The following is a 131,689-nucleotide window of genomic DNA, read 5'->3' on the forward strand; positions in this document are numbered from 1 at the left end:
CTGGCTTTTTCACGGGGGTACTTGGGATGAAACTCAGTCCTCATGTGTGGACAGCAAACACTTTACCAACTGAGCCCTCTCCCCGGCCCCAAAATTATTAAATTTTTCAAGAAGATGAAAGCGGAGCGTGGACCCAAACACCTGACTCCTTCTGAAAGACGAGCCCTGTGTGCCGTGCTCTCTCATCTCCACAGGTCCAGCCCGGCCTGGGGCGTCACCCTGAACAGAGTCCTCTGCCATCCTGCAGCCTTCCATTCGGTGGATCTACTATGTCGGCCCACCCGGCAGAGCTGCACGGCGGCACCGAGCTTCCCCTCCCTGGCCAATATCAAACGGGTTCCCCTGCTGATTTCTTCAGGGCAGAGCCTCAGCCCATCCTCCGACTTCTAATGCGTGCCTTGCCCGAAAGAGTTGCTGCCATACTTTCAAACCCCTTCTCTGATGGGCCGGTCCTTGCATCTCCCACAAGCTCTGCTTGCCTGGCTTTGTTGGGTTCCAACTTGATGTTTCCCAGTGGCAGGAGGTTTGGGTTTAAAAATAAAGGGACTCATAACGGTGATAAGAATTAGCCAGCAGCACTGACTAACGGAGGTGACTGTGGATTGAGTGACTAAGCAGTGAGTGGGCCAAGTCGCTATTATAAGATAAAGTTCACTGAGATAGCAAGAAAAGCACCCTGCTTCTCTGGCCCTGTTCCTGCTCCTGCTCCAGCTCTCACTGCTCTCTGCTTTCCTGGAAATGTCAACTTATAAATCAGAACTTTGATATGCCCCTTTAAAACAAATGAGAAGATGGCAGCTACCCTCTCCAGCACCCATTCTATGTCAAGCCCAGTGCCGTCCCCCAAAAAAATATTTACTCCCATGATAATCCTGTGAGCCATCAGATCCCCCGCTCCAAAAAGGTATAGGCTAGAACATTCAGAAAGCCTGGGTCACAATGACCCAAGATGACTCGGGGCCTGCTGATAAGATAGCTTAGGATGTGTGGTCACAACCAAAGTGTCAGGTTATGTGAGGTCATCAAGTCCCACCAGAACAACCTAGAAGAACAAGCTGTCCAGCCAACAGGAGACCTTCCAGATGAGAGAATGGATAAACATCAGCAAACAGCTGAGGGCCCCTGAGCTGGAGGGTTATGTATGGTTCACATGGTAGCCATAGCAGCTAACGTGGGCAGGCTGCCACCAGCTGAGGGAACCAGGGTAGGAGTTCGCTTGAGAGTAGCTTCACGACTGAGGAAGCCAGGACTCATAAAGGTTAATTGGGTTCCTCAAGGTAATAAATACAGTGGAGCTACATCCCAACCTGAGCCACGTGCAGTGGGGGGTCCCACCTTTAGCTGGTTATGAGCCTGGAGCAAAGGTTTTGCTGATTTTTTTCCCTATCACATGGTAACCATGAGAACATAACTTTAAAGTGATCCATTCAACTAAGCTGAGATGTCTACTTGAGAATCTCTGATACTCTTTGAGTTTTTTTAAGAGAAAGAGAGAGAGAGAAAGAGAGAGAGAGAGAGAGAGAGAGAGAGAGAGAGAGAGAGAGAGAAAGAAAGAAAGAAAGAAAGAAAGAAAGAAAGAAAGAAAGAAAGAAAGAAAGAAAGAAAGAAAGAAAGGGAAGGAAGGAGGAAGGGGGAGGGAGGGAGGGAAGGAGGGAGGGAGGGAAGGAGGAAAGGGAGAAAGAAAGAAAATATCTTTGAATTCAAGTTACCTATCTTATAAATATGTAAGAACAGGCCAGCTTTTTGCTTGAGTTCCAACAACTAGTCAGTCTTTTTCTTGCACATCAGTTTCCAGATTATTGTCTCTTCTGTGGCCCCTTTTTCTAGCCCGGAACTTCTTAAACTCTTTCTATCACAGCCATTTTAATCCAATAATTTTTTATGACCCCAGACATGTTGGTATGTAAAAGAGGAACACAAATAAAATGCTTATGGATAAAAAAAAAATCATAAACTAATTTATTTCAAAACAATTCTTTGGTACATGTATGTGTTGTCATATATTAACAATGAAAGTAGAGTTTCATAGGAATAAGATGGAGGTGCCTGTTTATTTTTACATCAAGAATTTCGTCTTGGGCCGAGAGATGGTTCAGCGTTTAACAGCACATGCTGCTCTTCCAGGGAAACCTGAGTTTCAGTTCCCAGCACCTAGGTTGGGCCATGCACAGCCATTTGGAGCTCACCCTCTCCCAGCTTCCACCGGCACCCGCGCGTACACTGTACGCACACAGGTTAAAAAGGAAATCTTAAAAAAAGAAAAGGTTAAATCTTGACTGTTGATACTGTTCACATACTCCAGTGGGCAGCCGCATGCCCATGCAATAGGGGCAGCATTAACTGGATTCAGTAGGTGTTTTTTAAGACATTAAATTGGGAGGGGAAAATGCTAAGGGGGATAAGTAGAGAGTTGGAGGGGGAGATAAAAGATAGATCATATTTCATTGTATGCATGGATGAAATTGTAAGAATAAAGAAAATATTAATAAAATAATAAATAATAATAATAAAAATATTAAGTAAAATGAACATTTTACTAAATGAATAATGAAAGAAGCAAAACCTAAATGAAATCCTGGCTGGATATTTGATACTATAGAGACAGAACATTAACTTGTAATGATTTTCTATGACACTCAAATCACAACAACTCAAACGATTTTTAAAATCACTCTAAACAAAATACGAAGCAATGCAAAGATAAAATAGTTTAACACTCGCTGAGGAAAGAGAGTAGGAAAACATTGAGAGTCTTTGTTTTCCATAGTTAAACCACCGTGTTTCTATGAGAGCAGAGAACTTTGTAGAGACAGTAAAAAGCACTGCAGTTCTTGGCATGAACAGCCTGGAATCTGAGCCAAGGCATTTCAGGGCACACTCACTGGTGTCGTTCGGCCTGACGGCAAGAGCTGTGCAAAGTGCATGTGCTGCGTGTTCGGAGCTCAGGCTGCAGCGACGTCACAATGAGACATGGACAAGTGCTGCCGAAACCCCTCAGTTTCTTCACACATTTGGTTTTGATATTTTAACTCAAAAGAAGCCATTGTGTCTTCAGAAATCTTTTACTGGTCCCCGTTTCTCACAAGCCCCACATGGGTTTAGGAAGCTGGGTTCTAGCCTATGTGTGTCTTATTCCAGAAGTAATGGATTCCATTGATTGTGTGGGTGAGGACCTTGAGCAATTAGGAGCAACCAGGCCTTGCCAAGGATGAAAAATAAATGAGTTCGCCAAAATACCAGCATCATTCCTCACAGAGCTAGAGAAAGCCATCCTTAAGTTCATATGGAGGTTCCGAGGGCCTAAAACAGCCAAAGCAAGCCCAAGGAAAACACGGTGTAGGAGGCATCACAACATCAGACTTAGAACTATGTAATAACGTCAGGCACAGTGGTGCACGCTTTTGATCCCAGCATGCGGGAGGAAGAGGCAGGTGGATCTCTATGAGTTCGAGGCCAGCCTGGTCTACAGAGCAAGTTCCTACAGCCAAGGCAACATAGAGAAACTCTGTCTCAAAACACAAACAAACAAAAAAAGAATAGCCGGGCAGTAGTGGCTCATGCCTTTAATCCCAGCACTTGGGAGGCAAAGGCAGGTGGATCTCTGTGAGTTTGAGGCCAGCCTGGGTTACAGAGTGAGTTCCAGGACAGGATCCAAAGCTATACAAAGAAACCCTGTCTCAAAAAACAAAAAAACAAACAAAAAAAAGAATAATAATCCAATCAATGCATAAACAAATCTCAGCAGGCACTTCTCAAGAGAAATACAAGTGATCAATAAATACATGAAAAAAATGTTCAACATCTTTAGCTAATGGAGAAATGCAAATCAAAACTATGTGGAGAGTCCACTTACCTAAATGAAATTAGCTGCTATAAAGAACTGTTAGCAAGGATTACGCAAGAGCTGCAGAAACATTTGCACACCTGTGCTTACCGCAGCCACACTGTGGAATCAGTCTAAGTGCCCGTTAATAGATGAGTGGCTAAGAAAATATATTATTTTTTTTAATAGTATATCATTCGACTCTTAAAAACAGAGGCAGGAGAATCTGAAGTTCAAGTCATAGTCATAATGCATTGGGAGCCATCCCAGGTCTCCAATGGGAATCCTCTTAAAAAAATCATGTTACCTTGCCCTGCCTTATTGTTAATGAGCTGGTCCGTTGTAACAGCTGCAGAGAGGATGCTAAGCCTCATTCTAATAACATGGTCTGGAATTCTGTCAATCATCATTGTCAAAACTTCAAACCTGACTTCTTTTTTTTTTTAGGGGTCACACATCACTGTGGCCCCTTCATTCTCTGTGATCCTTTCGAGTCTACAGTAGCCTTTCGGTGACCACATCCACAGTTTCTCCCAGCACCCTTGGCCGTAATCCACCCGGGTTGGAACTCATCTAGCGCCTCTCTGCCCTGCTGCCTCCCGTCCCTCAGATTTCAATTCCCTCTTAATCACGGTTGTTGTACCCTTTCGATTTTAAGGTTGTTCTGTTTGATAGAGAACACAGAGACAAAACAGGACTGTCCTCGCTGTTGCTATTAACCGCTGTCCCATCTGCCCCAAGCACGGTGCCTGTCATCAAATCCTTGAAGCAGCTTCCCCCCTCAAAAATAACCTCGACCCAAATTTCTTTCTTCCTGTTTTGGTTCAAAACAATTTTTACAAGCTGCAGCTCATCCGGGGTTTATCCATTCCCATAGTATTTTGTGCATCTATCTACATCCACTAGAATCCCTCTGTATGGTTAGTTAGCACCCATGAGCATCTCCTGCCTCCACCCCACACAGGCTTCCTGGGCCAGGTTCTTCCTGTTCAGTCTTTCTCGGAGGCCGTATTGCTTTGTGTTAAAATGCTAATGTTTCCTTATTTCTTCTCCACACTGCTGGATGTACATAGACAACCATGTGTCTTTTTGTCATATTTCACTGTTTTTCCTTTGTTGAATAACTGGACCCCTCCACTAAATGTCTTGTTTGCTTTGGTTTCTAATGCCAGACTCTTTGTCCATAGTTAATCTGATAGACTGTTTTTTTTCTTTTTGTCCTTGAATTCCTGTTTAAAGGCACCTCAATCAAGTAGACATTCTCTTGCAAAGCACACCCCTCCCGACCTCCAGTGCATTCCTAATTGCTGCCGAGTCACCTTGGATAAACATGGAGTTTCATGCCCATGTGAGCATCCCTTGCAAACTCCCTTTGTGTAACTCAGAAAACATCAGTTTCCTGTCTTTAACATGTATAACCACCTCGTTCCTACCTCTTGTCATTTTTGACAACTCAATCAGGAGGAATCTACAGCAGCCATACAAATGCCCCATCGAAACCATCTGGCTTTCCCTGAGCAGCCTGATTGGTGCTCATTTCTGTCTAGTATGTGTGGTCCAAAACCACACTCTACTCTCTGCCACTGTCCACACAGCCAGAACCCCATGCAGATCGAACCCAGGCCTCCTCCATTCTTATTCTACTGGCGATAAAGGAGCAAGTTAGGGATGCAAGGCTACCTCAAAGCCTAGATCCAAGCTCTAATGTCAACTGCGAGATGACTCAGTGGCCTTCCCCATGAAAACCTATTTTCTCATAATTCAAGACACTAGAAGTCCAAGGCCAAAGTTCTGGTGATCTTAATCCCCGATATTTATTATTTATTATTATAGGGCTCAAGTTCTATACTGCCTCTCCCTGTTTAAATGCTCCCAATTTCACATTTAAAAACCTCTGAGCTTCACTTTCTTTATGAGTAAATTGGACACAACAATTAGTATTCTGAAGATTTGGTGTGAAGATTAAACAAGAATAAACAAAGCCAGATGTGGTGGTGCACACCTGCCATTTCACACCTGTCACTTGGGAGGTGGGAGAGGGAGGATCAGGAGTTCAATGTCACCCTTGGCTACAGAGAGAATTCAAGGTCTGCCCAGACCAAAGAAGACTGTAACCAAAAACCAAAAACATAAAAATACACACACACACACACACACACACACACACACACACACACACACAGTACTTAGACCCTGGCATGTGTGCATGCACATACATACACGTGCACATATACACATTTACATACATGCAGAGTCAGTAAGTTGGTGGCTTCTATGATTCTTCAAACTGCCTAACTGTGAACACAGCACAGAGTAGGTGTTCAATACACATTATCATTCTTTGGTGATTTGTTTACGTCAACACATCTATGTTGTCTATCCTGCCCCCAAAGACCCAGCAGAGGAGCAAATATGGGGGAACGCCCCTCACTAGCTTTGGGTCGCTGGTGAGGCTGAGCAGCATTGACAGTTATAAAACACAGAACTGGGGATGATGAGGAGATAGCAAAGTTCCCGCTAGTCACTGGTACTTGCTAGGGACAAAGAAGTCCCCAAATGGTCATCTTGTCACCCTTCCCAAACAAAAGAATTGTTCAGTTGAGAAACTTGGCTAACAGATGCCCAAAAGAGGGATCATTCGAGAAGGCAAATGGCTGAGTATCCTCAGCACGTTTCAGTATTTTCCATCACTGAGAGCCTTGGAGTCTCAACTGAACCATCATTTCTCCAGCTCAAGGGCATTGCATCTAACTTAGGGACAGAAAGGACCATTAGCTCACAGGCTGAAAGGAAAGCTTGGCGGGCGCACCCCATGCATTGTTTTCTTCCGACACCGGGGCCACACTGGGAGCCCATATTTCATTGTTTCCTCCAATTTATGAGACAAGCCTTGGCCCTAAAATCAGTGAGGGTGAGAAATGACTCCGCAGAGAAATATGGGGTTTGAATCCAGCTGTTGAAATGTGAAGATTTGTGGGTAATTAGTTCATTTGCTCCCGGGGTTGGACTGGAAATGCCCAGGATTAAAGCCCAGCTTTCTCTCTTTGTCCTGGAGCTCCAACTCCCTCTCTCAAGTCCTAGCTAATTTAATGTCTATATTTTACTAAATCACAACCTGGTCCTCAGAGCTCTCTCTCCCATGTTATTTGACACCTATGAATATTTTAAAGGAAAAACAGTAACAAAAAGTTATACCTACATTCTCCAGTCATACCTAGTCTTTTTTTTTTTAACTCCCAAATATTTGGTCAAATGATGACCTGTAGTTACTGAGAATTTATCAACTGCCAGTCATTGTTTTAAGTAATTTTCGAGCATAATCATTAACATCCTATTCTCATAATCCTATCAGATGTATATTGTCACTCACCTTGTTCAACGGATGAGGAAACCAAGGGACAGGAAGCTAAGTAACTTGCCTAAGCTCGTAGAATGGAGAGACCCAGAATTTGAGGACAAACTAACTAGTCCACATTCCTACCACCATACCACGTACCCCAGGCACAGTCTATGCTACTGTACCTCTGTGACTCTGTTTATACTGTTCCCTCCCCCTAAATTCTCTTCTCGGTTCTGATTTATCATTTGAATTATCAAGGTGGCTCACCAGGTAAAGGTGCTTGCTTAAAAGCCTGGCAGCCTGAGTTCAGTTCCTGGGCTCTGCGTGGTAGCAGAAGGCTGGCCCCCACAAGTTGTCCTCTGACCCCCATATGTGCACCCACACACACACATAAACACAAATAAATACAGTGATAAATAATTTTAAAATTTTTTAATAAAAAGGTTACTATTCAACCTTCACAATCAGGATATTTTTCTGAGATAATAATACAATTAAAACATTACTTCTCTATATATACCACCCTACCCCTATACTTTCACATACAAAGATGGTGAATTCTTTCTCTGACTCACCTAGAAAATTAGGTCTGGCCTCTCCATTTGCTCCCAGAGCATATTACTTAACACAACCATGTTTCTTCTGCATGAGATTATGGTTCACATATCTATCTGTCTCCACAACATCATATGAGGCCAAAGACCCTCAGAGGTAACTCCCAAACCAAGCATACATGCATGCATGCATTCATTTACACATACATACATACATGCATGCATACATACATACATACATACATCAAGTTACTGCCATTCAAAAACAATTCCTATTGAAGGTAAAGAGCAAGATTTGGGGGTTGGGGAGATATCTCATCTTGGTGGGTAAAATGATTGCTCCACAAGCATCAGACCTGAAGTTTAATCTCTGATAGCACATCTGTAATCTCAGTGCTCCTGCGGTGAGCTGAGAGGTGGAGACTGGAGAATACCAGAAACTATTCCAGCTCACCTGGCATATACAGCGGTGAACAAAGAAACCCATCTCATCTAAGGTAGAAGGTGAGAAGCAGTACTCCAGGTTGTCTTCTGGCATCCAAGTGCTCACAGTGAGACTCGTGCATGCCCATACTCACCTACAAAAATGCACTTGGACACATAGACACACGCATAGACATACACACATATCATACACTCCCAAAGATAAATAATAAATAAATAAACTTAGTGGGGAGAAGCAGATATAGGTAGCAGACTGATTGGATTTGCTGAACAAAGTAAACTATGTCAAAGATTTGAACCGTATTGCAGGACAGAGGTCTGGGGTCAGTTCAGAGTTTATTGATAGACAAAATTAGTACACTGCACTCCTCTTGTTCCAAGTGGATGATGGGAAAGGTCTGAGGAAGATCACCAAGCTGTGGCTTCAGAAAGTCCATAGACCAAGAGAGAGCATGTGTCTGCCTGCCTTGGCTTTTTATCAGGTCACATCTCTCCAGAGAAGACCATGACCATTGTGCCAAGCCGCCCTTTATAATTGGCTAGCAGGCCGGCATCAATAATTCCAACAACATTTCCCTCTTCTTGTCTAATTAGGAAGGAAGGTTCTAAACCTAGCATTAAAAAAAAAACTATATACAAATAAAACTATTATCAAGTATTGTCCAGAAGAAAGGAAAGGTAACAACCTTAACAAAATGAAACTATATATATAACTATATAACAAGAACAATTAAAAGTAAGAAACACATCCTAGATATCCAGACCACAGGTAATTGCCCATTTTATAGAGATTGTTCCAATAGTTTTTCTTTCTTGAAGAATATAAATTTTGTACCTAATATGTCCTTGGCTAAGATTCGGGAGGACTATAACTGTAACTATCTAGTCTATTTGTATTTGACAAAAATCAGAGTATAAGCCAGGTGTGGTGGTACACACCTTCAGTTCCACCACTCAAGAGGCCAAGGCAGGTGGATCTCTGTGAGTTCAAGGCCAGCCTGTTCTATGTAGCAAGTTCTAAGACAGTCAGGGCTACACAGAGAGATGTTGTCTCAAAATAACAACAATTAAAAAAAAAACCTTGAACCTTATATGAAAAAGTTGGATTTAACTTCCAAAATACAGATTTTCCAAAATTAAATAAAATCCTCCACCCTAGAGACATTTGCCCCTCACCTCTCTCTTTATTACCTGAGCAGCTTCAAAGTACCCTTGCTATGCTCCTGGCCTCTTGTTTCATACCATCTAATTTATCTACCACAGCATGACCAAGATGGAATGAACTATCTCAAGAGATCCTCCCAACCCCAGACCATGATTTCACATTAGCCTTCAAATGTCCCTATACCCACCTCTACTTCCCACAGCCAAATGTGACCATCCCATTCTTTTGGTGCATCAGCCCCATTTCCCTAGCTGAAGTGATGCAGTTGAAGTGTTTAAATAATATTGTGTTTCACCACCAGAATGCACCGTTGAGGAAAGATGCTGAAGTCATCTTACAGGCTGGAAGCCGAGAAATGTTAAACTCATTGGTTTTTCCATGCTGACCAAGTTCTATTTGGCTGGAAGCAAATAAATCAATCGCATCATTTTTCACTTAATTAGCCTTGAAGCTGCTGGCTTGGGCATTCTCGCTGCCAAGCCAGCACAAGGCACGCCTTTGTCCCCTTCCCCCAGGCTCTGTTCATTAATTAGTCAGCAGAGGGTGCCACTCACAGTTAAGTCTGAGACCTCCAGGTCCTTCCTCTGGGCTCCCTGTGCCCTCTGCTCACATTGGAACCAGAATTTCTCTTCTTTTTCTTCATAGAGCATATCTGCATCCTCACTGGTCACTGAGTTCTGAAAAGGCACAGGGAATGCTCACTCTTCATTTAGCCTCATGTTTTCGCATAGAGCTGGCACTTGATTTTCAATCAGTGATGTCACCTCACGGAGGGGAAGTCATAAAAACACTTAGAAACTAAGTCTAAACTTTTTGTTCTCCTAAATAACTGGACAGAGGTCCTGCTGGCCAGCAGTACAGTACAGCCCCTCCAACTTCTTCCTCTTTAGCTATATATTCGAAAATCTGTAGTTATCCAGTTGCTAAAAGTTAAAGGCAGTCCCTGGCAACTGACTGATATCCCCTCCCTGGTCCATGTGGATCAGTTTAATATTGGGTTTTCAGGAATGAATGGACCAGCCTAATGTCTTGTTAATCTTATAGGCATTCTGAAAATCAGAAGCAAGTGATAACACAGTGGGAAATATGATTTTTCTTTTTGAGTCAGGAGTCTTTGGGTGATCCTAAACAGAATACAACCTGCTGCCCCTCTGTGATTCCCTTTGCTCAGGAATCAGTAGTTGACAACAATAAACCCAATTGTGCTTCTTCTCTGAAGAGGACCCCTCCAGTTACACACTGGATCCCATCCACTCTGTGGTGCTTAATACTGACTGACAGGCTCTAGAATCAACTAGGAGATGGGGAGCATGCCTTCCAGGGATTATCGAGGTGAGACTAGCCTCTGGGAATCCCTGTGGGGAATTATCTAGATTCTAGGTTAATTGAGGTCAGACGACCCACTCCAAATATGGGTGGCACAACCCCATAGGCTGTGGTCCCAGACTTCAAAATCAGAAGAAAATGAGCTGTGCATAGCATCTATCACTCTCTTCTTCCTGATTGTGAATATGAGGTGAACAGCTGCCCTCTGCTCCTGCTGCCATGTTTTTCCAGCCACGATGGACTGTGCCCTTGAGCTATGAACCAAAATAAACCCTCCTCCCTTGAGTCATTTCTGTCACATCTCCCCGGCAGCTCAGTAAGTGATTCCATGTGTTCCTATGGTTTTTAAACACACGTAGCACTAATGACTCCCAAGTTAATATATTTCTTTCTCTATTACCTCCTTTAAACTCTAGATTCACCTAATAACTAGCATCTCAAACTATGTGACCGTTGGTAACTGACCTAAGCCAATCAGATCATACACAGTAGTTTGTTTCTTTTGATACATCATAGTAACCACTATTACAGTAAATGAAGATAAGATATCCTCCCATATCTCTCTCTCCATAAGCTATTGTTCACCATTACTGTGGTTGATCATCAGGTTGTTCATCAAATCACTGGTGACACATGCCTGTGTTTAATTTAATAATATCACTCATGCAACAACTGCCAGCTCCCTCAGTCTACATTCAATAGAAAGTACAGATACTGAGTACTAGGGGAGGGGGAAATCTGTGTTGTAGACTCATTCATCCGCAAAAGCTTACATAGTTCCTAGTTCCTTGAACAAAACCTCAGGACAGAAGTCCCAAGGTTGAGGCTCTTAGAAAACGAAAATGATGAGAACATCTTGCAACAAGGGAGAGCCTGGACTAGTTTGGCCCTCTCTGTCTTCCCTACAGAGGAATGCCAGATGAGATAGAACTGAAGAAAGCATGAATACACATAGCCAAGCTGGGGGAAGAGTAGAATCCTTGAGTGCTAAAAGCAAAAAGGAAACACAGAACCCAAGTAGAACATCCACGGGAAGGACCACAGGTCCCGCCCCTAAGTGGGGTCAAGAATGGAGACACGGAAACTTGAAGCTACCACAGGGACAGGAGATGTGACTTTACATTCAGTCAAGACAGGAAAACGCAATGAGATCTGCAAAATCTGGGATCCTGGGAGGCTTGTGAGCAGAGGATAAGAAAGTTCCCACATTGTCTCCATATCCTTGGTCTAGAGAAATCGTCAGAAAGACTGTGTCACTTACTACGCATGGCAAAGGAAAAGCCACTTAAACATTAAAATCTGAAGTAATTAGGATGTAAAACCCATCTAAAAAGGCACGGGTTAGGACAGTTGACTATAAATGTCAAAGGTTTCTGGGTAAATGAACCTTAAAATTTAGGAAATGTGGGGCTGGAGAAATGGCCCAGTAATTTAGAACACTCTCTGGTCTTCTAGAGGACCCAAGTTTGGTTCCCAGCACCCAAGCCAGGCAACTCACAACTGCCTGTAACTCCATTTCCGGCATGGAAGCCAGCCCCCTTCTGGCTGGCTTATAGCCACTTAAATAAAAGTAAGTACACTAAAATGAAACTATCAAATAAAAATAAACCATTTTTTAATTAGGAAATGCATTATCTCTAACAACCAAAGACCTAGACAAAAAAGTAGGTTTCAAGTGATATGGTCAGCAGCTGGGTCGTGTCATACTGTTTTGTTTATTCAAATCGGTTGCAACCTTAATGTTTTTGTGTGACTTAATTACCTACTTCTTTCTGTAATTATGTCAAAGTTTTCTTTCTCTATCAAAAAGGTTCAGAATTATTGTATTTTCCCATAAATTGTTCCTTTTATTACTCAATAATGATGCTTAGAGCTCCGAGGGGGGCTTTTTTGTTCTGACATCTATTTTATCTCATTGTGATATTGCTAAGACAGCTTAATATCAGTAACTGCTTTCCTAGTAGAGCTTTTTCAATCCAATTGCTTTGGAATTTTTGTCATCATTAGACTTAGGTATTTTGTAAACACGTCCTCTCTCCATAGTTAACAGGTGAGGTGTGGGTGGGACTTTGGGGTTTGGGGCTCTGTTTTCTTTTGTTTCTTTTTGAGATAGGATCTTGCTGCATTGCTTAGGCTCACTTCAAACTTGAGAGTCTCCCCAGACCCCATTTTCACCCTCCAAGTAGCTAGGACTGTGTATGTGTGTGTGTGCGCGCAAAGATGCCCTACTGAAATGTAAGCATGACAAGCAGCAGGAGCCAGGATGCCTTGTTCACAATCAAGCCCAGTGCATACCAGAGAGAACACTAGTGAGGGGATGGATGAATAAAATTGTCCTCAAAGCTCAGTCATTATAGAAGAATAAAAGAGTCACAACAGTGGAGGTCACCACTGTTGAGTCATCTGGCAGAGATGCCCTTCCCAGACCACTCTATTCAAGCCTCCAGGATATATGGTCAAGACCCTTTTGACACTCAGCACCTTGTACAGATGTGCACACATGCACGCGTGTGCGCTCGATCACACACACACACACACACACACACACACACACACACACACACACACACACCTGACACATGACTGAGCCACCTCTGCCCCTTGGGCAGACTGGCATAAATATTTATGGTTCTTAAGTCATTTAAACTAGCAGCAGAGCCCATTTCCCTGAAGAAACACTTCTTAAAAGAGCAAAAAGCAGCCACGACTGAACCTCTCCTTGGCACCTTGATTTAGAAATTGGGCTGGCTTGATCTATGCTGCTACAGACACTTCCAAATGAAGTAAGAGTTATGATTTGATGACGTGACAGAACTCTAGGTTTTGCACCAGGGCAGGTAATAAGAAGGGTCCCAGTACCCCTTCACACCCACACCATCGTCATCACCAACACCATCGTCTTCACCAACACTACCGATGCCAATGTGCTTGGTTGCAACTGTGAGCAAACCTGTCTGGATCTGCCCTCAGCGATCCCATACTGTCCACACAGTTGAGAAAGCACCACCTCGGACAGAAGCCTGGACAAGTGCAGGCAAGATCTGACTGTTGCTTAGCACTGGATCGGGGAAGAAATGAAAGGGCAGTGAGACACCTCCAACAACTCCCTGGCCTCCTCCAATGTATGTCTTATTGAATCAAATAAATTACCTAAGTAGTCTTCTTCAGTTTCAACAAGTTCTAAAATATCCATCTGTAGGAAGAGACGTATGCACACACACACACACACACACACACACACACACACACACACCCTCCAGCTCTAGCAAGGCTAGGAGTGAGCCTGTGCCCAACCTTGCAAGGTTAACTCTAGCAAGTTAGTGGGCTTGACTGGTCCATTCTTCCCATCGCCAGAACTATCAAGAAAAAAAATTTTCACCTACAGGGTTCAAAGCATTGTTTCTTGTGCCAGATGAGTTCATTCAATTCACTCTATTCCCCTCACCTGAAACAGGCTCTCCATATTCTGTCCCTCAGGTCTCACTCCTTCCTTGAGACCCTCTCCAAATCACCAGCCCAACAAGTACTCAACTACTATGCCACATCCCAGCCCGCTCCTCTGAATTCTACAGGGCTACTTATTGAGTGATGCTACATCTTCATGCTGAACACACTTAGATATTCAGCAATGAATCAGTGCGACTCTGCCTCCTGACTGCTGAAGACATGAGACCAGCTGCCTCACCCTTACCACCATGATGGTCTATAGCCTTTCCTACAATGTAAACCCAAAACACCTTCTCCCTTAAAATGAAAAAGTAATGCTTCAACTCATGCTTTCCTACTAGTCATATGACCAAATGGGTATGTGTAAATCACATAACAACAGCAACAACAATGATAGCTAACGTGCCTGAGCATTCACTGCTGAACAGGTACTGTGTTACGCACTTTGTATGCAATAGCCAATTTATCTCAGCAACTCTGTGAACTAGGTGTTACTGTAATCATTGAGGATGAGGAAATTGAACTTTAACCCAAATTTGTGCTTTTAACCCATAAATTAATTCCGTATTTACTTATTTATTTATACAATTAAATTTGTGTATACACACAATTATATATACACACTCTATTTATGCATACATACACATACATATGTATGTGTAGTATTTTGAGACAGGGTCTCACTCTGCTCCCCTCTTTGGTCTGAAATTCTTAGACTCGAGTGATCCTCCCTACTCAGCATTCCACATGGTGGTACCACCCCGAGCATGTGCACCACCATGCCCAGCTTATAAAAATTCTAAGTAAGTCATTAGAAATCTTACTAATAATTTCCAAACAGATTCGTAGAATTCTAATCCTCAAAGGATTTTAGCACTCAGCTAATCCAACCATCCTACTGAAAAATACCAATGATGTGACATGACTCCCCAAGACCAGACGGTTGGTAAGAAACAAAGGTAAGACTACGGATCTGAGGCTCTTCTTCCTGAGGTATCTATATGGTTCCCATCCCTCTCAGTACCCCATTCTCAACCTTCTCCCTCCTCCATACAAGGTGGACATCTCCGGATTTCTTCTCTAGTAGACTTGGTTCAAGGCTCTCATGTCTGAGGCTCTTAACTTGTCCCACTTGGTTGAGCTAGGCTCTTACCAGCCTCAGTTTCCTTCCCTTTTGTCCCTTCCCTGCCCTCTACTCTTTCGTACAGTCCCACTACTGCATCAAGGCTCCTGACACCAGGTTGCACTGTCCCCTGCCAAGCAAAAAAAAAAAAAAAAAATTCAAATGCTTCTTGTGCTGTGGTGAATCGGACAGTTACCCAGACTGCAACACAGAGGGCCCAAGCAGGGCTGAAGCCAAATTATCCTCCATGTGTAACAAAGGAGACCTTCCCTCGCTTCCCTCTGACCCTGCACTCTGCCTCTACCTGTGCCGGGTAGGGAAGTGAGAGAGCTAACTAATTACATTGAAGACTCTAATCCAGTCACAGTCCAGTCAAGCTCTCAGCTGTCGATAGCAAGCAGTTTTCAAGACACTTTGATCTCCTTAGTTGTCACTGCCAATGCTGTCCATGTCTGTCTTCCTGGAAGGAAGGCAACCAGACCTGTGTACTCATCAAACCAGGAGCGAGCAGAAAGACCTGCATTCTAAACAGAATCAAAAGGACCGGACCAGCCCCGGGATGTCTCGCTTGATGGGGAAACTGAATGGAGGTTCTTTAGAGAAGAGTATGTTGGGCTAGAGAGATGGCCTCATAAATAAAGTCAGGCAAGCCCAGAGCCAGAGCCCACCTAAAGTCAGATTCAGTAGCAGGCATCTGTAATCCCAGAACTCTGATGAGGATTTAGGAGGCAAAGACTCCCAGGAAGTTTAAGGATCGACTAACCGGGCATATGCACCATCAAACAACTAGAAGGTGGAAGATTGAGGACAGGCACTCCTGATTGTCCTCTGATCATCACACATGATCTGTGGCACATGTGTGCCCACACTTATACACACAAACATACACAGGCACACATATGTACACAAAGGTTTTTTTTTTAAAGAGTTAGACAGACAGTTGTCTTCTGTCCAGTGAATAAGTATTTTTGCTTTATTTCTAATCACTAACACTAAGGATCATGCATACCACCAGGGACAAAATGCTCATCCACAAAAAGCCCCAAAACTCAAAAGTCAGTATCCTTCTTCAAAGTTAACCGGGATACATCTAATAATTGATGTCTCAGGCTCCAATCTATCCTCTCTCCAATCCATCCTTCAAAAGATAAACATGTTCATCTACCAAACAAATCCAGCTTAAACACTCAATGTGTGCACCACTGAAAAGCAAAGATGAACAAAGAGCCAGTCCCTGCAAGTCCAACACAGAATGGACCATTTCAGGCTAATATGAGAAATAGTGGGTATATGAAGTAAGAGTCTCGGAGGGGCATGCTACTGTCCCACACAAAAGCGCCTGAGCACACCTATGTCTCCCTACGGTAGCAATCCACAGTCCTCACCAGTATTCCAGTTGTTTCCCTCTAGGCCTGCAATGGGAATTATCTTCCCTTCTCCTCCCTGTGTCCAAATAACCAACCTTAACTATAAGATGAATGGAAACCTGTAAGCACTGATGCCTCCCTCTGGGGAACATAATATGGTGTGTTACAGGTCTAGGTTTTGAGGGCTCCTTTAGTGTGAGCACAGAGGGAGGAGACTGAGGAAGGCTGCTGCCCTGGGATGGACAATCCACCTGTGCTGTTTTCATCCCCCATGACTTAGACTTTTGGGTTTACAGCATGCTGTACCCATCCATATCCCTTAGGCTGGCACTCACGGCCTTCCCATAAACCAGAGCACCTAGTCTTCTCCACTTTTCTTTTATAATATTTACATAAAAAATATTCTCTAGCTGAACTACAGCCAGCATCACCTGGCAGGCCAACCTTCCTTCGAGCTGATGCCTTTGCCCACAGTGCCTTCCTCCAAACCAAATCTGCTAGCCTTACGAAGTTCAGCCCAGAAATGAATCCTATGCGTGAGTGTAACAGCCTTATGTGTATCTATCATCGATCTTCTTCCTAAAGAATGACATGGATATCTGGCCATTTATTTGTCCCTGTCCTTACCAAGGCTATAGCTGGGTTTGGGGGCTCACTGGCCTTTGGGCCCCACATTCAATATAACAGTTGAGGAATATCACTCTCACTGGCTGGGATACTCCTAAAGCACTTTCCATGAATCATTTGTCTTCTTTCTCTACAAAAAAATATGGCGAGTTCTTTCTCTCTAACATTATGAATCCGAACCACTGCTAAATTCAGCCTCCAGTTTTTATCTCGGCTTTCTATTTCTGGCTCACTCTCTGAGCCCTCTTCATTTCTTTTCACCCACATCCTCAGTGCTAGTTGTTGGCATTCTTTCAGAAGCCACTTGTCACCAAGACACTAAACTGTGAACACTGCATGAGACATGCTTCTCAAGGGTGGGGGTACAGGCATGGGGCAGTCAGCAAGCCTCCTTCCCCACCCCAGAAGCTCCCTTCTGAACAGCTCCCCGCCCATGACAAAAGTCAGCCTCTACCACCCCGCATATTACTGCACACCTCCAAATTGCTTAAGAACAGCTGAAGTTATAAGTGATGAATCCTGTAGCTCCCATCTTAAAGAGTTCTGTGAGGCTTAGAGACTGGCCCAAGTAATCCCTGGTACATATACAGCAGGCACTCAATAAATAGCCACTACTGTTGCTGCTATGCAACCAATCAGGTTACATAGAGTCACGCATGTTCCCTAACATAGTACCCATAAGGATGAATGGCCTTAGGGACCTAACAGCTCTGTTTCCAAGCCTTGCATTTTGCTAAGCCTGCCCTGCAGCATCCTTCCTATCACCTGTTTCCCCTGACCTGGGTATCCTCACTCAACACACACCCACACAACAATCCCTTTCCTGTATCACCTACACTAATGAGAAATACCAGCAAGGTCTTTTGTAAGTTGGTAGGGGAAAGAGGAAGAATCAGAAGGTTCTCCCCGCATGTACAAAACCCTGGCAGGCCCTGAGGATGCATGCAGTAGTCTAGGTTTCTGATTCCGGATGCTGGCGGGGATGCCAGAAATTCAGCTGCTAACAGCAGCAACGGATGTCTTGCCTGCTCAGCCTCCCACATCTGCTCTTGTGCTCCAGAAGGGGGAAGGGAGACCCTGCACAGGAGGTCTCAGAGCAGATGGCAGCTCCACTCCCTGTGGATGGCTTCACTTGGGTAATTACGCCAGATGAGGAGGTAGGGAGGCCCCCTTGCCCGATGGTAATTATCCAGGATAAATAAACTGAACCCTGCTTGGAGAGCTGGGAGAAGATGAAAGATTAATACTAGTGGCTGCTGGTCACAGGACACCTACTAATGAAGCCCTTTTATCAGTCATTTTTGTTAGCACTCCCCCACAAATCTATGAGGTGTGTGTTTTTATGATCTCTATTTTACGTTTAAAAAAACAAAAAAAGAAAAAACTAACATTCAGAAAACATGAAAGCCATATACCAAAATTATACAGGCAACAGGGAACAGTTTTGAATCGCAAAACTTAGTTTGATGAAGGAGCCCTGGTCTTTACTGGGGAGCCACACACCCAGGATACCACTACCGATTGAACAATAAAGATCCCTTTAACGATACAAGTCCTGTCCTTAATCTACGACACATACTAAAATGACTCTCACTCCTAGCCACAGGGACTCGCAAAGTCTAGGGGAAAAATAAAAATATACATCAATACCATTACATAGCTATTGTGTGATATTTTGTGTTCTGACAAATAAAGCTTGCCTGGAGATCAGAGGGTGGAACTAGCCACTAATTAACCATAGAGGCCAGGCAGTGGTAGCTCACACCTTTAATCCCAGTGCTTGGGAGGAGGAAGCAGGAAGATCAGGAGTTCCAGACCACCCTGGGCTACATGAGATTGAACCAGTCTAAAAGAGAAACAGTCTAAAAGAGGCAGGCAGTGGTGGTACACACCTTTAATCTCAGCACTTGGGAGAAGGAAGCAGGAAGCTCAGGAGTTCCAGGCCAGCCTGGGCTACATGAGATTGAACCAGTCTAAAAAGAGAAACAGAGGCATACGGTGGTGGCGCACACCTTTGATCCCAGCACTTGAGAGGCTCACACCTTTGATCCCAGCACTAGGGAGGTGAAGAGAAGAATATAAGGCAGGTGGAGACAGGATTTTAGGGCCCATTCAGTCTGAAGATTCATAGAGACAAGAGCCCGCCCATTCAGTCTGAGAATTTCTAGATACAGGATTTCCCTCATTCAGTCTGAGCTTTCATAGAGGTGAGAAGTCTCTAGTGGCTAGATGCCCTGCTCCTCTGATCTTTCAGCTTTCACCCTGACACCTGACTTATTAAGACTACTTAGGATCATGCTTCACATAGCAACCCTCTCCAGGGAGGTGGTCACCTGGATGGCTTCTGCTGCTGTTGCTCATTCCTTCATTTCCATTGTTCCTGGGCCCCTAAAGGGCCACAGAGAGTGAAACAGTTTTGACAGAGTTGGGGGTGGGGAGAGGAGGGAGAGAGGGAGAGAACATTATAAATATATTATAAATACTGCATGATAATTAGTCTCAATTGTCAATTTGATGAGATCCACCTGGGAAATGGGACTGTGGCATCCCTGTCGGGGGCTGTCTTGATTAGGGTAGCACTATTCCCCGGGCTGGGATCCTGACCTGTATGAAAAGGAGAACGTGGGCTGAGCATAGGTGTGGTGTTCTGAAAGCAAATGGCTCCCATAGGATTATATGTTTGCATATTCAGTCCCCAGTTGGAAAGTATTAGTAGACATGGCCTTGTTGGAGGAAGCGTGTCACTGGGGGCAGGCTTTGAGATTTCAAAAGATTTATACCATGGTGCTTTGTCACAGCCATAGAAAAGTAACTAAGACAAGAGGCATTCATCTCTCTCAGCTTCCTGATTGTGTGTATGATGTGACATCTTCTTCAGGCTCATGCTGCCTTGACTTCCCTGCCATGATGGACTGTACTTTGAACTGTGAGCTAAAATAAATACTTCCTTATTTCACAAGCAACAGGAAAAGAAACTAAGACACACAGGAAAGACAAGGAAAGGTCAACTATCCACACACCCAGGTTTTGTGTCTCTGAATTCAGCCGCCCACTGATAGAAATTAGGGTGAGGGAACCATTTATCCACCCAGTATGTATGGACTTTTCACCACCAATGTTACCTAAGCAATACAGTGTGATAACTGTTACATCATGGGTATCCTAAGTAATCCAGAGATGCTTGAGGTATACAAAAGGATTTGCATAAGTTCTATGTAAATACTATGCCATTTTATGTGAGAGACTTAAGTGTCTATGGACTTGGGTGTTTGTCGAGAATCCTGGAAGAATTCCCTTGCAGATGGATGACAAGGCATGACTGTAACCACATGTCAGAACAGGGATCTTTCCTCTGAGCTAAGAGCATACAATATGGAGCTTGTCACTCTGGGGAGTTTGGTTTCCAATGACCTGAGCTTCCATCCACAGCTCAGAGACAGAGTCAGACATCTACCCCTCTTACTTGACAGGAGACCCTGTGGCTTACCAAATGTCTTCCCACTCGTGGTCTCAAATGTCTTCGGACCTCTCATTGCCATTATCATCCTCCCTGGACAGTAAAGAGGTCACAGGGGTAAGACTAGAGGGAGCAACTCCACAGTCACACCCGCTCCCAGAAGGCTCTGCAGTTGCTCAATGTAACTTCCAGGTCAGGACAGAAGGCTTCCTGCCGCTCTCTAAGGTCACCTTTCACTGTGAGAGGCCTGCACTATGTGAGCTGGTCTCAGAGACCAAAAACAAAAATGTGAGAAGATAACCAAATATTGATTTGAAATTGAACTGGACAAATGATGGGAAACAAAAAGAGTAAAGAATATAATAAGCCAGTCTAACTGGTGGATATATTTAGTAAGTTCCCATAATCATTAGACAATGGTTCTTAGGAGCAGTGAGTAAAAAAGACCAGGAGTCCACGCACTAGGGCACCTACATTCTAAGAAGAGGAAATAATCAGCACATAAAGCAATGTAATAAGGTGGACGAGGGAGATGCCCCAGTGGTAAAGTGTGTGTGTCAGGAAAAGCTAAGTTGGGTCCTCAACACCCACATTACTGCCATGTGGCCATGATGGTCCACCTGTGATCCCAGCACTCGGGATGTGGAAACAGAGGCTCGCTAGAACAAGCTGGCAAGCTCTAGGCTCAAGTGAGACCCTGTCTCAATATATAAGGTGGAGCATAATCAAGAAAAGCATGTTACATCTGCCTATGGCCTCTACACACACATATACATGTGAACAAACGCATACATGCACAACACACACACACACACACACACACACACACACATACACGGGCAAAAAACAAAAAGATGCATTAAGTTAACTTTAGGTATTGGTAAGTTCTTTTGAGTGTGTGTGTGGAGGAAGGTATACATGTGGAAGACAGAGGACACCACCAATCATCTTCCTTGGTCTCTCTATCTTATTTTTTAGACAGGGTCTCTCACTAAACCTGAAGGTCATTGCTTCAGCACATTGGGCTGGCCAGGGAGCCTCTGGGATCTGTCCATCTCTGCTCCCCACAGCACTGGACATAAATTAAACAGAGGAGTGACATAACATGATTTATGCTTAAGAAAGACAATCATGGCTGCTATGTAGAGTTCAAATTAGAAGAGTGAATTATTACAATTATGAGTGAGACTCAGTACATTAAAAGTAATCTTCGATGATAAAGCAAGGTTTACCCCATAAATAGACTAAGACAACACTAAGAAATGCATAGATATATTTTGTCACAATTTTTAAATGACAAAAACACATGGTTATCTCAATAGAGGTAATATAGGCATTGAATTTCAAATGCATTTCAAATAAACAACATTTTAAAAGTGAAAATCGACAGGTTACTTCTCAACATGATAAAGAGGTCATGTTTCCCACTGATATTATTTTTGGCTGTCAAGGGTTAGAAGCCCATAACAAAGATGTCTGTCATTTCCATTATGCTTTATTGCTTTGTTTACGACATTGTAGACAATCCAATAAGACAAGAAACATAAATAAGGAGCAGCAATTTGGAGAGAAGATTGTCTTTTCTGATAAAGAGCTGGATTACTTTTTCCTGAGACTCTAATCTTAGGTGTGAGCCTCCATTGTGTTGAATGTCTCCTATTTGCCACTGTACAGGTCCTGAAGCTCATTAGGGGAGGCATCTTTCCCGTGGACAGAGACAGCAACTTTCCTGGCTAGTGAGTTGGGAAGCTGAGTTTTGGAGGTGAGTTTGTACTTACAAAGCCTATGTTCTTATGTAGTGCTACCAAAATACAAAAAAAGATGAAGCCAAGAAGCTACTGCCAGCTTGCTTTCTTATGTCTCAGAGCTGTGGAAATTCTAGACCACATCAGGATGTAGGCAGAACCTAGAGCTCATTAGCATTTAGCACTAATAGTCTTGGTGCTAGGGGGAGGTGATGCTGTGGGCAGCTTCTGTTGGAAGCTGTGCCGGCCCCTCCACCCCCAACCTGAAGAAGAGACCTCAGAGCCTCAGAGGCTCTCCTGAAAACATACTAAGAACTCTGTATTCTAGTGTGAGCCTCTAAGCCGTTCCAGGAAATGTTTATATTTCAAAGTAAGAAAATGTTTTACCCAGTTGAACCTACAATGATTTGAGTCACGTGAAGAATATCTCAACAGTGAAAGGAGTGGTTCCTTCTATATTCCCCTTGCCCTCTGACCCTCTGCCACATGTCCCACACATTCCTCCTATGCTAGAAGAAAACCAGGATACTGTTACATGCCCCTGGAACTGTGCTGACCCTGACCAGAAGTTATAGCTGCTTCACTAAGGTGAGAAGAAGAAAAAAATATGGACCCTTGGGGCATGACTTCCCAGTCTGACTGACGCTCGGGAATGCTGCATTATCTTGAACCAAAATCATGCTGATGCTTAAAGCATCGGGTTGCCTGGTGAGACCATGAACTTGCTCTTCCTTTGGGTAGCAACATCAGAATAAATAGATCTCTTTCCTCTTTCAGATGAAACCCTTAATTCAAGGACCTGAGCAGACTGACATCTCTCTCTATTTTCCTCATTACTCTTGAAATACCAGCAAAGGCAACTCATCAGCTGTCTCATGTCTAGTAAACCCAAAGCTAGCAAGCCCAAACTGCTCTCCCCAGTTGCTGGTCACTTTGAAATTTTTCACTTTCCTGCAGAAGTTTTCTGTCATCCCACCCTAAAAGCATACTGTCCTTCTTGCAGGCATCCTGTGTACCCTGACTTTGCTCCCATCTCGGTCCTCCACTGCGGAGTAGCTGTGAATGTTGGGTATGGGACAGGAGAAGAGGGAAGCACGGGGGAGCTCAAGGACGGAAGACAGGAAAGGAGGAACACTTGAAGAGGGACCAAGAGGATGTCGCAAGAGACTGTGCCTCACTGAGTGGGTACTCAGGGCAGTTCTTCTCCTGGTGCCCAAAGCACCTTTGTGCCACCATGAGGGTCCAGCTGCCCCCGTTTGTCCCAACTTATATTCCAGGCACACATCTAACCATTGTGGAACATGGCATCCCATTGTCTGTCACCTTAGGAAGTCTGCCCTTCCAGAGGCCCGTTTCCCACTTGCTAAGTTTGCCAAGCATGGCCAGGACAGCACCCCCTCTTGCAGCCCAAATCTCTCTGAGACTTCCCACAATCCTTCAACTTGCCTCTTCTGGATTTCAGCCATACCAACAATAAACACTGGTTTTCTCAAAACGAAATGTAGGACTGACTGATGCACAGGCAGGAGAGGATGTTCTACAACACAGCAAAGCTTTTTAAACATGGCTCCCGCATCCCCCACAAGTCGCCCCGTTTATCATTTATGACAAGGTGTTTATTAGCAGTAGAGCAGTAAACAGTGAGTGAACATCTGAACACAGAGCTATAAAATCCCGTAAATCACCACTCAGCGCAGGCAGCTACAGGCACTGGGACCACCCCTTGAGTCACTTACCACTCTGGAAACATGGCTGGCCTCCATCTGCATGGAATTGCTTGCCTTGGAAGCTAGAAAGGGCTTTTCCCTAGGAGACTCACTCTTTCCTGCGCACTTTGTTTAGAGTGCCTACTATGTGCCAGATGCCGAATTTAGGGTCAAGCCTGAAATGACTCCAGTCATCACAGAGCTCACAATCCATAAGCTAACATCAGGGAGCTGACCCCCACAGGCTTTGTTTTCTCAGGGTCCTGGTCTTGCCATACCATGGGCCTAAGCTCATATTTTGGCATGTGACCTGATTGGTAGTGTGCTCACCTAGCATGTGTGAGATCCTAGGCTCAGTACTCAGCACGAATAAGCCCAGCCCAGTGGCAGAAGCCTCTAATCCTAGCACTTGAGAGGAAAAGTCTGAAGGATTAGAAGTTTAAGGTCAGCCTCAGCTGTAAAGGGAGTTTGAGGCAGCCTGGGATGCATAAGACTCTGTCTCCAAGACAAGAAGGAAAAAACTTTTAAAGCTCATATCATAGTTTGAGGGGGGGGGGCATGCATGCATTTTGCAGTACTAGGAATTGAGCTAGACAAACAAGTGCTCTACCACAGATCTACACACACACATACACACACACACACACACACACACACACACACACACACACGCACGCACGCACGCACGCACGCACGCACATGCACACGCCCAGTTCTGGGAGTTCATAGTTCATGTATAGGACTTATCAGGTCCAAAGGAAACTCCATTTCCCCAAATTCTGGCCATTAGACAAAATCCAGCATTCCTCAGGAAATTGTGAAGCTGGTTCCCCTCTACCCAAAGGAGCCATTTCCCTTATCACTAGCAGACAAGACAAATAGCTGTCTGTGGTGCCTACTAGCATACCAAAGGGCATGCTGGCCTCCAGGCTTCCTCCATATCACAAGTACCTGTTACACATTTCAGGGTCCACGGTAGCACCCTAGCCCTTGTCACCTCTTCCCCCTACCAGAAACTTGCTAGTTCACAGGCTTCTTCCCCCAAGCTGCTCTTTCTCCTCATAATTCTGCTACTTCAGCTATACTCTCTCTTTTGCCAGCCTCCTTGTCTTTGTCTCTCTCACTTCCCATCCATTTTCAGTTTACTATTTTCTCCTTCTGATCTGAACTCTTTTCAGACGCCTCTGGCTGTTCTCTCTGTCATATATACAATAAAAACCTTCCTCTTAACCATACCATGGAGCAGTCATGTGGTCAGTTTATACAAGACCCAGTTTGCATGCATTCCAAAATGAGTTTGGTCATGGGGTGCTGTTTGGTGTTATTCCTGGTACTTCTGAATTCTTGGGGATCATAAGGAACAAGGCCTGGTACTGCGGGGGGGGGGGGGGGGCGCGGAGAATCATTGGGTTTTAGAATTGGTGTGCCAGAGACCATATCATCATAGCACATGAATTCCATAGCTAGCTGGATCTGCTGCTACAGCTGCTTCCAGTCTCCCCTGTGTTCCAAGTCCCAGGGTGGCAGAGGACCTCACATGTCACTGGTGAGACATCCTGCCTCACACTTCCCTTTATGCTGGGCCCATTGTACCCTTCAAACTCATGTGCACACACACACACACACACACACACACACACACACACACACACACACACACACTAGTCCACCAAGCCTCTCTTGCAGGCTGCCAAAGAAGTCCACTCCACCACCTAAGACACAGGATCTGCCTTCACCAGCAGCTGCCCAGCATAACCAGGTAACATAAGCTGGAAGCACAAAGGAGTTAAGCCCCATGGATGAGAACTCTCGCTGATCAACACAGAAAGATAAGGGGACAGTGATCCATCCTCCTCCCTCTTCTGAGCACCAGATAGCGTTTCTGTAAAACCTCTCGGAGATTCCCCACATTTTGGGGAAATGGCTCTTCTTTTTCATTATACCACAGTGCTTAGCGACACATATCTTTAGTTTGTTGTTGTCGTCATTGAAGGAGAAAGGATTTTGCTTGATGGAAGGTTTTCGAGTACAGTCCACTGCGGTGGGAGAGGCGTGGGGGCAGGAGCATGAGGCAGCTGCTCACGTGTCATCTGCAGTCAGAAAGGTGGGTGCAGGGCTCCCCCATACTTGTTCTCTCACTCCTGCCCCAGTTCTCTTTCTCCAGACACTCACAAGCCTGGGGTCCGTTCCCGCATTCCAAGAGAGCAGAAACTCGCTCATTTTGCCTCAGACTCCATGCCTGAGGGAATTCAGACCACAGCATTTCAACTATACTCAATCTCCTCACAGCCTTCTCTTCACCCAGCCCCACTGCTTCCACAGGCCTGCTTCAGGCTTCGCCTCAGAAACAGCTTCCGGTCACAGGGAAGAGGAAAAAAATCCGAGATGGAACTTTTCAAAGGCAGCACAATGGCTGCCAATACTCCATCAGCGTCTACGTTTCCAGTGTCTACGTTTCCAGTCTCTTTCACTACCAGTGTTGGCCAGCTCTGGACATCATACCCAGTCCCTGGGGAACCCAGAAAGGATGAAGCATTACCCAGAGATCCTTGGGACCTAACAGGTGATGGGTGTCGATTTTCCTCCTTCCGAGTTCAGAGCATCACCACCACCACCACCCATTCCTTCTCAGTCTTCTCGGTCTTTGCATCATCTCTCTCTCTCATGACAAGCAGCACACAGAGAAGAAAATACCAATACAAGCACACTTACAATATCTGTGTGTGTGTGTGTGTGTGTGTGTGTGTGTGTGTGTGTGTGTGTGTGTCCATCTCTGCCTCTGTGCATGTATGTTGCCCCCGCTTCCTCTCCCTCTCAATATTTCTGGCTACCTAGAGGGCATTCTGAGTAACAAACATCTCCATGTGGTTCTTTTTCTAAACCAGACTCACGTAGCACCTGGCAGCTGAGTGACTTGGTGAACACAGCTTCTTGTCACACATCTCTGCACTCCACCAGCCAGAGGAATCACTGGTGATTGGGAAACAGAGGTATGGAGGTTGGCATCGGGGCGTCCTCCTTTATAACGAAGTGGGGGAGGGGTGAGATTAAGCATCCCTTCCTTTCCTGTGATATACCCTCTAGGATTCATCTCAGCTCAAGGTGGCACTCCACTCCTTCTCATCTGTTAATATTTTGTTATTTACATATAGATACAGTGTGCCACTCCCATGGCAAAAAAAAACCACAGCTGTCTCTTTCTGGCAGCTAAGTGAGTTCAGCGCCTCTTCAAGTGTCAGACAAGCTCACCTGAGTCCTTCCCAAGTTCGATTACATACTGTACAGGGTGTTATCATCTAGGCAAAATCAAGCATAGTCTACTTTCAAACCAGCCTCTGATCGTCCCTCTTTTGCAATGTTAATGGCGCCATCCTTTCTTCTGCGTCTCCCACCTGCACTTTTAGGGTGCCTCACCAAGTTCCACATTTTCCTTCATATTCCAGTTACTGATTGTTTTCTCTTCTTGGCCGTGTTAAAAGTTTCTTGAGGGTAGAGAGGCGGAATAAACCACTTTGTCACTGGCAGTACCTTGTATGTCTTAGACACTCATAAATGTTCCCCTGAATGAATGTTGCCTCAAAAAAGAGAACAAAAAGAGACAGTGAAACCCCATCTAAAAATTTTTTTAAAAAAAGAGCAAAATAGCATGCCTTTCATTTCTCTTGGGTATCAGACAGCACCTGAGGGAGGAAACCTGAATCTACTATCTTTTGTGAGTTTCCCATGAAGCCCCGAGCTTACCTCTCAGTCTAAGTCTCAACCAGTCAGTATCATGATGCTCTTGGAACGGACTGATCAATACCCAAGGGATTAGACAAACTCCATTCCAGAGCCACTGCTTCTCCCGCTAATTATCTTCAATGCCTCCTGAGCAAATGGCTCTGTAGTCAGTACCTCCGTCCTCGGCAGAGATCCCATGTCTGACATAAGAGGACTAAAATTCTGCAGTAATCAGGGTAGTCCACTGGCCTGAGAATTGAGGCCCAGACACTAGTGAGTTAGCACAGGGATAAGAAGGCTACAACAGGTCAGAGGAACCCCTGTGGCTACCCAGCCCTCTCATTGTATGATCAATAACATGGGAAAATAAAGAGCAAAGAGTTGAGGTACTTTCTCAAGGTCATGGGCTCCTTGAAGATAGAAATGGGGTTAGGACCTTATAATCCTGATGCCCCTAACTCAACACATGCTCAAATTACTTTTTATAAGTCTAACACAAAGCACCAAAACTGTGTTACAGATGGATTACAGCAGATACAAAACAAAGGTTAAAAGTTGACTATTGCTGGGCAGTGGTGGCACACGCCTTTAATCCCGGCACTCGGGAGGCAGAGCCAGGAGAATCTCTGTGAGTTTGAGGCCAGCCTGGGCTACCAAGTGAGTTCCAGGAAAGGTGCAAAGCTACACAGAGAAACCCTGTCTGGAGAAAAAAAAAAGTTGACTATGCATTAGGGATGAGAAAAAGAAATCTTAAGGTGAGGCTGCAATTGATTACAGACTTAAGCAGAGGGGAGCCCCCTATAGAAACAGCCCTACAGGTTACAGAACAGCAACAAGCAGGACAGGGCCGTCACTCAACAGTAGAGCGCTTGCCCAACTTGACCAAGGCTTGGGTTCATCCTTAGCCCTGAAAAATATGATAGAAGTCTAAGCATTTCACACATGGAGAACTAGACTGTAGACCAGGGTGTCCTGCACCATCATGAATGGTAGAGAAGGCCGGGGTGTGCTGCCCCAGTGGCTCACACACTTCAGAGCTGCCTGCATAGGGAGCAGAGGAAATGTCAGGGATTACGAAATGATTGGTTAAGTCTCCCTGGAGGAAGCAGCTGAGGAGCTGCACCTTGAAGGAACAGCGATGGGTGTGAGAAGCAAAGGCTGTTGAGAGAAACGAAATCTGTGGAGGCGGCTGAGACAAGCCATCGCTGTGTGTAGGATCAAGACTAGGGAAGCTTTAGAGGAAATGTCCAGAGTCCAGCGTTAAATAAACGATGCTCTTTGTGGTCACCTCTCCCACTTCCTTCCTCTTGGTGCCCTCTGCACACTTACTCTCTCTGCTGATGTCACCCTAAACCCAGTGGCTGAACATCACTGCATCTATCTGGTCCAGCTCCCGTATTCTCAACCATCCCAGTCTCTCACCCCCAAAGCCAGTGTAAACCATGGCTATTTCTGATCTCTTACCATCTAAAATGGCTGGCTAAGGAAACTAACAGGGCAATGATACAGAATAACTGGACCTATCAGTTGCAACAAGGTATGGAGGGCTAGTACCTAACAAGAGATGGACAGCATCTAATTTAGTACTCACAGTTACTTATTTAAATTAGGTATTGCTATTATTTGTATTTAGCCAAAGAATAAATTGAATGTGGTAAGCCAAACAATGATCCTCCCTCCAAAAATGCCCACATTCTAATGCTTGGAACATATGGATATATTAGCTTTCATATGTTAAACTATGCTAAGAAGGGGCTTTGCCAATGTGATTAAAGATCCTGATATGGGAGACTATTCTCGACTGTTTATATGGGACATGATCACAAGGGTGTATAAAAAAAGGGGGGGCAGAAACACCAAAGTCAAAGAGGGGTATGAACTGGTGTGATAGTGCTGCTTGTAACCCCAATACTCAAAAAGTTAAGGCAGGAGGATCACTGAGGTGTGAGTCAGCCTGGTCTACATAGTGAGTTCTAGCCCAGTCTGAGATACACAACAAGACTCTGTCTCAAAACAGGAAGTGGGGTGGGGGTAGGGGACAAGAAAAGGAGGCAGAAGGAGAGGAGGAGGAGGAGGAGGAGATGATGGAGAGAGAAGGCAAAGAGAAAAGGAAGAGAGATGTATGATGGAAGAAGAAGTTAGAACCATGCACCTTGAAGATGGAGAGAGGAGCCAGGAGCCAAGGAATGCTAGCAGCCTCTGAAAGCTAGAAAGGGTGGGAAATAAATTCTTCCTAGAACCTTCAGAAGAAATGCAGCCCTACTGCCTTAGAGTTTCTACTGCCGTGACGAAGCACCATGACCAAAAAGCAAGTTGGGGAGGAAAGGGTTTATTTGGCTTACACTTCCACATTGCTGTTCATCTCTAAAGGAAGTTAGGACAGGAACTCAAACAGGGCAGGAACCTGGATGCAGGAGCTGATGCAGAGGCTATGGAGAGGTGCTGCTTACTGGCTTGCTCATGATGGCATGCTCAGCCTGCTCTCTTATAGAACCCAGGACCACCAGCCCAGGGATGGCACCACCCACAGTGATCACTAATTGAGAAAAATGCCTTACAACTGGATCTCATGGAGACATTTCCTCAGCTGAGGCTCCTTCCTCTCTGATGACTTTAATTTGTGTCAAGTTGACACACACCACCAGCCAATACACCTTGGTTTTATCAATACCTTGGTTTAATCCCATACGCCCTGTGATTGTTGATACTGTCAACTCGACATGACCTAAAATGACCTAGGAAACAAACCTCTAGACATGCCTATGAGGGACCATTTAGATTAGGTTCACTGAGGTGGGATGACCACCGGCCACAGCATCCCATGGGCTGGGGTCCAGAACTGAATGAAGAGGAGAAAGGGAGCTGAGCGCCAGCATTCATCTCTCTCTGCTTCCTGACTGTGGATGCAAAGGGACCAGTTGTCCCCGACTCCTGCCACCATCGTGAGCTCTATCCTCTCATCTGCGACCTGAAATAAGCCCTTTCTCCTTTAAGTTACTTCTTGTCGGGTATTGTTATCACAGCAGTGAGAAAAGTAACTAACATAAGCCCTATTTCAGACTTGTAACCTCCAAGACAGTGAGGTAATCAATCCCCATGGTGGTGAGCTACTAAGTAGCAGTAGAGAACAAAGAGGTCTATACACAACATTCACACTTCACCCTCATCACCTAACAGTGGCATTTATTCAAACAAAAGAACTGGTGGAAACTGGCAGACAGACAGGAGAACTGTGTTTGTTTGTCCTGGGGTGGGGGGTTGTTTGTTTTTTGTGTTTGTTTTTGTTTTAGCTGCAGAATATTATACGAGGTAACTTGTTACAGAGTGCTTAGAAGTCTGTTGTAATAGCAGAATGCCTCAGGCAGTTAACATCCTCCCAGGTTGAGATTCTGACCAGGTGTTTAAAGAGTCCTGGGTCAGGATGGACCAAGCTGAGCCTGCCTCCCTCCTTCCAGGTTCCACATCCTTCTCCAGGCCTTTATCCTGGCTCCGATGGCTGCAGTCTTTGCTCTACAGGAGGCTGCTGTCAAGCTGACTAATTAGGGTGGTGTAATGATCAGAAATGGGAACCATAAAAGGAAAATTGCTGAGCGGTCAGCTGCCCATTAGAGAACTATACCTGCCATATCCATTACTGAAGGAAAGGCAGGGCTTTGCATAAATCTCCGCTCTACCATTGCCTGGTTGGTGTGTCTCGGCCATGGGAGACCGAGCAGGGCGTCCTGAAACAGTTCAAACCACTTTACAGGACAAGAGCTACTTTGTATTCCATGAAGCAAAGCAGATTTGCTCAGCTGTCTGTCCACCAGCGGTGGGGTAGCTGAGGGTTTTGTTTTCAAGAACATGTAATCAGTTACTGGGAGGCAAACACTGAGATCAGTCTCTGCTGTGAAGAGAAAGACATTAGCTCTTCATAGGCTTCTTCTCAAGAGCCCAAATCCCACTTTAATCAAAAGAAAAACAGTTGGGAGAAAGGAAGATGGCTTAGCGGGTAAAGGTGCCTGCTGCCAAGCCTGAGGACGTGAGTTCAATCCCCAGGACTCCCATAGTGGAAGGGAAGGAATGAACTGACTCCTGGGAGCTGTTCTCAGATCTCTGTAGATCACACACACACACACACACACACACACACACACACACACACACACGGGGAATGAATGATGAATGGATGGATGAATGGATGGATGGATGGATGGATGGATGGATGGATGAATGAATGAATGAATGAATGAATGTAGTTGGGTGGGGAGAGAAAAACTTCAGACAAATGAGGGAGCATCTATAAAGTAACTGACCAGCTCTCCTCCAAATACCACATATACTGGCAACTGCCATAGTTTCCATTTCCTTACATAGTGTGAGAACTCTGGCTTCTACACTGTCTCCCTGATCCCTTGCCATAAAGGGACCCCAAAATTCCCTGCCCTGGGATCTATGCAGGCAATCTTTGAGTCTCAGGAAGAAAAAAAAAACAGAAAAAAAAATAAACATCAAGATTTGCACCTGCGTGGCTCAAGAACCAGGAGCCAGGGGCCTGGGCAAGTGTCCCCTCCTTCCTGGGCAGAACCTGGTTACGTCCCAGCCTTTTGAATCTATTTTTGTAATCACCAAAGGACCTTGCTAAAGGTGCAGTTTCCGATTCAATAGATTTGGGACAGGGCCCAAGAGTCATCCAAAAAACTTCCTGCCCCGACTAGACCACGGTGGACTGTTTTAGAAGGAAATGTCTAGACTCATAGTTCTGAAACAGACAGCTTTTGTTTTACTGGGGACGTTTGGCAACGATTGGATGGCAGTCTCCGCTAGAAGGCAGACACTGCGGAGAGCTGTTAGGGGGAAGCCTGGGGCGCTGTTAAACCCTCAGTGATGCAAGGGATGACTGCTCGCAATAAAGACTCATCCAAATCCAAAGTATCAGCACCAAAGGTGGGAAACCTGGGGCCAGGGGGTCCCACACCTCAGTAGAAGGGGGTGGCACTAGAAGACACCCCAGTCCAGATGACCTGAGGATGAGATTGTCCCCTTCACCTTCCTGTGACCTTGCACACATCACTAGCATTTCCGAACCTTGATCAACAGTCTGTAGGTTAAAGCGATACCCACGGGTCCATATGGAGGATTCATCCAAGCAGTGGTGCATGCTACTGACACCCTACTGTGTGCTAACGCCACCTTAAATGGGCCACACTACACCAGTGAAACAGTAAAAACCCTCCCCTGTGCACCCTTGCTGGGCACTCGGCATTTTTACATTAAATGTACTCAAGCGACATGAATGGGGCCACCTCTCCCTAAGAAATCTGTCACACACAGCTTCTGCTCCAGTCACCAAGACAAGCTCCAACAAGCAAGGCAGCTGCATCAGGGAAAACGGAACCCAGTAAGGCCGTCTCTGGGATGAATTACTTTCGGCTCAATATGGGGTAAGGTTACAGCTCTCGGAGCTTTAAACATTAAGAGTTTCATCGTGACTATTCTGTTACCTGGTAAGCAGCACCAGTGGTAGGTAATACAGTCACCCAGGGTGACTGGCCAAGGCAGGAGGTGAGATTTGCTGGACTCAGAGGCCAAGTCCTGCGAGGCAGGGAACCTGGGCACTGGCAACCCACAGTCAAATGAAAATGCGTGGAGGGTGAGACATGTGGAATGGGGTTTCTTTGTGCCAGCCACTACGCTGGGGAGGCAGCACAATGCTGGGTTCTGAGTGGTTGGCACGGCAGGCGACCACCAACCCCTGCCCAGGATGTGAAGGGCCAAGAGGTGCTCCCTGTTTTAACTAGAGGACAGCTGAGAAGGCCTGGCTGGTCAACACAGTAATTGGCCCAGAGCCTCCCCCAAGCCCCTGTGGTGCATGAGCTGGCTGTGAGTTAATGCTGTCCTTAGCCAGCGTTCCTCATTCCGGTAGCACACCTCTACAGGAGATCTGTCTGGTCTGGCTAACCTTATTCTCCCGGGGAATCTCAAAACAGTGCCCAGTGCCCATTTATCGACACTCACCCGACCTCTGCCCCCCTCTGTCTGGCCCCCATTCCCTGGTGACCATGTCTAACTAGTGTGATAATCCTCCAGATCTAGGGCCAGTGAGTACTGACTTGCTACGACACTCACTGCACTGAAACACTAAGTTCAAAACACATATTTGTATATTTCCTATTGATTGTCTAGAGATTGGTTTCTAAGGGCAAGACATGTGGGAATTTGCCAGGCCCTGAATAGAGTCTGGGTGTGGAAGGTAAAGTGTGGAAGAAACATTTACCTCCCCAAGACCACAACACTAAGAGGTAAATATTATTTAAACAAATGTATGCAAGTGAGAAATCTATGGCTAATGCATTTTAAGGAACTTTTTCGAGAGTCACATAACTAGCCAAAGCCTAGCCAAGATGTCCTGTGATGGTTTGAATGAAAATGTCCCCCATAGACTCCTGGGAGTGGCATTATTGGAGGTGTGGCCTTGTTGGAGGAAGTGTGTCACCAGAGGTGGGCTTTGAGGTTTCAGAAGATCAAGCCAGACCAGTGACTGCCTGCTGATCCAGATGTAGAACTCTCAGCTACCTCTCCAGCACCATGTCTGCCTGCATGCCACCATGCTTCCTGCCATGATTATAATGGACTAAACCTCGGGACTGTAAGCCAGCCCCAGTCAAATGCTTTCCTTTATAAGCATCACTGCAGTCGTGGTCATGGTGTTCCTCCGCAGCAAAAGAAACCCTGACAAAGACATGTCCTGATTCTGAGCTCACACGCCCTACCACCTGTCCTGGGAAGAGTGACAATATCACGTCCACCCAGGAGAAGGCACCTGTTAGCCACCACGTACCTGGCTTCCTGACAATATTTGTACTTGGGGAGCCTAGAGGAGAGAGGCATCTCCTAAAACCTGTACCGAACATACACACTCCTCCCCACTCCCCTCCCAGCACCCCCAAAGCCCTTCAGAGTATAGTTACAGAGATCACAAAGCCAAGCTAGCTTGGCCTGAGTGGGAACGAAAATGGCTCAGATGTTCCTTGTGAGATGGGAGGATCAGCCCAGCCTGCTGAGACTTGGCGCAGCTGGCCCTCCATGGCCTTTCCGCCCTCTGCCTGGAATGGGGGAAGCCGCGGCAGCTAAGCTGGCCAAGGAAAGCATATTCAGCCTCACAACCTGGTATCTTAAATGTCAGCCCTCCTGGGTCCAATTTGCATTTTAACCACCATCTTCGCATCACCACCAGGAGAGGGAGACCTGCTTGAGAGAGAAGCTGGACTTTATCCGAGCCAGAGGAGGTTTGGGCCTTGCAGGGCCCCCTGCCAGGGTCTTTTCTGGCAAGACAGCTTAGCCTGGCTGGGCCTCCTCATTAGGCAAGGACTACAGACAATGGACTTCCTAAGTCCTACTCCAGTCCCACTCTCCAGTCCTGAAAGGGGTCTCTCCTGTTCTTTCTGCTGCCTCTCCACCATGGCACCACCCTCCTGCACCCCAGCATAGCCCCACAGAGCCCCAAATCTGCAGGATATCTTTCTGTGTCTCTGATCTACCTTTGACTTCTGCATCCCAGCCAACTGCTGAGCCAGATCTTGATCATTCCGCCTGCCACTGACTTGCTCTGCTGCCCATGTGACCACAGCGCTCTCTCTCTCTCTCTCTCTCTCTCTCTCTCTCTCTCTCTCTCTCTCTCTCTCTCTCTCTCTCTCTCTCGTGCACACACACACACACACACACACACACACACACACACACACACGCACGCACGCACACACCACAAACCCTGTGGTAAAATGAAAGCGTTTTTAAGGGATTGTGTGTAGCTCCCAGTTCTCTGGGATCATCTCAGGTATCATCTCTAAGTTTCAGCTTCACACCCGAAAAAGCAGCTCCTGTCCACCTCAGAAGTGGGGAATAAGAGGGTTGGTAGGGGCCCAATGAATGATGCTCCTGTCTTCACTCATGAGCTCAGAACTAACAAGGGGGAAAAAAGACAAAAATGAAACATCTTTTTCAAAATATGTTTTATTGCAGGGTGGTGGTGGCACACACCTGTAATCCCAGCACTCAGGAGGCAGAGCCAGGAAGATCTCCATGAGTTCCAGGCCAGCCTGGTTCTACAGAGCAAGATCCAGGACAGGCACCAAAACTACACAGAGAAACCCTGTCTTAAAAAAAAAAAAAGAAAGAAAGGCCGGGCGGTGGTGGCGCACGCCTTTAATCCCAGCACTTGGGAGGCAGAGGCAGGCAGATCTCTGTGAGTTCGAGGCCAGCCTGAGCTACCAAGTGAGTTCCAGGAAAGGCGCAAAGCTACATAGAGAAACCCTGTCTCGAAAAACCAAAAAAAAAAAAAAAAAAAAAACGAAAAGAAAAGAAAAAAAAGAAAGAAAGAAAGAATGTTTTATTGGCACCTGTAGAAAATGGATTAGATTTTTGGCCAAGGGGCCTCCCAAGATACAGATGTGAAGGGTAGAGAGAATTTGGTTATTTGACTGGGGAGGGGGGTGCTTTTCATTGTTTCAACTTTTTTTTTCCTTTTTTTTTTTTTCTTTTTATAGGGTATATCTCTAAGTAGCCCAGGCCTTGAACTAGAGAGGCTCCTGCCCCAGCCACCCAAGGGCTGAGATTACAGGCAAAGAGGGACTATTCTGAGCAGCAGCACACTGAGCTAAGGGATGAGGCCCTTGTTCTCCGACGGCCACACATGATGCTTGAAGCAGGTACACTGGCTACAAAAGAGAGCACTGAAGCCAAAGAGACAAAGCAGTTTATCCAAGCTCGAATTAATAGGCTGCACAGCTGGGATCTGAGCTAAATTAGTTTTGAAGCCCAGGGTCTCAGCACTAGTTTGGATGAAACTGGGGCCCAGCCAATAGGCAACTAACTTTACCGCACATGGAGGCGAAGGCATGAGACAACTCTCCCAACCAAGGGGCGACCTTCACACTTTCCAAGGAATGTCACAGTCATTATCTCATTGCATCCACTTGTCCTTTCAACCAATATTTGTTGAGCATCCCTGTGTTCTAAACTATCTTTGAAATCCCAAGGATGCAGTAAGAAATAACACAAAGTCCCTGACCATAGACACTTTTATACTAATAAGAAGATGGATGCCCAAAACAGCAGCTAAGGGAAAATACATAAAAATAAACAAAGGCACAGGTGTAGACAGAGAAATAGACGTAGATAAAGACATAAACAGGTCATAGATAGACACAGGCATTAACATAGGCATCAATACAGACAGACTGGATCTATACATTGGCATACACATCAATACAGACAGACCAGACATTGACATACACATCCATACAGACAGACAAGACAAAGACATAGACATAGACAGACAGACATAGACAATCCAATCCCCATGAGAAAAATTAAATCAGGACTGAGGGATATAGAAGACGTCAAGGACAGCTCTAAGTTACATACCCAGCAAAGAAAATGTCAATGTCCGGGGAAGAACATTCTAAGCAAACGGACCAGTCAATGGAACACTCCAAAGAAGGAAACAGGGTGGTTGTCACGTTCTATCCAGGCACTAGAAAGGACACAGTGTGGCAGGAAAAGCAGCAGAAAGAAAACGGCAGGGGCTGAGATCTTAGCATCAGTGAGGGTGGTAAATGTGGAGCCTGGCTAATCACAAGAAGGACTTTGGATTTTGATCTTCTCTGGGTTGAGGACCAGAGACTGTAGAATAAAGTAGGTGTTCTGATTTGATTTACATTTTTTTTTAATTTAACTAAGGACAAGAATGGGAGAAAACAATCCCAAGCTAGTCATGAGGGTCTTATAGCACTGAATCTGACAGACGAGGGTAGCTTGGATCAGAGGGTAAGCATTGAAGAAGTTAGTAAGTGGTTGGACTGGGGATCTGTTGCAAAGGCAGCAGGATGAGGGTCCCTGTAGATGTAATTCCAAACGATCTTATTAAATAAGAAACACAGAGCCAAACGAAGAGTTAAAAGCCCAGAGATCGAGCAGTAGCCAAGAGCTAAGACCACCTTATCTTACCACTCGATGCTGTCCTTCCCCTGAGAGAGAGACCTTCTTCCTATGTCCTGTCATTTTATTGCCTTTCTGCTCTGCCTTCTCATTGGCTGTAAATCCAACCACATGACTTACTCGTCACTGCCTGTCTATACAGACCTCCAGGTCTCTATGGTTGGTACTGAGATTAAAGGTTCTGGTCACCGCTTGGCTGTGTCCTTGAACACACAGAGACTCTGCCTGACATGTCAAATGATCAAATTAAGGGCGTGTGCTATCACTACCAGACTTCTGCTTAATGGCTTGCTCTTAGCTCTGATTCCCCAGGCAACTTTATTAACATACAAATAAAATCACATTTCAGCACAAATAAAATATCACCGTAGGTCACCCCAGAAGCAGGATGGGGACCCCAGAGCTCAGGATGGGAAAGGGAGCATGAATGTGTCATGAGTGCATTACCTAGTTCATGGCAGTGCAGTCAGCTTTAGGAGCACCTGCCCATCCCTTGGCCAGGGATCATTGCACTATCTGCGTGAAACAACCCAAAATGTCCAGCTGGTCCCCAACTCCAGTCACTGAACCATCCTTGGTTCCTCACCCCTCTCCTGGCAAGATGGCAGGCCAGCTGCACCATCTAACGTTTACTGTGTGTTTTTCAAATGACATTTTCCCAGTAGGGAAAACACAGCATGCCACTTTGGTGCAGGATGATAGAACAAAGGAACAGCTCTCGGGGAAGCATCACATTGCTCCCATTCAGACAGCCACACTGTACACCCCACAAAGAGGATGGTGGCTCTTCTTCCATACTGTTCCTCAACTGTGGCATGCCAGGTGCTTGCTGGCATGCCAAGAACTCCAGGATGCTGGTGGGGAGAGAGGTGCAGACTGATGAGGAGGGGGAATCCTTCATCAGAGGCTGTGACGACATGGGAGGAGAGGATGAACCCAGGGGTGAGTAGAGCAGTTCCCAGTGTGTGCCCTGACTCCATAGCAGGGGTGGTGGAGTGGAGGGAGTCTAGTAGAAGATGCTGTGGCCTGATGTGTGGGAAGAAACGAATGCAGAGTGGTGTCCACAGGGCAACGGGAGGGCAGCAGAAGACACAGAGAGCAGGCTGATCTGCGTGGGGAGCTTAGAGGTACCTACCACTGTGCGGCTGCCATGACTACCACTCCATCTCACGAGGAAGCCAGCGTTCAGAGGGCAGACTCGCAGGAGCAGCTGGAACCTATGTGTATAGCTTCCCCGGGAGGAACTATCTATCACCCAGGTGCATAGGTGGAACCCACTGCTCAAAAGCCTCTCAATCCTCTCCCAGGGAGAGTCCTGTCTTGATTTCCATCTCAACAGGTTACTTATAAAGACAAGACTGACACCACCAGGTTTACCAGTATCCTGCGCCCAGAAAAATCTTTTGTCTTTTATTTTTTATTAGTATGTATTAATTATACATAGCGGATTCCATTATGACATCTTCAGACATGTTCATAATGTATCTTGACCATATTTACTGCCGATTGCCTTCGCTTATTCCTGTTACTCTCACTGGTCTCACTCCTCTTCCTCTTATTCTTTCATATCTTTTTTTTATGGCTCAGTGAACTTCTTTAGGGTTGTTTACAGTAGCATGGGTGAGCGGTTATTTGTAGGTGCATGGCCCCTTACTAGGGGTTACACCACTGTAGAAAATGCCTCTCCTCCCCTAGAAACCATCAACTGTGTGTAGATCCTCGGGGAAGGGCGGAGCCTTAGGAACTCCTCACCCCACCAACAGCATGGTGACTAGCTCGGGCTTGAATGTGCTCTCACAGCTGCAGTGAGTTCAAGACCACACGGCCACGCCATGCTCTGAAGTCAGCATCCCCCGACTTCAGCCAGCTCTTCCATTCTTTCTTCCTACCCTCACCCTGACTATGATTGTTCCCTGAGCCTTAGGGAAGGTCATACCAATGTCTCTTTTATGGCTGAGCACCCAGTCCTGACAAGAGGCTTTTCAGTGTACTTGGTGATGGGTGGACAGGACCTCTCCAGTCTGAACTGGTCCATCAATCAGGACAAGATTAACTCTGGTTTCTCAAACAGCATTCACCACAGCTCTCCACTTCTTGCCTCATAAGTTCTGATGAGAAAATTATTATGAAGACAAGTAACGGTCCTCTGAACCAGTACCCTTCCTAAAGTTAGCATGAGCTGAGCAAGCAGCCACCTCAAGGAGACACACACACTCCAACCCACAGATGGGGATGCTCTTATAGTGTGTAAGTTGGGGAAGGGCCTTTAAGATGAAATACAAATGGCCAGCTGTGGTGGCACACACCTTTATCCCAGCACTCGGGACTCTGTGAGTTCAAGGCCAGCCTGGTCTACATAGTGAGTTCCAAGCCAGCCAAGCAGCTAAGGCTGCATCGTGAGATGCTGTCTAAAAGAAGAAGAGGAGGAAGAGGAAAAGGAGGAGAAAAAAATATGAGCTACAAATGGCAAAAATCCATGATGGGTATGTGTAAGGATGCTCAGGGCTCAGACTATTTGCCAAGATAATCACGTTGGTTGGACGAACTGTGATTTCCAGAGCATAACCTACTGAAGAGCTACTGATGTAGGCATATGGGGCAGGGCAGAACTCTGTCATCGAGATAGCTAGACATAAAAAAAAAAAGGTTTAGGGTTCAAGCTTTTCAATCAGAAAAACACAGGTTTAAATTGCAGCTTCCCATGTATTGCTGACTCATCACAATTTACTTAACCTCCCCCAAACCACAATCTCCTTTTTAGAATGAGAAGTAATATCATATACCTCACAGAATTCAAATGAGGTTTAAAACAAAATAATGCTGTGACAGGCATACCGTAAGAGTTAGCGATATAAATGGAGTGAGAGAAATTGCAAGTCTGCCCCCTGGTGGAAAGTTAAAGCCTAGCACATTGGAGAAGGAAAGACTGAAAGGTGTCATGGCCAACAGACACACAGCCCTTCTTGGCTGTATCCTCCTTGCTGCTACAGAGCAGAAAGGACCGAGAATCACACATGCAACCAGGAGAAAAAAGCTCCAAGGCTGAGTGTGCAGAAGCCACATCCAAAAGTCCATTAGGGAATGTTCAACCGGAAGGTGGTGATGCTGACTGTGAGATCCTTGCGGGAACAAATAAATCTCTAACCTAAAGCAGCCACCAGAGCATCAATTAGAAACCTCTCAGGAAAACTGCTCTTTCATATAGGCTTCCTTCTGGTTCCCATTCCCATCCAGCAGCTCTGTACACACACACACACACACACACACACACACACACACACACACACACACCGATAGATAGACCTACAACAGAAATCTCACCTTCACTGAAGTTTTTAAAACATAATTTGTGATCTAATTGAAAAACACTCTTGTTTAAATTGACTCTTAGGGCTGGAGTTGGAGGCCAGCCTGGTCTACAGAGCTAGTTCTGGGACATCCAGGACTACACAAAGAAGCCCTGTCTTGAAAAAATAAATAATTAGAAAAACAAGAGCTCACAAGACAGAGGAGAGAGCCAATGGGTCCTGTAAACATGTAACTGAAGGTCCACAGAGAGAAAAGAGGGATCGGAGAGAGTGAAAAATACGTCAGAGCCCTAAAAGTAAAACACGACACTGTAAAACTTGTAGAAGACAATACAATAGAAACATGTGACAAGGGGTTATAGAAAGATTTCTTAGATAGGAAAAAGCACCCCAGTTACAGAAAGTAATTGGTAAATCAGAAGTCATCAGGTTTTAGACATCAGATCTTTAGAAAACAGTATCATCCAGAAAGTGGAATCAAGCCACAGAGCAATCACTTACAAAGCCCCTTAAAAAGATGTGTCCAAAATTATAGAGAGAGACCTCAAAACTCAACAAGAGAAATGCCCTTCCCCTAGAAGTGGCAAATATTTGCTACACCCAACATGGATGAATCACAGAATTATGCTGAGACAGAAATAAGTACATAATATATTGTTGCACTGTTATAAACTTAAGAGAACATGATGTAATCTGGAGCAGATCCGAGGTGAGTCACCTGAAGACTGTGGACCAGGAGAGAACTCTGGGTGGTAATAGCTACGTTTATTCTCTTCATCACAGTGATGCTGTCTTAGTTTGCTGTCTGTTGCTGTGATGAAATACCATGACCCAAAGCAACTTGGGAAGGAAACAGTTCCCTCATGAAGGGAGGTCAGGGCAGGCACTCGAGGCAGGAACCTGGAGACAGGAACTGAAGCAGAAGCCATGCAAAGTATTGGCTTGTTTTTCCTGGCTTGCTCAGTTTGCTTTCTTATACGCGCCAGGACCACCTGTCCAGGGTTGGCACCATCCACTGTGGAATGAGCCTTCCCATACCACTCACCAATCAAGAAAATGTTCCACAGGCTTGCCTCCAGGCCAATCTAATAGGGCATTTTCCTCCCCTCAGTTGAGGTACCCTCTTCCCAGATGACTCTAGCCCATGTCAAGTTGACATAAAATACTAGCCAGCAGACAAGTTATAGCTCAATAAAATTTTTTTATTAACTTTATTTAATGTAGGGCCAACCAATCTTGATGGTTCATGCCTTTAATGCCAGCACTTGGGAGGCAAAGACAAGTGGATCTCTATGAGTTCTAGACCAGCCTTGTCTACATAGCAAGTTTCAGGCCAGCCCAGGTTACATGAAACCTTGTCTCAAAACAATACAAAAAAAAAAAAAGAGTAAAATAAATAGATAATGCGTGGGAGGTTATGGGGGGCCATTAAAGAGGTCAACCTGCAGGGGTGAATGCTCTCTATCCACTATATGGATCCGAAGGACTGAACTCAGGTCATCAGACTTGTCAGCAATCACCTTTCACCTCTACACCATCTCAAGCCAATGTCATTAAGGTTTTTTAAATAAAATTCTACTAACAGCTTTCAGTGACTGAGAGTTTGTCTTTCCGGGTTTTGCTCATTGCATCTCTGTGCAGTTCTGATTTTTTTTTTTTTCAGAGAAGAGATGCAGTTGCCTGAAAAGACCACATTTCCCTGTCTCCCTATGAGACAGATGCATTCTGAGTTCTGAAGGCCAAGGAAATGTAAACAGAGGGGTCGTTCTGGAAAGCCTTTCCAAACTGGACTAAGCCTGGCCCTTCCCCACATCCCCTCCTGTATGGAATGAAGGTTTGTTGACTGTAGCCCCAGCAGCCTCTTTGGACTGTGAAATGATTTTGAAAATGAAAACTAAGTGCTGCTGATGGAAACCGTGGAGCCGGAGTCTCTGATGATATACCATTGTTGGCACTGGACCTCAACCCGGCCTCTAGGACAGCTGTTCTCAACCTGTGGGTCGTGACCCCTTTGGAGTCAGGTGACCCTTTCACAGGGGTCACATATCAGATATCCTGCATATCAGACATTTGTATTAATTATGATTCATCACAGTAGCAAAATCACAGTTATAAGGTAGGAATGAAAATAATTTTTTGGTCAGGAACTGTATTAAAGGGTCGCAGCTTCAGGAAGGTCGAGAACCACTGCTTTAAAGCAGCTTTACTTAATTCAGGGTGTCTTTGGTACTTCGTTTTCTGCTGTATGCAGCTCAGCCCAGCCAACCCTGCTAAGATATCAGGTCTGGTGACAAACTGACCTGAAGTAGAGGAATAAATAGTCCTCCTGCAGCTTGCTGGTTCACGGACATCGCCTGCCACCTCACGATTGACCTGATGTCAAGTGCCAATCATCAACTTGACAGACTCTAACAACACCTGGGCCTCTGGGCATGCCTGTGGGGGATTAGCGGGACTATGTTAACTGGAGTGGGAAGCCCCTCCCCACTGTGGAGGGCACAATTCCTTGGCTTACATCCTGGACTGCATCAGTAGAGAAAGAGGTTTGAACAGCAAGCAGCCTGCGTCTGTTGCCCTCATCTTCCTGATTGTGGACGCCGCTACCACTCCAACTTCCCCTCAACTTTGCCCTTGGGTGGTGAGCTAAAGTAAAGCCTTGCTTCCTGTAAGTGTCTTTTCCTAGGGCATTTTTTATCACAGCAACAGGGGAAGAAACTGAGTACTACTTTTTGGTCTGAGCAGAACTCAATCAACTTTCAATACCACCAAGGCTAGCTGCGTATTGCAATGAACTGAACGGCAAGCCCTGGGAGCGTTATACGTTTATTATTCCTCATTCACCTAACTCACACTGTGTCATCTCATGCACTCTAAGCCACTACATCGAGAAAGGTGGCGACCACATTCTCAGTTCTCAAAGACGACTGGGGGAGCAGGTGACCCACCAGCAGTCCATACAGTCCCAAAGCCTGGGGGAAGTTATGGCCAGAGGCAGGCTCCGTGATTCAGTCGTGGAAGGCAACCACCATGCTTCCGTTTAGTGCCTGTTCTGATTGGTCTCTTAGTGCTCTGGAGTGAGAACTATGCTGGGCCGTGTTGGATGCTCAGTGAAGCAGACAGGCTCCCTGCTCTCAAGGTGCTGTTCCAGGCAGAGCTGGGATGGGGTGCCTTCTGTGTGGCCAATGGCATCTCCCCACTGTCTGTTCTGAACTGCAAGAATGAAAGGACCCCAGTGTTTCCTTCTCTCTTCCTTGGATTACAGTGATCTTTACCTTTCCAGTCTCCATCTGGGCAAGGGGAGCCTAATGCAATGCATGGGACATGTCCAGAAGAAACGGCATTACTGATACTAGGAACACTATGGCCTGTAAGGGTCCATGTGGCTAAATATACAAGGTCCTGGCGTTCCAACCCGTCCTGCAGAGCTAATCCAACTCACCCAAACAACTTGTTATCAGTGATCCTCTTCCTAGGTCTACAGAATCAGAGTTCTCAGGAATGTATCCCAGTGATGTGGATTAAAAAATAATCACACACACACACACACACACACACACACACACACACACACACACACACACAGCTGGTTCTAATAGCAGCTTGTAAAACTACTATACTAGAAACAGTTGTAGCCTTGGGTCTGAGAAGGTGGCCACACATGCATGAGGACCCAAGTTCAGGGTCCCAGAATCCACTAGGTGCTGCAGCACACATCCGTAACCTCTATTCATGTGGGCAGGAGCATGCAGGGACAGGAGGATTCCCTGGACCTCACTGGCCAGCCTAGCCCAATGAGTGAGATCCATGCCCAGTGAGAGACCCTGTCTCAAAAAAAAAAAAAAAAAAAAAAAAAAAAAAAAAAAAAAAAAAGGTGGAGGCCAGAGGTGGTGATGCACACCTTCAATCCCAGCACTCAGAAGGTAGGAGGCAGAGCTCTGTGAGTTTGGGACCAGCCTGGTCTACACAGTGAGACACTATCTAATAATATAATAATAATAAAAGGTGGAGAGTAATTGAGAAAGACACTTGACAACTTTTGGCCTACACACACACATACACTCATTCCTACACACCCATGCACACATACATCCACACTCCCTCCCCCATCTCCATCCACACAGGATTGTAGCCATGGAGACATTAAGAGAGTTAGCTTCTATGTGCTCTAGTGGAGGTTTATATATTTTCCAAAGAGGGAGGGGGAAAGTCATATTAGTAGTTAATACTTTTAGGGGCACTTGGGTATATCTGTCTTAGATACCTACAGGCAATCAAATGAGACAGTCCAACAGCCAAAGCCACCCCTCCTGCTGCCACCTGAATCATCCCACTAGATGGCAGACACACACCAGACTTGCCACAGTTTAGCTGTTCCTAGCAGCTGAATTTAGTTTCCCAATACACAAGCACATTCCTAGCATACTTCACAGGTCTGGTTTTTTGGTTTGTTTGTTTGTTTTGTTTTGTTTTGTTTTGTTTTTTTAAGGCCAGTGAATATATGACAAACACCAGACAAGTCAAATATGATCTTACAGCAGGGGCTGGATCCTGCCGAGAAAGCAGTCTCTGGAGGACTCCTGTGAATATCCAGGAGGGTGATGAGCACCCTTGGGCAGGTGAGCTGTGAGGACATGCTGGTTTGCCCGGGCCAGGAAAGTCAACACTCACACACTGAACTCCTTGCCAGCTTCCTTCTGGACAACAAGTCATTGGTACCACCGGGTCCAAACAGCTCCTCACGAGAAAGACAATGGCCAGTGTGGAGGTGGTGATGTGACTAGTTTATATAGAAAGCAGTTTTATGTCCTGATTGCTATCCAATTGCTATCCAGTCCTGAGATGTATATGCCAGGGCTTAGTCCTGTATCAGATGGGTTCACACAGCTATTTTAGTTTAGCTCATGGTTTACTAAAGTGTGTGTGAGCATACACACAGGAACAAACTAGGATCTAGCATGGTGTTGTTTGGTTTTGCGGTCCTGGGAACTGAACCCAGACCTCTTGCTGATGCTAAGCAGGTGTTCTAGTACCAAGCCACATAAATGCCCAGCACAGAAAATGCCCTCATTCTTTTTTGAGAGATCGGGAGTATTTTTGAGACAGGTTCTTAGTATGTGAGCCAGGATGACTTCCAGCTTGTCATCCTCCTGTCTCGGCTTCTCCAGCGTTGGAGGTCACAGACATGTGCTACCACACCTCACCTTTAACATTAGCTGTAAAGTATCTAAACATCCCCAGCACCATATGAAGGAATCCACCCACGTCCAGTCTCTTGGAGCCGACGTTGTCGTGTTCCAAGACCCCTCCTCTACTCCTTGTATTTAACAGTTTCAAGCAGGTATCGACAGTTTCCTGCAAACTGTTGATTTCCTACTCCATCGATGGCTTCATTAAAGCAGCACTAGTCTGTGGCTAGAGAAGGCTCAACGGTTAAGAACACTGGCTGCTGAGAGGCTCACAACCACCTGTGACTCCAGTTCCCAGGGATCTGATTCCCTCGAGGGCACCAGGCACACAATTGTTACACAGATACACATGGAGGCAAAACACCCATACACATAAAAAGAATTTAAAACAGCATCACTGCCCACTAGGGGAAGAGGGGACGCTTCAGAGAGAGGCTCCTGTTGAGAGATCTGCCACTTCCTAGATGGGATGGCCTGGTCGGCGGAAAGATGGGATCAGCAGACAGAGGGAAACTAAATCAGGACTCTCAGGTGCTGCAAAGGGCACAGGCCAATTCTGCGAAACCCCTGGTGGCACATGATGTAGGTCTTTTAAAAACAAGGGTAAATTGAGTGTGACGGCACACGTCTTTAATCCCAGCACTCACAAGGATGGGGCGGGTGGACCTCTTTGAGCTCAGAGGCCGGTCTGGTCAACATGGTGAGTTCCAGACCAGTCAGGGCTATATAGAAGACCCTTGTCTGGGTGGTGGTGGTTCACACCTTTAGTCCCAGCACTCAGGAGGCAGAGATGAGGCCGGCCTGGGCTACAGAGTGAGTTCCAGGAAAGGCTCCAAAGCTACACGGAGAAACCCTATCTCAACAAAAACAAAAAAACAAAAAAAAGAAAGACCCTTGTCTGAAAAACCAGCACCAACAAGAATAGAAAGGCTGGAGAGATGGCTCAGCAGTTAAGAGCACTCACTGCTCTTTCAGAGGATCCAGGTTTGTATACCAGCACCCACATGGTGGCTCACAACCATCTGTAATTCAGTTCCAGATCCAACACTCACTTCTGGCCTCCTTGGGCACTGCATGCATATAGTATACATAAATACATGCAAACACTAATGCACATGTATCTTTTAGAAAATAGATATACATATGCCTTCATTCATTTCAGCATGAGTGATAATGAATGCAAACTTTCTGCTACTACACACCCCTCAGTTTACTCCATTTAGGTTTCATTTTCATTTTTAATATAGAGAAGTGTGTGGGCAACTGGTCTGGGAAGGCAATAGAGGCAGAGGCCACATAAATGACACCAGTGATAACAGAGCCAGTATTCCAAGAATCACGGCCTCCTGGAAGCCATGGCCCAGTGGTTCACGTGATAGGAAGTGCAAGGCAAGGAATATTAGGAGAACCGGAGCTCAGCTAGGGCCCGGAGTCGGCTCCACACACATCCCAGGACCAGAGGCCTAAACACAGCAGGCCAGGCAAGCACACTTCCTCCAGAAACCACAAGCCCTCCCTCCACCACTGAAATGTCACAGCAGGCTCTGGCAGGCTGCTTCTCACCAGACACCACAAAGCAAAGAAGCCAGGAGTTGGGTAGTTTTTGTTCGTCTTTATTTACAGCAAAGTACATAGGACGTGGTCATTATATAGCACTAACCACGGTAGGGCAGTCAAAAGCAAAGGGAAGAGACAGCATCTTCTAGGGAAAGAACAGTCTAGGTCTCTATCCAGCCACTCACGCTCGCTCCCGAGGCAGGCCTGGGTAGGAACGCAGGGCCTGAGAGCAACAGGAAGCTGCTAGAACACGTCACCTGTGCCTGGCACCATGAGAGCAGAGCAGGCCCAGAGCCAGAATCTTAAAGGGGACTTGCGCACCATCCACTTGTGCCTTTCCCAACCCGCTCTCTTCCTGGTTCTGTCTGACACAAAGCATTCAGCAATCCACCTGGAGGAAAGTATGAACGGCAAAGGTGACAGAGAAGGCCGGCTGGTCCTTCCCAGAAGCACCAGCCTGTATGTACCCAGGACTGACCCTAGTCTCAGCCAAAGCTGCCCATTCTTTGGAGATTCTTGGACATGAACACAGATTCCAAAGGCAGTGAAAGACATTTTCCTGCAAGAGGCTTGCAGTCAATGTGGACGTCTCTCTGCTTTCAGCTACTCGGGGGCCACACCTGACCCAGTTGCCTCACAAGACACAGACAAGCCACCCTGGACAGAGCAAGCTGGAGGCAACTCCCCTACGATCTGAGCAGCCACCATCATAAATATTAGTTCTCAGACAGGTGACTTGGACACCCCTCTCCCCTCAAGGCCTGAATCGACCCCCTTCCCCAGGGTCTGCTCTACCCACTCTTTATCAGATTCCCATCTTTTTTTCACACCAGCCTCTGGATACCCAAAAACCACAGGCCAGCAGGCGTTACATTAGTGGGATGACATGTGAGGCTGGGCCTCTGGTTCCCCAAAGAGAAGTCACAGGCCAGCAGAAGTTGCATTAGCAAGATGAAGTGTGAGGCTAGGCCTTCTTGTGACCCAAGGCTTAGAAGTTTGTCCTTAACACTTGAGCCAAAGACAGTGCAGGGCGGGGGAGGCGAGCACCATTGGGTGGCTCTGAAGCCGAGGGATTTATGCACCTGATTAACGCGACACAGCCCCGTCCAGCCATGCTTCCTCTCTGAACAGCTAAAAAGTCCCCAGATGACCAATGTCATGGTTTCCTAATAAATTTACCTCCAACTCTCCCAATGGGATTGGAGATCCAGAACCTCAAGACTCCGACCACAGCGTTTCCTGTACAAAGTTCAAGTTCAAATGCACAATTGGCCAGAAGCTGGGGCAACCTCAGAGCGGCAGAGCCTCCAGCCATTCCCTGAACCCAGCAGACACTGCTCCCAGCCAAGCCAGAAGTGCTCACAATTTCCCCCAGGAGGTAGGGATAGGGTCGTCCTAAAGCTGTGTACAAGCTGGGAACGGACTGCTCAGAGGTCCTGGAGGCTGGCTTGGTCCCAACACCAAGGCAGATGAGGAAGCGGCTAAGTAAAGGCTCAGAGATGAGAAGAATCCATTGGCCACGGCAGTGGGGATAGACAGCCAAGGCACTAAGTGGTTTGGCACCTGGGAGCTTCAAGTAAAGTTGAGCGCGCCACCCACCGAGAGGCCGAGGGAGGCTCTTGGGGACAGGAATGGGTTTCCCATGAGCACATGGAACCCCAGCAGAGCCAGGGCCCTTGGCCTTGAGGATGCCAGGCCAGGTCCTAACCTACCTTTTATCTCAGGATTAGCATGAACGTGTGAAGTGATGTGATACAGACTGCCCCCCGGACACTCTAGGATGTATCTGTCTCGGTGAGTGCGTACCTACCCCACAGATATCAGAGCTCAACGCTCTCTGCTCCAGCAGCAGGTACCATCGTGGGAACGTGCTGCGGAGCCTGCACCATGGTCTCCGGATGCCTCAGGGAAGTGGCAGAGCTCTACCGAGGACTAGGTTCATGTCTTTTAAATAGAAAAAAAAAAAAAAAAAAAACGGAGTTGGAGGTAAATTTGAATCCTGATTGGGGAACTGGACGGTGCTGAAGCAGTGAGGGAACCTCAGCTTGGCTGGATAATAACAGAGAAAGAACCTCAGAGGGCTCTGAGAGCCACCGAGGGAGAAGGCGCTCCAGTGTCCATGTGGAGTGACTGAGCGTGGGACCCACAAAGTGCAGGATGGTGACCACCAACATGACAGTCCTTGGCTCTTCTAGAGCTAGGCGGAGACTGAGGTCTCTACCTCACACCTGTCCCTTCTTGTTCCGTTCCCATTTCCTCTGGCTTTCTTCACAGCATGTCAATCAACTTCCTTCAGGCAGGAGTGCCCACCAAGAGGAAGTGTTCGGGAAAGCTGAAAATCTCTACCTCGGGCATCTCTAATATAAAACCCCAGCTTAGGTACCCATGATTTAAATACTCTCCCTTAATACCTTCTAAGAAATACTTCCCATCTCCTAGCCCCTTCCTGCCCGGCAGCCACCATATTATCATGGTGACAGTGTAATTCAGGAAATCATCCTGATGCCACTGCTCAAGAGAATCTCGGGTGGGAGGCATAGACTGTCCTTATCTCACTGTACAGCCCCAGCTCGGAAGGGACACAAGCTCTTGCCAGCTCCCTGGGTGGAACTCCTGGGGGCATCCTGTGAACGACTGTCAGTGGTCAATGCCACATGTCCTTAACCAAAGTCCAGGCTGCAATGAGCCACTCCATGTCCAATAACATGTCCAGGCAACCTGACCAGCGACTTAGGAGGCAGTTTCTCCTTAAACATGCCTAGGGTCACGGTCCTGCCCCTCCTTCCTCTCTCCTATCCTGAAGGATGAGACCCTATAAAATCTCCACCAGGAAAACAGACAGCGGAGGAAGGAAGGAGTCATGGGTCACCCAGGCAGCCAGAGCCAGAGTGAGGCAAGAAGAAATGCAGACAGACTGATCTTCCTCAGTGGGTCTCTTCCCTGAGATTGAGTTTGAGCTGAGATCACATTTAATTTCAACTCAAAAAAAAAAGACAAAAGACAAAAGTATCTATCTCTCTTGAGCTCCAGTTTCAAGGAGGGGGCATCTGTCTGGGGGGGGGGGGCTTGAGAGTTGAGTCCCATCCCTACCGAGGCCCATGGTGCTGAGAGCGAGGGACATCGACCAATCAACCACCCACTCCCGCTGCTTCCCAGATGCCCAGAGCACAGAGCCCCGCTGAGTGGAGCTCCAGGCCCAACACCCACGCACAGGTTCCTGCAGAATACTTATGGCAAACAGCTTTACAGTATTTGTACATTTACACAAAAATAGATCCTTTATATATATCTCTCTCTATATGTACGTATGTATGTGTGTATTTATAACTGGTTACACGTTGGATTCATAATTAGGCATCACCAGTAGTAGTTGGCACAGTTTGTCACTTAAGCTCAGGGTCAAGTTCTGTTTGATTCGCTGTTCCAAAGTACAAAAAAAAAGGAAAAAAAAAAGAAAATCAAGGCAATTCATCTCCGTGGTGTTTTCTTAAATACAGTAATTTCATAGGAGGCGTATGTACAGATGACCAAAGCCTCTCGACCCTCCTGTGTCTTGGAGCTGGGGGCTGGGATCTGGAGTCAGGGCACAGACGGGGTCAATGTGGCCGGCTGCTGGATTCTGAGGCCTGCCTCTTGCGTGAAGGGGTGTAGCCGTTGATATAGCCGTTGGTCTGCTGCCGCTTGGAGAGCCCTCCATTGAGGATGTCCTGGATGTGCTGCACGATGAGGTTGATGGCCACTGTGGGGCAGAGAGCGACAGTGAGAGAGAGTGAGGAGAGCAAGGGCACGCGTGCAGGGCTGTGACGGCATGGTCTGTGTGCATGCAAGGGCACAGGGGAACCAGAGGCAAAGACTTCCAGGAACAAGGCCCTGACCTTCCAGAGCCTCCAGCTGGGCTCACAGGACCTGCTTTGTAAAGTGTTCTAAAGAGAATGGAAGTGAGACCCCATGAATGGACATCCTGCTAGTTAGAGTCCCCACTGCATAAAGCAAGCAACCCAAACATTGTGTGGATAGACTAGAGATGGTTTTAACACCACCAATCACCTCGAAGTCCCTTTGCCTAAGCATCTACCAACTTCCGTCCCAAACAGGGCCACAACACAGAAAGCCATCTTCCCACAGAAGGGTGAGCTGCATTTGCATCAGAAACAAACTTCATACCTCAGCCCACTGACCAGTGCTAAAGCACCAGGAAAACGTGTGCCACTGAGTGCGTGAGTGCGTGCGGTGGGGAGGGGCAAATACGTGAATGTATAGGGAGGCTAAAGGAAAATGTCCGGTGTGTCCTTTTCCACTGCTCTCCATCTTATCCCCTTGAGACAGAGTCTCTCACTGACCCTGGAGACAGCCGGACTGGCAGACAAGCTCCAGCAATTCTGTTTCCAGTCCACACGGTACTAGGGTTACAGACACAGACCCAGCCCATGGAAGGATTTTGAGATTTGGGTCTCACCGTGTAGCCCTGACTAGTCTGGAGCTCACCAGTTCAGACCAGTTCAGACCAGAACTTGGAGATCCACATGCCTTTGCCTCTTGAGTGCTAGGATTAAAGGTGTGCATCACCATGCCTCGCTCTCCATTTTTTTTTTTTTTTTTTTTTAAACCATGGGTGCTAAGATCCAAACTTGGGCTCTCATGCTTGAGTAAGCGCTCTTACCCACTGAGCCACCCTCCCAGCCCCAAACAACAAAGGACTACTTTCTGGTATGATTTACAGAGACTGTGTAAGCTGATGGCCGCCACCAGGACAGTGGGCCTCTGCTCCTAACACCGTCCGTGTGGTAAAAACCGAATGTAGGCTGAGGGCGGCTCAACCCTGCGTTCCCTGACCGTGGCTAGGAATGAGAATGCCGTGCTTCCTTAAAACACACAGTGAAATGTTTGCTGCTGTGCTGAACACACTTTTTAAATGGAAGAAAATGAAATCAAAGAGAATGAAACGATGAGGTCCAGTCCGATGCAACAGATGAACTCAGCTACCCTGCATTCGAGGCTGTGGGTAGCCATTGCTTCCTAGATGTCCCGAACATTGAAGGACACACTAGTGGAGCCATCCGACTCCTTTTCAGAAGGGCAACCCTGGTGTGATGATGGCACATCACTCTAAATCAGATTAGGAAGAAACTACACTGAAAGGTGGTCTTAGATACCAGGTGTCACTACTGGAGAGGCCGCTGAAGGGAGTCAGCAGCCCTTTATTTCTGCTGGAGATTCCCTGATTATGTCTGTCCCCACACATGGATATACACATGACTATCTATGTCTGTTCCCAAGACTATATCTGTTCCCAAGAACTATGTCTGTTCCCAAGACTAGATCTGTAGACAGAAACACCTTTCTGACTATCACAGACTACAAGACCCTGTATGGTTGGTCACACTGTGCCCAAGTTATGACTGATGTGAGAAGAAGGTATTGCTCACAGGAGGACACCCCACTGGTACTCACCAAGATTGTCTGCACCTCGAGGAATGATCACATCGGCATATTTCTTTGTCTGTGAAGAGAGATATTTACCACACATTAGCAGGGGCATTCAGAGACAAACCTGAGCCCCTCTCCAAGGGCACAAGGAAAAGCCAGCCCCTGGCAGAGGGAAGAGCCAGCCAGCCCCAGCAGCAGCTTGAGGCTTTGGATGTGATACTGTAGAAGGCACCTAAAAACAAGGAGAGGTCCAAGGAAGTACCTTCATAGCTAAAATGTGAACGTTAGAAGGGAGGAAGACGATAAGGAAAAGGACAGAAGGCTTTTCCTTTGTACAAGAGGGAAAGTGGGTCTCACTAAGTGGTTGATTCAAAAACCAATTCATAATCCAATGCTTAACTCGAATGCTTAGCCCTGATGTCTATTTTATATCCACATTATACAGCCAGCTTTTCCCTGAGTACTTATTACTGGTGCCTAACATCTGTTTCCACCAAGGACCTGCAGAGAACATGGCCTTAAAACCACACATGTTAACTGTCTCCGACACCAGGAATACTATTAATTAGAAAAACCAAACAAAGAGCTGGAGATCAGCTCCGTGGTAGAGCTCTCTTGCCTGGTATGAGTAAGACCCTGGGTTCTACCCCCAGCACCGACAAAGCAGAGCAACAGTAACTACAAATTTAAAGGGGGATCCGTTCACCCTGAGTTTTGAAGAAGCCTGAAGGGTGACACTATTCACAGCCAGCTCTCGGTTAAGGCCAGAAAAGGCAATCCCCTCCTGGTGACCAGCTTTACTCCATCATTACAGTATTTTACAAAGTAAAATTTTTTAAAGGTGAAACCATGCTCCTTTTGTGTGTCTCCCCCTTGCCCACCCATTTACTGAGATTTCATAAGCCATTCTGGAAATAAGTGTCCTGGAATGTACCCCCAGTTTTTCATACACTCCATGAGTAGTAGTATGCCTGAGTACCCTCAACTCCTCATAACTGCTGACACAGAGTCAGCCTCAGACCCCAGACCTTTCTCAGGTCCCAACTATGGAAAAATTAAATGGTCTTCCCCGAGCTAAGAGTGGACAGTGGGGTAGAGCACAAACATCCCAGAAAACACTTGGCCAGAATCTTCAGCTCTTGCAGCTGAGCTAACCAGCAGAACACATCGGATTTCCCAATGGTGAAATCCCTTTGTGTTCTCAGTAAGAGACAAAAGAGTGGGAAGGTCCTCGGGTAAACAGATGGAAAGAATTTCAGTCCCTCGGCCCTGGGAGCCCTTTCTCAGAAACCCGATCTCATAACCTAACCTTCAACAGGGCATCGGCCTCCTGACAAATTTCCTCAAGCTGACTCAACGTCCACCAGTCCCTGACTGAAAACCAAGTCAAGCCTGGTGCAAGGCTGAAGGCCTCCTAACAGACTGAAGCAGGGCACGGTGAGGATTATCTTGTCCAGGAAAGGAGATAAAGCAGAGGTCATTGATTCTGGAGACCTTCCCAGACACCAGTCTTCCCAAACAATTTCACTCAAATCCAGCCTAAGGCCCAGCTTCTCTCTCTCTCTCTTAATTATAAATAGCGAAGGCCTGCTCTGCCGGACCTGAGCTTGCTCAAGCAGGGAGGACGTGGTGAGTCAAGATGCTCCTAAATCAAATACTTCTTCCCCAACTAAACCTTGTTCCCCATCTTCTTCCCTTCCCGCAATCCCAGATCCACCCTGGGTCTGACAGCTTCATGTCATAGGCCCCATTTGGTCTCTCCCAGGGAGATGTGTGTCTCTGGCTCATCATTAGCTGAGAGCCACCCCCCTTTGGTTCTTAGAAAGCCATCTCACTAGAACTCGAGATGCTCTATAGGGGATACAGATGTGCCAGGAGGGAGGCAAGGGAAGAGGATCTCAGCATAGCCCAGCACTTCCCAAACGCAAAGGCCAAGAAGGTTTCAAATAAACCGCCTGTGGAGTGCCCTCCCTGCACCCTGGCCTTCCCAAGTCTCCAGCTGGCTCAGGTCTATCTCGGGCAAGCTTCCGGTAAAGTCTGATCGCAGCTCAGACCTGCGTTTCTTGCCTGGGAGATGCGCAGAACCAGGGTGACCTTCAGGGGAAGAAAGATGGCAGGACAGAACCCAGCCTGCCACCTCTTAGGACTTCAGGATGATCACTCAAGAGAGGGGAGTAAGATTCAAGCCGGGGCGACCCCAGCAACCTACAGGCTTTTAAATCTATCATGAAGGACTAGAGCGATGGCTCAGCATCTCTCTAGATGATGAGAGTTAAGTGCTCCTGTTGCTCTCACAAAGACCCAGCATGCACATGGCAGCTAATGACCACCCCTAACTCCACTTCCAGAGGATCTCATGCCCTCTTCTGGCCTCCATGGGCACTGCATGCATGCATGTGGTATACAGACGTCACAGGCAAAAAAAACACCTATACACATAAAATAAAAATACATACACCTTTAAAAAAAAAAGGTTAAATCATTAAATGTCAAGATGTACATTTAGCAGAAACAAAGAATACAACTCACTGGCAAGCAGAATTCCTCAAAGGCGGGCTTCACGAATGTAATGTACTGAGATAAAATCTGTTCAAGGTCCCTCCCTCTTTCGCTGATGTCCCTCAATACTGTAAGAGAAGGAAAAACAAGAATCAAGAACACAGTGCACGAGGTAGCATGCCAGGCTCCCGCAGGCCACCCAGCTGACTGAGAAATCAGGACTACTTAGAGACTCGCCCTAGGATGGACCAGCCACAGATTCAGAAAAAACAAGTTATGTAAGTCTCAATACCATCAAATTCTACTACAGTGTGTCTCCTAACATAAAAGGCTGCCTGACCAAGACTAGCAGCTTTCTTGTTTCAAGCAAACAAAATCTCAACATGAACCAGAAAAGATCAGGGCATCCCCAGAGAGTCGTGACAACAGGAAGCAGTGGCGTCCGACTGGAGAATGCTCGCCTGTGCTCCCAAGTCCAGGGACCCACTGCTGTGGGGTCAGCCAATCACCCACCTCACCCACCCTCTCCTGGGTGGGAATCCCAGTGGTGGGGAAGCTCTTTTCTGCCCACCTGGGGCACAGAAGTTTGCAAATAGAACATTAGTTAGTGAGAAAACCACGCTCTCAGGGACAATGAGCAGAGGCGAGGAGGAAGCCAAGGTGGATCCAGATTTACCATCTATCATCCACCATCTTCCTCGGTGCCTTCTAAAAAGGAACCTGCAGCTAGTTTTAAGGGCCAGAGCATCCGGATTCTGTCACTGTGTCCTGACCTCCCTAAGCCTCAGTTTCCCTTGGAGTAGTGTGCTAGGAAGGAGGTGCTGTCAGCCAACACAGCCCTCTGCACAGCTGCCACTTTGAAGCTTATTATCAACCAGCTAGGTTTTCACCTGTACCCCAGAGGTTACCCCATCAGGTAACTCAAATCTCTGTAAACAAACACAGGGGGTTTTTGTGAATGAAATTCTGGAGAGAGCTATGCCACTAAGTATTTAACATACACACACACACACACACACACACACACACACACACACACACACACACACACACACACACGATCACGCCTGTGCACACCAGAGCGCCTGAGTTCAGGAGCTTGTGCCTCCCTGGAATCAGGTGCTGCCCTTGGAGTGCTTGGCGCTGGGTGTGTTTCACATGGCACGCTTTTCAGGAAGCTACCGGCTTTAGCACCCTGGAAAGTTTTGCCCTTCTCCCTATGGCGCACATGTGGGCACACCCCACACAGACCTCCTGCTGCCCACGGACCAGACCTGGTAACTTCATCTGTCATAAGAGAAGCCAATGGGTCATGCAGGAAGCTCTAGGGCCAAATGGCAAAGCAAGGCTGCTTGGCTCTCTCTATCTAATGAGTATGGAGCTGAAGGAACGTGACCTAGATGTGAGTCCTGTCCCCAGAAACTCCTGCTCCTGTGACCTCAGACAAGTGACTTATCCTCTTTGAATCTTCATTTCCGTAAACAAAAAGTAGACAAAGAACGTCTTATTTATAATGGGGGGGATCTCATGCAGCCTAGCTTGATCTTGAACTTAGATATGTAGCTGAAGATGACCTTGAACTCATACTCATGCCTCTGATTCCCGAGAGCTGGGGTTACAGGGTGTGCCGCTGTGCCCAGTTTTTATGCGGTGCTGGGATATCAACCTAGGGTTTTGTTCATGCTAGGCAGTCATTCTACAAACTTGAGCTGCGTTTCCAGCCCTGAGGAAGCTATTATTTAAGAAAACAAGGGGGTACAATCTCCAGCATGGCGGCTGGCACACAATCCGGTCAATAAGCCTACCTACCCTCCGATGGCAACTGTAGCTCTAGCCCAACCAGGGGTGGGGGCGGGGCTCCAGGAGAGCAGAGGCTCCTGACAGGAAGGTACATGGGGGGAAGTGTGTGCGCAGAGGAACCCTGCAGAACACTGGAAAGGTGTGGCAAGGTTCCGGAGAGGCCAGCGGGATACAAACCCATGCAATGGATATGTTAAAAAAGGGACACATGGTGAAGAAAGGAGACTCCTGTCAAAGAAATGGGGACAGGCAATAACAGAAGGCACCGTCACCTAACTCCCTAAGAGCCTTCAAGGAAGTTGTCACCTTAAACGGACTAGGATGGCTCCATGGCCAAGGGCCAGCTAGCTCACTGCACTTGAAACGCCCTGCTCCTTGGGCACTGCCAGGAAGCAGAATCAGGCCAAGGGTTGAGTCAGAACAAGATCTTGGCACAAACTGGAAACTCCAAAAAAAAAAAAAAACACCAACCCAACACCTCCACCCCATCCCAGCCTGAGCCCTACACACGTGCTGGATAGGATGGGACCATTCCCAAAGGAATGGGCAGGAAGCTGCAAGTTTGCCGGTTCCCTGCCTGGCCACGCAGCCCTTCCAAATCCAGCAGTGTTCTTTCAGCTCTAAATGCCCACGCCCCACTCTTCCCCCTCCTGATGCTGGAGCAGAGAGGGAAGCCCTCGGCAAACTCAGTCACCAAGAGTAAGGCAGGGGATCCAGGAGGGCCTGAGCCTCCCAGGCAGGCACTGCAGGATTCCAAGGCCAACTTCTCCCTTATTGGAATGTTAGTTGTAAGCCTAGACGTTTATGAAAGATGGGTGGGAGCATGGTACTCCATTCTCTCGGAATATTCTCCATCCAGCCCCACTACCACTACCTACCACTGTTAGGGACTGTCCCCTGCCCTCAGCACCCTGCACTTCACCAAGAATATGCCAACATGTTCTTTGTCCTACCTGGACAGAAGGAACTTGTAAAAATAAATGGCATATAGAAAAAAAACCGCACAAATCTACCAGGAAAGTGGCTTGGCAGAAGGGAACTTGTAAAGAGACACCTGAAATGAGGCAGCAGCAACCTGCCCAGACAACAAAGGGCCAGAGAAGACTCAGGAGCAAGGGGCGGGGGTGGGGGGGGGGGGGTAGGGGGGGTGGGTATACACGCCTTTAATCTCAACACTTGGAGGCAGAGGCAGGCAGATCTCTTGAGTTGAGGCCAGCCTGATCTACACAGCCAGGGCTACACAGAGAAGCCCTGTCTCAAAACCCAAGTTCCACATTATTTTAAAGATTTCCCATATTCATATAAAGACCCTCTCTCTCCCCACCCCAGGCCAAGAAACGGAAGGAGAATGTGCTGCTTAATCTGCATGCTGACCTCATTTGAGTTAGGAGCCAAGACCCACTCAATTTCCAAAGACTTCACAACTGCTCCAAATCTGGCTCTCATTCCCTAGATGCTGTCTTTTCTCCCTCCTTTGAGGTCTCTCTAGGACTGAGTCCCACTTGCTAGACTAGTCAGCCAGTAGAGCTGACTCCTGGGGTCAGAGTCCCCAGAGGCCGGCATTGCTGCAGAGAACACAATACCAGCCACCTAACCTCTCCAAGATTCTGACCTGAGAGGCAGCAGCTGTCAACTAACGTGCCCACTGGCACTGCCCCTGAGTTACCTCTCATCTATCCCTAGAGGACTGATCTCCGGATTAGCTGACAGAAAAAGAAGGTTCAAAGAGGTTAAAACACAACTTGTCCAGAGCCACACATCCATGAGCAGTGAAGCTGGACTCACCTGGCTTTGAACTTGTGTTTCTTAATAGAACACACTGCCTCTTCAACTCGGCAACCATCAGGGACAACGGCCCACCAAGCAAGGGAAGAGCTAGGCTTGTAGGTAAGGTGGTAAGCCAGACACTGGGGCAGATGCATGGCAGTCGGGGGGTTCCATAAAGAAACACAAACCTGGGGTGTGGGTAGAGCCACTGATGTCACAAGACTAGGTGGGGGACCTGCCTGCTGAGACTAACATCGTGTCCTCTCCTGCCCGTTCTTCACACAGTGATACCTTTGCTGCTCCCCACCTAGAGGGAAGTGTGGCTCCAAATCAGCATGCAAACCCAGACTAGTCTCTCTCAGTTCTACTGGTTCCACTACCAGCTCTTGCCAAATATTATGTTATCAACCTGTTTGCTAGAATGTCCAATAAGTCACAGATTCACCTACCGGGACCTGTTTGAAACAAGGTCTAAACTGGCCCTGCTACACAGCTAAGGATGACCTTGAATTTCTGATCCTCCTACCTCAACCTGCCCAGGTACATTACAGGTATAGGATACCTGTTTGTGTGATGCTGGGGATTGAATGCAAGGCTTCATAGATGCTGGGAAAGCACTCTGCCCACTATTTCCCTAGCCCAAGCTACTTCCTAATGTCTTGTTCACTATCTCCCGTATATTCCATCCACATGGGGCTCTCAGAGCAGGGCGCTGTGTCTGTGTAGATAATGAGCATCTTCTCTCGGTGCCTGCTCCACGGTCCCCCCCTCACTCCTGTGACCTAACCCTTCTCCTCCTGAAAGGTGGAAGCACATGGCTCAGGACCCTGCAGAGCTCAGCTCCTCACCCAGTTCTGGGGGCTCTGAGAATGCACAGGCTGGATGGACATAAGCACGGGTGCACACTCGGGAAGGCCTCCCGGGGAATGCTCCAGGGCTGGGTGGAGAGAAGGAGAGCACGCAGAAGCAGATGGTGGAACAAGACACCCGGGATTGCAGGCACAGGGCTCCCCGTCCCCAGTAGCCCTACGGTTACTTCCAAGACCAAGGCATCTTTTCTTGATGCCTCATGAGAAAATTAAAAGACCTGGGCATTTCATCTTAGTGACCTCACAAGCCTTCCTTTATCTAAAGAGTAAGGTGACTAATCCCTTCCTAAATGTCACTAAACATCGGGTGACAGGATGTCCTGGGGTTGGGCTACAGCTGGGCAGGGTCACAGAGACACAGAGCTGCATCAGGAGAGGTCCCGGCTTCAGACTCAGGGGGGCACATGCCTCTCACGGGTTTCCACCTATCTGCTCCCAAGGTAGCCACCAAACGGGCCATCTGAAGCCTTACAGAACGTACCTCTGCGAGAGAGACGAGTGTCCGCATCTGTGTCCACAAAAAGCTTCATCTGGAACAGGTCTCGGACCTCCTGGGAGTAGAAGGCCAGGATCCCTTCAAAGAGCACCACGTCCGCGGGGTAGATAGTGACTGTCTCCTCTTTCCTGCAAAACAAAGATGGACTGAATGGCCAGGGAAGGGAGCCGGGTGATGGCAAGGAGCAGAGCATCTGCTGGGTTGAGGTTCTAGGTTCTCTCCCTCCAAAGACCTACACAGTAGAGAGAGGAGCTTGGCCCAGAGACCTCAGGCCACCACCGCAGACAAGACGGCGTTAAGAAGGCTAAGGCAAGCTCTTCTGAACTTTTGCCATACATACAGCAGGAAAGAGGAGCAACCGTCATTCTTTAAATAAAGTAAATGGGTTGAAGAATACAGACATTCTGTCTCTAATATCTGTGTCTAGTTTATTGTCTCCTGTATACTCCATCCACATGCTGTTCTCCAAGCAGGCCAGTGTGTGTCTGTGTAGGTAATCTGCATCTTCTCTAGCCGCCTGTATGTGTGGATAGTTAGTTATACAGGAGACCGTAAACGAGGCATTTTGTCTCTACAAAAGCAGGTATGATTTCTAGTTTCCCTGAAGGCATCTCCAGGAATGCTGTCATGCCTGGCACTTCTGCAGCTTAGTCTGACCTTTAAGAATTGGTATTTGGGCCAGGTGGTGGTGGCGCACGTCTTTAATCCCAGCACTCAGGAGGCAGAGCCAAGTGGATCTCTGTGAGTTCCAGGCCAGCCTAGGCTACAGAGTGAGTTCCAGGAAAGGCTCCAAAGTTACGCAGAGAAACCCTGACTGGAACACACACCACCCCACCACCACCACCCGCAAAAAATATCAGTATTCGGTTCTTACACAATTCTACCCACTCCTCCATACCTGGGGCAACTTAAGAGGAAGAAAGAAACAAAAGGAAGAGGTAGGGAGGGGAAAAGAGAAGTTCTGGAGGACGGAGAGATGAATGAGAGAAAGCACTGGACGGAAGTTCAGAGTTCGGTTCTCTCTCCACCTCTTCCGAAGGCATCATCCTTATTGACAGATACCTTACTCATTTACAGGGTTGGACAGCCAAGGCAGGTCCTAATGCAAACACAACTTTTCAAAAGCCAGGTGGGTGACATATTGCAAAATGGTCATGGGGTGGGTCCTCACACAGGCCTGCTTGGGGCTTCTCTGCCCCTTCGGTACGATCCTCAGCCTTTGGTAAGACATCTGCCCCACACCTCCTGACAGGCCCCTACGGCCCCACACTAGGTTAACTCTGCAAAGCTTCTGACGGCCTAACCAGCAAGTGAGCCAACGTCCGCAAACTACTTTAAGTTCCTTAAGCAACAAAAGTTCTCTGTGCAAACCCTGAGAGGTCAGCAGAAGAGCCCACAGGAGAGGATGCTGTCCTCCATAAGCCCCTCCAATTCATCAGGTCTGTATCGAAGTCTCACGTGAGCACTGCTACCTCCCCCGTGCAACCTGGCTGGACCTCCTTTCCACGGACTCCTTTAAGCCCTCCTCCCCCCTTCCCACTATCCCACGGGTCCTCTTCTTCCTCCAGCCGTTTTCTAAGTCCTTCCCTGAGCCTGGGAGGAAAGGCGCGTGTGCCCTGGAGAGTCTCATCGGCTGGACACCACCACTTCCCTCTACGGCAGAAAACTCCTTCCCTGTGCCGGTCCAGGTCGCACTGCTGACAACGACTCAGAAGATGATGAGGAAAGCCCACAATGTACACAGAAGACAGTAACAGAGGGACGGAGATGCCATGCAAACCTCTAGAGGCCGGAAGCAGGTCTGGTGCCTTTTTGCCCTTTCCCATGAGCCCCAGCCCCTGCTCTGGTGGTCGGGTTTGAGATGTATTCCCTCTGACTGTCTGGCTGCCCCCTTCCAAGTCTTCACTCTCCCAGGCCCCAACAGTGAGCGTAACTCCAATCCCTACAGTTAGGGTGATGCTTGGTTGGTGCTAATTTCCTGAGCCCCCACACAGCAGGCTCCGCCCCGACAGGAAGCACTGGTGAGGGACAAGACGGTCCCACCCTGACCCTCTCTCTTCCTCCTCTACGCCAACCTTTGCTGCACCCTCGAGTTCTGGTTATGAGAAGGGTACATACAGGCTGTGTGTGCACCACACTAAGGGCTGAGACATGGAGAACGGGAGGATGGAGAGGCAAGGACTAGGTTTAAAATGACGGGAACATCTGGTAAGAGAGAAACATTATGCGATCTAATTTCCTACTTGAATTCTTTTCAACTCAAGGGAGGATGGCAGAGAGTAATGAGAAGACTGAAAAGCCAGCAGGAGAAACCTTCGGAACTGCCCACGGATAAGGACATTTACTGAACCACTACAAGGCCAGGTCCAAGGAGCCACACCCGGGAACAGGCCATCTAAAAATGCAGCTTATGGCTTCGGAGTCTGAAGACTCATGTCTGGCCAACAAGAGTGAACGTTCCCAAACTAATCCTCAGACAAAGGGCAAGGAGGGTGAGCTCAGAATCTACCCCTGCTCTAGGATCCCAAGGGAGGGGCTTCAGTAGAGAAGGTGAGTCTGTCTTGATTGAGATGCTGTCTGGAGAAGGGGGACTAACTTTGGGGTGTGGACTTGATGGCCTCAAGCCCTCACCTCTCCACAAGGTCCAACAGCAATCACAGCATGAGAGCAGAGATGTTGCTCTGTCCCTTCCCTGTCCGGCCCTGGGTCGTGCCCCCCCCTCCCCCCGCCCCATTGACATCTTCTTTAAAGAGCCAAGATCTGGGGTGTATATCACAACAAACATGCACGCCATCTGTCCCAGCTGGTTTTTGTGTCAACTTGACACAAGCTAGAGTCAGAAAGGAAGGAGCCTCAGTTGAGGAAATGCCTCCATGAGATCCAGCTGTGAGGCATTTTCTCAATTAGTGATCAATGGGGAAAGAGATCACTGGTTATCCTAGTCCATGGTGCATGGTGCCACCCCTGGCCTGGTGGTCCTGGGTTCTATAGAAAGCAGGCTGAGGCCGGGCAGTGGTGGCGCACACCTTTAATCCCAGCACTCGGGAGGCAAAGGCAGGCGGATCTCTGAGTTCGAGGCCAGCCTGGGCTACCAAGTGAGTCCCAGGAAAGGTGCAAAGCTACACAGAGAGAAACCCTGTCTCGAAAAACCAAAAAAAAAAAAAAAAAAAAAGAAAGCAGGCTGAGGAAGCCAGAGGACACAAGCCAGTCAGCAGCACCCCTCCATGGCCTCTGCATCATCAGCTCCTGCCTCCAGGATCCTGCCCTGTTTGAGTTCCTGTCCTCGCTTCCTGCAGTGAGGAACAGCAATGTGGAAGTGCAAGCCAAATAAACTTTCTTCCCCGACTTACTTTTTGGTCATGGTCTTTCATCGCAGCAATAGAAACCCTAACTGAGACACCATCCATCCCTTACACCACCAGCCCAAAGTACAAGCCTATCCTTCAGAGAGAAAAAGGAAATGATCCAGCCATTCCTGGAAACATCCTCATGAAAGTTGGGGAAGGTACCAGGCAGTGGTGGTGCACACCTTTAATCTCAGCACTCAGGAAGCAGAGGAAGATGGATCTGAGTTCAAGGCCAGCCTGGTCTACAGAGTGAGTTCCAGTCCAGCTAGGGCTACACAGAGGAACTCTGACTCAAAAAAAAAAAAAAAACAAGAAAAAGAGAAGGGAGGGAGGAAGGGAGGGAGGGAGAGAGAGAGAGAGAGAGAGAGAGAGAGAGAGAGAGAGAGAGAGAGAGAGAGAGAGAGAGAAGGAAGCTGAAGCTGAGTGCACTCCTGGGATGCTCTAGGCTGCAACAGCTAACAACCTCTGGCCCAGCCCAGCTTACTTACCGCGAGTGGGAGACGAAGTCATACACAGGTATCTGGACTGTTTTTCCTTCGGTGATTTCTTTCAGTGTTTTGAAGATAAGTTCGTTGTCAAAGGCATCTGAAGGATATCAAATTATTAAAACGGCCTCTTGGTTTTAAACTAACCTGTCATAAAATCACAGCAAACTTCACACCCAGAACAGGCTGCCCTTCCAAAGCCAATGTCCACCCATGGTGGAACACAAACACTCCCCGGATCTTAAAACAGGGTGTGTGAGTGAGTTCTGGCAAACTAATCTGTTCTTTGATTTCTGCTGACTTTCTGTACCTGGTGTTGACTCGCCCCCTCCCATCTCTCCTCAAAGGTCAGCTGGTGCCCTGGGATCGATTGGCACATGCTAAGCATAGGTCTCATGCCAAGAAGAGCTGACTCCCACCAATATGAGAAACCTAAACCACCTGAAGGAGCAACACGTTGATCTGGGATATCAGCAAAACTCACTTAGGGGGCCACCTTAAAACACCCCCACTTCCCTTCTTGATGGTCACCAATCAGACCACATGGGCCAAATGCACACACATGGGATAGTGTGGAGGCGGGGGTGGTACAGGCTGCTACACATCAGAAGGCAAAAGACCAGCTGTGTTTGTTTCTCGGGCTCTCTGCCCAAGCTTGCATGGTTTACCTTCATTCAATACAAAATCAATCAGCTCTCTGCAAAGTGTTCAAAACCCATTCTTTCCTGTAAGCCCATGATGACCGTGTGAGGTGGTCCTCAGGCCCCCTACGTTGGCTACAGGAACAGACTGGGAGAAGCTAAGCCCTTCCTCATGAACGCAACCACAACCCGCTCCGCCTTCAACACACAGACAGACCTCTCAAGCCCCAACTCACCCGGGTGATCAAAGTTGAACTGGCCCTTTAGGGCTTTGGCCTTCTGCTCGGAAGTGAGGACTCGGTAGAAGCTGTCCTGGCTCAGGATGACCACCTGCTTCTGGCGGTAATCCACCTCATTCTGCCCCAGGAGCTGCACGATCTTGGCACAAACGGAAGACTGGAAGGAGAGAAGACAGTGGGGAATGAGAGAGGGTGTGTGGAGTGTGCTGGGACGAAGGAAGTGCAGATGTCTAGCTCCCTGAAAGGAGCTAAGGGAAGCAGCCAGCAGCTCAGGTACTCTCGGCCAATTAAAAGGGAGGACCAGCCCCTAAGAGGAGGTCCAAGCCTCCCAAAGTCCTCAGCAGACTTCTACTCAGGGTACTCCTCTCTGACAGCCAGGGAATGGAAACGGAGTGCCAATTATTCATCCACCTTGTTGCCCATTGTGTAGAGACACACGAGACACCAGAAAGTGGAATTAATACTCTGCTGACGGGCCAAAGAAATAAAAAATGACGACATAAGCATGGGGCACTCGCCCCTACACAACTCCATCGGCGCAAGGAAGAGCCACAGCAAAGGCTGGATGGTTCAGTGGTTCAAGTGCTTGCTGCTCTTCCAGGGGACCCAAGTTTGATCCCTAGCACCCAGGTGCGGTGGCTCACAGTCACCTGTAACTCCAACTCCTGGGAAGCCAACAGCCTCTTCGGGCTTTCACACAAATGCAGATACACACATGTACATATAATAAAAAGATAATCTTAATACATAAGTCACTCCAAAAGCAGACGGTCAGGATGGCTCAGTGGGGAAAGGTGCTGGTCACCGAGCCTGATAATCTGTGGTAGAAGAAAGGACTGGACTTCCATAAGCTGTCCTCTTGGTCTCCACATACATATACACACGTGTACTAAAGAAAGATGTTAATGAACAAAACAAAAAGCTCCCAGAAGTGCCGGGCCGTGGTGGTGCATGCCTTTAATCCTGGCACTTCCTGAATTTGAGGCCAGTCCAGTCTACAAAGGGAGTTTCAGGACAGCAAGAAGAAAAAACAAGAAGAAAAGAAGAGAGGAAGAGGAAGAAAAGAAAGAAGAAGAGGAAGAAGAAAGCTACAAAAGCAATACCTCAACATTCCTTGTGGGGCCAATTAACTAATTACAACGGATGAAGAAATAGCATGTGTAGAGAGTTACTGGGCTCAGTTTTGTTCTTGAGCCTATTTTATAAACTTTGCCATCTAATTTTAACAATAAAACAGACATACCAAAACATAAGTTATAATTCTTATAAAGTTGCTTGATTTCTATGATCACGAGAACAGCGGCCACTCCTGTTGCCCTAAATGGTACACAGACTGTTCTGCATCCCTGTGTGGCGTGTGCATCACACAACCCAGTAGTAAGAATCCTTCAAGGAGGAACAATAGTTTGATGCAATTATTCAAGATCTCCATCCTATGGCAGGGTCACCGGAACAATTACCCTCTTCCCACTTCCCACACCCTCAAGTGGGACAAGAGGGGACTCAAGATGGGTGGCTCAGCATCTTAAGCCAGGCAGTGGTCTCAGGCCAGCCTGGTCCACAGAGGGAGTCCCAGGACAGCCAGGGCTACACAGAGAACCCCTGTTGGAAGAAGAGGGAATAGTTGCTGCTCTTGCAGAGGACCTGGGTTCAATCCCCAGCACCCACATGGTGGCTCAAACAATCATCTGTAACTCTAGTTCCAGGATGACACCTTCTGACCTCCCTGGACATCAGACATACATGTCGGTAAAAACATTCATACACCAGAGTAAAATAAATAAACCTTAAAAATCTGAAATTTTCACTTTTAAGTAGGACAGGTCTATTGCAACTGTGAGTTACTGTCTAAATACAACCAAATACATGGCCTGTTCAGTCTCAGGGCTGACCTTAAGCTTGTTATGTTCAAACGAACAATCCTCTTCATCCAACTCCAGAACTAAAGTGGGTTTGGTATCAGCTCCAATATTCCCCACAAATTTCGTCCCAACTCCAGCAGACGTTGGCAGGGACGGAAGACACAGAGGACTGAACAGACACACGACAGTGTCCAGCCCCTCTGCATCCTAACTCTGTGTCTGTAATAAATGTCATAGAATTTCACAGAACTAAAGGCAAGGAAGTGATACATGTCTGTGAAAAGGAAGAGAAAGTACATATTCAGAAGTTCTAGAAACGTTATGTTCAGAAGAATCCAGTTGTTGGGAGGCAGAGTGTACCAGATATGCTCAGCAATGGACCCCTTCCTTTCTCAGAGACCCTCTCACTGCCCTGCGGGAAGCCCCAAAGTGTCGGCTCGTCACCAGGACCCTCCAGCTGGCAGTTCCTAAAAGGGCAGCTGCCGGGCCTGCTGCACAGTTTCTGGCCCAAAGAAAGGCTTTTTCTCTAAACCCATGCTCACAGAGGAGACGGCTCACACAGCCCAGACACCATCTGGCTAATCTATTTCTAGCAGTGTGTCTTCTGGGAGCTAATCCGTAAGATGCTCCTGGCCAGTCCCAATACTGCTGAGGAAGCAGAGCGCTGAGGACTCTGCTGCCTCTTTGCCATTCGCTCTCCAACCCCCAGGATATACAGGCTCTGGTCAGGGCCAGGGCTGGAGAGCTCTGGTGGCCTCACCCTGGGGGCGGGGGTGGGGGTGGGGGGGGGGGAGAGAAGGCTGGGGATATCCGTTGAGGGATGGAGTGGCAGTTCTCACCAGCAGCCTCACAGAGACATCCTGGCTACGGGCCACTCTGCCCAGCATGCTACAAGCGCATCAAGTTGCCTGTCATGTTCTGGGGAGGCTGCTTCAGAATCAGAGGGAGGGAAGCCTTGCAAGCAGTCAGCCAGGCTTAAAGGAGCCAATGGGCAGGCAGGCAGACTCATCACTTCCTTCCCCTCAGTTAACACTGGCTCTGAACTCAACTGACCTCACCAGCTGGTGGTGGGCACAGGCCAGGCACCAACAGCCACCTGGCCCCTTTGCTCGGGTACTGTAAGTCACACCAATTACTCTTCAGTCTTCCCCTGTCACTATATCATTACAAGGTTCTATGGTGTCCATCTCCAGAAGAAAACACCGCGGCCCCCAGACATTACGTCACTCTTCTGGGGCCAGGGGTGATCCCCACACAACCCAGAGACTCTAATTTACAGGCGTGAGAACATCTAAACACCCATAATTTGCCCTGGCCACAACTGAGAACGGGGTTCAAATCTGGAGCAAACCAACCTTGTGGCACCAGTAGAGAGGTGTCGCTCAAATGCTTCCCTGGAGTAGCTGAGAGCCAAATAGTCTTGGAGTGGGGTGGTCCAAAACCAAGCATTGCCAAGCAGGCAAACTGCAAAGCACACCAACTGTGCACACAATGCACACACACAATCTCAAAGAGAAACTCACTAAGCCACTCCTAAAGTGTGAGGGTCTCCACTACCTCAGAGGCCACAGATCATCCCAACAGCCCACAAATTCCTGGTTTGTGACCTGGCTGTTAAATCTCCAGGGGCTGGCAGGGCTTTGGACAACAGAAGTCTTCCTTCTCTTAAAGCTGGCATCTTTAAAGAATACACCGCTCCTTTTTAGTGTGAGCCTTGGTTTAGACCATTCTCCTCCGACCTTCTAACCTAACAGATACAAAACACTTAAACCCTTGAGATGGCTGGTTGTATGTTCTGAATCTCAAGGCCTGAGCATGACCTGGGCACTGACATCCCCGGCTCTTCCTTGCAGTCTGTCATTATGCTAAATTCTGGTTACTTAAATATGCAGAAGTCTTAATCCAAAGGTTCCTGGAATCTGCTTAAATAATTAAGTACCCTCCTCTTTTTGTTCCTCCTTCCTGTTAAAGAGGGAAGACTTGACAGCTGGAGCGTAAGCAGCCACCCTGCAGCAACTAAAGATGGACAGACAGTAGCTGAATAAAACAAGCCTGAGAGTGAAATAATCACAAATCAGATACAGGCGTCATGGTGCGTGCTATGCTCAGAATATGTCCTCCACAGTCATGCTGAAACATACTTGTGAACAGGACAATGCCAGAAGGTGGGGGCTTTGGGAAACATTTTACTTTGATTTTCCATTGCTGTGATAAAATACCCTCAGATAGGTAGGTGGATGATAGGGATAATATCACACCACGAACACTCCCACAGAACATACTGAGCACCAGGAACCACGCTGAGGATTTCACATGCAGTCACTCCTTGATACCCCAATGGGATCAGTTCCAGCAACTCCCCTAGAGGCCCAACCCCTGTAGATGCTCAATCTCCTGCAGAAAGCCTCCTGTGGACTCTAAAGTCATCTCTAGATCACTTATAATACTTAGTGCAAAGTTACACGAGCAGCTGCCAGGCTGAGGTCTGAACGTGATTTACAACCCTCTCCTCTCCCTCTCCCCGTCCAAGTTTGGGTGAAATATAGACGCAGAATGTGCTGGCTAGTTTTATGTCAGCTTGACACAAGCTAAAGTCATCCGAGAAGCGAGAACTTCAATTAAGAAAATGTCTCCATAAAAATCAGACTCTAGGCAAGCCTGTATGTCGTTTTCCTAATTAGCGATTGATGGGGAGGGCCCAGCCCATTGTGGGTGGTGATACCCCTGGACTGTGCTCCTGGTTCCATAAGAAAGCAGGCTGAGCAAGCCATGAGGAGCAAGTCCGTAAGCAGCATCCCTCCATGGCCTCTGCATCAGCTCTTGCCTCCAGGTCCCTGCCCTGCCTGAGTTCCTGTCCTGACTTCCTTTGATGATGAACAGCGATACGGAAGTGTAAGCCAAATAATAAGTTGCTTTGGGTCACAAAAGCATGGCATTTCATCAAAGCAATAGAAACCCAAAGACACAGAACCTGTGGCTAGAGCCACCTGAACCCTCCAACCACCCTGTGATGTGGTTGTTATCATCCCCTCTTACCTAATAGGAAACGAAGTCACAGAGAGAAGATTAAGTGACTCAGCCCGTGACCTGGCATGGAAAAGCAGCTGGGCCCGTCTGCAAGCTCAGACAAGCTGCAGTGAGGACGGGTATGCATAATCACTGTGCACACTTCAGAGCGGATGGAAAGCCCTCTCTTCCCAGGAGCCCCAGGAGCCTACAAAGATGGTGTAATGCCAATATGTTTAAAGCAAACATCGAAGGAAAGCATCGTCCGTCGTAAGGCTCTGTAGCCCTCCCTGCAGGTTCCCAGGTGCTTACTGGGCCTCTTGGGAGGTTAATTCTTCCGATAAATACTTCACTATGAAGGGAAAGGTAAGCCACTTCTGTCTACAATTAGTTCTTTTGGTTAAAGGGGTGTCTGAGTACATGTTCAAGGAGGCACAAATTGCCGCTCTAGAAAGCAGGGGAGCCCCTGTTGTGTTCTAGAGGGAAATGAGTGGTGCGGCAAAGCTCACCACACGCAGGCTGCTTCACCCGTGCTGGCATCAAGCTGTGAACTGACGGACCCCATTCAGGAGGAGGACCGGACTAAGAATGGCAGCGTCCCACTCCCTTACCAAGCACAAGCTAAGCGCCATGAGTCAGTGTGTAAGAGGAAAGGAAATACAAGCCGGTGCAAATACTAGGAATGTTGGAGAGAGAGAGAGAGAGAGAGAGAGAGAGAGAGAGAGAGAGAAGCCACAGAAGGGAGACGAAAGTCAGCCTGGTTAGCGATAAAAAGCTGTGGGTTCTACGTCATCGATGTAAGCAGAGAGGCAGGAATGGGAAGGCACTGCTCACATCTAACCCTGGGGTTATCCAGTCGGGTCATCCAGTCTGCGCAAAGGCAGAATCTCAGGCAGTGCTGTGCATGGGATTCAGGCAGCCATGTTACCCTCACAAACAACAGCCATTCTGTATAAAGACATGACATATTTTAGCCTCCTCTTCCTCACTCTAGACCTGAATATGGAAACTGTGGCCACACCCACAGATTTTCTTTTAACTTCCTAATCTGTTCTCCGTTCCGTGTCCCTTTTATTACTTAGCGGTTCCTTCATCCTCTTTGCCTCCCAAAATACCCAACAGGACCGCAAGAGGGCGCCAATCCAGCAGCTCCTGACCCTGAAAACAGGCCAGACCCACACAGTACAGAGGGCGGAGGAGACCTGAGAGGGTGGGAAGGAGTTTCCTGGGAACACCCAAGAGTGCCAGACAGACCTGCAGCTGTGTGCCCCACGGAACCCATCGGGGCAGAGACCCAGGCTCTGCTTCCAGCCTGCTGGCTCACAGCTGCACACTGAGAAAGGCCTAGGCTTTGGGCTGCACTAAAGGAGCAGGAACCCACAGCACATCTGAAGAGCAGAGACAAAGGTCCTCTGTGCAGTTCTTGTCTTCTTCAAACACATGATCTACCCATCTCCCACTTCACACCAGGTGTTCTGCTGAGTGAGATCTTGTTTCCCCCAACTACAGGAAACAGCTAGTGCACACACACATATGCATATGTATATGTATGTGTATACAGACACACACATACTCAAACACACACACATACTCAACCACACACACACACACACACACACACACACACACACACACCTACTCACACACACCTAAAAGTGCATGCCTTAGTAAAATCAATTAGGCGTTTCTGTGCCCCTCACCAACGCCTTTGATGAAATAATGCCACATATATAACTAGAGAGGCAAAATTTAGAAACAACAGCGTTTCTAATCTATCCTGGAAAACCTACTTCCCTCAAGATCTATTCCCTGTGTCTGTTAGCAATGGTTCCTGCAGCATTCCCTCAGCAAAACTCCCTGATTGAGAAGCTTAAAGAAAGCTCTCCCTGTGCAAGGCGTCCCATCATAGGTAGTGGGCACCAAAAAGCCTGCTCACTAGTCAGGGATAGAACCTGATCCTACTGCCAGGGGCCCCTTAGACAGACCAACCTACACATCTGTCTCGCTTTTGCAGAGGGCCTAGTTCAGTCCCATGCACGCTCCACAGCTGTTGGTCTAAAGTTCATGAGTTCCACCAGCTTGGTTTGGTTGTCTCTGTAGGTTTACAGGGGGAGGGGCTTGGACTGGCCGATATGTAAAAATAAATTAAAAATCTCTTAATTAAAAAAAAGAAGAAAGAAAAGAGCCGGGAGGTGGTGGCACACACCTTTAATCCTAGCTAGCACTCGGGAGACAGAGGCAGGTGGATCTCTGAGTTCGGGGCCAGCCTGGGCTACAGAGTGAGTTCCAGGACAGGCACCAAAACTACACAGAGAAACCCTGTCTCGAAAAACAAAAGAGAGAGAGAAAGGAAAGAAAGGAAGGGAGGGAGGGAGGGAGGGAGGGAGGGAGGGAGGGAGGGAGGGAGGGAGGGAGGGAGGGAGGAAAGAAAGAAAGAAAGAAAGAAAGAAAGAAAGAAAGAAAGAAAGAAAGAAAGAAAGAAAGAAAGAAAGAAAGAAAGAAAGAAAGAAAAGAAGCTCTCCCTCCTGCATCATTTAAGCAAAGCCCTCCTGGCAGACACTGCATGCAGCTCAGTAACACCTAACAGCAGCTGTCTTCTTTCCCGTAAGAAATTACCCTTTACCAGCGGTACTGAGAAAACCCAGCCAGTGCTCCCCGAACACAGGTGAAACCCTGCTTTCAGTATACCACAAACAACACAAGTCCAGAAGAGCCAAACTAGACAGTACTTGGAAAACACAGGAGGCAAAGACATTGTAACACAGGATTTGGGAGGTGATACCCAAAGCACAGAGAACCAAAACCAGGAAGGCTGGATGGACTCCATGAAAGCTGGAAAATGTCTGTGCATCAAAGAGTACTGTAAGGAATCCTGTGGGGTGGGAGAAAGTGTGTGCATTCACGTATTGGTTGAGGAATGGTGTCCTAAATATGTAAAGCATTTCTACTATAACAACCAAAACCCTGATTATAAAATGAGAAAAGTCACGACCCAAAGATATACAAATGGACAAAAAACACAAAGGTGCTCAATACTGATGCCCACTGTGAAAGCAAATCACAACCACAAGGAAATATTTCACACACAGTAGGACGGCAATGACTTTCGGGGGGGGGGGGGGGGAGTGTTAGAAACATGGAGAAACTGGAAGTTTGCGTAGGCCTAAAAGTATTATTCATAAAATCACCACATGATGTAGTAATTCCACATATGGACATGTGCCTCAAAAAAGCTGAAGGTTGAAATGCATATGCATACACTCAGTTTCACAGCAGTACTGCTCACATGGTCAAGACGTAATGCAAAAACCAAGCCATCTGACCACTGACAGATAAATGGGTAAACAAAATGGGGTTATACATACAATGGAATTCAGCCTTCAATGATAACTTGTGCTAAGCAAAATAAGGCAATCAAAAAAGAGACAGATACTAATTGGTCCTCACATTTCCATCTCTTCTCTCTATTTGAGATAAAGGTTTCTTTGTGTAGCCCTGGCTGTCCTGGAACTAGCTCTGGCCAGCCTCGAACTCACAGAGATCGGCATGACTCTGCCTCCCAAGTGCTGAGATTAAAGGTGTGCGCCACCACACCCAGCCAACACTTCCGTCCTTTTCACCATCATCACCCAAGGCTCCTGGAAGCCTCCCAAGGTGGAAGAGGACCAGGAACTGGGGAGAAAAATACCAGGACTGACAAAATCAATGGCTGAAGGCAAGAGGAAGACAGCCCTGAAAACCAGCCAGGCAGCTGCAGCAGACAGAAATTGTGTAACGTTTGTAGTGCACAAGGACCATATTCTAGGAAATTCTCTGTGGTACCTAATCATGAAGAAACAGGAGTGGAATTTTGTGGTTACACTAAGACTCATCCTTCAGAGATCAAATTTAATTTGCTCATTCAAATGCAAAGTATTCTTCAACCGGTGAGCTGTTTCAGAAAGGCCTGGTAGAGGTCATGAATGTCTGCCAGCCATGTGCTTGACAAGTTTGAGGCTGCCACAAAGGGCTAGAAAGATCAAAGGGCACGCAGAAAGGAGCCCACATTCTCATCCCTTATTCGGAATAAAAGCAGGACCACCCTCATGATGATGCAGAACCCAGAATCTGAGTTAGTGATTACAACATGTTTTGTCCTATAGGAAAAGATCCAGACCCATTACAGCTGTGGACTGACCACGGCCACTGGAATCCTGCAACAGTATATGCCCAATAAATCTCCTCTTTTTGAGATTTGACTGAAGTAGCCAAATTCATAGAAACATGGTAGAATGATGATTGTCAAGACCTGGAGAGAGGGGAAACTGGGAGGTATTAGCAGGTCACTGACCTTAAGTTGGAGAAGACGCAAGTTCTAGAGACAGATGGCTGTGACGGCTGCAAACTCAATGCCACAGAATGCTCCACACATCTTAAAATGACAAATTTATGTATTTTACCACAACTTTTTTACACACACACACACACACACACACACACACACACACACACTTCTCTCTCTGCCTCTTACCGATCTAAATAAATCACCGACAGGAACCCTATCTGGGTTAGCCTTTGTATACCTGTGACAATGCCAGGGAGAGTCAAGGCCCTGAAACTACAGTTGGCTGGGGCAGCTCTCATCCTATACCCTTTTCCTGATCTTAAAACTGATTTATTCATTAGCAAATGTTTCATTTTTAACAATGAACCAATTAACCAATCCGTGTATGACCAATCCCCATCTTGAAGCGGGACTCTTAAGGTGCTGGTTTCTCGGTACGAGCTAAAAGCCCAGCATAGGAAACTCAACGTACCAGTGAGTTCCCTTTTCCAGGAAGACATGAAAGACGGCTCCTCAGAGTACCTTGCTCTCTCTGCCTTCTTCCCTCCCCTCCCCACTTCATTCAGGCTTACAGTTGTTCTTCTCTTTCGTTCTCAGCTCCCTGCCGGACACATATAAAAGACCTGTCCACACAGCACAGCTTGGAAAGGAGTCAGGTAAGAAACTGGTATAATAAGGCAACTCTATCCTTTCACATGGTGTGGGGCGGGGGTGGGGAGATAGACGAGATTGCGTAACAATGAAACCAGATGTGTGCCCATCCTCCTGGGCAAAGGGCGGGAACATAGGATGGTGCTGGAATGACTGTTCTCCCGGTCTCTTGCCCTTGTGCTCACCATGCCTGTCCCCAGCACAGCGACCCCAGCAACAGGGCACCTGGGAAACTTCCTCAGATGCCATCAGCAGCTAGCGCCAAAAGTCCGCCCAGCAGCTAGGCTAGAGTATACACTGTTCATCTTTTTTGGCCAATAAATTCCATTTCTACATGTTTGTTCTAAGGAAACAGAAACAAAAGAAAATGTGCAGGGCTGGAGAGGTGGCTCCGTGGTTAAAATCACTTGCTGTTCTCGCAGAGGATTGGGTTTGGTTCCCAGCACCCATACACGTGGTATCTCACAACCATCTTTAAATCCAGTTCCTGGGAATCTTGACACCCTCTTTGGGCTTTCACAGGCACGAGGCACACACATGGTACACATATATACACACACAAATACTCATATATATTTTTATAATATATATATATATATATATATATTTGCTTATGAAAATGCCCACCATTACATGACATCAGAGGCCATTAAATCTTGGTGCCTGGCAAAACCAACATAGAGAGCTACCAAAAGCATTTGCAAAGAATAGCTGCAGTGTGGAAAAATGTTGAGAATACATTATAAAACTATGCCACTGGCCTTCTCTATCATGAGTATTATATCAACATATTCAACTAAGAACTGTTTTTTTTTCTAATTGGATCTAGTTGGGCATGGTGATAAACAACTGTCCCTGTACTTGGGAAACTGAGGCAAGAAGATCCCGAGTTCAATTTCAGCCTGAGCTAGAAAGAGACCCTGTGTGAATAATCCCCTAGACAGGATCCACACTAAACATGCACAGACTTATTCTCATCCTTACTTTCTGAACAATGAAGTATGACTACTATTAACACTGTTAGATATATAGGTAATCTAGAAGGGATTTAAACTACACACCCTGTACATACCCTGAAGTATCTGGGCAACCTCAGAATTCTACATCTAAGGGAAAAGCTCCTAAAATCAGTCACCCATGGATCTTGAAGGATGACCACATATGAAAAACCTCAATTTTGTCTAAAAGTAAAAATAAGTTTAAAAAGAAAAAAAAAAGAAGTTCCACAGACGTGTGTATTTATTATCTGCACACATGAACTCATGGGGGGCTGGAGGAGATGCTCATCGGTGAAGGGCTTGCTATGCAAGTATAGGAACCTAAAGCTGGTCGCCAGCACTCGTGTTAAAAAAAAAAAAAAAATGAGCATGGTGGCATGCACCTGTAACCTCAGAGCTGGACACAGCATCTGATTCCAACGATAGCTTACACTTCCCCCACAAAAGCCCTTGGATTGAAAAGAATGTTCCCTTCTTTATGCAATACCCTGCAGTCCCCCACTTACACACATTGCCCCCAGGAAGTGCATTCACTGTATGTAACAGCAAACACATTTTTCCCCCAAACAATGGGATAAGGAACCTGACTGGCCTAGTTTTTCTGGTCGATGTTCTGGGTAGAACCCAGGGCACTGCACACCCTAGACAAGCACTCCACAGTGGTCACATCCCAGGCTAGCATCTCTTCAAATGCCAATGTAACTAACCCACACAGCTGATAGAACACTGAGGGCCCGCCTACCACAGCAGAGAACACACTAATGAACCCTACCTAACTCATTCTGCTTGCAGACTCAACAACTTGTGTTCTTCAGCTTTTTGGTTTTTTTCTGTATAAACTCACAGAAAAGGAGCTAGTACGGCTTGCTTACCAACACACAACAAACACAGCCTGTCACCCTCTACAGCCAGCCTCCCTCCTCCCAACCCCTCCCCTGCTCTGTTCTATGTGCTCTGAGGGATATTCCTCAAGTCCTGAAATAATAATGATCTGGTTTCCCAGCCCTAAGGAGGCCAGAGCTCTACAAGGACATCATAATAGCTATTCAGCAACTTCCCTTGCACCGGCAGGTCCACATTTCCTATGCTCCCCTCCAGGATGGGGCAGCTTGAGAGCCAGGCAGTAAAAATGACCTCTATCAAACCAAATGCCTGATGACTTTCCTGTACAAGAAAATTGCATCCTTTGTTCTCTGTTTCCAGACACGAATCTAATAGGGTTCTTTTCCAGATTTTAAAGGCTGCAAAAAAGAAGTCACGCAACGCTCATCAGTGTCTCTTTGTCCATGACAAGGAACAGTGAGGGTCTAACTGTCCTCCTATCAAGGTCACTCAGCAATAACAGAGACTCGCTAACCGAAACTAGAACCACTAGTTGCTCAAGAGTCAGAGTCCCTGCCATCTGATGGGCTCAGGAACATCCACGAACCTGTGCAGTTAAGGAAGTCATGGACACTGGCCTTGGGTAGCTGCTACATTCTATTCTCTAACTGTCCTTAAGAAAACAGGGTGCTGGGAAAACTTTCCAGCATTTCTTTGAAAGACCAAGTCTTCCTGAGTGTTGGCCCTCAAGGAGGACTACCTGGGGCCTGGGGTGAAGTTGTACTTGGACAAGTATGAAGACCTGAATTGAATCTCCAGATCCCTCCTAAAAAAGCCAAGCATGATGGCTTGTAATCCCAGTACTGGGGAGGCAGAAGCAAGGAAAATCCCTGGGGTTCAGGGGCCTGCTAGCATGGCCTGATCAGCAAGGCCCGGGCCAACTAAAGATCTTGTCTCAAAAATCAAGGTGGACAGTGCCTTAGGACGCCCAAGTTTGCCCTTTGGCCTTTACGTGGTCACATGTGCATGCCCATGCACGGGCCCACACACATACATTATCTGAAAGCCCTACTGACCTCCAGGTTCAAGGTGGGTGTTTTCCAGCAACAGGCCTCCAGTGATCCCTGCCCCTGACTGTGATCACTAACGCTAACCCCAATGGGTGTTCTCTGCATATGACAGTGTCCTGCCCCAGTCGCCTAGGAAAGGGCAAGACTGCCTTGCCATGCTGCATGAAGACATCATCCGGGCCAGAAGCAGGATTAGCACCCAGTGTTTTATCACCTGAGACTAAATAATCAAAAGGAAGAGAAAGCAGAGATGGAGGGACTGTGCAGCGGGGTACAGTGGCAGTCACGTGAAATCTCAGCACTTGGGAGGCCTGGTTGGACTACAAAGGCCGGCGAGGCTAACATGGCAAGACCCCATCTCAGAAGAAGAGCCGAGTGAGAAAAGACATGTGAACAGAGACTGACTGATGCAAGCAACACCAGGTGGCCTGCATTTTTCAGGCAAGCATTTGGCAAGGGTTTCCACGTGTGGGACATGCTTTTCAATAAGCTATTTATTCAAGTGGGAATCGTTAAAGAATGAAAGGTTGAAGGCCTCCCTCCACCAGAGCCCCTTTGATCTCAAGGAGTGTCCAATAATTACCTGGCTGGAGTGATGAAGAGAGATGGAAGCGGGCCAGTACAGGGAGAAAACAGCATCGAAAACACCAGACCTGACTTCCACAAACCCATGTCTGGCTCTACTGTGTCTTCTGAGTGTGGACAAGGTGGCTCACCTCGGCCCATCAACTCTCTTCATCTGTGAGATGACCAGGTCGGGGACATCTGTCTTGCACAGGCCTTTCTAAACCAGAGCCAACTGTTTTACTTGTCTGACAAGTTCCTGCTAAGAGTCTGCTGTTTGCCCCTCACCCAAATTCACCTGTTGAGACCTAAGCCTCAAGGCAATGGTAATAAAATGAAGGGCTTTGGGAAGTAATTAGGAAGTAATTCTCATGGACTCCACTGATGCCCTTAGACAAGAGGGTTAGGGGAGCCTTTCCTCGGGCCTTTCCACAAAAGCACTGTCTATGATGCAGTCAGCCCTCACCAGACACTGAATCTGCCAGTCCCACAACTGTGAGCAAGCTGTGTCTGTGTATAAATTACCCAATCTAAGGTAGCCTGCTATGAATAAACCAAGCAGAGAAGAGACAGTGGCTTTTTATTTTTTCTTCAACAGGAACAGTTTTAAGTCCCTACTTACCCCTGGTAAAATATTAAGCATTTTAAATAAAGTCTGAAACGTCCTATGCTCTCGTTATCAGCTGTCACGGGTCTAACAGTGCTAACAGAAACCAGGGGGCGAAGGAACGGTGAGCAGGTCTCCGCTAGCATTAAGAACTTAATGAATACATCCTGCACATCTATCAGGAGTACAGGAGGAGGGTTCATTACAGTATTGGCCCCCTTCCTTCACCAGGAGTGGAAATCAAGCAAGGGCTCCAAGAGAGAAAGGAGGCAATCCACGAGTGGTGTGTGACTTTAAGATAAGGCAGCGGTGGGGGAATATGTAGAAAAGAATAGTAACCATGAAAGTGACTGATCCAGCCTGAAACAGGGATACAGGCTGAGTATCTTCTGTTTGTTCTACAGCATCACGGGTCACACTCCTGGACAGAAAGCAAGCCTCCCACAGAGGAAGGAGATGGGGCCTGGAAAAATGGGTTCCTTCTCCAGACAGCCAGAAAATCCGGGATAGCCACTGATGCCACCTCTATTCCCAGAGTGCAGGCAGCCTCCTCCACAGGGAGGATGAGAGAATGACAGAATAGCTTGCCCTTGGAACACCTGTCCCCAAAAGTTGAAAGTAAACATAGAAAGGGTGGTCCTTTTAGGTGGATTTCACTACAGTCCTATCCCTGTTACAGATGATGCAACTCAGTTAAGTTCCTCAGTTTGTTCTTCAAAACACACGGCTATTAAATACATTGTAGCAACAAGGAGCAATCCCAGAGGAGGCATGCAGCCGGTGCCACGAGAGAGCGGGGTCTCTTCAACTTAGATCACCCTGAACTAGTTTACATGAGAAGTTTTTACACAAGCTCAGATACAAATCAAATGTTTGCTATTCAATACTGAGGTTTATTTTAAAACAAGCCTATTGATAAAATATAATTTTGCTATTCATTAAAGATAAAGGCATGCTAATGGAGTGGATAGGCTTGCTTGTTTTTGCATTAAGAATGCTTTACTTTCTACAGGAAAATAAACTTGTAACATCAGAATGTTATCCACCTAGATGCTGTTTACCTACTTGTAAACAGTGGTGAAGAGTGGTCAACAAGTAGTTTTAAATTCTTTTTGTAAAAACATAAATCTCAGCCATATATACGCCTTTAATCCCAGCACTCAGGAGGCAGAGACAGGTGGATCTCTGTGAGTTCAAAGCCAGCCTGGTTTTCATAGCAAGTTCCAGAGGAGCAAGGACCACATAGTGAGCCTGTCTGTGTTTGATGGATAAATACACACACACACACACACACACACATACACACACACATACACATACACACACACACACACACACACACACACACACACACACACACATACATACTGGAGCACCTGTAGCTCTTGCAGAGGACGACCTGCATCCAGTTCCCAGCACCCACATAGTGGCTCACCAACATCAGTAATTCTAGCTCCAAGAATTCAAAGCCCTCTTTTGACCTTTGAGGGCACCAGGTGCACATGTGATACACAGACATACATGTAGGCAAAACACTCACACATATAAAATAAATAAATCTTAATTTTTTAAAATAAATCTTGGCTCAAGATTTGATAATGGAGGACACAGATCATCTTCAACGTTTTCCAGAATTAATCTGTATTTTTGCTCTATGATGGACACTGTTGAAAACACCCCCATCCCATAATTACAAAATAACAGACAACTGTTTAATAACATCTCTGAAATTTGTGAACTCCCTCCGAATTCTAAGCAAAAGTCATGAGATGATTAAGAAACTCAAGTCAGCAAGCCAAATAGCAACTTTTAAAATTAAGCACTTCAACACAACACAATCCAAGATATACTAATCTAACACTTACATGCTGAGGTCTGACAGCAGGAAAATAGGAAGTCTTTGTTGCTCATACACTGTTTCTAAAAGAGCAGAGAACTCTGTATGTCAGTAAAAACATTGCAGTTCATAAGGCACGCCAATGTTTGAGACAACGGTACACAGTGTAAAGTGCTTATACTGTGTGCACAGAACCAAGGCTACTTTAAAGTACCTGCTGGAAGCACCCATGATTCATTAATTATTTCTGAATTAACTTCTGGTCACTGTGCTTTCAGAAACCTTTTCCTGTTGCCGTGTTTTCTGCAGCCCCTACATTTGAGTTACACAGCCCCACATCAGGTCACAATCCACAGTTCAAGAACTGTAGTCTAGGGCCTTCCAGATGGCTGAGTGGATAGAGGTGCCGACTGCCAAGCCTGATGACCTAAGTTCAATCCACAGGATCCACATGGTAGGAGAACTAACTCCCACAAGTTGTCTCCTGAGCACCAAGCACGTTTGGGCAACACATAACACACGCACACACACACATACTTAATTTTTTTTTTTATAAGAAGCTGTAATCTAAAGAATTTAACTTATGATTTATTCAGCCAATATTCTCACTGTTAACTCAACAGTCCCTGAAGGCCTTGGAATGATGAATGTATAAAATAGTCCAACCTCCTCAGGAATCACCACTGCTCTCCCAGCCTCCTAGTCTCCCTTGCCTCATCAGTCTGCAAGCATGGTCCCTGAGCAGGCCACTGCAACCACCGCCTTGGAAGGGCAAGCTCCTATGGCCCAGGGGCCCAAGGTGCTAAACCTGCTTCCTCCTCCACTTAGGCCTCGCCTGGGCTGAGATGAATACCAAGCACGAGTCATTTCAAGAGACCTACACAGCGTGGGATGTGAAGCAGGAGCTGTAAGCTCAGTAGATTGGGTGCCCACGTCCAGCGTTCCTGCTGCAAAGCCCGGACTTGGCCACTCTCTCCGGGGACAAGATCCCAGACCGAGCAGAACAGCTGGCTGTTTGCTTGTTCACCTGTCAGCAAACTTAGCTAATGTAAGCAAAGCTGCCCTGAGGGCAGATGGGGACTCACAGACACTCTGCTGGATGCTCAGGGCACTACTAACACACCCACCTTCGTGGAGGCAGAGAGCTTGGAGAAGAGCTGGGCAGACCACACACGTTCGTTTCCTTGTTTCCATTCTTTGTTAGCCAGGCAACCCTGCGGAAACTGTTCAGTTTCTCAGAGCTGCCATATGCTTCCATTTGCTTTCTCCAATGTAGCAGAAAACTAACCAGCCCCTCACACCTCAGGACGGAGCACACAGGCTTTCCACTATGTGCTGCATGTAGTAGCTAGAACACTCCATCTATGCTAATGGTTCTTCAAATCCCCACCTTACACACAAGTTTTTGGAGGGGTCTGAAAGCATCAGATTTTTCTCAGTTCTACTACCAATGCTCATTCCCAACCTTCTCAAGGAGCCAATTCTGGATACTTGGTCCAAAAACCTGATAATGGTGATGGCACATCATTCCAGCGCTGTGCTATTTTGTGAGCCCAGGTCTGACAAACTGACCCCAAACTGCTGCACCTGTCTCCAATTCCTGCAACATTCTGAGTGTGAGCACACACAGCCTTCTAAGACATCCAGCTAGCTCTGTCTCCGATGCCATGCCTGGCCCCACCCTCCTCATCCTGGCTAAATCCTGCTCAGCCAACACCTTCTTGCCCTCTGTCTCCTCCACCTCCTCACCCCAGCACATCTGCCGCCAGCATGGTGCTTCCCTGTTACTCTGCACTCGGTATCGTGTGGCTCACTCATATCGGCTGTCTGTTGCCTTCCTCATCTTGCCTTGCCAGGGAAATGAGTCGGGTATCCTTACACCTTAGGATGCCCGTCTCAATTACTTTCCTTGTCATCAGCTGCAGCATTAGCTGGGTGGGGTCTCACCCTGAGAGCACCACTCCCTTTATCCCCATTTCCCCTCATCTCTTTCAACACAAACGTAGGCTCCAACGTTACATTCCCTTATTTTCTCCTTACACTGTACTTTTTGTGTTTCACAGAGGATGTGCATAAGAGTGAACGACATGACGAAAGTCACTATTAGGCTGGAGCGTGTTCTCTCTCCTCCCTGCGCCCACCCCACCACCACCACCACCTCTGCTCTGCAGCTGTCTACTGCTCCAGCACCACGTCTGCCTACCTGCTGCCTGCCATGCTCTCCACCACGGACTCACCCTCTGAAACTAGAACCACCCCCGTTAAATGCCTTCTTCTGTGGTGTCTCTCCACAGCGGCAGAACTTGTTACTAGAGTATCACTGGGCCAGGCCTGACCACGATGTTCTGTGGAAGGATGTGGAAGGAAAGGACCTTGGAGGGCAGCAGTGCCGAGAGACATGTGGACCAAGGAGGCGCGGCTCAGAGTTTTCAGAGCAGAGTAACATCAGCAGCTGGGCTAGAGACTATTCTCGTGGTATGTTGGCAAAGAATGTGGCTGGGTTTTTTTTTTGCCGGCTTGCGCTGTCACTGGCAAGTTCGTCCACCCTGTTCCTGAGCCGTTTCTCCACTGGTGTTAGGACCTATTTCCTTTGGGATTTCATCATCGGCTGAAAACTGGCAGCTCTCCGGGACTCCTCTGGGACTCCAGGACCAGGCTGACAATACTGAGTATGTGTGTGTTGTGGTGGGATAGGGTCTCGTGTAGGCCACACCAGCCTCCACCTCTTTATGTAGCCAAAGCTGACCTTAAACCTCTGCACCACCACACACAGTTTTACATGGTGCTAGAGACCCCAACCATGGCTTCCTGCATGCTGGGTAAGCAAAACTGAGGCAGGAGGGCCTCGGTTTACGATCAGCCCATGCTGTGCAAAGCCTTGCCCACTAGATAAATATATAAATAGACCCTTAAAAATGTTAAAGCTCGGGGCTGGAGAGATGGCTCAGGGGTTAAGGGCACTGGCTGCTCTTCCAGAGGTCCTGAGTTCAAGTCCCAGCAACCACATGGTAGCTCACAACCATCTATAATGATGGTCTGGTGCCCTCTTCTGGCCTGCAGGCGTACATGCAGGTAGAACACCATATACATAACAAATAAATCTTATAAAAAAAATGTTAAAGCTCACTTCTTTGAAGTTCATCACAAGTTACTTAAAAGAACAAATCTAAAGACATCGGCAGAATCACCTAACTCCAAACTGAGCTACACCCCCAGCTCTTACTAAAAGGAGGATGAATATTACTATTTCCTCACGTAAGACTGGTTGACTCAGAATCAGCTGAGAAAGCAGGTGTAAGAAACAGAGTAACTGTGGGCCATGGATGCTCTGAGCCTGAATGTTCTCCAGAGACCCTTAAATCATCTCTGCAGGTGGTGAGGCCAACTCATGATACCGGAATCTCCGGGAGTCAACGCGCTACTGAAAACCGAAAAGAAACCCCGGGGCCTGTCAAGGGCCCCTAGTTAACACATACCCTTCATTTTCCGACCCTGGACACTTGTCCCAGTTAACATGCGCAGCTGCCAGAGGAATGACATCCGCTCTGGGAGTGTGTTCCAAGTTAATTATTGACTAAAGCTTGCCAGCTTCCACCAGTAAGCCAAAGCCAGAGAGCTGAGAAGGTTACCAGTGAACTCACTCCTGGCGAAGTGCTGGGCATATGCCATCTGTCATGATCATGTGTCATAGCCCCAAAATATTGAATGAACTCATCTGAAGTCTCCCTTCTTTACAAGATACTCCCCTGCCAATTACAGCGCAAATATATACAGGAAAGTCAACTAGGACTTTATGACTTAGAACTGGCTGGAAGTGGGCGCTCTGGGACAGAGCACCTAACACCTATAAGGTCCTGAGTCTTATCCCAGCGCCATGACAGACTAAGAGCCAATGGAGTGGAGTACTCAGCTATAGTCTGTTTGTTACTCAGGAGGCTGAGGCAGAAAGATCTCAAATAAGGCTATGTAGTTTATATGTTATATAACCTGCATGCGGTAATTTAAATAAGAATGGCCTCCAGAGGCTCATATATTTGAAGGTTTGGTCTGCAGTTGATGGAACTGTTGGGGGAAAATGAGGAGGTGCGGCCTTGTTGAAGAAGTATCACTTATGAGCATCAATCGCTCCCAGTAAGGGTTAGCTCGTACGTGCCTGACCCCCATATCTCCCTGTGGTTGTTGTCTCAAGACAGAAGCTCTCAGCTACTGCTCCAGCACCATGCCTGCCTGTTGCCACGCTTCCCACCGTTATGGTCATGGACTCTACTACCTGCTGACACTGTGAGGCCCCGACTTCTTCTATAAATTGCCTTGCTCATGGCGCTTTACCACAGCAGTAGAAAAGTAACTAGAAAAATATCATGTTCCAATAAATAATTATTTAACATGTAAAAGTCACTACATTGAAAGCCCATTACATGTTGCTTAGAAAAAGCTGAGCATGGTGGTACACCTTTAATCCCAGCACTCAGAAGCAGAGGCAGGTAGATCTCTGAATTCAAGATCAGCCGGGTCTACACTCTAAGTTCAAGGCCAAGCAGGTCTACCTGCTACCAGTGATACCCTGTCAAAAAAAAAAAAAGAAAGAAAGAAAGAAAGAAAGAAAGAAAGAAAGAAAGAAAGAAAGAAAGAAAGAAAGAAAGAAAGAAAGAAAGAAAGAAAGAAAGAAAGAAAAAAGAAAGAAAGGGAGGGAAGGAGGGAGGGAGGAAGGGAGGGAGGGAGGGAGGGAGGGAGGGAGGGAGGGAAGGAAGAGAGGGAGGGAGGAGAAAAAAGCTAGGCATGGTGGTACACCTTTAATCCCAGCACTTACTCAGAAGGCAGAGGCAGGCAGATCTCTGCATTCAAGGCCAGCCCAACCTACAGAGCAAGTTCTAGGACAGCCAAAGTTACACAGAAAAATTCTGTCTCAAAAACCAAAACCAAACAAACAAATTAACTATTTACACCGCATTCCTATTATATTTAAATGTTATATGTAGTCAAGAGATGATTTTTGAAGTATATGGTGAGGCCTGCAAGATGGCTTAGTAGATCAAGGACTTGCCACACTAAGCCTGATGACCTGAGTTCAGTTTCCAGGATCTACAAGGTAGAAGCAGAGAACTGGCAAGTTATCCTCTGACCTCCACACACAGACACACACAACCAACAAATAAATGTAATATTTTTAAAAGCTAAAAGTACATGGCAGAATATGCATAGGTTATTTACAAATATTATACTACTTTGTTTAAAGGACTATAGCATCACTGGAGTTAAGCTTATATATGTATTTTAGATTATATGATATGCTGTACTAACATATATATATACATATATATATATAAAATCACTTTATTATAGAGAATTTTTCATGGTTTTAAATTTTTTGGAATATTCACATTTTATTCTCATAACTCTAGAGTGCCATGGGCGGGATACTCTTCCATTTCAAAGATGATCAGAAACCAGAGATTTCAACTGGGGTTACAGCTTGGTGGTAGAGTACTGTCCAGCATGTTCAGGGTCCTATGTTTAATCCCCAGCAATCCCCACACCAGCCACCACGAGCGTGCGAACACACATGCGCACACGCACACACACCCCACAGGAGTTAATCATCTTGCACCAGGGCATGCAGGAACTGAGCAGACTAGTTCCACTTCTCTGAACCTCTTCCCAGTGTCCCACTCTGGCAATGATAAGGAAAAGATGCTCCAACTGCACATACTCCATAGCCCTGCATTTGTTCAGACACCCACAGAAACCCTGGAATGTGCAACTCAGCTCACAGACGGTATGTGGGCTAGGCAGGACAGAAGGAGCTTGCAAGGGGAAAAAAAAGTGACTGAATATATATGTAAGATAGTTTTACTTCCTGCCACGCTGGAGTCTGTTACTGTTGAAATGTGTTTAGCTGTGGGTTCCACTCTGCAGCAAGATGTGAGGAAGCAGGATCTGCTGCTATATATAAATGTCTTATTTGGGGGACATCCTTCTTGTAAAATAACAAGCAATCCAGACAGGGACTAGAAATGAGGTTTTGTGAGCTGAATTCAGAAAACCTGACGCCTTGCAAATGCCCTCCACACTGAAGCCTGCTGCGAAGAACTTCTGAACGGAGCCAGATGGACCGTCTGATCACGGTCTGTCATCCCGGGGGGAAAACAATGTTTGTTTTCACCGATTTCCCTCTAGAGTATAAGACAGCTTAAAACAGGGAATGAGGGTTGGGGATGGTGGCCCACACCTTTAACCCCAGCACTGATCTCTGTAAATTTGAGGCCAGCCTGGTCTACACGAGGTCAGCCTGCTGTACACATCAAGCTCCATGCCAGACAGGGATACACAGTGAAACCCTGTCTTGAAAGAAACCAAAACAAAGAGTAGGCTGGCGGGGTGGTGCAGTGGAGGAACACCTGCCTAGCACAGCTGAGGATCTGGGCTGGAGACCCAACAAGGCAGGAAAAGGAATGATAACTAACAACAAAACCGGGGAGAAAGCAAACATGGGCTGTGAAGCATCCTGCACTGTAGTGATTCCCCTTACCTGCCTGAACTCAGATAAACAATGAGCTCTCTCAGTTTCCCTCTACACAAGCATACCTTGATAAAGTTTAGTTTGTAATAGTAAGAAATTAACCATAATTATTAATAGACTAATTATAATAGCAGCACTAATAAAAGCTATGTGAATATGCTCTCTGTGTTAGTCAGTGTTCTATTGCTGTGAAGAGACACCATGACCATGGCAACTTATAAAGGAAAGCATCTGATTGGGGCTGCTTACAGTTTGGCACGGTGGGCAGCATGGCAGCACACAGGCAGACGTGGTGCTGGAGAAGCAGCTGAGAGTTCTACATCCCGATCCACAGGCAGCAGGAAGAGAGAGACACTGGGCTTGGCTTGGGGTTTTTGAAAACCTCAAAGCCCGCCTCCCGTGACACACTTCCTCCAACAAGGCCACACCTCCAACAGTGCCACTCCCTGGTGGTCAAGCCTTCCACTCTATGAGCCTATGGGGGCCGTTCTCATTCTAGCCACCAGTCTCTGTTCACCCTCAAAGATCTTTTTAGATTTATTGTATGTGTATGAGTGTTTTGCCTGCACATATGTATGCACACCACAGCATGTCTGGTGCCCATGGAAGCCAGAAAAGGATGTCAGACTCCCCGAACTGCAGTTATTGATGTTTGTGAGCCACCATGTGAGTGCTGGGAGTTGAACTGTGTCCTCTGCAAGAAAGACAAATGCTCTTGGCCACTAAACCATCTCTCCAGCCCCTCAAAGATCTTTTTCAATTGTTACAAGATGTCCTCTGACCTCCACCATGTGCACCGTGGCATGCACTCAGCCAAACGCACCAAACATGTCAAATCAGTATTTAAAAATGAAACAAAAACAAAAATTTATGTGTCTTAGTGTTTTGACTGTGTCTGTTAAAACCTGAATGAGTATAGCACCCACGGAATGAAGAGGATGTTGATCTCCTAGAACAAGTTACAGATGCTTGTTAGCCATCCATCACCTGGATGCTGGAAATCAAACCCACGTCCTCTGGAAGAGCAGCCAGTGCTCTTGACCACTGAGCCATCTCCACAAACCCCTTAAAGGATTCCTAAGTGCTGGGGATCTGTAAGGAGTGTGAGAACAAGAATACAGAATCTAACAGAGTTGTTGGCGAAGCAGAAAAGACACTGAGGAAAGCTGAGTGAGGAGGGGAAATGCCTCCTCCAATTTCTAGTCAGAGCCAGGAGAGAGCTGGGATCATATGGTGTCTCCAGGCAATAGCCCCACTGTGATTCTCTGTGGGGTTCACATGGAGGCAGGACTGAAAGCCTAGTGTCCATATACACTAGTATCCATAATTCACAATAAAGGGCAACTTGGAAAAGAAACAGGAGCCAGGACATTAGCAGAGGGGCAACCTTGGAAATAACCTTTAAGAGGAAGATGATGCTGATGTTTGAGAGATGTGTGCCCGTTAGAGCTGGGGATCATTTAAAGGGCCACCTACTTCCTGGCCCACCTATATATCAATCCTCTCCCCCTCCTGCCCAGCCTCCCTCAGCCAGGGTGCAGAAGAACAGACAGGATGGCAGATGAGGCGCTGGCGCAGGGGGACAGGGAAGGTGGAGGATCTAGACAAAAACATCAGCAGCAACTTTACTACCCTGGCTTTGATCCTTGTCACTCTATAAAAGGCCCTTCCAGAATGTTCAAAGGAAAACCATAATGTACGCAACATCTAGGCTTGGGCTGTAAGGTCACTACTAAGAACCGCGCCCAGATTTTAAAAGACTAGAACACAAAAGGGTGAGTTGTCACATGTTCAAAGGCAAAGTAAGACAAAGAAACGAGGGTGGGCGTTGGGGAAAAAAGCCAGAGACAAAGCAGCAGCAGCAGCCAACTAAACACATGTGAGGCCTTTACAGAACATCCTACCGCTCGGCACCAGTGTGTGACCCGGGTGCACTGGTAAGGGGATTCTCAAAGCTGCTCAGGGCAGCTCTGAGGAAAGACACACAGCTGTCAGACACACTATTCCAAGCCCTTTGGAGTCACCACCAAGCCAACCGTCTTACCTGTTAATCCAGACACCTGAGGAAGAGGTGTGGTTAACCACACCCACTTTACCTGGAAGAGGACCAAGTTCCCGAGGCGAGGCCTCGCCAGGAGCTAGCCAGGAGCTACTCGGCAAAACTCGGCTGAGGCTGGATGAAAGACACCAGAAAGACCAGAGGCAAGAAGAGAGGCTACAGGGAGCCACAGCCTCTGCTGTTCACCCAAAGCCAGATCTTCCTGTCTAAAGGCAACTTTTTGGGCTCCAGGGGCAAAGTTGCCTGGCGCCAAGCTTGACGATCTGAACTGGATTCTTGAAACCCACATGGTTCAGAGAACTGACCTCAAAGGGTGAGGAAGTGTGTGCTCACACTGACACATGTACACACATAATAAATATAATAAAAAAAACTTTTAGGAAAAGCAACTTTTCCAGTTTTTCTGGTTTGCCTGTTCCCTCCAGCATTTAGGGGGAAAGACAGTGGGAAAAAAAAAAAGGTTCAGCAGATATTCGTTCCTTGCTCCTGACCCCTGATAGATCTGGTCATCTTGGGTCAAACTATTATTAGTGTCCGGCATGGCTTCCGCAGAGGAATCCAGCTCAGCTCTCTTCTCCCCAGTTCCACTACCCCTCTACCCTACCCTGCCCCACCCCATCTCACCCTTCAGGACTGAATTACAGAAACTCTGCTTTCCTTATGGGTCCCCTGCCCACTTCCCAGACCAGGAACCCACAATTCCACCACATGCTGTAACGATCGGGTTTTGGCCTCTGGTTCAGATTCCCAGACCAAGACTCTCTGCCACCTGACCTCTTCCATCTGGTTTGTTGGCAAAGAATTGCGCTCAGGAAAGCCACAAGCGCTGGTTGCTCCTAACCCTTGCTCGCCCTTCTGTCACTGTGTGGTAAGCTACCAAGTAAATCAATATTGGTTTTCTCACTAGGAGAAACTGCCCAGGAGCAAGCTTAAAAGCTCCCCCTCCCCCCTGGCATCTGCATTTGCTTTCCGCAGTCATCTCCACCTGCCTTCTCCCACATTAAGCTCAACCTGGACCACAGCCAACTGGGCAGTCAAGAGTGTGCTTTCCTGTGACCTCATCGCCTTTTCTGAAAGATGTGAAGGCCTGCTTCCCAACCACAGACGACCTCAGCGTAAGGATAAGGTTCGGAAGGGCAGCCAGTATCAAAAAGTGCAGCCTTGCTGATCGCCCCTTTTCTACCGCAAACACGTCTACAAACGTGAACCTCCATTTCATGGAGCATGCCATTTCATAACAGTCCAGATAAAGCAAGGAGACACAAAGAAGCGTAAGCACCTAAGAGGACAAGTCACTGAGAGCAGCCATAGCCCATGCCAGTCTGTCCTCTCACTCCTGTCTGTCCACAATACCCTATGATACGGGTTTGTTGTTGCTTAGTAAAAGTTTTATTTTTATTTTATGCATGAGTGTTTGCCTTCCTGTATGTACATACACCATGTGTGCAGTACCTATAGAAGCCAGGAGAGGGCACTATACCTCTGGAACTAGAGTCACATGTAGGGGCCATGTAGGTTATGGGAAAGGAATCTGAGTCCTTTGCAAGAGCAGTCAAGTGCAACTGAGTGGTCTCTCTAGCCCCATGGTTTGTTTTTCAATTCAGTTTAATGGTTAATATTCATGAAAATGTAAATATTAAGTGTCAAATTTAACCAAATCCCAACAAAATTACATCAAAAGGAGACATGGAAAATGGAAAGATGTCAATGAAGGATCAGCTAATCTGATTTTTTTTATAAGGAAGTCAATAAAAGTGCCTCATACAGATTGGGGGGATAGGGAGAAATGATGATATAGTTGTTTGTTTTGAAATGCTAGATAAATAAAAGGAGAGATAACCAGAAGGGGTGAAAGTAGTCCTCTGGGAAACAAGATGAGTCAGTATAGGAAGGACTTGATCCGGGGTTACGGGGCTTTCAAGAGGGGTAGCTGTCAGCATCATGACCGTCATCACCGGAACCACATCACCCATCGGTCACCAGCACCGTCATCGTGAGATGATGCCTAATGATGCTGCCGCTAGTGCAGCAGATAAGCGTTCATATTGCCCTCCCTGCATTATGCTATATAATCTTCACAGTCCTCACAACACAGGCAAGCTCTGACTTGGAACCCATTTTACAGAAGAGGAAAGTGACACACAGCAAGTACCTTTGACCAAGATCATTGCCATAGGACTTGGCAGACGAAGACAGTGTGTGTCTGTGTGTGTGTGTGTGTCTGTGTGTGTGTGTGTGTGTGTGTGTGTGTCTGTGTGTGTGTGTGTGTGTATCTAGAGACATGGTCTCACTGTGCAACTCTAGATGGTATGCATTTTCTATGTAGACAAAACTGACCTAGAATTCAGAGATCCAGCTGTCTTTGCCACCAGTGTTGGGATTAAAGGTGTGTGGCATCACAGTCAACAACATACATATACTTTGTGTGTTACTGGGCCCTTGAACCCAGGGCCTTGTGCAGGCTAGACAAAGCATTATACCACTGAGCTTCATACTCAGTCCCTTTCAGATTTTACCTTGTGTGGTGATTTGAGTAAGAATGACCCCCGTAGGCTCATAGATTTGAGAGCACAGCTATTACGGAGTGCCACTGGACAGGGATGAGGAGGTGTGGCCTCTTTGGTAGGTGTGGTCTTGTTGGAGGAAGTTTCACTAGGGGTGGACTTTGGAGTTTCAAGTGTTCGAGACAAGCCCAGTCTCTCCTCTCTCCCTCTTCCCCTCTCCCTTTCCCTCTCTATCTCTGTCTGTCTCTCTGTCTCTCTCTCTCTGTCTCTCTCTCTCTCTCTCTTCTCCTACTGCCTGTGGATCCAGATGTCCAACTCTCAGCCACCTCTCCAGCACCATGTCTGTCTGCCTGCCACCATGCTTACCAACATGATGATAACAGACTAAACCTCTGAACTGTAAGCCACCACAATTAAATGTTTTCCTTTATAAGAGTTGCCATGGTCATGATGTCTCTTCACAGCAACAGAACATCTCTAAGACACCTTGATTGGTTTTAGATTGGTCAAGCTGCCTGTCGGCCTCCTTATAACTTGGGATGGGTGGTACACACATTTTTTTTTTGTAATTACAAAAGTAATCCTTTTAAAAAAAATAGTATCAGTTACTTATTTATGTGGGGAGTATATATGGATGCCACAGGATGCACATAGAGATCAGCACAACTTTTGAGAGTCAATTTGCCTTCCACCACATGGGTCCCAGGAATCAAACTCAGGTTGTCGGGCCTCATGGCAAGAATCTTTGCCCAAGCACCTCACCACACCATTTTTATTTGTTAAATTATTAATGATGTGCATGCACGCACAGGCCACGGCAGCAATAGAAAATAAAAATAGCCAATGAAATGCCAGGCTGTCAGCTTTTCCTTTGACATCAGGCTCAAAGGGGGACAAGAGCGGACAGAGCATCACACTGACCAAGAACCCCTGCAATGTCAAGAGCTACTCACACTCACCTTACTTCTTGGACTACAAAAATACAGCAATGTGCATGCGCATTCAGGCGCGCGCGCGCGCGCACACACACACACACACACACACACACACACACACAATCCTATAACCCAATCGGCGTCCAAGGTCCTTGTCTCCAAGGAAACAATACCCTGTTAACCCAAATCAAAATACAGGTCCTGGCTGACTCCAGCACTGGGGAGGGGAGGTGCAATGCCTGTCCCGGGAAATGTGTGCTCAACAAAATTCCACAGGCAGCTTCAGGAGATAACTGGCCCTTCCTGAAGCTTACCCGTGGACACCCTCCCCCAATAATCTAGCTAATCTGCCCTACAGAGAAACGGTCTATTCCAGGAGAAGTCCAGGGCCAGCCCCTCCCGGGTGTCGTCGGCAGAGCTCTGGTTTAGAGACGGTTTGTCTTCAGGTGTTGAAGGCTCACCCTGAGTACTACTGCGGTGCTGGGAGGTGGCGGGGCCTCCAAGAGGCGGGATCTACAGTTGGTCGTGGTGTAGTGTTCTCAGAAATGATTCTGGTAGTTCTCACCGGACTTGGTTAATGCCTGCGCGGATGTGTGGTTATTAAAGGGTAAGCCTGGCATCTTCTACACCCTCTGGTTTCCTGTCTCTCACAGAGGCAGGGCACCAAACTGATGGGGTCACTCAACCTTGAACTTCCAGCCTCAAAGCAGCAAGGTAAACAAGCCATTTCTTTATTCATTGCCTGGCCTCGGGTATTTTGTTATGACAGTAGGAAACAGACCAACACAGTCAATAATATGGCTGCTCAAATTTCCAGAGAAGGGCTATCCTGGAGATTGTGGATCATTAACTTTCCTCCCAGGGCAGCCACTTTCCTGTCAGAACCAACAGAACAGGAATGGGAGTAGACACCTGCAGCAAGCAGTACTCCCAATAGGATACTGCTGATGAGACAAAATGCTTCCCAAATTCCAAGGAAACTGACATTTAGTTCATGTAAAACAAGCTAGGATCCAGCTGACTGCTGCATAGTCAAGATGATGTCATATCTTAAGGGACATGATTCCCTAGGGCGTCAGAGTTTTAAAAAGAAGAAGAAAATGTGTTTGCCAAGGAGGATTTCTTTCCCTACAGATGTACTATATCTACCTGAGCAGGCTGGGACATGCCTGTAGTCCCAGCACTCACAAGGCTGAAGTAGGAATTCAAGACCAGACTGGGCAACGTAGTGAGACACACAGTCACCTCTACTTAAAAAACAAAGACTAAGAATGTAGCTCAGTTGGTAGAGTGCTTGCCTAGCATGAAAGAAGTCATGGGTTCGACCCTAGTGGTGTATGGAGGTGTGGTGGTACACACCTGTAATGCTAGCACTCAGGGTGAAGGAAGTTCCAACTATGTAGTGGGACCCTATCTAAAAAAAAAAAACGAGAAAGTTTACTGACCTGTTGTAGAATATTGTTCTAAGATGTGTTACATTCATTTATGCTGTGAAATACTGGTTTAATGATGCAAGGATGTGTTGCATTCTTTTATGTTGCATTTGTTTAACCCTGTGAAGCTGTGTTACTTTGCCTGTCTAAAACACCTGATGGTTGAATAAAGAGCTGAACGGCCAATAGCGAGGCAGGAGAAAGGACAGGCGGGGCTGGCAGGCAGAGGGAATAGACAGAGGGAGAAATCTGGGAGGAAAAGAAGAGCAAGAGAACAAGGAGAAGAAGATGCTAGGGGGCAGCCACCCAGCCACACAGCCAGCCACAGGGTAGGAGTGGAAAAGTAAGATACACAGAAGTAAGAAAAGGAAAAAGCCCAGGGACAAAAGGTAGATGGGATAATTTAAGAAAAGCTGGCTAGCAACAAGCCAAGCTAAGGCCGGGCACTCATAAGTAAGAAAAAGCCTCCATGTGTGATTATTTGGGAGCTGGGTGGCAGGCCCCCCCAAAAAAGAGTAAAGAGCTCAGAGTAAAAGAGTCCAAATCAAACAACGGCACTGATCTGTGTAGAAATGTGTCTATGGCTGAAATGAAAGGGCCTAATGAGGAAAGCCTCGGAGATCACTGCCTTAGCCCCACCCCCTCTGGACTTCCTACAGAGTATTTACTCTCTGCTCACCAAAATGTGTGAGACTTTCTGCCACCAGCAACCAGTCAACTCCCCACCAGACCAGCTGGGTGCACTACAATTAACTCTGTCTTCACGAAACCAGCCTGGAGACAGAATCAGATCTGCAGTTTAAGGCCTTAGTCCCACGAGATGTCCCCGCCTGGGATGCTCAGGGCAAGCCCCAACTTGTATGGCCTGTGTTTCTGACCCAGGGACTATAAAATGGGGTTTCCTTATTTCCTACTTGGGTAGATTACTTGGTTAGGAAGACCTCGGAACCCAGGGCCACTCCTTGTTCACCATTATAGATCACTGGAACAGACAGAAGAGACACGTGGCACAAGGTGCGTTCGAATGCTGTGGGGGTGCCTCCCTCCAGCATCTGCTCGTTCAGATACCCAGAAGCCAGCTTGAACCTTCTCTTGCTGGCTTTTATGGAAGCTTCATTTTATAGGTATGACTGAATACAGCACCGGTCATGGTGATCAACTCAGCATTTATCTCCTTTCCTCTCCCTGGATGTCTCTGTTTTTTTTTTTGTTTTGTTTTGTTTTGTTTTTGTTTTTTGTTGGTTGGTTGGTTGGTTGGTTGGTTGGTTGAGGGTTTTTTTTTTTTTGTTTTTTTGTTTTTTTGTTGTTGTTTTTTGCATACTTTGTTTTTGTTTTTTTAAGACTGGGCCTCACTATGTAGCCCTGGCTGACCTGTAACTCTCTATGTAGACCTGCTGGCCTTGGAACTCACAGAGATCCACCTAACTCTTCTGGGATTAAAGACCTGTGCCACCACACCTAGCCCAGATGAACTCTTTGATGGGTTCAAATTTGGTAATCTATTGGGACCACAGAAAAATGTAGATGGTATGGGCTGGGGATATAGCTCAGTCAGTTGGCAGAGTGTTTCATACACATGCCTGGTTCCTTTTGAACATCCCATAAACTGTGGTATCGTCAGACAAACCTACCCTGAGAATAGTGGTGCACACCCATCACTCAGACAAGAAAACCAAGGTCATCATCCTTTTGCTGTATAGGCCAGATTGGGACACATGAGACAATCTCAAACCCCCCAACCTTCCCCATAAACTGGTCAGTTGATGCAGGAGGATCATAGTTTGAAGGCCAGCCTGGGATATATATAAGATCCTACACAGGGAGAGGGAGGAGCTTAAAGACTTAGGAGGTTGATAAAGAATAAGTCGGTCCCGGAGGAGTCCTTGGTGACTCTATCTTGACCCTGATCATCCCCTCCACTCCCTGGTCACCATGAAGCATGCGGCACTTCACACCACCATGCATGCTCTTGTCTTGCCATGGACTCTGCCTGCAACGGACTCCAGTGGCCACCATCTGAGACTGTAAGCCAAAATCAGGCTTTTCTCCTCTAAGTTCATGTTTTGTAGGGTTTTTTGGGTCATGGCGATGTGACAATGAGGATCACAGACTCTGTGACAGGGACCGGGACCGGGACAGCAGGTTGTGGCCAAAGACCAAACACTAAAACTAAAAGAATCTCCTGATCAACCCCACACTCTAGAGATTTAGGAGTTCTGAACTGAACAGAGACCAAACACACATTCCTCTTTAAATGCAGGATTCACAGTGCTCAAGGTTCCTATTTCTGCTCTTCACTTGTGGTATTCTCTTGTTCATTCTGAATCCAGTGTCGCCTACGAGGGAGCTCAGCCCCCAGTCCTGTGGGCATTTACTACACTGCCCCTAGCAAGCTTGTGCTGGGGCTCCAGAGATCAGTTTTCTCCACCCTCCAGCTAGGCTAGACAGGCACCGCCACTCACTGGCTATGGGACTTGGGAGTGCTTACTGAACTCTGAAAACGGGGGATCCTTACAGGAACTCACCTCCCAGGGCTTGGAGAGGTTATGGAGGTAACAGACGTCAGGCCTACGCCAGCACGGTGAGGGCTCGGCAGGAAACATACTATTATAAGCCGAGCATTCTCAAAGGAAAGGGCCAATAAACAAAAGTCAGGAACTTTAGGTAGCGTCAGTGATCGAAGGAAAATTAAGACGGAGGGAAGGGGACTTCCCACGGCTGGGTCAGGACCTCACAAGAGCACGTGGTACTTTAGATTAAAAAGAAACAAGGAGGGGGCCGGGAGATGGTGCCGTGGGGAAAGGCCTTTGCTGCTAAGCCTAACTTGAGTTTGATCTCCACGTGGTAGGAGAGAACCTACTCCTCCAAGTTATCCTCTGAACTCCATACTCACACTGCGGCACATGAGTGAACGCTGTGTGCATGCGCACACTCACACCACAAACATAAAATGTAAGAACGGTGGTGACCCTCACCTTTAAGCCCAGCACTAGGGCAGCAGAGGCAGGTGGATCTCTGAGTTCAAGGCCAGTCTGGTTAGTCTACAGATTGAGTTCCAGGGCAGCCGGGGCTACACAGAGAAACCCTGTCTCAAACAAAACAAAACAAAACAAAAAAAAGCCATGGACTTTTATTTTTTAAGAAAAGAGGAAGAAATGGTGGATGGAATAAATGTGATAAAAGGAGTTTAGGTTTCACTGCTGTTATCTGAGGATTTGTTCTGTTGTTTTATAGTTTTGTTGAGACAGGGTCTCACTATATAACCTTGACTGGCCCGAAGCTTCCTGTGTAGACTAAGCTGGCATTGAACTCTCACAGATCTGCCTCCCTATTTCTCAAGTGCTAGACTTACAAGCATGAACTACCGTGTGTTTGTGTGTGTGTGTGTGTGTGTGTGTGTGTGTGTGTGTGTGTGTTAAATAGAAATTAAGTGTATTAAGAAAGAAAGAGAAAAAAACAACAGCCGGGCGGTGGTGGCGCACACCTTTAATCCCAGCACTTGGGAGGCAGAGGCAGGCAGATCTCTGTGAGTTCGAGGCCAGCCTGGTCCACAAAGTGAGTTCCAAGACAGCTAGGGCTGTTACCCAGAGAAAACCTGCCTCAAAAACAGTAGGCCAGGGAAAGGTTGTTCTTCCTAATAAAGTCAAAGGCTGTGCCACACCTCAAAAACCAAGAGCCAACAACTTCCTGAAACTCAAAACATCTGTCCAAGTGTTCAACAGAAAAGCTATGGTTTCTGCTGCAGACACAGGGTCCGTTTAAAGCTGGCTTTTCCAAGAATTGGCATGTGAGACTAAACTTTCTCAGCTCTCAAATGTGAAAGTCAGTGGGGGTGGGGGGCAGACAAACTCCACATGAAACAAGGAGGGACGCCTGAATCCACTCTCTCAAGTGCCTGGGGCACCTGCTACATCGTACACAGATAGAAGAGCAGTGTCCTTAAAACTTTCGACTGGGAAAATAAACGGTACAGAAAAACACCTAGGACAGGAATCCCAATTCAGACTTAAGTGGAGTGGCAGATACAAGCAGGGGCAGAGGAGAGCTGAAGAGGGCTTTAAGAGATGAACAGAAGAGCCCAGATGAACAGAAGAGCCCAGATGGGAGAGAAGGAGGAGGCAGAATATTGAACAGAGGCAGCGCTCTAACTCCCAGGTACGGCAGTGAGCAGAGACCTGAGCCTGGAAGTGGCTAGGAAAGGACAGGTCTGGTGTATACAGAAGGACAGACAATAAAGAGACTACAATTACAGCTCCGTGGGCAGGAAATAAATGCTGAGGGCAAGAGAGGAGACAGACAGCCACAAGGAATGCCCCGGGAGTGACGGGCAGGATCAGAGCCGTATTTGTTTAAAGATCACTCCAGCAGCAATGTGGAGAATGTTCTGGAGGTAGTCCAGGCTGCCGGCTGGGAAATCAGCCACTGGAGAGTCATGCTGTCTGTCCGGAAATGATGGAAGCGGGGGTAAGATTCCAAGAGAGATTCACAAGTGGAGCTGATGGAATGTGGACGGCCTGGATGGATGCAGATGTGCAGACTGACACAGGTGACAGACAGCAAGGGTCTCTCCCATTCGTGGCTGGAGAGGATGTGCAGAAGGGACAGCAGGTCTGGGGTGGAGAGGCAGGGTTGATTAGCAGGGTCCCAGTTCTCCAGCACTGAGCAGAAGGGCGGGGCAGCCGCTGAATAAATGAGAGCGGGCCTGGGACAAGAAATAACTGACCAGACAACCCCCGGGACAAATGAGGATACAGACTCTGGTCAGGGAGAAAAGCAGTGGGGCCAGGGGCTTCTGAGGGAGGACCCCATGCCCAGGCAGCATGAACACATGAGACAACTGAGAGGACAGTAGAGGCGGGAAGCTGGCTTCTGGAGTGAGAGGCGGCAGGCACACTTCTTCCCAGGGTAAACAGCACAGCCATGCGATACAGAAAGGTGGGGTTAGAAACGGCTTTAGCAGGATCCGGACACTGGCTGACTATATTCGAATCCAGCTGGAAAAGCTCGATCCCGCAGCTCCTCTCGACCTGCCCAGCACTGACTGCCACTGATGTGGCGGCACTCAACCATCACTGGGTCCGTCTCCGTGCAAGAGGCTGAGGACGCAAGGCATGAACCCGCGCCCAGCATACTGAAATCTCAAAAATCACAGGTACAGGCAGTCAACCATGACCAATGCTCCAGGAAACGACTTAAGGGGTCCCATCTAGTCCAGCTCAACAGATGTTCACTGAGCACCTACCCAGTGATCAGGTATTGTATCACTGCTGGGTTAACAGGGATGACTTACTTAGAGCCAGGCAGGGCAGATCCCTGGGGTCAGGGGCTTTCTCTCAGGCACTGCCATGCCAGAGAACCCCAGCCCACAAATCAACATTCAAATCATATTTACCAAATGAAGAGCACTTGGCTGAGGAAGAAAGTGCCCTCTCGCTTCATGAGTATGAAGGAGCAAAAGCTTCAAGGGGTCATTGTGGTTTTTGTTGTTTGTAACAGGGTCTTACTATACATTCCAAGGCTTAGACCTCATAGTCATCATGTCTCCACATGCACAGTACTAAGATTACAGATGTGCACCACCACACATGGCTCACAACATGCTAAGCACATGGAAACTTTACTTTCTTCCTATAAAAAAAAAAAATATTAAGCTGGCCATGGTGGCGCACACCTTTAATCCCAGCACTCAGGAGGCAGAGGCAGGCGGATCTCTATTATGAGTTTGAGGCCAGCCTGGTCTACATAGAGAGTTCCAGGGCAGCTAGAGCTATATGGTGAGATCCTGTTTCAAAAATATTTTCGTTGTTTTTATTTTTTATGTGTATATACTAAGTGTTTTGCCTACATGTATGTGCACCACATGTGTGCCTGGTGTTCTTGGAGACCAGAAGGGTGTGCTGGAACTAGAATTACAAATGGTTGTTAGTCACCATGTGTATGCTAGGAACTGAACATGGCTCCCTTGGAAAAGCAGCCAGTGCTATTAACCTTATTTTTATCTCTGTCTTTCCTATATGTAAGAACACTTTAGTGCCTGACACAGACCTCTGTAAACTGCAGTAGTAAAACAGTGCCCTGCCTGGGGGGCGAGGGGGGTGCCGGTAGGGGGTGTCAAGACATCATTCATAGAGGTGGCAGTGACTAGGTCACGGGTGGGGGAATGCTAAGGGGCTGCTGGTGGCTTGGCTGGTACTTAACATGGGTGGATACAGTTTGCGGTGTTTCATATTTATCAAACCTATAAATTGGTATACTGTGTTGTATTGTTTTTAATTAAAATAATTTTTAAAGTTAATAATGTTTTCCCCTACTACCCATTTAATTCAAGTTGCTAGGGACCGTAAGGCGGCTCGGTGGTTAAAGCATTTTTGCCACAAAGGCCTAAGCACTTCAACATGATGCTTGGAAGCCACAGTCAAGTGAAGGGACAGACGCAATTCCACACACAAAGACCTTCTCTGACCTCTCAATGCAAGCACCCACACTCACATGGGACGAAATGTTCACAATTTTCAATCTTAACCTGTTTGAAATGTATTTTTTGAAGGACGCCTCTGGGACACGAGGATACATGCCTGTAATCCCAGCACTCGGGAGGTGGGGGCAGGAGGGTCCATCGGAAGTTGACCTGAGCTACATAATAAGACTTTGCATCAAAAAAATAAAAGAATAACTAAATCAGATTTTAAAAGATCCACCTAAGGCATAGAGTGGGCTGCTAACAGGAATGAAAGAACTGGTATAGTACCTAGCGTCCACGAAGCCCTGGGTTGGATCCCCAGCACTGTACAAACGAGCTGGGGTGGCTGCGGTGGCTTGGATGCCAACGTTCCCCACTGGCTCTGACTTTGAATACTTGATGGCCGGCTGGTGGCGCTGTCGGGGCCGGTAAGTATGGCCTTGCCGAGAAACACAATCACCAGGGGCCGGGTTTGAGGTTGCAATGCCAGACAGCAGCCCCAGCTCTCAGCTTCCAGCTCCAGCTGCTGCATCTGCTGCATGCCGTGCTGTCTCTGCCATCCACGGTGGCCACTGACCCTCTCTGGAACCGTCAGCCCAAATTGAGCCTTCCCGCTAGAAACTGCCTTGGCCGTGTTGCTTCATCACAATATTAAAGTAACTGCTGCAGTGACAGGGGGGGATTGGGGAGCAAGAGGATCGGGGGCCCAAGGCCATCCTGGGCTACACAGCAAGTTCAAAACCAGCTTGAGGTACGGGAGAAGAAGGAGAGAGAGAAAAAGAAGGGAGGGGAGAATGAAGGAAAGAGAGAGGGACCGGGAGTGGGGGTGGGGGGAGACAGTGACCTGAGAAGTCCACCCTAGAAGATGCCCGACTGCTAGCCATGAACCTGATCAATGGTTATGATGAACCCCACGAACATCACAATAGTCAGAGAGTGAGAACAAGGCTGTACCTAGAGGCACCCTGTTGCTCTCTGTACTTACTCCACTCCAGGCACCCCCAGGCCAGGCTCCTTAGTTTAGATTTTAAATGTTTTCACATCAAAAAAAAAAGCAAGGTGATGATGGATGTGTCGGTTACCGGGCTTGGCCATTCAACAATGTGAACATATATCAACAAACACATCATTCAAAGCATTCCCCAACTGAACAAACATTGAGAATATATTTTCAACAAAACAGACTGATCAAAGGGGCTATTCCAACAGCACACGTGCTCTAGAGAATGTGAATGCAGGTGTAACGGGAGGGCATCTGACCCAGTTCAGACTCGGCTGTGTACACACTGGGACATGCATTCTCAGTTATTCCGAACAAGCTAGACCTTATCTCCTCTTCACAGATGGAGGGATGGGTTCAGAAGCAGCGGATTAAAATGAGTCAAGCCAGGCCAGGAACCCGAGCCTGGCCTGACCGAGTGCAAAGGCTCCGTTCCCTGCTCCACCGAGTCAGGAGCACCCACCTCACCTGCAAGCATTCTCTGCAACAAGCCTGAGGGTCCCCATCCCAGCTGGACACAGAAAGGCCATAACCCTTCTCTATTACAATGGAAGACCTCCAGTCTCACACTCCCCCTCCCTGCCCCAGCAAACAATGCCCTGGAAGGCCTGAGGGAGCGCTTCTCTAACAATGTATGTGAAAGAAACACAAGCCTCCCCTGCATCCATCCAGGAAGCAAAGGTCAAGCCAGCTTCAGTGTGTCCCGGGGCATCAGACAGGGAAGGTCCTGCGGCTGACATCTCCTCCCGAGCAGTGTTCATGCCTCCCACATTATCGCTCCATATTGTTCTGCTCTCGATGTTGGCTTTCCGCACAAGAGAGGTGTAGGGGAACGTGGCCCTTGGCTAATCTAAGCGGCATCTAATCCAGAGCACAATCAATAAGTCACCAGATACAGCAAGGCTCCCCAGAACCAGCCTCCTCCCCCAAATGGGACTTCTGAAGAAATTCCAGAGTCCCCTCAGACAATCTATACATCACATAAAAGCAGCATAAGTTCTCTTCTGAGAGAGAGCCGTCACAACTGCTGCTGGGTTATTCGCTCCCAACGCACTGTTAGCAGAGGTGGACCTGTGGGCCATACAGATGCTGTAGGCTACCTGCAGCCCCAGTTCCAACCCTGAGCTCTGAGTCCTAGTCAGAACTACTCATTACCAACACTATCACAAGTCTTTCGTTTATTTATGGAGGGAGGAGGGTTGCTGGCACAGGGTCTATCTATTATACAGCTCTGGCTGTCATGAAACTCACTAGGTAGACCTGGCTGGCCTCGAACTCACAGAGATCTACCTGCTTCTTCTGCCTCCCTAGTGTGCTCCACAATGCCAGGCTGAAACTGCTGACTTTTTATCTGCCAAGTTTAGTGTGTTTCTGGGGAACCAGGCATGCCTTCACTGGATCAGAGAGACTTTAAGAACACACTTCAGCTCTTAGCCTTGGCGCCATCTTCCTTGAAACTCCTGCGCCAGGAGAGCAAAAAGGAAGAAGCAGCGCATGCGCGGGCTGAAGCGTGAAAGGAGAAGGATGAGGCAGACGTCCAAGTCAACCAGCTTGTGCACCCGCGAGGCTGAAGGGGCAGAATTAAGGGATGCCGAAGGCCGGATGCTGGTACAAGTTGTTGGACTGTGTGCTACTGTCCGTATTAAGTCTCGATGGACCTGGAACATCACCACCGGCTCGCAGAGACTACCTGAGAGACTTGACTGTTTTCACTGCAACCAAGACAGTCCCGCTGGCCCTCTGCCCTGGACCTACGGCATTCTGAACTGGTTCTGTTCTCACTTGTGGCCAAGTGTAACTCCTCTACAATAAACCACCTTTCTCATTGTCTCAGATAAAGAATTAAAAAAAAAAAAAAGAACACACTTCATAAAGCTGTGTGTCATTCTGTATTGTCTCCTTTGGATGATCACCACTTCTTCAAGACAGATGATATATAATTATATGTATTATAAACTTCTGTTAAGAGCCTAGACACTGCTGTTTAAAGTGTCCTTTTCTGTTGAAAGGAGGACAAAGCCAGTGTAAACTGTGAACATGTATATAGTGTTTTCTGTCTAATAGATTTGGGGGGGGGGGGGGCGCTGGAAGGCTCAAAGTGATTATTTACTGCAGAGGAGCTGGGTTTCATTCCCAGCACCTAAACAGTTCCAGGCAATCTGACACCCTCTTCGGGCATCTTTGGTCAACATGATACACACACAATAAGTAAATCTAAAAAACATTTATGCCAGGCAGTGGTGGATGTCTTGAATCCCAGGACGCGGAGGCAGAAGCAGGCGGACCTCTGTGAATTTGAGGCCAGCTCGTCTACTGAGGGAGTTCCTGACAACCAAGGCTACACAGCGAAATCCTGTGTGTGTGTGTTGGGGGGGGGGGGGTAATTTGTCAGGGGGGGGGGGGACAAAAAAATAAAAAACAACCCTACCAGTTTTCCCACTGTGTAACTGCTCAGCAGAGCCCGATTCCAATTCCTGTTATAAAAGGAGGCTCCTGTCCAGGCCCTGGCAAGTGGACCAAAGCAGGTGGCTTTCTCCAAGCAAAGCAGATCCACCTTATCCTAGAAGATAATTGTTTGGGCTTCCAAGATCAACTTGTTTGTTTGTTTGCTTGCTTGCTTGCTTGTTTTCTGAGACAAGGTTTCTCTATATAACAGACCTAGCTGTCCCGGAACTCAGAGATCCGCCTGCCTCTGCCTCCCGAGTGCTGGGATTAAAGGCATGTGGCGCCTCAACCACCACCACCCAGCCAAGATCTACTCCTATCTCTTGGGTTGAAGATGCAGTTCCTATCAATAAGCATTCACCTAAACCAAAGCGATGACAGCTGCTGTGAAAACGTGACAGGAGACGCTCACGTCACTCTCCATCCAGCTCACTCTATCGTCTGTCTAAGCCGTCAAGCAAGCGCACTTACACTACGCCACGTGACTTAGAATATGCCAGCAGCAGCCCCTTCCAGACGAAGGGACCACCCTCTCCCCAAGAGAGCATACAAGTGTGTGAACAGCACTTGCCCCTGTCTCCCAGCAACAGTCAAGGCACACAGGTTGAGATAGATGCTGAGCCAGTACCTGGGGGCTGCGGCGTGGCTGGGGGGGGGGGGGGGTGCGGGCTCAGCGAATGAGGTCCCATGTTCAACCACAGCACCACAAGAGCTGTTACAAGAGGAAACCAGGCCAAGGAGCAATGCATTCTTTAGCCACTCACCCAAGAGATGGGCATGTCACACTTTTCAAGGATCAGGAACAAACACTCAAGGAAGTCAAGGAAGAAAGAGTTGGCCACAACCAGTCAACTGTTGGGGCAATTAGAACCGAGATAACTGAGCTATCACCTCCGGCTAGGGGAAAACACATCCTGAAGAAGAAACAGACAGAGTCATTTACAGCCCCTTGTGGACCTTTGTGTGGACTTTCCCTTTAAAAAAAAAAATTATTATGGCTGAGTATAGTAGAGCAAACTTGTAAATCTCAACACTCACTTCAGAGTCAGAGGCAGGAGGATCTGAGGCCAGCTTGGTTGATCTACAGAGTGAGTTCCAGGATAGCCAGGGCTACACAGAGAAACCCTGTCTCTAAGGAAAAATAAAAAGGGGGGTGGGGGGAAGACATTGAGATTCAATTGTTCAAAACACTTGCTGCAAAAGCCTAAACTCAACGCCCAGGGCCCAGGACAGAAAAGGGAAGAGTTGTCCTATGACTTCCACACGCGAGCTGTGGCACACACCCTCCTGTATTCACACAGTATACAGTGTGTATACAACAGTAATATATTTTTTTTTTAATTTTTAAAGGGACTTTCTTTTACTTGGATGTTTGCAGAGTTAATATGATCGTCATTAAGTCAATATTCAAAAGACTGAGGCGATCCAAATACTCAACTTCTAAACCAATGTCACCAAGAATCACTCAGTATTAAACATGATTTGGGCCAGATGGTGGTGGCTCACACCTTTAATCCCAGCACTCGGGAGGCAGAGGCAGGCGGATCTCTGTGAGTTCGACGCCAGCCTGGTCTACAGAGCGAGATCCAAGACAGGTACCAAAACTACACAGAGAGACCCTGTCTGGAAAAATAAAAAACATGATTTGGGCTGAGGAGGTCGAGTGCTGGCACAGTATGCACCGAGCCCTGGGCTCTAACCCAGCACCACAGAAAACATGACAGCGTGGTGGCACATGCCCGTGAGGCCAGCACCCAGGAGCTGGAGGGAGGATCCTCAGCCACACGCCAGTGCCAGATATGCCAGCCTGGAACACAGGAGCCTCTATCATAGACAGACAGACAGACAGACAGACAGACAGACAGACAGACAGACAGACAGACAGACAGACAGACAGACAGACGGCTCAGCAAGTAGAAAGCCTCACTAGAAGGCTTGAGGAATTAAGTTCAATCCCAGATCACAGCTCCCAAGAATGTCATCCTCTACTTCTACGTACAGGCCATGACATTAGCACACCTGTACTCACTCAAATTAGAGTAAAATAATTTGCTCAGTTTCACCTGACATTCAGATAGTTTTAAAGGGCTTTTTAAAAATAAGTGTGGGTGCGCGCGCACGTGTGGCCGCGTACACAAGGCATGTAGCCACATGTGCCACAGCATACATGTAAAGGTGAGAGGAAACCTTTTTTTTTTGCGGGGGGCGGGGGGGTCAGTTCTCTTGTACCATGTGGGTTCCAGAACCCAAGCTAAGGATGTCAAGCTTTACCCACTGAGGCATCGGTACCAAAGACACATTTCAATAACAAATATTTTAGTAAGAACCAAAAGTGCCAGGTGATGGTGGCACACGCCTTTAATCGCAGCCCTCGGGAGGCAGAGGCAGGCGGGTCTCTGTGAGTTTGAGGCCAGCCTGGTCTACAGAGGAAGTTCCTGGCCAGCCAGGGCTACATAAAGAAACTGTCTTGAGAGAACCAAAGGTTCTCTACACTAAAGAAACATTTCTAAATGTTCCCACCACTTCCATCCTCTCATAATTCCTATTCTGTCAATTCATAAAAACTTATAATTTACATATATAGTTAAATTAGATGGGCTAATGATAAAGCTGATAAAAATGATTTGAAGTAATACACTATAAGTATACTTTCAAACATTCTTGAGTTAAAATATTGAGATGCCGTGATAAAGTTACAGGAAAAAAGTTCTTTAACATAATTTTACTAGGGAAAATGAGACACATATCAATTAAATAAAAAGATACATACTGTTTCTTTCAAAAAAAAAATATTGAGATGCCCTAAAAGACCTTGAATAGTTTCAACCATCACAGAACCCACCAGCAAAAGAAAACAAAGTCACATCTCACATTTTCAGTGGAATCCCCAAATGCAAGCTCTCTGCATCACAGAGGCTGATAAAAACCAGACTGAGAAGGAGCGGGACTCGGCTCTCTCCACCGTGTCTACACACACGATACACAACAACCAACACACAACAACACAACATTTTTCTTTTAAAATTTAAAGCAAGATTCTACAAAGAAAGCACATCAAGTCCAAGACCTAAGCACACCCTATCTACCAAGATGGAGTTAGATGAGCATGCGGGCGACCCTCAGAAAGGACAGAAGCTTCAAAGACATGCAACCAAATAAAGGCAGGCCTCCCCGAGGGAAGGACAGAGGCCGAGAAGAGGAGCTACTGGAGGACTTCACAACACAAGCTGTGTGCACTGAACTAAAAGGAAGAGTTTCATGAGGAGTGGCCATAGAGAGAGGGCCTCCCTGGAGAAGAAAAGGCATGGCGTACCTAGTGGAGTGACGCTGGCGTGACGCTGGCAGCGGGCACCGGGCCAGGGCATTAGCAAGATCAAGGCATCCATCTGGGGTGATAGAAAATACCACGGTGCCTGTTCAAAGAAACAGCCCAGGGAACAAAGGCCACACCCTGAAAGACTATGGACTGGGCTGGAGAGATGGCTCAGAGGTTAAGAGCACTGACTGCTCTTCCAGAGGTCCTGAGTTCAATTCCCAGCAACCCACATGGTGGCTCACAACCATCTGTAATGAGATCTGGTGCCCTGTTCTGGTGTGCAGGCAAACATGCAGATAGAATATTGTATATTAAATAAATAATAAATCTTAAGGAAAAAACTATCTACTGCTTCCTTTGCCGAGCAGTGGTGGTGCGTGCCTTTAATCCCAGCACTCTAGGAGGTCAAGGCCAGCCTGGGCTACAGAGTGAGTTCCAGGAAAGGCGCCAAAGCTACTAAGCCATGCAGATAGAAGGGGAGCAGCTGAAGTTCCAGGAATGGGGGTAGCAGAAGCCAAGATGACATGGCCCCACGGCATTCTGAAACAGTCCAAAACCAGATGCTGACTCAGTCAGGCTGAGCTGAGGTATCATCAGCCCACACCTCAGTGGGGACCGCTTGTCCTGGATTGCTCACAGCCCCGCCTCCCTAAAAATACCTTCCAGGGGTGGTCACTGCCTGCAGAAAAGCTCAAATGAGGCAGATTCAGGAGAGCTGGATCCCAGTCTCACTTCTGCCCCTAAGTCAAACTTCCACCATCTCTTCCAGAAAGGCACCTGTCGTCTACACAGACCTATAGCGAAGTGTAACATGAGCAGCGGCATCAGTGAACGCAGTGTAGTCAGACATGTGCAAAACGCAGCCCCGGGGCCACATCCGAGGGCCTGGGGACTGGCACCCTATTGAGTTTCTGACCTGTACTCTGCAGAGAGGTCAAGGCGTGTGAAAGGGAGAGTAACCATGGCAAGCGCTAGCACAAGAAAGACCACCTGGGATGGCGTGACAAGGAGCAGACCCATAGGCTGTTTTTATTGGTCAAGGTCAAGAGAAAAAAAAAGAAACAAAGGGAGCGAGGGAACCGTACCTGGTGATAAATGTATACTGTACAGATGTGGGCCGGTGGGGGCTTGTTGGTTTTGTTTCTGCCTCCCTTCCCGTGTTATTTCTTGCTATCATTTGGACTTACTGTTTAGGAGAAAATAAGAGTCTGGAAGAGTTCAGGAGAAAAAAAAAGTCAGGAAAACTTTCTCATCCACTACGTAGAGTGGCTTTTTTCATGTTTTTGAGGGTTAGGAGATCAAGCTCAGGACCTTACGCAAAGCAGACAAGAGCTCTAGCGTGGAGTAACAGCCCCCAGTGCATCTTAATTGTTTCTTAGTTTTATTTTTTTGAGACAGGATCTCACTGCGTAGCCCTGGCTGACCTGGAACTCACTATGTAGATCATACTGGCCTGGAGCTCACAGATCCACCACCCTCTGCTTCCCAAGTGCCAGGTCAAATGGTGTGTACTACCACACCCAGCTTAATTTAATTATATGAATGTTTTTGCCTGCATGTACATATGTGTACCACATGCATGCCTGGTGCTTGCAGAAGCCAGCAGATCTCCCAGTACTGGGGTGCTAGGAATCAAACCCCAGTTCATCTGCAAGCCATGTCTCCAGCCCCACCCACCCACCCACCACCACCACCAACAACAATGGGAAATTTTAAAATGACCTAACAATGATTTGCTTTGTCTGCCTAGAAAAGTCTAAATTTCTCATTTATCTTCATCCATAAAACAAATCTCAACGTGTCACAGCAGGGTGTCAGTACATTCTGTAATCCTAGTGTTTGGAAGGCAGAGGCAGGAAGATCACCAGCCTGGACTACAGTGAGTTCAAATCCAGACTAAACTACATAGAAAGACCCTTTAAATAACTAAAATGTAAAATACAACTCATGGAGCCGTAATCACTATTTTTGCCTTCTACAACCAAAATAATTTAGTCTGAGATAAAATATTTGTACTCTGGACAGCCACAGCATTGAGACAAGGGGAGTCCAATAGGAAAAGGATATATATACTCCCGATGAGTGGGGTTTTTTTCTTCTGAAGGAGAGACCAGAAGGGGAGACGGTCAGGTCTACAGTATAGGGCTGTGAGGTACCACCATTTGCTCTGGGGTAAGTAGCTGTGAGTCCCAATGTTCCTTCCCAGCTGTCTCCATACAGTCCCTGCCCAATTTGACGGTGGGAGGCTGCACTATGGCTCAGCTCTCCAAGAAGCCAGCAGCAGAGACTGGGCAGTGATGCTCTAGTCCCAGCTCTGCCACTCACGACGTGGTCGGCATACATTATTAGCTCCGCCTCATTTCTCTCTGCTCCATGTGAAGACAATGCATGTGCACGCTCCTGGGTTATAACACCACCACCCCAAAACACACATTTTCAAACAGGTAATTAGACTGTTGGCCTCTAGAGGCTCTGAGGTTCCTTGTAACCTGCCATTTATCTCAACCCCTTTGTCTTTTTCCGAATCCCTTTCGCCAGAACGTAGGGTATCGCCCTGCCCTGCTTCTAGCCCCTGCTGCACCCGGCCCGTTTGAGACTCCCAAAGGAGACCCGGTTTGTTCATGAGGACTTCAAAGGCAAAAAGGAAGTGAGAGAGAAAAAACTTCCAATTCTTTAGTGGAAAGGCATTGAGGACTGGAATAATAAAATTATGAAATAATTACAACAAAGTGACCACAACATGAATTTTTTTTAGAAGTCCATCCAAAGCTTTTCTAACGTTCTAAGACAGTATTTTGCAAAATTGCCCAAGCTGGCCTCCTACTCCATCTGGCTCATGTAGCTGGACTTTTTTTAAAAAAACAAATACACAGTCTGGTGTGGTGGCCCACGCCTGTAATCCCAGTACTAGAAGCAGAGGCAGGTGATTCTCTCAGAGTGAGGCCAACCGAGTCTATCTACATAGAGTTCCCAAGCCAGCCAGAGAGACTGTCTTAAGATAGATACACACAATTCTTGAACCATAACAAGCCATCCTATGCCCGAGGTGTACGTTTTGAATACTGCAGGAAGAGACCCTTCTTCCGTGGGGAGTTTCCTCTTCTTCCTTGATGAAAAGCAGGTCAGCAGAGAGCTGGCTACTCCCACACGGCTCACCGCTCCTCCCATTCCAGCTGTCTAGGGCGACCCTTAAAACCAATCCTGGCCAATCCTGGCCAATCCTGGGCGCACGCCTTTAATCCCTGCACTCAGGAGGCAGAGCCAGGCGGATCTCTGTGAGTTCGATGCCAGCCTGGGCTAGAGTGAGTTCCAGGCGGATCTCTGTGAGTTCGATGCCAGCCTGGGCTAGAGTGAGTTCCAGGAAAGGAGCAAAGCTACACAGAGAAACCCTGTCTCGAAAAACCAAAAAATAAAAATAAAAACCCATCCTTAATGTCAACTGCGAATGCAGTTTAATAGTAAGTAACACCGAATACAGATGGTTTCGCCATTTCAGTGTGTCAGTTTTCGGCCTCTGGGGTGATTGAATTATTTAGGTGATGACCAAGGTCATTGTTTCTAAATGTTCCAGTCGTCTACAAGTTTAAAGTCTCTTCCCCGCTAAGGGGGCTGGACTTCAGCGTAACAGGCTACCCCCAACTTCTCCCCAGGCATGGCTCTGGGAATACAGCCATGAATTAGAAATGGCCCCTCCACAGCAGAACACTGGGAAGAAAGAGACAGGGTGGCTGAGGCAATTCCAAAAAAGCTGATAAGGCGTCCTGATAGGGCTGGCATCCTGGTTTTGCCCAGCATTCCTAGACGCACTCGTGAAGAATGTATTTTTAAACTTAACATGCTACAAGGCAAAGCGCAAATAACCTAAGTTCAGAGACCTAAACAGCATTGCAGAGTGCTAGCCACGGAAGCTAAAGATGAAGTGGATTTAATCAATAACTGGAGTTCTACAGCACACAACGCTGTCTGGGCTGCTGGCCTAAAGTACTCCAGACCTGGAGGGAAAAAATACGAAAAAAAAAAAAAATCAAAATGGAGGAGGGGCCAAGGAGAAATAGGCTGGAAGAAAAAAAAAAAAAACCGCGTGGCGCGTGGCGGGCGTCTCATGGCGCCACCCAGCCTTCCTGCTCCGCGCTCCCCAACCTCGGGAGTCCCGATCCCGCCTCACCAGCCGCCGCACGCGGCGCCCGGCTCCCCCGGGCGCCCCTGGTGGAGCCCGAGCACCCACTACTGAACTTGGAGGCTGTTAAACGGCAGGCGAACAAGCAGCCACATCTTAAAAGGCAGCGTTGGGGGGTCAAGAAAGAACCATCTGGGAGGGCTCCACCCTTCCCCACCTGCAGAAAAGAGCCGAGGTGAAGCCAAGACGCCTGTCACTGCCTCGCTGGGGGTGAAAAAAAAAAAAAACCCACAAAGAAAAGAGGCTCCTCGCAAAATGAGACTCGGCAGTCCCTTCCTTGGGATCCAAGGAGAACGCGACCCGGACGCCGAAGAGCAGGGAACCAGTACAACTTTCTCACTGAGACTGATCCCCTTTTCTCTTCCAACCGTAAAAGACAGCAACCCCGGCTGTCATCCCATCCGCGACTGCGCCCACCGGGCTTGGCTCTCTCCAGGAAAGCCCTGAAAACCCCCAGGTGGGCTCCAGGCAGCCGGCGCGCCGCCTCGCGCATCCTCGCCACCCTCCGCCAAGCCATGGGCTCGGGCAGGCCGGCCAGGGTCAAGCCGGGGCCGAGCAGCACACAGGGGCTCGTGGGGGGAGCCCCCGAAAGCCCCGTCCCCAGCCCCGACTTGCAAAACAATAAGCATCCGCTTCCCGCCCCTCCCCCACAGGACCCTGACCACGAGTCCCAGCCGCCGCCACCACCGCCACCGCCGCCGGGAACCGGCGAGGGAGCGCACCATCCCTGCGGGCAGGGGTGGGGGACGCCCCACACCGGGGACCCTCTAGTCGTCCCAGGACCCTCGCCGGTCCCCAACGCCTCGCCCCGAGCCTGCGCGGGGCTGGCGGCGGCGGCCCGGAGCGAGGACCGCGCGGGCCACGCGGTGGCAGGCTGCAACTGCCACGGCCCGCGGGCGCCGGCCACATGTGCCGCCCGCCGCGCGAGTAGGGCGCGCGGGGCCCCTGACTTACCTTGCCGCTGGCCGTGCCCCCGCTGACGCCGATCAGGAAGGGCTCGCCGCCGTTGGGCTGCTGGTGGTTCTGCAGGGTCTGCTCGCTGTCCCCGGCCATGACTCGCGCCGCCCCTCCTCTCGCAGCCTGTGCGAAGCGACGCACGCTCCCCGCCCGCGACTGGGTTCGCTCAGCGCCTCGCAGCCGAGGTCAAGGCTGGGACCGGCCTTGGCTGGAGCCCGGGATGAGGGGGGGTGTTGGAGGGGTTGGGGAGGCCGAGATGGCTTCCCCGGAGGTGCCGAGAGCTCTGCTGTGTCCGTGGCGGCCCGTGGGGTTTACATCCCAGGCAGAGGTCAGCGTGATGAAGCTGCTCCAATCCGGGCCGGCTGCGCGCTGCTATTCGCCAGGAGTCTGGGACCCAGCCTCCGCCCCGCCCGGGCCCCGCCACCGCCCGAGGTCTCTGGGAAAGGTGTGAGCGCCACTCCCCTCCCCACCCTCCCGATTAACCCTTTCCTGGATGGAGCCGGGGGAAGAGGAAACAGGCCAGGTCAGCGTTTTCATGCCTCCTATTTCAAAAGAGATCACAAGCGAAGAGGAGGCTGCTGGGCAGATCCGAGAACGGAGGAAATGCTTCAGGTTTGAGACGCAAGACTGGAGAAGGCTAGGAAGATAGTGATGGAGCACAGTTAATGCCTGGACCCCTTATCCACGCTAAAACTTGTGTTTTCAGAGACTCTCTTCCCACCCCCTGTATGCCAAAATAGTGTTGTCAGCCGCTTGGTTTTAGAGATTTCCTGTCTTGGAAACCCCCAAGTGCCATTTTCTTTAGCAGGTCTGTCCTCGTGTGACTCCCTAAAAGAGGGTAACTGGAGGACGGTTGTCCCTCCCTGGAAAATCAGTGCCCTTCCACACCACAGCATCCTGGATCCCCAGTACTGACATCCCTGTGAAGGTAGGGTTAATGAAATACAGCAGTGCCATTTCGATTCGTTGATGACTTTTAACTGACCTCGTTTATCAGAGGCAGGCCATTTGTCACTTGGCTAGGAAGACAGTACCAAATAGAGACTAAGGAGGAGTCTTCACCTCTGGAGCCAGACTTCTTCCTGCACCGTCAAGGTCCATGAGCAAGTGCGCCGAGCCTCAGCGCTCCCATCTATAAAATGGGAATAATAATGGCGCTCACACGCTAGGATTTTTGTTGGGCATAAATGAATTATACCATAGGCAAAGTTTTTAGAGCAATACCTGGATACCACTGTTGAGCCCGTAGTGGGGCTTTAAAAGACCCCGAAAGGACTGAACCAGAAAGGGCAGTTTTGCTAGACACATCTGAAAGAACCTCTGCTTTTCTGAACTCTGAACCTTATCAGTGAACTGATGGGGCCCTAAAAGGGGGCTTAAGAGGCAGGAGAGACGACTCCGCAGTTAAGAGCAGTGGTTGATCATCCAGAGGTACCCGGGTACAATTCCCAGCTCTCATATGGCAGTTCGTAACTATCTGTAAATCCTGATCAGAGGATCCGATGCCCACTTCTGTCCCCTGTCTGCACCACGCACACGGTGCCCAGACTATACGTGCAGGCAAAACACCTATGTACGTTAAAAACCCTTTTAAGTTTTAAAAGGATCAAAATTTAAAAGAGCTTAAGTCTATCCCATCCTCTTGTAAATATTAGTTTTGAAAACATCGTTAAAGGGTATTATCAAGCGCAATGGATAAGATGTGGTGGCCCACACCTTTGTTCATGTTGATTTCAAAAATAAAAAGGAAGGAAGGAACTTCCAATCCTTTCTCTTTTTTTTTGTTTTGTTTGTTTGTTTGTTTGTTTCTGAGACAGGGTTTCTCTGTGTAGTTCTGGCTGTCCTGGAACTAGCTCTGTAGTTCTGGCTGGAGTCAAATTCAGACATCCTCCTGCCTCTGCCTCCCGAATGCTGGGATTAAGGTCATGCCACCACCACTGGGCTAGAAACTCCCAGTTCTTCATTGGAAAAACACTAAGGATTTAGCAGGGTGGTGGTGGTGGCACACACTTTTAATCCCAGCACTTGGGAGGCAGAGGCCAGGATGGCCAGAGCTACAAAGAGAAACCCCTCACAAAAACAAAACAAAGCCAGGCAGTGGTGGCTTACGCCTTTAATCCCAGCACTTTGTTCTTTTGAGATAGGATCTTTTGTTTGTTCGTTTTTTGAGAAAGGATTTCTCTGTGTAGCCCTGGCCATCCTAGAACCCACTCTGTAGACCAGGCTGGTCTTGGACTCAGAGATCCACCTGCCTATGTGGCCACCACCTCCCAGCTTTGAGCCCTGGCCATCCTAGAACCCACTCTGTAGACCAGGTTGGTCTTGGACTCAGAGATCCACCTGCCTATGTGCGCCACCACCTCCCAGCTTTGAGAATAGATTTTTTTTTTTAATTTTATGTTTGAGTGCTCTGCTTGCCAGCAGAGGGCATCAGATCTCATTACAGATGGTTGTGAGCCACCATGTGGTTGCTGGGAATTAAACTCAGGACCTCTGGAAGAGCAGTCAGTGCTCTTAACCACTGAGCCATCTCTACTGCCCCAAGAATAGACTCTTATGTAACCCAGGCTGACTCTGTCCTTCCTACCTAGCTGAAGATGACCTTCCTGACCCTCCAGTCCCCAGCTTCCCCATGGTGGGATTACGGGTATGACCACCATGCCCAGTAAAAATGTCCTTTTCTGCTGTGAACAAAGGAGGATAAGGTGAAAAGGTACCAATAAATACACATTTTTCATATGAATGGAAACATCCCTGTGATTATAATTGAGAGAGAGAAAGGAGAAGGTGGAAAGAAAGAGAGAGCTGTCCTGGAACTTGCCCTGTAGACCAGGCTGACCTTGAACTCAGAGATCTGCCCGTCTCTGCCTCCCAAGTGCTAAGACTGGAGGAGTGGGCCACCACACTCTGCTAATTTTATTTTTTAATTTTTTTTCCTGTTAAATTTTCGATGTAGTTTGTCCCCACGAAAATTTCAAACTGATATTCGATTCCCTATGTAACAGTATGAGAAGTTCCCAGGACCTTTTAAGAGGGATAGATACAGGTCACAGGAGCTCCATCCTTACAACGGGGTGAATGGAGTTCTCTTGGGGTAGTTCTCAGTAATGCGGTCCTTGGCTCTCTATCCCTTCCTGTCTCACAGGTTTCTCCTCTGCAGCCTCTGCAAGCCACACCCCACACCCTGACCATGCTTTGTCATCTTCCATATGGTGATGAATGTAGAAGCAGTCCCTCATCAGAAGCCTGGAGACTCCGGGGCTGTGCTTGGAGGCTTTCCTATTTTCCAAAGCCTCCTTTAGAATCACACAGTAACTGTCCACAGCTGGTCCCGGTGTGCCTGTCACCCAGCTGGCAGGGTTACCTGGCAGCCATGTTAATCCAACACATTTCTCTGTTCCTTGCTCAACACTAATTTGATGATAGTGTTTGACCTCTGCACGGGGGTTAATATCCACAAAAATGCTCTGGAAATGTTGAAAGCTGTCCATATAAAGATAAGGCCTGGTTGGCAGAGGAGGCCAGCTGTACACACCCCACTCGGTTTTCACTTTCCCTTCCCATCCTTAGGGCCGGCTTGCCTATGGCAGAAGTTGTTGCCCTCTGTTTAAAGCATTTAGAGCACTCTCAGGATGGTGACCTCAACAAGGACTTAAGTGCTTTGCTCTCTACAGAGCAAAGCAAGCTGCCTCTGCTGTGTCATCCTCTCTTGAGAGCCGGTCACAAATCCTCAGCCAGGGATGCTCACATCGCATCCGGGCCGGCTCTGCAATTACACTGCAGATCCAAATTAAGTGACTTCCATCTGAGCTCCCGAAGGAAAAAATATATATATACATGTATATATATATAGTATATATGTATGCATGCGTTTATTAAGAGTCCCGACAGACTCAAGAAAATGTGTTTCCTTGTTATCTACAATCATTCTTTCTTCTTTATACAGATTCAGCCTGCTCAAGTCCTGGCCCGGTGAAGGATTGGGAATGAAGTCAGCATGAGTATGCAGCTAAGGCTGTATGTAGCCAAAGAGCAAGGAGACTCTGCCGTGGACAGTCCTTTGTCTGCCTGCCCTCCCCGCCCCCCAGTACCAGCACCCCCTCCCCTTCTGAAGAGCCAACTGAATCTTCCTCCCTGCAGGTGCTTCGGGAACAACGAGGACCAATCCTCCATTTGCCTATTCGTTCCCCCACCACCACCACCACCACCACCACCAGAAGAACAGATGCAACCACATTTCAGCACCATCCTGGGCATTTCTTTTCCCGTCCTCTCTGTTGCTTTTCTAACTTCTGTCCACCTTTCCTCAGTCGGCGGTTGCTTTGACAAGCCGCACATAACTGTCCTAAAAAGATGACCTTGTGAGAGGAAGGCTATGTCAACCTCCACCCCATTGACCTTCATCATTCACGCCACTGATGCTATCGGACATAAAAGCACTGTGCCTGAGGGAGGGGGGGAAGAGAGGGAGAGAGAGAGAGAGAGAGAGAGAGAGAGAGAGAGAGAGAGAGAGAGAACAGTGTGGTGTCAGACCCGCAGTAGCAGCAGCAGCAGCAGCAGCAGCCATCTCCTGAGAGTGCGGCTGGAGATGCTAATGGGCTGGAGATGCTAATGCTTGGGCTCCGCCCCAGAAGTTGTGAATCAGGAATTCGGTGGGTGGGCCCCGAGCAGTCTTTCACAGGCTGCCTCCCCAGGGGATTCTTTTGTGCACTGAAGTTAGCGAAGCACTGATCCAGCTTGAGGATGAAGAAGGGTTAGCTAGAAAACCGAAGTTTGTATCCTGGCTTTGTTTCTTTGAGACAGGGTCTCGCCTACCCCAGGCAGGCCTGACTCACAAACTTTAACTATAGAGCGCCCACACCATTCTTGTAGTCCTGGGGACCAAACCCAGGGCTTTGCTCATGCTAGGCACACAGCACTCAGTACCAGGCTTTTTCTTTGGGGGCCACCAACCAGCTCCCAAATCATGACACAGAGACTTACTAGCTTTGATGCGTGGCCTAGCTTGGGAACGTTTCTGGCTAGCTCTTAACTCGACCTGTTTCTCTTTATCTACCTTTTGCCTCAGGACTTGTTACCTTCCTTCCATATATCCTACTTTCACTGATTCTTTCTTCCCGGATTCTTTCTTCCAGGCTGCCTGGCGTCTGCCTGGCTTCTTGCCCCGGGCATGTCCCTCCTTCTCTCCTCTTCTCATTCTTCCTTTTCCAGCCTAGATTTCTCCTAGTTACTCTCTATGCCTGGCTATTGGACATTCAGCTCTTTGTTAGACCAATCAGGTGCCTTAGGCAGGCAAGGTGAAACAAATGCAGCACATCTTTACATAGTTAAACAAATTCAGCAAACACAAAAGTAACACACCTTTACACAGCTAAAGGAACATTCTGCAGCATAAACAAACTCATCTTTGCCCAGTTGAAATAAGATTCCACAGCAGCCCTCCAAGTATGCCTTATCCGCAGCCTGTTTCTAGCTTTGTAGTTTTGGGTAAGTTACACAAGTTACTTCAAGTGTGTAAACACTGTAAGTGCTGTGAAGTGATAAGCAAGTAGCAGAATGGTTGTGAAAATCATTACAAACTACCACACATTCACTGCGAAGTATTATCTCCCATCCCTGCTCTCCCATAGCTGTCTGGATTACAGAGTGTGCTAGTCAGGGATTAGGTGTTCCAAAAGGAAGTATTCCTAATCCCCCAAAGGCTCTTCCTAGTAAAAACCAAGACATACTGTCCTCTCATAAAGATATGACAAATATGCGCGTGGTGTACAAACATACATGCACTTATAATAAAATCTCCAAATAAAAAGAAATGATAGAGTTGAGTCAAATGTTTCGACTGATATTTACGTTATACAATGAATATAAAACTTTCCATAATACACCACTGATATGCACCACTTTTGATGCTTTATATGTGTTTAAAGCTACCATTTGGTGGAGACAGGCTCTCACTCTGTAGCTCACAAAGCTACAGAAACCCCGTCTCAAGGTAGCAATAACAAAAAGAAAAAGATAATGCTGGGACTAGAGAGATGCTTCAGCAGTCAAGAGCTCTTGCTGCTCTTGCAGAGGACCTGAGTTTGGCTCCCAGAACCCAGTTAACCAGTTACAACCCACTCTAATTCCAGTTCGAGGAAATCTGGGATCCTTTCCTGGCCTCACGGGGCACTGCACTCACATGCACCAAACTTATCACAAGTAATTAAATTTTTTGAAAACATTTTTAAAAGATAATGATCAGAATAGGGAACATCTATAAAGTCAGAAATAAATTATCTAGAAGGCTTGGGGAGAAAGGGGCTAGTGACTATGAATGGGTCTAGAATTCTTTATGTTGTGATGGTTTCCCAACTTGGAACATACTGGAAAACAGTGAGGGGCTAGAGAGATGTCCCAGTCTGTAAACACCCCGCCACAGAAGCACAAAGCCCCCAGCTAGATCCTCAGAATGCATACAAAGTGCAGAACCAGCAAGCCTATATAATTGGCACTGGGAAGGTGGAAATGTGAGGATCCCCAGAGAGTGCTGGCCAGCCAGTTTAGTGTAAGCTCCAGGTTCAGCTAGAAATCTTGTCTTAAAAAATAAGGTGGAGAACCCGGTGTGGTGGTACACGTCTTTGGTTTCAGCAGTTGGGAGTCAGAGGCAGGCAGATCGCTCTCAATTGGAGGCCAGCCAGGGCTAGAGAGACCCTGCATCAAAAAAAAAAGGGGGGGGGCTGGGAATAATACCTCTTATCCTCCCCCAATCCTTATGTAAAGTGTCAGAACGGTTTAGCAGCCTTTAGTCTTTGCAAGTGTCCTTTGCCCTGGTCTGTGAAATGCCTACAGTACTGCACCAGGACATGGGTCTTACCCACTGCAGCAGGAATGATATTTTCACAGGTCGATACCAGAGAAATCTTTTTATATGTCTGCTTTGGGATTTTTGTCCTTTGATTTATTTTGTTGTTGCAATTGTTTTCTTATGAGAAAGGTTCTCTTGTAGCCACTGGCTGGCCTCTGATTTGCTGTCTAGCTGAGGATGATCTTGAACTCCTGATCCTCCTGAGTGCCAGGATTAAGGGCATCCATACCCTTACTCCACACCTACTTCCCAGGAAAGATAGCATTCTCCATCTGCTGAGCAGATGTGAGCTAGCCTGAAATCCTCATCTTACTAACCTTTTCTTGAAAAAAAAAAAAGAGAGAGAGAGATCATGCCAGGTGTGGTGGCACACCTTTAATCCAAACACAGGGAGGCAGAGGCTGGCAGATCTCTGTGAGTTCAAGACCAACCATGTCTACACAGCAAGCTCCTGGCATGCCAAGGGCTAAATAGAAGAGATCCTTGAGGAAAGGAGATCATATTTATATTTTTATTTAGTAGATAGGAGAGTGCACTGGCATATTTCAGCACAGATGAACACATGTTAGGGTCAGAGGATAACCTTCAGGAGTCAGTTCTCTCCACTATGTGGGGCCTGGAGATTAAACTCAGTCATCAGACTTGTTGACAAGTACCTTAAGCCACTGAGACATCTCACTGCCCACCCCCCAGCCTAATTCCTTGGCCCATTCCTAGTATCCTGTATTGATCTGCTCCCTCCAAAAAAGCCGGTGTCAAGACAACATCGCACACTTGAACAATTTTATTAAGGGAATCCTGTGGGACAGGAAATAGGGAGGGAGTCTGGAAAAGCTTTCGATTGCAATACAAGCTATGCCCCGAGTGAACGCAAGGCAGGGTAGAAGCTCCTAGACTACTTGAGCAAACTAAGAAAGGCTGTGTCAACCTGTTGGGAGTTTTCAAGCCGAAGCTGTTGACAATCAGAAGAGCCAACTGTCTCCTGGAAATGGACCTCACTTGATATCCCAGCTCTTTGCATTCACTGGAAGTCGACCAAGGCAGCACAGCCAGGGAGAAAATGCAACCGTCAGTCTCAGAGCCCAGGAGCCGGGCATCTCGGCTATGCATGCTCCTGCAGGAAGGTGGGCACTGCAGCCTACCATGCACTGGGAATGAAGTAGGAAAATCTCAAACTAAAACTGTTGTCTCATGAGGCAAGGCAGAAACATCTCCAGGAGTACAAGGCCAACCAGGGCTAAATAGCAATATTTTGTCTCAAAAAAAAGATTAAATTAAATAGTTGAGTACTTTTTTTTCAAATACATCAGTATTTTCCCTTCATATATATTGAAGCTTTCTTTTCTTTTTTTTTTTTTTTTCAGGCAGGGTCTTGCTATATTTTAGACTGCCTCAAATTCATTCTGAGCCTCCCAAGACATGGGCCATCCTGTCTCTATTGTTAGAAATATATATATATATATATATATATATATATATATATATATATATACATATATATATATATGTATATATATATATTATATTATAAATATATATTATATATAATATATATATAATATATAATATATATATATACACAGGCTGGCCTCAAACTCACAATGTAGACAAAAAAAAAAAAACCCAAAACAAAACAAAAAAACTTGAATTTCTGGTCCTCTTGGCTCCACCTCCCAAGGGCTGGAATTACAAGCCTGTGCCACCATGCCCAATTTTATTCAGTGCTGGATATCAAATCCAGGGCTTCATGCTTGCTAGGAGCCAACTGAGCAAAATCTCAGCCTCCATTGTAACAATTTTTTTATGTATATTACTTTTTGTTATGAAATGTCCCTATTTATCCCTAGCAAGTCCTATGTTCTACACCTATTTGGAACCCAGACACATAGCTCAGTCAGTAGTATAGCATTTCCATAGTATGCAAGAGGCCCTGAGTTCAACCATTTGAACCCAAAATAGCTGGTCTGGTATTAAAGTAGCAACTACAAACTCTTTTTGTTGTTGTTGTTTTGTTTTCTGAGACAGGGTTACTCTGTGTAACAGCCCTGACTGCCCTGGAACTTGCTTTGTAGACCAGGCTGGCCTCGAACTCAGAGATATCAGCTTTGCTTCTGCCTCCCGAGTGCTGGGATTAAAAGCATGCACCACCACTGCCCAGCCAAAGCTCTCTTCTAATTACTATTTATATAGTGTGTCCTTTCCTGACTTTTGGTTTTAATAGACTTGTGCTCATTAATCTAAACTGTTTCTCTTGTTGACAGCCTATAACAAGATCTTGCCTGCTCTCTTATCCAGGCTGACAATCTGTGATATATCTGCTTGCAGGGTAATAGGTCGGCCAACCACAAGTTCTTTCCATTTTTGCTTATCTGTTAATGTCTTTATTTTGTTTTACAAAAATAGTTTTGCTAAAGAACTCTGGATTGAGAGTTTTTTTTTCGTGTGTGTGTGTGTGTGTGTGTGTGTGTGTGTGTGTGTGTGTGCGCGCGCGCATGCGTGCTTGCTTGCTTGCTTTAAAGACTTTTTACATGTGTATGCTTGCCCATCGATATCTGTATCACATGGGTCAGACACCCCAGAAGTCGAGAGAGGGTGTTGGATCTCTGGAACTGGGGTTACAGGTGGTTGGGTACTGCCCACTGTGGGTGCTGGGACCTCTGTAAGAGCAACAAGGGCTCTTATCTGTTGAGTCATCACTTCAGTCCTTACTTGTTTTGAGACAAGGTCTGAAAGCTCAAGTTGGCGTCAGACTCAAAGAGGATGACTGAATTTTGATTCTCCCTGAGGACTGGGATTTTGTTTTAGGGTTTTTTGTTGTGTTTTGTTTTTCAAGACAGGGTTTCTCTGTGTAGCTTCGGTGCCTGTCCTGGTTCTTGCTCTGTAGTCCAGGCTGGCCTCGAACTGAGAGATCCACCTGCCTCTGCCTCCCAAGTGCTGGGATTAAAGGCTTGCACCACTACCCACCCCGTCTCCCTACTCCCCACCCCCGGCGAGGACTGGGATTTTGAACATGTGTGGTGGTAATCTAATTGTATTGAAATATTATTTTGATTTGTACTGAAATATTAATTTGATTGTATGTTAATAAATAAAGTTGTCTGGGGGTCAGAGCTATTAGAGCCATAGCAAGAGTGTGGCGGTGGTGGCACACGCCTTTAATCCCATAGATATCTGTGTGTTCAGGGTCAGAGCTATTAGAGCCATAGCAAGAGTGTGGCGGTGGTGGCACACGCCTTTAATCCCATAAGATCTCTGTGTGTTCAGGGATACAGCCAGCATTGGAGACATATGCCTTTAAGACCTAGGGGGCTGTACATTCAGACAGTGACGAGGCAGTCATGTGTTTGGGTTTACAACCAATGAGAAGGCAGAACAACATACTTTAAAAATACGAACCGAGAGGAAGTAGGTCTCTTTTCGCGAAGCTGGGACAGCAGGAGGAAGGGTGAGATTTTAGCTCTGAGCTCTGACCTCTCGGCTTTCTCTTTTACATTGTTTCTGTGTTTCTTATTTAATAAGACGGTTGGTTACATCAACATCTGGCGCCCAACGTGACAAGAATCCATTAAAAACTGCTTGGCTTGGCGGCAGGTCCGCTTTCCCGCAAGGGCGGCAGGCGGCCCGCGGCGGCGGCGGCGGCAGCGGTGGCACACGGCGGCCGGCGGCGATCGGCTTCTTAGTCCGAGCTGCTGGCGTCCTAGTCCGGGTAGCAACTTCTAGCCCGGGCCTAGGTCTGTGAGCAGCTTGCCTAAAGCCGGTGCTACAAACAACTCAGACCTGCCCTGCCGAACAGGGCCCTGCCTGTAAAGCCAAAGCACATGGTGGTCGGAGCTTAAGGAAGCCAGACCCAAGCCTTGACTCGGCACAAGAGGGAACACGTGGCTGCATTTAAGCTTTAGCCGGCTACGCTTTCTTGTGCGTTCTCTCTCTCTCTCTCTCTCTCTCTCTCTCTCTCTCTCTCTCTCTCTCTGGATTTACACCTGGGACACTAGGTGGCTGCTTTGAAAATCCCCTCGGATTTCTACTGTTCTACGCAGATTTGGTAAGTCATAATATATCAGATATTTTAAAAGAAACTATCTAAAAGAGAATTTTTTTCCACATTAAAAAACAAATGGGTTTTATGTGTACATTGGAAGAAAATTGGTTTTTGTTCGAAATTTTAGGCAGTCTGGCAATGGAACAACTATATAATATTAGTATTGGTGGAATTATGCACCTCATCACTATAATAATCCACATTTTAATATTTAAAAAGATAGTCAATTTAAGTGCCAGGATAACAGCGTTAGAAGAACTTGTTAAACCTGTAAAAATTCAGACAGAAGAAATTAACAGTGAAGTTGTTTCAAGTCGGGATCATAAGGTTGCAGAAAGAAAGCCTGTTTTCACACAGTCACCCTTAATTTATCCTGTAACAGTACAGCAGATGCCTGATCAAATGGCTACACAAAATACTTGGGCTCCAATTGAAATGTTGGATTTAAAAAGGTTTAAGGAGGCAATAGTATCTTATGGCATGCATTCCCCATATGTAAAGCAAATGTTAAACACTTGGTCAACATATAATAGGATAGTACCACAGGACTGGCGGGACCTCGCACAAGGTGTTCTGGAACCCAGCCAGAGACTTCAATTTCTGACTTGGTTTAAGGAGGAGGCTAAAAACATAGAAAAACAATGGAGGGATAAAGGAGTACAAGTTTGCCAGGATCAGCTTATGGGCGAAGGCCAATATGCTTCAGCACAAGCACAATGTTTATATGATGTCCAAACCCTAATTTTATGTCGAACGGCAGCCTTGAATGCATGGGACAAAGTTGAGGAACCAGGAAAACAATCTGAGTCATTTACAAAGGTGAAGCAAGGCCCAAAAGAGTCTTTTACAGATTTTTTACAAAGACTGGCTTCAGCAGTAAAGAGAACGGTCTCGGATTCAGAAGCTGGTAAGGCAATAATTGAATCTTTGGCCTTTGAGAATGCGAATGCAGCATGCAAAAGAATAATCAGGCCATTAAGGGCAAGATCTGCACCTATGGAAGATTGGATTAGAGAAACAATTAATGTTGAAGCTGATGAGCATGATGATACATGGGTAGGAGAAGTAATTTCAAAAGGTTTGAGGAGTGTTAGATGTTTTGGATGTGGAAAGCAAGGACATTTGAAAAGGGACTGTAGACAGGTCATTTCCAGAAACAATGTTTCTTCAAGGAACAATGGCAACAGAATGCCCCTTCCTTCTGGAGTATGCAGAAGGTGTGGTAAGGGAAAACACTGGACCAACGAATGTAGATCAACAAAGGACAGACAGGGTAATCCTTTGCCTCAGTCTTCGGGAAACTCCCAGAGGGGCCTCAGGCAGGCCCCCAGTGCAAATCCAGTTCAAACCTTTCCGGCAGCCATAGAGGAAATGCCTGCTCTGGAGAGCGATTAAATAACCAAATGCCTATTGGAATAAATCATGCTGGTCAGAATGATGAAACAGAGAGAATAGAAAATTCAGGAGAAAACATAAAGAAAATTTTTTGGCAAACTTCTATTAATGAACAAAGACCAAAATTAACGATAAAAATAAATGGTGTTTTGTTGTCTGGTCTGGTAGACACAGGTGCGGACGTTACCATAATTGCACCAGAATTTTGGCATCCAACTTGGCCTCTTCAGGAGGTAAACGTTCAACTGTTAGGAATTGGGACATTATCTCAGGTGAAACAGAGTGCAAGATGGCTTGAATGTATAGGTCCAGAAGGACAGAGAGGAAAATTAAAACCATATGTGGCTAACATAACTATGAACCTGTGGGGTCGAGACTTGTTGCAACAATGGAATACTCAGATTAACATCCCTCCAATCTCAGAAACAAATCATAAACTAGCACTTGTTACTGAGAGAAATATTAGAAGATATTGTTCTAATGAGTGGTCACCAGCCATCCATATTATACAAGAACAGGGCACAATAACTGAGGATCTTCCAAAGACACCAACAGCTCTACCTTTAAAATGGTTAACAGACAAGCCTGTATGGGTCCAGCAATGGCCTTTAACAACAGAGAAACTCCAGGCTTTAGAAGAGCTGGTAGAAGAACAGTTAAATGCTCAGCATATTGAAGAATCAACCAGCCCTTGGAATTCTCCTGTATTTGTTATTAAAAAGAAATCTGGTAAATGGAGAATGGTAACAGACCTTAGGGCAATTAACAAAGTAATTCAGCCAATGGGTTCTCTACAATCTGGGATGCCTTTGCCTACTCTGTTACCAAAAGGATGGCCTCTCATAGTTATTGATTTAAAAGACTGTTTCTTTTCAATACCCTTACAAGAAAAAGACAGAGAAAGATTTGCTTTTACAGTGCCTACTTATAATAATTCTCAACCGGTTAAAAGATTTCAATGGAGGGTCCTCCCACAGGGAATGTTGAATAGCCCAACTCTGTGCCAATATTTTGTACAACAGCCATTGGAAGTGATACGTAAAAAATTTCCTAAATCTATAATTTATCATTATATGGACGATATTTTACTAGCTGACTCAAATGCAGATACTTTAGAAATAATGTTTGAAGAAGTAAAGAAAATTTTGCCTCGCTGGGGATTACAAATTGCTCCTGAAAAGATACAAAGAGGAGATTCTATTAATTATTTAGGATATAAAATAGAGCTACAAAAAATTAGACCCCAAAAGGTGCAAATTCGGAGAGATAGACTACAGACTCTTAATGACTTTCAAAGATTATTTGGAGATATTTCTCATCTACGAACTATTGTTGGGGTAAAAAATGATGAACTGACTAATTTGTTCAAAACCTTAGAAGGTGACAAGGACTTAAATAGTCCAAGAGAATTATCACCTGAAGCTGAGAAAGAATTAGCATTGGTAGAAAAGAAAGTGCATGAAGGACACGTGAATCGTATTGATCCAAAGCTGGATTGCATTTTGGTTATCTTACCTTCTAGGCGTTCTCCTACTGGAATATTAATGCAGAGGGAAGATATTATATTGGAATGGATATTTTTACCAAATAAACCAAATAAAAAATTAAAAACTTATGTGGAAAAAATCTCTGACTTGATTTACAAAGGAAAATTGAGACTTCGTCAATTAGCAGGCATAGACCCAGCAGAAATTGTCGTACCATTAACTAAGGAGGACATTGAAAAATTATGGACAGAAAGTGAACCTTGGCAAAGAGCTTGCAGTAATTTTTTGGGAGAAATTAACAGCAAATATCCCAAAAGCAATAGAATTGATCTTATAAAGAGAGCTGAATGGATCTTGCCTCGAATTGTACGGCAAAAACCCATATCTGGAGTTCGTACATTTTATACAGATGCCAACAAAGAAGGAAAGGCAGGTTACAAATCAGAAAATTTAAGTAAAGTGGTTCAAAGTCCGTATAATTCAGTGCAAAAATCAGAATTGTATGCTATTCTGTTGGTATTAATGGATTTTTCAGAACCTCTCAACATAGTAACTGACTCTCAGTATGCTGAAAGAGTGGTGTTACATATTGAGACTGCAGAATTTATCCCTGATGCTTCAGAATTAACTTCACTATTTATTCAATTACAAGATACAATCAGGAAAAGGAATCATCCTTTATATATAACTCACATTCGATCCCATACTGGTCTGCCAGGCCCTCTAGCACAAGGCAATGAAGAGATTGATAAATTATTGATAGGAAATGTGCTGGAGGCCTCAGAATTTCATAAAAAACATCACGTTAATAGTAAAGGTTTAAAAAAGGATTTTTCCATAACCTGGCAACAAGCCAAAGAAATAATAAAGAAATGTCCTACTTGTTCCTTCTACAATCAGACACCATTACCAGCAGGATGTAACCCAAAGGGTACTCAGAGAAATGAAATCTGGCAGATGGACGTGTTTCACTTTGCAGAATTTGGAAAATTGAAATATGTACACCACACTATCGATACTTATTCAGGATTTCAATGGGCAACTGCTTTGAGTTCTGAAAAAGCTGATTCTGTAATCACTCATTTGCTAGAAGTTATGGCCATCATGGGTATACCTGCACAAATCAAAACTGACAATGCTCCATCATATGTCTCTGTTAAAATGAAACAGTTTTTTGCTTATTACAATATAAAGCATATTACAGGCATACCACATAATCCTACAGGTCAAGCAGTTATAGAAAGATCAAACAGAACTCTAAAGGATATGCTAAATAAACAGAAATGGGTAACAAAAACCCCCAGAAATAGACTGCATAATGCTCTTCTAACTTTGAATTTTCTGAATGCCAATGAGAAAGGAACAACAGCTGCAGAGAGACATTGGATAATAGAAAAAACTACAGAATTAAATCAGCCTATATACTTTAAGGATGTGCTGACCTCAGAATGGAAACCAGGGTATGTATTACATTGGGGACGTGGTTTTGCTTTTGTTTCTACAGGAGAAGATAAGCTGTGGGTACCATCAAAATTGATAAAGGTTCGATTTGAACAAGAGAGACCTCTTAATTAGAGGAGGTGATAGTTCATCAACCAGCATGAACATCCAATTTAAACTAACTTGTATCAATAAAACATGCCTTTTCATTTCATCAGATAATAACTTGCCAAAAAGGAACATCCCCAAAATTAGTCTTGGGGAAAGGTTTTTGTTTTTGTCTTTTAGGAGAATGAAGGTTAAGGAATCTGAAGAACACTGGACAAATGAGACAACTGAAGAAAAGGGACAAATCATCTATCCCAAGAAACAGAGTGAAACGGTGTATGGGTATATATTATCTAAAAAAATTTTATGTCTTCCTAAATGTTTGTTTCTGCTTTTCTCTAAAGATTTAACACTCTTGGTTTTCTAATAGTCCCAGTTCAATTAAAATTTAAAGCTGACTTTGGAGTTGGAGAATGGCTCTCTCCTTCTTTAAAATCAAGCATGTTGTTAAAAGGAAAATGCAAACTCCCTGTATCATGCCAGAATAAGAGCCATCTTCTGCTATGGTACAGGACAAAAGCAAAATTAATTAAGGGACTATTCTATTACTAATCTCAACTCTGATTCTATTCTGATTCTTTAAACTTTTCTCAAAGTATAAATTTTATATCAAAATTTACAAGATTAATATATATATATACATTTTAAACTTTGTTAAGATATGAATGGTCACATAGAGTACTAACTAATTCTAGAAAAAAGGCTAGCTGCATATATATGTTTTTGTGTTCGAGTCTCTTATCAGTTTTCTGCAGGAAATCATGGCCAGGCCTAACATCAACTGAAGTCTCCAGAAAGAAGATGGGGCCCCACAACAACAACAATTCCACGTGGACAATAATAATATCATTAAGCTGACAAACATCATCCACAGATCAGCTTTGAACTACAAGGTGCTCAGAGCAAATTTGAGATGACTAGCTGAGATGATCCAGTCTCAAAGACTACTTGAATAAGGACTTGAGATAAACCCTCAACTTTGGCATTATACACAGACTGGATAATGAAGGATATAGTTACCTCTCCTAGAATTTGACAATTAACCTAAAATTTTTCTTTCAGGATAAAGAAAACTTCGCCCATACCCAGCAGGAAGCAATTTTAAGAATACGACGCCCACATTCCCAAAGAGGTGGTGTGGGGCGGGTGGTTTTTTGGTCTTTTTAATGGGTTTTGGGTCTGGGATAATTTTCAGTATTTAGGGGGGTTGGTTACAAGTTATTGTCAAGGGTTAGGAAAAAGGCTAAGCAAAGGAGATTAGATTTAAGGTTCTTGTTTAAAAAAAAAAAAAAGAAGAAAGAAAGAAAGAAGAAAAAAAAAAGAAAGAAAAGAGAAAGACAATTACTAGTTTTAAATACTTTACATTGGATTGAATTGTTTTATATTGTACACAAATTTGAAACTGATATTGTTAGAAAATGCTATATGTATATTTCTAATTGTATTTATTCCATCCATTTAACAATGTAATGCAAATTTCTGATCCTTGAATGTATTATTATCAACTATTAGGATATAAAGAAATGAAAGCTAGTAGTTAGACATTATCATAGAACTTGTAGTCATATTGGATATGTTTTAAAAATTGAGCAGAGATGTTTTAGACAGGTCATCTTCAAACCCTTCAGAGATCTACAGAATATGGCATTTAAAATGTTTTAATAACTTAGAAAATTTTTCTTTTTTGAGACATGTCGGCTCCTGGCAGTACCAATCTACTTGAGAGAAAATATGGGCATTGAAGAAACTGCATATGGAGTCAACTTTCATTCTGGCAAAAGTTAGCCACTGGACAACAAAGTATCCTCGAATCAACAGGACAAAATGGACAGACAGATCACGAAACAAGGGACTACTGATTCTTGCCAAAACAAGTGTGGTTATGGCTTTATCAAAAGGCATCTTCTGAGGCCAGGACAATATGGCCCCATCCCTGAAGTGGCCTTCGCATCCGGAAAAGGTACGGTGCCCTTTTCTTCGAAGGCAGCTTAACAGGTAGAGGGCCGATGGATTCTGTTGTACAATGGAACAGCAGCTGAAAGCTCATGCCTCTCAAAAGTAGACTGGCATTTAATAGAGGGATGTGGAGAAGAAGGGGATGCTGAGATGAAGCCATATATACACAGCCAAGAAGAATGGACAGCTGAATTAAAAAACTGTCAACAATTTCCAGAATTTAAAATCCTGAATCATGACAGGACACTAGTGGAATTCAGGTGTTTCTGGTACGTGGACTGCTCTCACCCAATGTGAGGTTGAACTGTTGACCTTGTGTACATCTTACTTCACAAATGAGTCTGTCAGATACACTAAGCCTATAGGCTGAAGATGATGCCCCAACACTGCGGAGAAACCTCAGGTGACTGCCCAGGCAGCTGGCTGTTTCTGTCAACTCACAAAATTTTTTGGAAGTTGCTTGCATGCACTTCCTGTTTTTATTTTTGTTAGCTAATATTATTCCCTTCTTGGGTCTCTGAGGGAGTTGAAGATTAGTTAGTTATGGTTGAAGATTAGTTAGTTATAGTTGAAAATTAATTAGGATAGAAAGTACATTAGATACATCTTGGAATTATCAAAATAGGATAGATAATGGAATTATTTTCTCTGATTCGTCAAATACCTGTTTAGGTATTTATTACTTGTATATATTGTATATAGTTATTGTACTTTTGTATATAGTTTTTCTTTTGTTAGTCATAACCTTTTGCTTTTTTTCTTTTTATTAAAATAGAAAAGGGGAAATGTGGTGGTAATCTAATTGTATTGAAATATTATTTTGATTTGTACTGAAATATTAATTTGATTGTATGTTAATAAATAAAGTTGTCTGGGGGTCAGAGCTATTAGAGCCATAGCAAGAGTGTGGCGGTGGTGGCACACGCCTTTAATCCCATAGATATCTGTGTGTTCAGGGTCAGAGCTATTAGAGCCATAGCAAGAGTGTGGCGGTGGTGGCACACGCCTTTAATCCCATAAGATCTCTGTGTGTTCAGGGATACAGCCAGCATTGGAGACATATGCCTTTAAGACCTAGGGGGCTGTACATTCAGACAGTGACGAGGCAGTCATGTGTTTGGGTTTACAACCAATGAGAAGGCAGAACAACATACTTTAAAAATACGAACCGAGAGGAAGTAGGTCTCTTTTCGCGAAGCTGGGACAGCAGGAGGAAGGGTGAGATTTTAGCTCTGAGCTCTGACCTCTCGGCTTTCTCTTTTACATTGTTTCTGTGTTTCTTATTTAATAAGACGGTTGGTTACATCAACAAACATGCTTCATCACACTAAATTTACCAGTGCTAGAGATCCAATCTAAGACTTCATGCATGCTAGACAAATACTCTATTAACTGAGCTACACCCACAACATTTTATTTTTTTGACA

At 46.7% G+C, this 131,689-nt stretch overlaps 1 protein-coding gene, 2 long non-coding RNA genes and 1 pseudogene across 4 annotated transcripts; 3 read left to right on the forward strand and 1 right to left on the reverse strand.

Annotated features, from left to right (window-relative positions):
- Positions 1 to 47,913: 47,913 nt before the first annotated feature.
- Uck2 (uridine-cytidine kinase 2) lies at positions 47,914 to 113,122 on the reverse strand. Its single transcript, XM_042258522.2, has 7 exons — positions 112,988 to 113,122; positions 65,441 to 65,600; positions 64,567 to 64,663; positions 60,717 to 60,859; positions 55,830 to 55,927; positions 53,325 to 53,373; positions 47,914 to 51,612 (listed from the first exon to the last, which is right to left on the reverse strand). Exons 1-7 carry the CDS (start codon positions 113,084 to 113,086, stop codon positions 51,470 to 51,472), a joined length of 789 nt encoding a protein of 262 aa, XP_042114456.1. The 5' UTR covers positions 113,087 to 113,122; the 3' UTR covers positions 47,914 to 51,469.
- Positions 70,423 to 79,408, forward strand: LOC143266840 (uncharacterized). Its single transcript, XR_013043385.1, has 3 exons — positions 70,423 to 70,677; positions 75,233 to 75,291; positions 77,516 to 79,408. It is a non-coding gene; the product is annotated as an uncharacterized LOC143266840 (long non-coding RNA).
- Positions 73,598 to 74,838, forward strand: LOC121821197 (DNA-directed RNA polymerases I and III subunit RPAC2 pseudogene; annotated as a pseudogene).
- LOC121821342 (uncharacterized) lies at positions 111,983 to 118,803 on the forward strand. 2 transcript variants are annotated; one of them, XR_013043384.1, is made up of 4 exons: positions 111,983 to 112,490; positions 112,687 to 113,435; positions 113,799 to 113,918; positions 116,937 to 118,803. It is a non-coding gene; the product is annotated as an uncharacterized LOC121821342 (long non-coding RNA). The 2 variants fall into 2 exon arrangements; XR_006062097.2 differs by lacking the exons at positions 111,983 to 112,490; positions 112,687 to 113,435 and having other exon boundaries at positions 113,442 to 113,918.
- Positions 118,804 to 131,689: the final 12,886 nt, after the last annotated feature.

Source organism: Peromyscus maniculatus, chromosome 11 (genome assembly GCF_049852395.1).
Source record: "Peromyscus maniculatus bairdii isolate BWxNUB_F1_BW_parent chromosome 11, HU_Pman_BW_mat_3.1, whole genome shotgun sequence".
NCBI classification, from domain to species: domain Eukaryota; kingdom Metazoa; phylum Chordata; class Mammalia; order Rodentia; family Cricetidae; genus Peromyscus; species Peromyscus maniculatus.

What these genes read in the sequence shown, in the direction of transcription:
- Uck2 (XM_042258522.2), bottom strand. Translation starts at nt 113,086, where the DNA reads ATGGCCGGGGACAGCGAGCAGACCCTGCAGAACCACCAGCAGCCCAAC. An exon ending in GACTTCGTCTCCCACTCGCG is followed by an intron (nt 60,860 to 64,566) that starts GTAAGTAAGCTG and finishes TTTGTTTTGCAG; the next exon opens with GAAAGAGGAGACAGTCACTA. An exon ending in TCGAGGTGCAGACAATCTTG is followed by an intron (nt 51,613 to 53,324) that starts GTGAGTACCAGT and finishes TCTGCCCCACAG; the next exon opens with TGGCCATCAACCTCATCGTG.